The following is a 144,179-nucleotide window of genomic DNA, read 5'->3' as shown; positions in this document are numbered from 1 at the left end:
GAGAGAGAGAGAGAGAGAGAGAGAATGAGTGGAGGGAAGGAGCAGAGGGAGTGGGAGAAGCAGACTCCCTGCTGAGCAGGGAACCCGATGCAGATGCCAGGCTCATCCCAGGACCCTGGGATCATGACCTGAGCTGAAGGCAGATGCTTAACGGACTGAGCCACCCAGGTGCCCCTTACTATGATTTTGGGTATTATTATTACCCAACTGAAAAAGAAAGGAGTTTTTGATTTTTTTTAAAGAAATGAGTTTTGATGAAATGTTTTTAACCCTCCCTTGGATTCTCCCAGAGTAGAGCATTTCCATGGTTTTGTCTTTGATTTTTCTTTCCTCTTTTTAATTCAGCTGATAATGTTGTTCATTATCCACTTGAGGTGGCATTAGAATAAATTAATATTAAAATATTTAAATTTAGAACAATGCGTTTGAAATGCCATTAGGAAGATTTATCACCTGCAATGAGAAATCAGTGCTCCATTAGCTGCAATCCCCTCTCCAGTAAGTTTGGAGACCTCAGACTCAGATCATTAACCAGTACCTCACTCTCTCTCTCTCTCTTTGTCCCCTGATGCTGTGTGGACCACTGTTCTTGGCTTTACTGAGAGTTTGTTATACTGATTTGCTTTGTACCTCAGACACCTGCATCCCCAAGATGCCAAACTGAGGCCAAGTAACAATACAAAAGGCAAAGCACACTTGTTCAACCAGTTATTAAAGATAATGTAAAATGGACCCCAGGAAAGGAAAATGATTGAGAACTACATTTGCAACTTAGAGGATAGGCTGTGCATGGGAATCCCATCTGATCCATGAGGCTGTACAGAGGTCTTGTTAAAAATGCATGGCATCTGTGGCCAGACTGCTTGGGTTCAGATCCCAGCCCCGTCCCTTGCTGGCTGTGAGGTCTTGAACAGGTTTTTTACCTCTCTGTGCCCTGATTGCCTCATCTGAAAAATGAGGATGGTAACAGTACCTGCCTGACTCAGCTGTTGCGGCGATTTTGTGAGTTAAGGAAGTTAAAGGGTTTCAAATGTCGGACACGCAGCTAATGCTATGGAAGTCTCCGCTGCTATTACCTAGTCTTTGAAAAAGACTTGAGCGCAAATATAATTACAGGCTCTTCCAATCAATTAAGCACCTGCCAGCATTCCAGAAGACCCCTTATTTATAAGATCCCTTTCTTTGGCTCAGACTTGTCTCCCCTTGCCAATTTGATTCAAAAGGATAATGACCTACTTTTAAGTAGAAAGCCCCTAGGAAGTCACTTTGAGAGGAAATTTCTCAGGAAATTCCCTAGTAATCTGTTGAGGGCTGGATATCAGTATCTTAAATCTGTTTAAAAGCCAACCAGCCTCAAACTAGTCTACTGTGCTACAAGTCCGGATGGTGGGTTAGGACTGTGCTGTTTCTTGGTCTGAGGCTGGGTCCTTGCGTGTGCTTACTGGGTGGAAACGTGTCCAGCCATGCATTCGTACTTTGTTCACATTTTTGCATGTATATTTAACTTCAAGATAAATTTTACTTAAAACAAATATCCTGCCAGGAGATACATATAGTTTGAGTCTCTTCTACATCTTCCTCGTGGATGCCTGAAAATTTCTTTGGGGAAGAGCTCCGAACCATTTGCACCTACAGTGAGGACTGAGCATTAGGTAGCTTCTAAACAGGACCCCTAAAACATCAGTTTTTTTAGTATGAATATGTCCCATGTAATATTTGGGACATATTTATACTAAAAAAAAATCTTATTTACCTGAAATTCAAATTAAACTGGGCATTCTCTATTTGCTTGCTAAAGCCAAATTTTGGATAAACTGTTTCTTAGGTATCGCAAATATGGAATATTTTATACTAAAAAAAATTCATCTAAAATTCAACTTCAACTGGAAGTCCTGTATTTTATCTGATAACCCCATTCTGAATGATTTATACACACCGATTCATTGAACACTCATACAACTGAATGGGGGAGGTCCTATTATTACCTCCATTTTACAGATGAGGAAACTGAGACATATAGGCTTAGTAGTTTGCCTAAAAAATTACAATATCAAGTGCTGGTCAAGATACAGAAAGCTTGGCGCTGTCATTCTGCAGGTCAAAATGCAAAATGGCACAGTTACTCTGGAAAATCATTTCGTAGCTTCTTAAAACACACACTATCCTAGGACCCTACCTACAACATCACCCACCAAAGCCCTTTGGAAGAGCTTCCACTGGATCCTGGGAAGCGAAAGTAAAAACTAACTGTTCACATACTGCACTGCACTCTAGTTGGTAGATCTGTGTCTCACAGGAGCAAGGATTATAAGTTCTGAAACTGCGGTGCCTGAGTGGCTCAGGCTTGGGTCATGATCTCAGGGTCCTGGGATCAAGCCCTGCATCGGGCTCTCTGCTCAGCTGGGAGCCTGCTTCCTCCTTTCTCTCTCTCTGTCTGCCTCTCTGCCTACTTGTGATCTCTGTCTGTCAAATAAATAAATAAAATCTTTAAAAAAAATTCTGAAACTATTTGTATACTAGAGAGGAAAAAATAAGCAAATATGTCATACAAATAATTACAGCTAGTCTCTCACTATTGGAAAAAGAAGTTACAGGTAAGAAAGGAAGAAGGCTAGAATAAACCCTCAAGTACTGGACTGGAGTCAGAGGTATCAGTACTGATTTGTGTCCATGAAAAATAGATAAACACACAGACAAACAGACACAGAAATAACAAGACAGATGTGTACACATATGAGGGAGTATACATACATGTAATTACCTACTATTTACATACAAGCTAGAAGCAGTAACGCCCCAGGAGCGAATGAGTACACCCACTGCCCAGATCTTGGTTTTTAATACCATTCTCCAATAAAAGGAACAAAAATCCTTGGAAACTGATTAATTCTAGGATTGGGGCAGAAAATGATAGAAGATGAACCTGGAGTCTCTTGTGGTGCCAGAGAGTAAGGAGGAGCTAAAAAAAAACAGGAGCATATCAAGGGGGCAAGGGAGCCACCAGAAAGAGCTTCCAAAGGCCAAAGTTGGAACCATCTGAGCCATGAAATAGAGGAAGGGATTAGATTAGAAACCAAAGAATGAAGTATCTATGAGTCCATACTGCTATAAATAAACACATGAGGGATAACTGACAAGTTTTTGTCACAGAATCCCAATTAACATATGTAGAAGGAATGAGGGAAAGAGGAAATTGCCATCAGACCATCACAGTAATCACTGCTGAAACCAAGAGGAAAGGAAGGGTACTCATGTCAGGGGGCAAGTGTTTCCACAGAAGCAGGACACTTGCATAGATTCGAAGTATCTCTCTTCAAACATTCAGTAGTTACAGGAGGAAAATAGTGAAGTTTATGGTGGGGAATCCTGACAAACATGGCCTCAGCCAAGCGACCAAGGTTCGCACCACCAGTAACACATATCAAAATTATGCACTCCTGAGTCAACGCACGGAAGAAGGGCAACCTTCTGTTCTATCCTTCTGCAAACTACATCATCTTAATCTCATGAGGAAACATCAGATTAACCCAAATCGAGGCTCATTCTTTGAAGGTAACTGACCAGTGCTCTTCCAAAGTACCAAGGTCATTAAAGATGAGACTAGAGAACTGTCAGAGATAGGGGAAGGTTAACGAGACCTAACAACCAAAAGCAGTGTGGGATCCTGGAATGGGGGGGGGGGGGGAAGACTAGTAATGGATAAAGTGGTGAGATCCAATTAGAGTCTGGAGCTTCATCTATTGTCCCAAGACGTAAGATGCCAACATGGGGGCGAGGGGGAATGAGTCAAGTATGCATAGTAACTCTCTTTACTATTTTTACAACTATTTTTTAGATGAGTCTAAAATCATCTAAAAAAATAAAAAGATTACCCCCTGAAAGGTAAAACTCTCATTCTTTCACACAGTCCCTTACTCGGCAAAAAAATAAAATAAAATAAAAATAAAAATAAATTTAAAAATAAATTAAAAAAAAAATTAGAACTAAAGAGCTAGTTTTGGCTGTAAGAATAGGGCCAGGCTACCAGACGTTTGACTACTCAATTATTTTCTCAGTCCTCTTTTCATCTTTAAATCAGGTCAGGAATCCTAAAGAGTCTATTTTTTCCCCCTTTCCTTTTTCAAACTTCTAAATCAGGATTTCCTACGGAATGCAGCTGGCACTCTCCTGCTCCCACATAGCTCGAAGCCTGCTGGAGTGACAAGGCCCCACTGGTGGGCTGTGACCCTTCCCAGCCTCTGCTGTACTTAAGCTTTCGAAGTGCGGTTCTAGGAAAATGGGTTCTGGGGGTGGGGGCGTGCCATATTTTGTTAAGATGTCTGCAGCCTCTTCTAGAATTTTTGGGAGAAAAACCGTGCGGAAGAATCTCACCAAAAGCAAGAGTTGCAAGGTCTGGTCTTCAGTATCCCATTGCCTCATTTTTTTTGTGGAAAAGAACTCCTGTCTCTGAATGTATAAATAAACTATTAGTGGGTAACCAAGTAAAAACCATCTGCTGCCATCTGAAGATGCTGCCAAACTGTGACATTTCAGAGGGCTGTCTACATTTCCATCTTCCCATCTTTAAAAAAAAAATTACATTTTTTAACCTAAAAGCAGCTATTTTATCTCATTAAAGTGTTGGATATATATATTTTTTAAGATTTTTATTTGTTTTAGAGAGAGAGCATGAGAGGGGATGGGGCAGAGGGATAAGGAGACTCTGCGCTAAGTGCAGAGCCTGACGTGGGGCTCGATCTCACAGCCCTGAGATCACGACCTGAGCCATAACTAACCATTGGTTACTCAACTGACTGTACCACCCAGGCACCCTTAAAGTATTGGATATTGTATGAGAGACTGGTCTCTGACTTTTCAGTTAGCTCACAAGGTAAAGACCAATTTTGATCAATGTAAAATATTTGCATATTAGTTATGAATCATTGGCAATAATTACTTTAAAAGGAGATGTTTCTGCCTAATAGAAAAATGGGCTACCTACCAAAAATCCACCACCAAAAGCTACCCATACCTATGGTTGTGTGTCAGAGAGCATATCTGGATATCTTTAATAGGTTCAAGACACACTGGAACTATTTATCTTTGGAGGCTCAGAGATTCTTGGAACTTCCAGGGTGGGAGAACTAGCACCATTGTTCCTTTCTCCAGGCATCAGGCCAACTTCGTAAGGCCTCAGGAGGACACACCTACGTTCATGGTAGTTGGGATTGCCACAACTTGATCACAGCAAATTAGTAAGCTGGCATGTTCACAGGGCACATTGGGATTTTTCCAGAAAGTCTGCAAGGAGAAATTGCAGCTCAGAACAATCCTTGGAGGGGTGAGGGAAGGAGCTTTATGTCCTGTTTCCAGTTGATCAACTTGTACCTTCCAGAAAACCACAATCCATGCTCCAAATTGCTGCATTTCATCTCAATCTAGATTTAGAAGGCCATTTAGGATAAGTGAGCTGCCAAACCAAAAACAGTCAAGATAATGTGAAAAAGTACACAGGACTTTGTTAAATGTCACAATTTCCTAGGTCATTTCCACCATTCAACCTTGTTATAAAAACCAGCAAAGCAAAATGAGACAGGATGCAATCTGTGTCTTGAACCCCAGGATAGTGCTACAACAACGTAATTCTAAAACATATGAATAGGAGAGAGGTTTCCAAGTTTTTCCAAAGTCAGATGTTCATTCTACTTCCTGGCTTCCAAACCCCAAGGATAACGACTCAGTAGGTTTGGGGTCGGGGAGAGGGAGCAACCAGACCCTTCTGGTTCAAGATGGCAGTTTGACTCTACAGAGGGTTGTGGGGTCAAGAAAGGACTGGGGCCCTTGGTGTTCATCTCCACATCCCTGGGATAGAGGCCCTTTGGACTCTGGGGCAGCCCAGGCTCTGGGTGCCAGATGGGTGTTCCGGAGGCCCAGGCCAGGCTGCGAGTGTGAGGCTGAGGCCATGGTGGTGATTGATGGCACACCAAGAGCAACGAGGAAGTAGAGTTCTGCTCTGTTGCTGAACAGCTGCCTAGGTTTTCCTAGCAAGTACTCATACTTACGGCTGTAGGTCAAGATTAAGTGTAGGGGATGCCTGGGCAGCTCAGTTGGTTAAGTGTCTGCCTTTGGCTCAGGTTATGATCCCAGCATCCTGGAATCAAGTCCCACATCAGGCTCCTTGCTCCGCAGGAGCCTACTTCTCCCCTCTGCCTGCCTGTGCGCTCTCTGTCTCTCTGACAAATAAGTAAATAAAATCTTAAAAAAAAAAAAGATTAAATGTATGAACCTTGGTCACCAGTGAATGTTTTATTGTCAACGCTCAAAAGGGATATATGAATATTTATGGGATGCTAAATTCATAGTCTATTACTTTGGCGGGGGGAGAGCTACATATACATGTCTATCCCCCTTCAAAGAATGTGTGTGTGTGTATACAGCCACAGATATATTTATATATTTAAGTATATATTATGTCCAGGGATCGGCCAATTTCAGGCCTACGTGCTAGACATGATAAGATTTATTTCAGTGGCTCTCCCCCTTGGCCGCACCAAATACTGGCACCTGGTTCCCATCCCTAAGGGTTCTGACGGATGGCCTGGACATTGCAACGTGCAGCTAAGGTGGAGGACCTCAGCTGCATTTCCAGTCTAAACGCCCCGGTTCTAACAGCACTGATTTCTATGGGGAAGCAGTCAGAGCCAGCTTCCTGTGTGGCCAGTGAGGGCCGTCATGGAGGGGAAGCATACTCTGCTGACAGTTCTTGAAGAAAGATGGTTGTACCGTTGCTGGTACACTGCTCTGGTCCTCATCAAAGGTCAACTGTCACTCTATTACCCACGGACCACAGCTGTCGATGGGCTTCTGTCGGCTAAGAGGGTGGAGCAGCCTTCACAGTTACGCCACAAGCTCAAACAAGATGATAGAGTCAGACAGGAGAGCTTTGGTCCCTCGCAGTCTCTGCAGAGAGCCTAAGTCCTTGCCAGGTGGTTGCGTGGACTTCTGTCCTAGAAGATAACAGAGAGCTTCTAATTATGAACCTGAATCCAAGTTCAAAATCTCTCTGGATTGCTAAACAACTAACTAGTCCTTTGACTGTCTTATTTGCAAGTAAGATCAACTTCCTGGTATCTTTGTCTCTCTGATTATCCCATGCGCATCTTTGTATCCTCCTCTCTCATGGGAGGAGAAAAGGAAGGTATCCTGAGCTGCTCCAGGCTTGAAAGCAGGGGGGTAGACACACCAATTCATTTCATCCTCCCTCCCACTGCCCTAAGAAGTGGCTCGCTCTCCTGGCCTTCCCCAGTTGCTCCTAAGAGGCCACAAGTCTTGTCTGTCAGGCAGTGGGTAGGTGTTGGTCAGGACTGGGTGTTCAGCATGGAGTCCCATCTGCCTGGAGTGGGGGACGGAGGCTCCAGCCACTCTCTTGCAAAGGCAGCCCGTGCCCCCAGTGTGTGTTTCTGCACACGGTCAGGCCAGGCTCCTTGGCCCTTTCCTCTCAGGGTCTTGTGTTGCTGAATCTTTCTGTTTCCCCCTTCAGGCAGCTGGTGGGAGTCTCTTCCAAACCTTGGTGTATTAGCTCCCTGCTGCTACCTAACAAATTACCACAGACTAGGCGGCGTAAGCAACACCCATCTATCATCACAGCCTGATGGCCAGGAGTCTGGGCACAGCCTGGCTGGGTCTTCTGCTCGGGGTCTCTGAGGTTGTAACCAAGCTGTCATTCTCATCAGGAGACTTGACTAGAGAAGAAACTGTTTCTGAGCTTACATAAGTAGTTAGCAGCTTTCTTCTCATGGCTATAGGACTCTGGGCTCTGGCATTTTGCTGGGGGGCACTCTCACCCCTAGAGTCTCCCACTGTGTGGCCATCTTTCAACATGGTGGCACCCTTCTTCACAGCTCCCTCCAGAGAGTCTCCTTCTGTTTGCTGAGTTACCCAATCACTACAGCAGTCACCTGCTAGATTGAGCACAGTTCCTCCTGCACTCAAGAGGAGGGGGAATGCAAGGGTATAGCGCGCTGGGGGTCACCTCAGGGTGTGTCTGCCACACTCAGCCACTTGCTTTTGTCTTGGACACAGACTGTAGGATTAGACTTGCTCTTTGATCCTTCTTGCCAGGCCTGAACTTGACCTCAATTTTTGTCATCGGTCCCTGGCTGCTTCCACTAGTTCCCTCAACTCTTTCTCCCTCTAGATGCTCTTGGATTATAGTTGAATGTGCTGGTGGCAATCATCCTAGACAGAGAGATGCCATCTAAGGAAGCGTGGACAGGTTAAGTGGTCTTGTCCAAGGTCACATAGATTATAGAACAGATGGACTCCAACCTGGGTCTGTTTGATTCCAAAACCCATGACCTTGGAGTCTGCTTAGCCTATATGTTAGGAATAATAATTCCACCCACCTACCAGGACCAATAGTGAAATAATGCATAGAACAGGACTTTGTAAATTGAAGAGTGTCATGCAAATATCTATTAATTAAGAGTTTAATTCATTAAAATCATGCATTTTTGGGCTTTTTAACAAAAATAGATCCTCTCTTGCTTTTGCCCTTTGAAAACCCCACATCTAAGACAAATTTGTTTACATAGCTTTGTGGCATATTAACAAGAGTTAAATCTTTTTAAATGCTTCCCGTATCATCCAATGTGTGGCTTATGAAGCCTAAGTGAGGGAAAATTAACCAAAGAAAAATCTTTAATCTCCCCCATCTTCATCTTCCTTTGTCCTTTCCATGCTCTCTTAACAGCCTTCCTATGTAGACCCATGATTTCCATGAAGGAGCCACTGAACTTGGGAGACTGGGCTGTCTGTCCAGATGCCTAGATATCTAAAAACACAGGGAACATGTAACAGAGGCGTTCTTCACCTTCCACTTGGTCCTGCGCTGCCCCGAACTGTAACTTCGATCGGCAAACCCATGGAGCTGGGCCTGCTCTGATGGGGGCCTGGGGAATGACACTGAGGCTCAGGCCCACACAGGCCCCCATGAGCACACCAGACTGGTGAGACCCGAATCTGGGCACAAGTCGGCCTCTGTCGGCTGGATAACGGAAGCCAGTCTCAAAAGCAGAATGCTGAACAATCACACCATTGTCTGAGAAGCCCAGGCTCTGTCTTGGGTTATTTAAGGCGATGAGGATGGACCACGGAGATCCCCACACATCTCTGGTGCTGAGACTTGTGGCTCACAACATGAAACGGCCTGCTCTTACATATGGTCCACTACTCCACTTGCCCGACTATGAAGTGTTCTCTCTGTTCTGATTGCCAGGTTCTCCCAGGGTATCCTGAACCTTGGTCTGTAACACGGTCTTAAGGGAGCAGCACACAGTTGCAGAGGGGAGTCACCTCTTAAGCTCTGAGGTCACATGCGATCTAAAGTCAGAGACACCTGGATTGCGAACCTGAACTGGGCCCTTGGGTATCTGGTTCACCGTAAGCCTCTCCAGGCCTTCACTCCTTCTCTCTGAAATGAGAACCCCTCTACTGCCTAACTCACTCGTAGGCTGACGTTTTGTCATGTGTTAACGCATGTAAGAGCTGACCACAGAGCTTGGTCTCAACAGAAGCCACTGCAAGGACAGAGGTGTTCCCTAGCTATGCCGGCCCATATGGGAACACCTGCTGGGCACAGCGGTTGACCACTGAAAACCTGGCTGATTTGGGCTTGGCTCTCTCATTTTTTTCCCTCCTCCATTCTAAGAGAGATGTCAGCTCATTTTGTTCCCTTGCCAAGACCATGCCCAAGGGGACTAAGAGTCATCCATGCTCCAGTATTATTATCAGTTCTACCAGGGAATAAGCCATTCCCAGAGTTTCCTGGGGTGTCACTAAATCACAGACTGGGGTGGGGAACAGAGAGAAGGTAGGTAGAAGAAAGGAAAAAGAGAGGGCAAAGCAGGACACCCATGCTGGAAGGAGGTGGTCCGGCTGCCCACATGGAGAATTCTCCTGCCTTCCCTTAATAGAGTCACATAACAGTGCATGGCATTTTACAGTTTGCAGCCTTGTTCCTTAAGAGTCTCTGAATTGTAACAACTAATTCTGTAGGGCAGGTCAGAGACATTTTGTTCATATTATCCTGGAGGAATAACCTCCCATGGAGGGAGGGGTGAGCTGGGGAGACCACGTGGTAGCTGGCCAACGCTTCCGATTTCGCATGCTGTCTTCAGACTCTCCTGATATTCCACAGGCTAGTGGTAAGCCTCAAGGCTTTGAGGCATCAAGTCCTTTTTCTCTCTAGAGCTGTGCTATGCAGGACAGTAGCTGCTAGCCATGTGTGGCTATTAGGATTTCTAAAAACTTGGAATTGGGGTGCTTAGGTGGCTCTGTCGGTTAAGCATCTACCTTTGGCTCAGGTCATGATCCCAGGGTCTTAGGATCGAGCCCCCGGTTGGCCTCCCTGCTCAGCGGGGTATCTGCTTGTCCCTCTGCCCCTCTGTCCCTCTCCTCACTTGCTCTTTGTCTCTCTCAAATAAATAAAATCTTCAAAATAAATTCTATCCTTGGTCACACAAGCCATATTTCAAGGGCTCAAGAGCCATAGTGGACTACTGTCCACACTGCTGCCCAGAGCAGATGGAGAACATTCCATGACTGCAGCAAGTTCCAGCAGAGAACGCTGGTCTACAAAGGACTATTGATGGCGTATCCACAAAAGTATATTAAATAACTTTCTTCATTGTTGTAATGACTTATATTGTACTTAAAAAATGAAAACAAGCCTTACCCTGTTCCAAATCCCAAGGAATCATTATCTAGAGTCATAATTTCACGTGTCGTTCACAGCTAAAAATAAGAAGCGAAGGCTTCACCAACACGCAGCACTTCTCTTTCTTTTGGAAGGTGTGTGTGCTTGCTGGGGCCCGGTGACATTCTAATAGTCTCATCAGTGTCTGTGGGTGGCAGTGCCTTCTATGCACCAAGATCCAGTTATTCCACGAAGGTGACAAGAACATGGGGACCTGAGCTCAGGGTGAAGACAGGTAATCCGTGCAGCCAGGCTGGGTTATATTTATGGCGATTTATAGCTCGCCCCAGGGAGACTCCACTAGAAAAGCCCAGTGGCAGTCGTTGGGAGGGAGTTGCCACAAGGACACAGGTGGCTAAGGCATTAAGCTGACAACTCCACAGAGCCAAAGGCGGCTCAGGGCGGAACTGTCTGGGTACAGCGTCTACACTGACTGACTATTCCCACGGTGGCTTGACGTTCCCCTTCATTGTCCCGGTGACGACAGGTCTCTAGGTGGACGAGTGTTGCTGCTACATTTGAGCATCAGAGAAGAATGCTGCCTCCCATGAGAAGCCTTTATCCATTTTTGATAGGTGCTGGCTGTAGCATGCCTACGGACTTCTAGAAGCATCAGGACCTCAACGTTCCGTGCTAATGAAACAGAAGCTGCGGCAGGACAAGTAAGAGCAGACAGCCCAAGAGAAGGACAGCGTTCCAGCCCACGTCTGGCCTGAGGCCAGCTCTGCCAGGGTCCACAAGTCCTTCACAGTATGTGACCTTGCTTGCACAAGGATTATGGTGTGAGGTCACACTGATAACAACAGTGACCAGTTCATAGAAGTTTACTCCGTTGGGCTCAGTGCTAAGGACCTAACACGCATTATGCCAAGGAACCCTCTAGTCATGCTGTCGGGGGTCACAGCTATCACCGCATCTCACAGCACCTTCAGCAAGTGAAGGGACACCCTAGCTCATGTACCAAGCGGTAGTAGCTGAACGTAACCAAGAGGATCTGGCCACTTCTACGAGTCTCTAGGAGTCTGCTGGTCCAGGACCCTGTCAGTTCATCTGTCTACCCATCCAGCCCTCCCCCACCACCTCCCAACTTTTAATCAGCTTCCGTGTTCACCTGATTTAGTGGCAAAGCACATGGGCTCTTTGTAGAATAGCTGGGTTCTAGTCCCAGCTCTCCGGTTACACCTGTGTGCTCATCTGGACTGGTTGGTTTGTCATCTGTCAAAGGAGGAAGATACTGATGGCTTCCATCACCTGAGAGCTAGGAGAAAGGCGGAACCTCAGGCTCACCACAGAGACAGAACCCGCATTTTAACAAGATTCCCAGATGTATTTGCACATTATTTGGAATCCCCATGTTGTACTAGAAAATAGTGCCCTGCCAGGAACCATCAGTGGGATCCGTGGGACTCCCCCACGAGTGGGCTGCAGGGCCAGACCGGTCTCCCAGGTGTAGCTCAGAGAGCTACAGCATTCCCCAGGTGATCATGGCCATGGCAGGCCAGAGGTTTCCTCTGCAGAAAGAGGAGGGGATAGAAGCTCAGTCAGGGCTGCTAGGACTCAAGTCAACGAAGTAACAACAGCCACAGAGATCCGGCAACCCGTGAGGGCTGCCCAGGAAGCAGTGTTTAAGTGGAACAGAATCTTCTGGCATCTGTTCCCATCAAGACTTCATGCCTAATTAGGTCCCACCTAAGAAAGCTGAATCCTGCTGTGGGGAGACTGGGAAGCCACTCTGGTCTCTGAGCACTGATTGCTCCTCACCAGAGGCCAAGCCAAACTGCGCCCGGGTCTGGTCCTCAGATTCCTGGAATTCTGCCTGCAAGGGAAGCTTCTTACAGGCCACTAGACAAGTCATTTTGAATAAAGGATCCTCAGTGCCTCCAACTGGGTCGATTCCTTCCTCCCCACCCCCGCCCCCCCACTTTCTTAGGAGGTTCCTGAGAACAGAGCTTGAGATAGGAACTCGTTCCAATGACTTTTTGGGAGCATGCTCTCAGGAGAAGGCGTAAAAATAGGGTTGCTGATAAAATTTAGGATGCCTCCTTCAATTTTAAATTCAGGTAACCAACAGATAACTTCAATGCAAGTATGACCCAAATATCTCATGGGACATACTTCAACTAAAAAGTTTTTCATGATCTTAAATTTAAATTGAACTGGTATTGTTCATTGCTCGGTCTGGAAATACTGACTGCCATGGAAGACAGGCAGCGAGAGGAGCTAAGTAAGCAAGCAGTTAGACAGAGCTGGACCCTAGCTTTTGCTTGAGCCCATGAGGAGTCCAGAATGTACACAACAGTAGTCCTATCTTGGAGCAAAGGGGCTGGCATTCTGTGCTGGTGTTACTCAGTCAATGGCATGGTCTGCCTCTGGGCAAGGGGGGAGGTAAATCCTATTTGGTCAAGGGCAATTCTCCAGAAACTAAGGGTACCTGGGAGTTGCCAACAGCCAGTCCTCAATCAAGATGGGGTACAAGAGCTTCCACAACACCCTCCCCCCCAACATATACACTCCTTGTCAATCCTCACGCCCTTGAGAAGGCAACATCTTCGTGATGGTTTTACACCGGGGGAGCGTCCCTGGATCTTTTATTCTCATTTCACTGGGGATAGATCCATACGGAGGGCTTTCAAAAAACAGAAGAGGATTGTGCTTCATTCAGTAACTGCCAGACCTGCATCGTCAGCATATTAGCAGGTCAACTCTGGGCTTTTCCAAGAGCTGGGCTGAGCATTTTCTTTCTATGGTATTTCTAGAACAGAGTGATTGTTTCACTAGAATGGGAAATGGGGGAGGGAGAAAAGCTTCCTGCCTGGTTCCCGCCTTCCAGGCAGTGAGGACTTGGCAGTGCCTGCTGGAGGCAGGCTTGGCCCGTGTCACTTTCAGAATACAAAATGACATGATAGCTTATGGACTGGGCATGAATCATACATAAGCAGCTAAAGAGATTCCTGTGTTTTATACACATTTGTCTATTTAAAACCCAGCAGAAAACTCCAGGTGAAAAGAAGTGTTCGGGACCAAAGACTTCCAAATTCAGGCTGGTAGGAAGGAGGGGACAATTGTGCCCATTTATTCAGCAAGGACTCTACAGGAACTATATTCCTAAACTTCAGATTCAAGAGTTCTCCACTGATACTGCTGGTTATCGCTAGCTGCTTGCCAGTTACAACTAGATCAGTCTTCCCGGAATGTGGTCCACAGAACATTTCCCTGGTAAGTGAGGTTGTGTGTTTAGGAGTTAGACAACTCTAGAAGACATACAAATGCCTAACAGACACATGAAAAAGTGTTCATCATCACTAGCCATCAGGGAGATTCAAATTAAAACCACATTGAGATACCACCTTATACCAGTTAGAATGGCCAAAATTAACAAGACAATAAACAACGTGTGTTGGAGAGGATGTAGAGAAAGGGGAACCCTCTTACACTGTTGGTGGGAATGCAAGTTGGTGCAGCCATTTTGGAGAACAGTGTGGAGATTCCTGAAGAAATTAAGAATAGAGCTGCCCTGTGACCCTGCGCTTGCACTACTGGGTATTTACCCCAAAGATACAGATGTAGTGAAAAGAAGGTTCATAGCAGCAATGGCCACAGTTGCTAAACTGTGGAAAGAACCAAGATGCCCTTCAACAGATGAAGGGCATAAAGAAGATATGGTCCATATACACTATGGAGTATTATGCCTCCATCAGAAAGGATAAATACCCAACTTTTGTAGCAACATGGATGGGGCTGGAGGAGATTATGCTGAGTTAAATAAATTAAGCAGAGAGAGTCAATTATCATATGGTTTTGCTTACTTGTGGAGCATAAGGAATAACACAGAAGACATGGGGAGATGGAGAGGAGAAGTGAGTTGGGGGAAACTGGAGGGGGGAGACGAATCAAGAGAGACTGTGGACTCTGAGAAACAAACTGAGGGTTTTGAAGGGGAGGTGGGTGGGGAATTGGGTGAGCCTGGGGTTTGGTGGGTATTATGGAGGGCACGTACTACATGGAGCACTGGGTGTGGTGCATAAATAATGAATTCTGGAACACTGAAAAGAAATTAAAAAAAAATAAAAATAAAAGAGTTAGACAACTCTGTACACTGCAGCTCTTTCTTTGGAGCTTTCCAATGTCTATTTGTGTTATAAAGGCCCTGAGAAGTCCTGTAGTACAGAAAGCCAGCTGTTGACTAATGTACCTTTTTGCAGAACACCAGCAGTTCTGTAGGGTAAGTACCACCTGAGCAATCCCCACAATGCAAGGGGAAGAGAGCAGGGGAGCAAAAGGCAGTTACCTAAGGGGAGGTGGTGATGGGAGGTCCCGCTCTAGTATTTACACCAGAGAGCCTGTGTCAGTGTTGGTCATCACCCGCATTGCTTGTTTCTTCTGGATAAGAAATTAAAGGCAGTTAAAGTCCTAATAGGAATCAGGAGGGTAAGACTTCGCTATTGTCAGCCCTGTTACCCAGTAGATCCCATACTGCTTTCCTCACTACCGAGAATAAATTCAGGAGAGCAGAGTCCAGGTTTTCTCAGAAGCCACCACACGGGGGAGCTCTCAGTAACACAAGAAGCATGTCAGAGGGTCCTGCAGGCTCAGGAATTGAAAGAGCATTTGTTCTCTTGCATACAGACAAAATATGCTCACTCTTCCCCCAATTAAAAGAAAGGTAACATGGGAAAATTGCCTGCGGCTATTATTTGGGAGGCAAGGAGAAGGTCTCTCTGTCCCCAGTATATTTTTTAACATAATTTACTGATACCTGGAATTCCAACATTAGAGATTCATTCCTTTGAGTTAAATCAGTGGTTCTCAACTAGAGAACCCTTATGATTCTCCTCCCTTGTTAAAATAGATTGCTAGGCCCCACTGCCAGAGTTTGATTCAGTAAGAACCAGAGAATTACATGTCTAATAAGTTCTCAGAGGATGCGGATTCTGCTGGTTCGGGGACCCTACTTTGAGAACTACTAGTTCCAAGGCCTGAATGAGAAAACACATGCCCCTAGCTATTCACATCATGCCTGGCATATATAAGACTGCTATGCTCAGTGGTTCTTGAACTCGACTACACATTAGAATCTCCTAGGGAGGTGTGATAATGCCAGGGCTCAGTCTGCATCCCAGACGAGTTCAATCAGAATCCCTGGGGATGGAAGGGTCCCAGACATCATGACTCTCCAAAGCTCCCAGGTGATTCCAGTGTGCAGCCGGAGTTTGGAGGACTGCAGCCAATGGCAGCTTAGAGACAGACTCATTTGCCGTGTCTGGTTTTCCCTCCCGCCTTGACAGCCTGGGCTTCAGTTGACCTCTCTTATCCCAAAACACAACGTGTTCAGGTCCTGACTAGTCCCCCTCTAACGTCTACGTCTTCTCCTACACTAGCACCCCTGACTCAAGTCATCCTCACTCCCCATGCCTGTCCACCCTCCCCTCCAGCAGGGAGCGTCCTGCTGACCCACAGAGCTGAGTGCTCTCACTCTTCCCAGGCCAGCCTCCCAGCTGGTCCACCCGGGCTTTCCAGCCACACGGACTGTCCATCCTTTTGGCCCTTCCTCTCTGGGCCCCCACCCCAGCCATTTAGTGACGGAGACACTCTCCCACCCTCCGCTCCTGCTAGATGTCCCTGATGCTGTGCTCCCCTTCCTAAGGGCTGAGAGATGACAAAGGCTGTTACTATAAATGTTAAGAGTCATCATAATTATTGGTTTATCTCTCCAACTAGATGGGGGAAGGGAGGGAATCTTCACTGATAACAAGAACCACCATTTAGCAAGAGCCCAGGATTTTGTTTCTCAGCCACACGCATAAAAGAATGAGAAAACGGCTCCTGCTCTGAGGAATTTACATGGGATTGAACAGAGAGCCTCCTAAGGCTAGTCTCCCAGCCCTAATTAAACACTAGGACTAAGAGCTGCAGAAGAGATCTCTTTCAGTTATAGGACGGTTTGTCCAGAAACTCTTCTAATAGGAATAAAATTTAAAGCACATTTTGTTACACCTGGACCACACTGCCTAACCAAAGCAGGAAAGGTAACACAGGTAAAGAAATCTACAAGTGAACCAATGACAGCAATACCAGTATCTTTGTGAGTGACGGGGATCAGGACCATGAGAACCCCCATCGGTGGTCATCTACACCCAGTCATCCCAACCCATCCTTGAGACTGGAAATCCAGGAAGAGATGCCTCCACTCCCACAGGCCACAGGGACACGGCTCCTGCTGACCCCTCTGGCCGCCTTTGAAACAGGTGGCCACACACTGTCCCTGACCTCCGCTTCCTCTCTCTCCTGGCCCTCTTCCTTGACCCCCCTCCTCCCAGGAGCAGCTGCCCACCCCCGCCTCCACCTCCAGCCCCCGCAGTTCCCAGAGCAGATGCATTTCCTCTTCTTCCCCTGCCCCACCTAGCCTTCCCACAGAACAGGATACCTTCCACCGGTTTCCTGTGGGGCCATGCATTTTTTGTTTGTGTTGGAGGGGGGAGAAAATAAAGGAAGAGCTGTATTATTAGAGCCTCGACCTTTATAAATGCACCTCCCTGCCATCTGTTATCCTATAAGGGGGAGCAAAGGAGAAGGCTCCAAATGACCTACTTGCTGAATGGCTTCCATGCCTCAGACACTGGGAGTCAGAGTGTGTGAATAAGAGGATCCCACCCCACTCTCCTCCCTCACCCCTACTGTGTGGCACTAAACCCTTCTTTCAAAATATTAAATTCAATCTTGAAATGGAAACCCAGTGGAGAATTTTTTTTTAAGAGAGGGAGGGGGAGAAGAGAGAAAGGGAGAGAGAGAGAATCTAGAGCAGGTTCCACACCCAGCATGGAGCCTGACTTGGGGCTCGATATCACAACCCTGAGACCTGACCTGAGCCCAAATCAAGTCAGATGCTTAACTGACTGAGCCCCAGGGGAGAATTTTAAATAACTCCTTAGCTCTAACAAGAGGAGAAGATGGGAGTTAGGGTTCATGCTAGGACCCACTATGCTTCATAGGAGCATCACGACAGAGGGTAGTCCCAACAGCCTCTTGAGCGGAACCCATGCCAGCTGCTGCCACCAGGGTGGAAGATGGGAACTGCCATGGTCTTAGCTCTAACTTCCCCAGCACCTGGTCTTCAGCCTGTCGTCCCCTGAGCCAGCCCATGCAAAGGTGTTCGCTGAGCAGCAACCAAGAGAAAAGCCAAGAAGCTTTCACAGTTCGCCATGGACAAGCAGAGTTAAGTGAATGAGAAAAGGTCTAGCATTTGCAAATGGGAACCCATAACCTCCGATACAGGTTCTCTTTCAGTTACTATATTGCTGGGTTTTTCTACCCAAGGCTTTTGTTGAGGACAATCACAGAGCAGGCAACAGCGACACCTGCCTTTCAGAACAGATTCAAACCAGGTAAAGAGAAACCAGAACCTTACCCCTCAGTACCCATGACTATGACCTTCATAGGAAATAAGGTCTTTGGAGATGATCAGGTTAATGAGATCATTCGTACGGGCTCTAATCCAGCAGGACTGGTGTCCTTGTAAGAAGGGGACATTTGCACACAAGCAGACATGCACACGCAAAGACCATCACATGGAGATTAAAGTGGAGATGGCGATGGGGAGGGGATATATTTACAAACCAAGAAATGCCAAACTGCCAACACATAGTCACAAACCAAAAGGGAGGCAGGGACCAGATTCTTCCACAAACCAACCGACCTTGGTGCCACCTTGGTCTTAGGCGTCTCATCTGCAGAACGGAGACCTTTCTGTTGTGCTGTCATCCAGTTTGGGAGATGTTTTTACCGTAGCCCTAGCAAACTGACACAGGCATTCATTATAATTTGAGAGGCTGCTTACATGGTCGTCTCAGCTGCATAGAAGCATGTGGGATAGAAGCAAAGAATTCAAGGGGGATCTAATCCCACTTCTCAGCTGTAGGACCTTAAAGCTCAAAGACACCCAGGTATTACCCAGTTGCCTTGTCTATAAAATGGAACCCTGTTGCCACTCACCTCCTCAGAGCTGACATGCATCCTTGATGAATTCATGGATGATTAAATTGGAAAGGGTGACCCTTATAGTTATCACTAAGAGTATTGCTTTTCCTTCATCTGACCCAGATATTGATGGACCCGCCCGCCCTGGGCAGCATGAGGTTCTTTATGTGCCCCCATGACCACCTTGTTCTAGATCTTGGGAGGTTGACCTGTAGGGAAAATGTCAATGGCTCCCTTCTCTTCTGCTAGGAGTCAGGACTGGCCAAGGGGATGATCTGAGGGCATGAAAGCAGAGATGTACAGGTTCTCATCCCCCTGGCACCCTCCCTACTGGGTTATCAGGAGTTGACCCTATCATCTACAGAAGGCTTCAGCTACCATCAGAAAAACAGCTCTGTACAGCTATTCTCTCAGGGTTCTAGAAATTCTGTCCCCTCCTTGTACCTTTGAGCTTAGGAAGCAATAGAGCCCAACAGAACCCCACAAGGGCTAACTACAGGACATAATTTGCTTTAACTCTGCATACACCTTGGCAAATAATCCCTTTAGTAAAGGCTTCTCAAACTATCCTGTTTGAGTGTGCCCCTGGCACACAAGACTCTGATTCAGTGATTATATGTGTAGAAAGAAATTTTACAATATCCAATCACCACCTTGTACTTTAAACTGATATGACACATACTAATTACGGGTCAATAGAACTGAAAAAAAAAATAGATGCGATTTGCAGTTCCTCCTATGAGAAGGCAGGGTTTCTCTCTCCACCCTGATTCTGGCCTTACCCATCTTCTCCTTTGGCTACTGGGATATTCACAAATGTGACAGAAGCTGAAGTGATCGTGCATTCATGGTTTGCCCCTTCTTGCCGCTCCTTGGCAGCCTTGGGTCACCATGCAGAGAGAGCTGGGTGGGCTTCCTGGAGGGAGAGACAGCGTGGAGAGGCCCCGCCCATCTTCAGCATCCAAGGTGAGGTGTCAGACACCTCATGCTAGACCATCCAGCACTAGTTAAGCTGCTCAGACCAGAAAAAAGGTACCAGCTACCCCCACCGAACTGGGAGCAAAGAAAATTATGGTTTCCTTAAGCCATTCTCTTTTGGAGCGGTTCGTTACACTTCCAAGGTTAACTGAACGCATGATTGTAGAGATGGTAGGGTCCACTGACTCGCTAACGGAACTAGAGTGTGTGCGGGGGATCAGGAGAAAAGGAAGGCCATGAATATCCAACGGAGAACGGAACAGGCAAGTCAGCAGTCTCGCAGGCCGCTGTGAAGGAATGCCGCACGGCCTGTAATCCCAGACAGATGGGGCCGCGAGCCAAGCCCGACACCTGCGGGTCAGGTTTACAAAACCGCAACAACGAATACGTATTTAAACCTACCAGGTCTCTCAGACTAAGACGGTTTCACGGTGTCAGCTGCGCACGCATGAGAAATGCCGATTCTCACACTTCACCAAAGGCCTCGCGGATCAGGCCCTCAGGATGGGGCCTTGCACTGGCTTTTACCAAGTCCTCCCAGTGACTTGGAGGCAGGTACCAGTGCATGAAAGGAAGACTCTGGTGGACAAGGAGTGGGGCTCTGACATGGGGACATGGGCGCAGACACAAATGAAACTGAGAATTCTGAAGCCCCTCCTCCAATTCCCTTTTCATCTGCGTTATCCCCAGAGGCTGTCCCCCTCCCATTCTGGAAATTGTGTTCAGCTCTAAAACCTTTCAGTGACTCCTGGGAGGTGTCTCCAGGCCCCTAAGGAGAATGAGATCCCAGCCTAGCCCAGATCAACACTAGGCCTGCTCCAGTCTGACCAATTTGTGTGACAGGCGTCCAGGGAGCATATGTAAGGGTGTGTGCCAAGGGAGACAGACCGCAGAGGAGGAGCTGGGTGGGGGCGGTGGTGGTGGTAGGAACCAAATGGTCATTCTTCAGGGCTTGGGGTACTTGAGAAACATAGACCTTATTAAAACGGGACTCACATCAATTTACAATTAGGCGTATTAAAAATAAAGTTAATACTCAAAACTCATCACTCCCACTTCTCTCCCCCTATGTTTTACTATTACCGATGCTTTTGAGGTCATTTGCCTCTACTGCCTCGCATAGTGGGAACATAGAGAGGCCCACTCTGCCTCTCTCCCCAGATCTGTCTTCAGGACTGAGATGTTCACAGCTTGAAGAGAGCAGCGGGGAGAATATTTACAGCTCAGAGAGGAGCCAACGCTAGAAGCCTGCCGCGGATCGCTGATGACGAAGCCTTTACCAGCGCACCGCAGACTCGAAGGCTTGATAAGCCTGACCTTATTGTCATGGGTATACTCGGCTCAGATTTGGGCTCGAACCCGTTGGCCCTAGGACCCAGGAGTGACATCCATGGACGCTTGGATTCAGGGGTAGCTATTGTCCATTCCTTCTGCTCCTGAGACAAGTTACCACACACTTAGCTTAAAACATAAACAAATGTAAAGAATTACCTGGAAGTCTGAGGTCAGAAGTCCAAATTGGGCCTCCCTAGGCTAAAATCAAGGTGTCGCCGGCACCGCGTTCCTTTCTGGGGACTCCAGGGGAGAACCTGCTTTCTCATTGCTTCCAGCTGCCTGGCCATTCCTGGTTTGAGACCCTCTCCTCCGTTTTCAAAGCCAACAGCGGCCACCGAATCCCTCTCCGGCTGCCAGCCTCCTCACACCGGTTTTTCTGCTTTCCTTTTCTCCATTTCAAGACTCCTGTGATTATATGGGGACCACCTGGATGAATCAGGATCCTCCCTTTAGGGTCAGCCAATCAGCACCTTCATTCCCTTGGCAACTCTTCTGCCTTCCACAGTAGCCTGCAATCAGAGTGAATCACCAGAACCTTCCTGCAAAGGCTCAGGGAGATGGGAAGATCAGAATTCTTTCTGCGCACCCTGCCCGGCACCCGCTCACCCCAGCCTCACCCCGCTGGCAGACCCTAGAGCACTGTCCACACACATGGACAGGTGCAATGAGGATGGGACAGCAGCCCAACTCTTTGAATAGCTCTGTGGAGGCTGTTCTGTGTAGGAAGGCGCCCAGGTGGGACCCCCAATCCAATAGACAAGGTGGGCATAGTTGACACAAGGATGGAACAGTCCAGCAGGGATTTGTGACAATGACTAATCACAGTGTCCTTAGGAATGAAATCAGTAGATAGCCTACTAAAAGGCAGCTTGAGCTATACAAGGACAAACGTGGATTTACTGGCAGAAACCTAACACAAGTGATCCCAGGGGGATGCATGATCTCTTTCTCAGTTGACAGCCCCAGAACCCCAGAACGAATGTCCAAGCATCAAGTATAATGCAGCCAAACAGCGTAGTCAGAATTTTCTTCCAAAGTTTTCCCAGAGCAAACTGTGGCCATTTACCCCAGCAACTGGGACTGGAGAAGGAATGACACAAACCTCCCAAGAGTTACTAGACACTGGCTCTGAACTGACAGGAATCCCCAGAGACCTGAAATGTCACCATGGACCGCCACTCAAAATGGGAGCTTGTGGAGGTCACGTGATGGCTTGTGTCCTGGCACAAGTCCCTCTCACAGGACATCCAGCATGGACACCCACTGTAGTTATCTCCTCCATCCCAGGTGCACAGAAGGAGTAGAGAAACGTGGCAATTGGCAAAACATTCACATGGTCTCCCTGACCTATGGAATAAAGACCATTGTGGCTGGAAGAGCCAAAGGGAGTTTCCGTCAGTTTACTAAAAAGAGCAACAATCTTTCCTAATATTTAGTTTGTTTTCATAGTTATCTATCAAGACTGCTGACCTGTAACTTTAAAACCATGTATTTGTTATTGGAAACTGACCATAGTGCTTATTTTATTGGATTGTGTTTGTTTTCTTGCCAATCATGTTTGCATTTAGCTGCTTATCAGCCTGACACACTGAACCACCAACCATGACCTCCTGGGTCTTGTAATAATAAACAAGCCAGCATGAAAACTGTGAAGTTTATTTTGGAGTTAAGCATGCATCTTTATTTTGGCTTTCTCTTTTCACTGGTTTATAGAAGTAAAATAATCTTTAAGTGGTATTAATATTAGACCTATTATCTAAAACACAATTCAAAATATTTCCTTTTCCAATTAACTAAATAAATTATGGCACAGCCAAACACTGGAATAAAGAATAGAGCAAATCCTCCCCAGTACCCCCTAAGCCCAGGGGTTCTCAAGGCCGAGAAAAAAGGGCTTCCGTGAACACTCGCCATCCAGCAGGAGCTGGGCGTTTCTGGTTGCTCTGGTCTTGAATAGGGTGGGGGCAGAAGGAGAGAAGCTTCAAGCGGACTCCCCTCTGATCATGAAGCCCTAGGGGGGGCTGTGGGGCTCCATCTCAGGACCCATGAAATCATGACCTGAGCGGAAACCAACAGTCCCAGCTTAACCAGCTGAGCCACCCAGGCGCCCCAACATAACTTTTACAAACCAAAGTTAGCAAGAGACTGCTGAGGCTGGGCACTGGCAGAATGTCTCTATAGAATGCTTCTCCTTGCGGGGACTGGTGCCAGGCAGGGCACTCCAGGCTCACACCATCTTCATGGTCAAGTTTTTCCCAGATGGTGCCCCTGGTGGGACGTGGGGTGAACCCCCAGGGAAAATAGGCACGGCGGTAAGCGGGTTCACTTTTCATCCTGGGGGGCCTTGGGAAGCAGGCCAAAGGAGCCGGGACCGCGGAGCTGCCCCGCCTGTCTTGGTGGGGACGAGAATCTGCAAGCGTGCGCTGGAGAGCGGGACAGAACAGCTGTCGTGCTTTCCTGAGCTAGAGAAGGGAAACAAACCGTCGCGGCCTTCGCAGTGCGCAAGGAACGCACGATGGTGCTGCGACCACGGGGTGTCGGAGAGGCTGCCGGAGGGGCAGGGAGGGGGTTGGGGGACGACAAACCAAGCGCAAGCACAAGACTCTGGTTGCCGCTCACTTTACTTTCAGGCTCCGACCCTCCGGCGGGGACGAGGAGGGAGCGCCTCTGAGATGCACCTGCGCCGCGGGCATCTGAGCGTGGGGTGCGGCACCCAGGAAGGCACCTAAGTGGGAGGCAGGAGGCGAGAGGCCTCCTCTCCCCCAAACACGCCGCCCCGAAAATAATCCGTCAGAGGCGCCCTGTCTCCCCCGGGCTTGATTTGCGCCCCTGTTTCCCGGTGGGTGCGGCCTGGGGCTGCGGCTACGGGGAAGCCGCAGTGACGCCGGAGGCCGCTGCGCGCCAGGCCGCGAACGCAAGTAGCCGCCTTGGCCAGAGGAGGGCGCTGCTGCTCACCAGCTTGGGCAGAAGCAAGTGCGGGGCTCCTGACCATGTCATTTGAGTTTTATGCAACAGGACACTCTTGTTTAAAATCATACACCTCTGAAAAGTGGTTCCCATTTTCTTTCTTTCTTTTTAAAAGACTTTATTTATTTCTTTGCCCGAGAGAGACACAGAGAGAGGGGCAACACAAGAAGGGGGAGTGGGAGAGGGAGAAACAGGCTTCCAAGGAGCAGGGAAGGGGGGTGGTCCTTGATTCTAGGACTCTGGGATCATGACCTGAGCCGAAGGCAGACGCTTAACCACTGAGCCACCCAAGCGCCCTGATTTCCACTTTCTAAGGACAATAGAGGTAGGAAGTTTTGAGAAAAAAAAATTCTCCAAATGATGAAAAGAAAATTGCCAGACTTCCTCATTTTATTCTACCTCTAGAGAGTCTCTTTCATCCTTATTACAAACTCTTTGTAGATGAAGGAAAAAACTGAAGCACGAGGATGCGTAAAGCTTGCAGAAGCTGCAAAGATTCTCGTAAACACGACGAGAAGCAGATGCATACCGGGGTAGAACTGCATATTTAAAAATGGAAACTTACTTGAAAATACGTAACTGTCAGTGCTGCAGAACAATAACAGAAAATAAGAAAATATATCCATGAGCTTCTGCTGAATCCATGAGACATAATCGCACTTGAAGCACAAATAGTCGGGGAATCATCCACAACCCATATGACTGTGCTAACGTGCATTTTTGGCAGAAACCAAGAAAATACTGGTAATATTATGGTAGCGCATTTATGCAGAATGGAAACATCAACTCTGAATAATACCTTACTTAGGGGACAAAACAGAACTGAAGAATGAAAAAAAAAAACTGATGTGATGAATTAAATTATTTTGAATAAGAGAAGAAATGTTTTAAAAATATTCAGTTCTATTGGATACAAATCCTGATACAAACTTTGTAGAACAGTTAAGAACAGTTAATAATTATCATCAGGTTCCTCATTTCTCAAATGCAACTAGTCCCCTCTTTGCACATTTGGCCTTTCAAATGTTGTCTAATGGGGGAAAAAAAAAAAACATTGCATGGATTCAGGAGACCACTTATTAAAAAAAAAAACAAACTACACCTAAACAAAACATAATTTGAAAATCCAGCAATATATGCAAATATAAGTAGGAAACATAATGAATCACATTAGAAAACCCTCTAAAATACTTCGAGGACATTCTGTATTTCTTATTCTGTGTACACTAGTGAGTAATACAGCAAAAAATCTCTTTTGACATCTGGGTATTTAAAAATATTGCCCAAGACCTTTACAGCTACATGAAATACAGAGTCGCATTAATAAACATGTTTAACAAACCTAAATTTGAGGCTAATATCAAAGTCCAAATGGAAGGATTGAGTTAGAAGAGCAGTCTGCAATAATCACTGAAAAATTGATTATTTTATTGATAAAGACCTTAGAATGCAAACCAAAGGTACACTTCCAAAAAAAGAAAAAATCAACTTGAAACTTTATTTAGTTGGTAATAATTTTAGATGATAGATGAAGTTAGATTAATGACACAAACCAAATGATGCAGGAGTCAAACTCAATGTGCATAATGACCTTGATAGCACCAAAGAAATTAAGAAATTCCTTGAGGACAATCAGTGATTAAGTTTATCAATAATCTGTTACTGATGCTAAATAAATTACAGAATCTCTTGATTTTGACCCCAATGTCTCCCCATAAATAAATAGATAAGACAGATAGTAGGAAGCTCCTTGAAAGTCTCATGATCAGGTCTTCCATGACCTCCAACTAGATTTTAAAGTCAATTTTTTTTCTATGTTAGATACAGTAATTCATTATTTTTTGAAAATTTATTTACTTGAGAGAGAAAGCAAGAACACAGAGGGAGAGGGAGAAGTGGACTCCCCACTGAACAGGAAGCCTGATGTGGGGCTGGATTCCAGGACCCCGAGATCATGACCTGAGCTGACAGCAGATGCTTAACTGACTGAGCTACCCAGTTGCCCCCTGTAATTTCATTATTAAAAGAAACACTTGCAGGGGATCCTGGATGGTGCAGTCAGATAAACATCAAATTCTTGGATTCAGCTCGGGTCATGATCTCAGGTTTATGAGATTAAGCCCTGCTTTGGACCTCCTGTTCAGTGTGGAGTCTCCTTAAGACTCCCTCTCAGTCTCCCTCAGCCCCTCTCCCTTCTAAAATAAATATATAAAATTTAAAAAGAAAGAAAGTTTTATAAGACTGAAAGAATATCACAGACATCCCAGTTTTCTGGATGACAAGTAATTGGAAAGATTAAGATAAGAGATAAGCCATTTTAATTATGTACCACTACTTTAGAACATCAAATTTGCTATTGAAACTGACTTACAAACAGAGTAAGAGATGTGATACTGACAGGTCACCATGTATGAGAAACTGAAAACTTGAAATTGCTTTCTAAATTCTAGTATGTGTCTCTTCTGACATTAGAGTATATCTATGGCAATAATTCACAAGAAATTTCCAAATACTTTTGTGACTTTCAGGATATAGTTAACCTGGCCAGTGGAGAATATAGGCTTTTTTGTTGTTGTTGTTTAGAGAGGGTGAGCTAGGGGGAGGGGCAGAGGCAGAAGAAGAGAGAGAACCTCAAGCAGGCTTCACACCCAGTGCTGAGGCCCATGTGGGCTTAATACCATAACTCTGAGATCATGACCTGAGCCAAAATCAAGAGTCAGATGCTTAAGCAACTGAGCCACCCAGGTGCCCCTCAAAATTCAAATTTTATTTTAAAAAACAACCTAAGTTTATGTTATGTCTGAGGATTATAATATTAGAGGATGAGTGTCAAATACAGCAATTATCTCTAGAGAAAATGAGCTATTGGAGCAAGTAAGCATCGAAACTGCCAAAAGATACTATTTTTGTGAAAGCAAGACAAATAACTACTTTAAAACAAAGTATTAACATCTTAGTGATATTGAATGCTTAATTGTGCTCATGAAAATTTCAGGTGTTCTATTACTGGATCATCTACAATTTAATTTGTGTAATTTATACAGAACTGATATAAGCTTTACATCTTTATATTGTTGAAATAATTTTTATTATTGAAAAATTTAAAATATGCTAATTTAAAAACAGGATTTTACTTGAGTAAAAGGCACCTTTTCCTAATCACAAAGCTAGGTGTGTCTTCCGAGAAGGACAGATCTCTAACCCAAGCCCTGCCTCATATCCCCACCTCCATAGGATTTGGAACAATTTCATGTGGCCTATGAACTCTCTTCAAGTGGTTGCAAAAGTCTGCATGTATGCGCCCTTGTGCGTTTTTCCCTGGGCAACTGCCCCTGCCTCTAAAAGATCAAGAACTGTTATTTTAGAGGGTGACCCTGGCTCTCACACTTGAGCATGTTATTAGAATCACCTGGGGGTCTTGTTAAACCGCAGGTTATTGGCTCCACCCTGAGTTTCTGAAATTCAGCAAATCTGGAAGAGGGCCCAACGGTTTGCATTTCTAACAAGTATCCAGGGGATGGCTTCGCTGCTGATCTAGGAACCACATCACAGATCCGCCGTTTTGCAATGTCAGCTGCGGTCAGCCTTCCAGAGGCCCCCACTAGCAGAACCCTGTGTATTAACACCGTCTTACCAGCAGAGGGCAAGCCCACGTTTATCCCAACTTGTAGCAATAGCATCTTTCACCACTAGGTGGCAGCACCTGCCTACAAATCCCTACCTACAGGGCTCCCATAAATTAAAAAAAGTAATCCCAAAAGCAAGGCAAGAAAGCTACAGGAACAGCCTTTGTCTACAATGGATGATAACCTAATTCTGACAAATGATCAAAATGTCTATCTGTTAGGAATACATTCCCATGCAAACTGGGTTTCAGGTACAAGTAAAATACACCATTTGGGAGAGTAAGGAGCTGGATGCTAGGTGGCCTCTGTCCTGAGGCCCCTGGATGGGGTTTCGTATTCTCTGATGATTGGAAATGTCCCTTTGTGGAAAGTCCTGGGCTGGATGCTACAAAATTACCCAAGGAGCTCATTAAAAATACAGCTCCCTCTCCCCCACTCCTCGTCCTAATGAAGCAGATCTGGGGTTAGGCACTGGCTGTCCTATTTTTAACAGGTGTCCCAGTGGATTCTGAGCCACAGCCATGTTTCGGCTACTTGCATCCATACATTTAATACATGTAAACCACTGCTTAGGTATGCATATTTGGATATTCCCACCTTTCACAAAGTGGTTCTTCCTAGGTTCCGACATCACAACGGTTCCGAATGCAGAAGAGTCACGCTGTCCAGCACGGCAACCATGAGCCACACATAGCCTTCCTGGAGCACGTGAACTGTGGGTGGTCTGAACTGAGATGTGCCCTCGGGGTTAATACCAGATTTCAAAGACTTAGTAGGGGAAAAAGGGGGGGGGGATAAATTATTTTTAATGTGACTATCAGAAAAATTAAATCACATAGGTGGCCCATCACCTGTTTCTCCAGGACAGGCTGCTCGGAGGACATGAGTAACTTGGAAAGAAATGGGTGGGAGGGGGGAACGGAAAGCAGAGAAGCAGGGCATGGCAGGCTCAGGGGAGGAAGTTTTGACTTCCTGGCACTGGAACAGCCTTCCTGACCCTGGGGCCTCACGTCCTGGCAGCTGGGCCTGGGAGCTTCCCTCCTCCTGCAGGCAGCACCCCAGCAGCTTCTCCATGAATGAGTTTCCAACAGAAGCCCAAGCCCGCTGTGAAAACTCAGGAAACATTCATTCTCCAAAGAGGTCAACTCTGAAACAGGACTGGGTGTTATCCACCTGCCCGAACTCAGAGGGGAGGTAAACGTAGGAAAATAGTGTGGTTACTACAAGTGGTTGTGGGTGTGTGGGGCCAATCCCCCGGGACTTATTTAACCTGGATATGAGCTGAAAAACTGTCCACTGCAGCAGACAAAACCTCGACTGCTGATAATCGAACACACCGTGTTTGTCTGTGTGTTAGTTTTTTGCTTATTAGAAAAAGAGTCTGTTGAGATCGCCTCTCTGCAGTCCTAGCTCTGTGCTCCAAGAGGGAAAGGCAGGTTTTCCTAAGCTGGGGTTCTTGGGCCTCAAGTGTGGTTCCCTGGGTCCATAGCACTAGCATCATCTGAGAACCTGGTGGAAAGGCACATTCTTAAGTTTTCACCCCAGACCTAAGGAACTGCGGGTAGGGGCCAGCCATTGGGGCTTTGAGCGGCTGTCCAGGTGATGGTGACGATGACTCCTCCCTAAGAGGGAGAAACACTGATCTAGAGAAAGAGGAGGCTGTCTAAAGGGAAGCCCAAGGGTACTGAAAGCAGTTGGAAATTGCTCCCCACTATGTCCCCTAATGGTTAGAAGCTGTGTGGTGAGCCAGGGAAGGGTCTGGACTTTGGATTCAGGACAACCTCGCTTTCCCAGCTGAGCACCATTCCCTACTGGGTGACCCACCATAGCTACTAAACTTTTCTGAGCCTGCTCTGCCACCTAAAAGAGGGGGGGAAATAATGTATCTTGTGTATGATTCTAATTGGGAGTAAACGAGCCACTCTATGAAAAAAGCAGCCCGGGGTTCTTGGTACAGGGGCTTATTTTTAGTTACGTGAAAGTAAGACCTCCAGGATGCTAGGGAAAAAACAACCTGACAGCTCATCTGTGGTATCGTCCCAACGTTCGTATCTTATCTGTGCCTGAAACATGCTTGCTCTTTTCATGGAAATTACTTATTTTCCACGATTAGTCAATGAATCTACGACAATTTTATCTAATCTCATTCTTGCTTAATTGACTCATTAAAGTTTTATCTCCTCGGTTTTATTGAATCAGGTTGGACAGCCGGGAGCGGCCCACGTGATTTTTGAGGGTTCTATTTTCTTTGCCTTCTCGTGATAAGGCTTGGGAGGCTGGTTTTGATGAAAAGAAACTAGTGTGTTGGTATTTTCTGCGCTGGGACCTGGACGCTCATTCCTGGGTTTGCTGCTTCCTTAAGTCTGTCTCATGAAATGCATGTTGCTTTGATATCAGGGATGCTTGCTGACGTAACAGTGACGCTGGGCTTTGGAAAGATCCGCCCAGGGTAGGAAGCAGCAGGTTTCACTCATGGGTTTTCCTTCCTGGGTCTTTGAAGGAGAAGCATTGCAGGGAAGAGGTCACGTATCAGAAAACATCATTTTCAGAGGCCCTCAGATGGGATGAGTCATCGGCAAGTACACCCCACAGCAGCGTTCCCCAGCGGGCACTGCTAGTTCGGGCAGCGTCCTGGCTTTGTGGAACAGGCAGCAGAAACAGCCCAGGTGAGGCCAGATTAGGAATCTGAAACCAAGAACCCCCTGACTCTCACCTCTCACTGGTTTCCCCTGTTGGGTCGCGAGTGTTAATCACGAATGACTGACTTTCAGTGCTCTCTGTGTGTTGGGGTGTGTATCACCAGTGCTAAGACGTTCTTCACCCATGGGCATCTCAAGTGAGCCTTCAAACTGTTGGCTTCCCCTTCAGAAGGGGGAGAAAATGCACTTTCCATTTCCTGGCTGCTGGCTCTAACGGGCCGCAGGGCTGCGGTTGGAGGAGGAAGTCCAAGACCCTGCTCCCTTCCTGTCTCCCCAGCTTGTGGACTTCAGGTGATGGAGGGAGGGAAGGCGGCACCTGCTTCCCCTACATCGCCCTTCCCGGGAAGTTCCAGACCACAAGAGAGACTGAAAGTGCCCTCAAAACCATATGATTTCAGCAAACTGGGCTGCCCACAGCTGCGTCGACCCCTTCCCAGGGCACGCACCCCAGAGATGGCCTATTTACAATCATTGAGGAGAGAATCAAGAGACATTTCACCTTGCATCTAAATGTGTTCCCAGCTAAGGTCACGCTTCTGAGGCTATAAGCTGCCTGTAAGTTTGAGAGACTCTTCCTGATTTTCGCTGAGAGGCTCTGAGTCCGAGCCTTCTACTCATTCAAGAAGACGTCACCATGGCCTCTCTTGGATCCACACGCTTGATGACTGTGGGAGAGATGCTATATCCCAGAAGCCAGCACCCATTAATGTATTGACCCTGATCCATAGCTCCAAGGCCATCCCCTGGCTTGGGTGGAAGGAGACAGTGACTGGTTATTAATGTCTGCCCAAGGCCGAATGTGATGAACAACAGCCTCCAGGCAGAACACGGGCACCTCTCTTCTAGAGCAAGAATTCTCCAGTTTCTCAGTTTCAGTGCCGGAAGGCTCCGTTACACTACTTACTCCCCCCACACCTCGCTCAACAGATAGAATAAAGATCAACGTTACAACAGGTTGAGTCGCTGCTGGGTGAGCATCACTGCATCGTTGTGGATCGTCCACATAATAGCAATGATCTTCAGGGCGGCTCCTCAAGGAACATATCACGATGTCTCGATGGAGGAGACGGCCAAGACTGGAGGAGGGCAAGTGATGCCTCAAAGTAGCATTGGCCGGGGTCAGAATCTGAACCCACGCCAGCCCCACTCAACAGCTGGTGCTATCTCCCCCACCTTAAACCACCGGCTCCCTCCGGACCTCTCATTCTGGGGCTATGTCTGGTCTCTCCAATATGGCAAAATAATTACATTGTTAATTCGTTAAGAAACAGAGCGTGTGAGTCGTGGGAGTCACGCAGTAAAGAAATATGAAGGGGAGGAGAGCACTGAGCTGTTAGCCCCTTTCCCACTCACAGGCACAGGGAAGAGGGGGAGCCTCCAAAGCCCGGACCCCCTGAGGACACTTCCCTGGGCATGACTGCAGGCTCTGCACTGTTCCCTGACCTTGGAGACCGGAAGAATTCAGGTCTCAGGTGCTTTAATGTCTCCTGCCCATGTTCCCCAGATCTCAGACTTCGGTTTCCATTTGCCTTCAGCGCACGTTGTGATGCAGGCAAACCCAGCTCCTTCAGGAGGCAGTCTGAACCAGACAGCCTGGACAGGATGTAGGAAAGACGGTTTAAACAGCTTAAGAGATGAACCATTTTAAGTCATGAATACTGCAGGAACAGCTTGGAGGCACTAAGGACCACAGATGGCTGGAAAATGCATTTGGATGCAGGAGAACTTTGGTTTTAATTTCAGATGTGTTTATTGAGGCCATATATATATATGTATATGTATATACACACACACACATACATACATATATATACACATATACATACATATATATTTTTTCTTCCTATAAAATTAAGAAAATGAAAATAAGACACCTCTAGGAATATATTATAGCATGACATAATATTTCAAAAATGATTTTTAGATTCAAGGATTTGGCGGAAATAGAGACTATGGTTGTTTTGTTAACCAAATTCCAGCCTAGTTAGAAACCACATGTACGCAGCAGATGAAGAAGTGGCTTAATGACTAACTGATGGTGCTAATATCTCCTCCATTCATCACTGAACCCACAGTGGTCCTTCTCACAGGGCCTATTATGCAAATCGCTAAAACTGTCTTTTTTTTCTTCTCATGGCAGGATGAGAGAAGCTGATTCTCTCCCTTAGAACTGCTTTCTCTGACTAACTCCTGACTCCTAGCCCCTAAGTAAGGCACACAGACATGACTTTCACTTGGGACGTGCCCATCCCTGTGGACAAGCAGACAGGCCATTCATCTAGACACATGTTCTAAGTCTTCCCATTATAGGAGAAGCATCTCCATCCTTCCAGAAGCTCCAGCCAAAGACCATGAAGTTGACACCTTCGTTCTCTGATGTCCAACCTACCATCTATTGGAACATCTGTTAGCTTCAAAACATATCCAGAATCAAACTCTTTCTTAATTCCTTTGTTACCCACCCCCCCCCAACACAAACACCCATTTCACTCAAAGGAAAAGCCAAAGTCATCACAATTTTCTCTAAGACTCTATCAGGCTTTTTCTGTCTGACCTCACTTACTCCTCTCCAGCCCCCTTGGCCTCCTGCTCATTCCCTACGCACATGGGCTGGGGGCGGTGGGGGGAGCAACTCACACCTTAGGACCTTGTCGCTGACTACTTCTGCCTCCTTTAGGGCTTTGCTGAAGCATTACCATGAGGTCTGTGTGGCCACTCTACTTCAATCCAGGCTCTGAGGTCCCCATCCCCCTCCCAATCTCTTACTGGCAATATGTTGTCCTTGGTCTTGTCTTAGGCTATTTGCTGCCTATCACACCCGCCAGGATGTACGCTCCATGACAGCGAGGATTTGTTCACCGAATGAAGGCCTAAAACAGAGTCTAGGCACATGGTGGTATTGAACAAATATCTATGGCACGAGTGAATGAACACCACACACACACACACACACACACACACACACACAAATCTTACATTTGAATCTCATTAGAGAAATAATCACCTCAAGATTCTTACTAGGATGAGCTGACCCTCCAAACGCAGCCAAAGTCACTCTTCCCTGTAACCCCAATTTTAGCCATTGCAGAAACAACCCCAGATATCTGAAATGAAACTGAAAGATAGTGTAATAATTTCATTTCTGCCTCTTAAGGACCCAGTTCACCACACTCTGACAACTCTCCTAGCTTTGCCAGGAGCCATGGGCCCCCTTTGAGGGTCAGGCAGCTGTCCTGAACCTCGGGACAGGTGTATTTGGTCACCGATTCCCGTTGGCCTCAGCAACCATGGACTGACATTAATTCTCAGGAATTTCACTGCATTACCAACCTTTTTTGTTGCATTTTCTTCCCACAAGTCGGTCCAGTATTTAAACTGTGTCTGAATCTGGACTCCAGCAAGACTGAGTTTCTTAAATCTCTCTCTGTCTCAGTGTCCTCACCTGTCAAACGAAGATGATGTGATACCAGCACCCACCTCACGGACTCGTGGCGAGGAAGGATGGCGTGGATGGAAACAGAGGGCACAGAACAGTGCGGGGCACAGTAAACGTTAGCCATTGTTGTCAGCCTTGTTGTTATCACTAGGCATACAAAACATGTATCCTTTTGGTTTCTTATTTCCAGCAGCTAGTACAGTGCCTAGGAAGTGCTTAGGATAGTGCTCATCTGCTGGATAGATGAGTGAATGAATGAATGAATGAATGAGTCAATGAGCTATCTCAGTGCAGAGACAATATGTTTTCATCTCCATTTAGCACAAACCTAGTACCTAATAATTCTCAGGAACAGCTTGTTGAATGTTGAGTGAATGGCATACAGCAAGATTTCTGTGCACATTCTGCATAGTACAGACAATTTTGGAAAAGCATAAAATAAAACATACTACGGATAGCTTGGAGGAAAGTGGGGTGGCGCTTAAGTTCCAGGAGATGAATAGACAAGGTCTGTGACTTTGGCAAATTTTTAAAACTTTTCTGGGTCTCAGGGCTCTCCTCTACCTTCTTTTTGAGTATAATCAATGAATTAAGGGTCTGCATCGGGAGCTTCAGTGATGTATGTGCTATACACTTGTTCATATGTATGTATGTACAGATGTGTGTGTGTGTGTGTGTGTTCACAAACATGTGGTGACTAACTCTTTAAGAATCAGCTTAAAAATACTATCTGGAGCATGAGCTGTTGGAGGGGGCAGTAGGAAAATAGCGAGGACTCCTTCTGTCTTGTTTCCTACCAAATCTCAACACTGAGAAGTATACTCCGTCAATGCTTGTTGACTCTATGAAGACAGGAGATGATACGCTGCAGAAACTTACACATTTAAACATGGCAGTAGCATGTCCAATGCTGGAGGAAAGAAATTGGAGCAACCAGATGGAGGCATCTGCAGTGATTCATGACATTCCGACGTTGACATTCTGTGGTAGTTGTTGACATTTTGACATCCAAACCAATTTTGTTTTTACCCCTGAAAACAAAACATTAAACTTTCAACTTCTTTTTATTACCATGTGATCTGTGTCCTCAGTCCATCCCTCCCTCTCCCCGACAATTAGCCTTACCTGGTCTCTCATCTACAACCCATCCTTGACTCTCACCTCATCCCTTTCCCTATCCTTTACCAGGGGCCCCCAAATCAAAATATCCCTGGTGTCCAAACAGTGCACAATGTCAAACAATATTCTAGTTCCACCCATGGGGTACAAATGGCCTGACCAAGGATGCTAGAAATGCACATATCAGGAGAGGCAGAGTGAGAGGAAATGGGAAGGAGCACTGTGCAAGATTTGGCAACAGAGTTGATACCGCAGAAGGGACACAGAGAGTGGCCAAAGAGGACTCTCTAGTCAGCACGTGATGAGAAGAATAAAGACACTGGGGAAGTGGGGGCCAGAAGAGGGTGTGAGAACAGTGGAGGAGGAGAGGGTTTGGACTGGGGCATGCCAAGGTCAGTAGCAACATCAAAGACCTGACTAGTTTTACATGGTTGCTGATTACAGTTGGCATCAATGGTCCAAGGTGCATGGGACCAGCACATTTTGGGGGTCACGTTCAAGTAGGGCTGAAGAACAGAAGGAGTCCCTGAGAAGGACATCCCCAAACAAGGGCTGTGTCGAGCCTGCAGGGGCTACACTCTGGTTCCCAACCACACAGGGGGCCACACTCTACCACTCACTTGTTTCTGAGGCCCTGGAGGTGAAGGATGAGGCCGATCCCCTAAGCCATTTCTGGCTGAGGGAGTCATTAAGGAAGCAACTGTTCATTATTCTTCTACATCTCACTTTATTCAAATGAAGAACTCCTTAGAATTCTTCCCCTGAGAGAAAGTTCTCTCCCCTGAGAGAGAACAGGGCTATGATTTAGAAACGCAAAGACAAGTTTGCTATGGCTGCCATAAGCAACAGAAATTTGGGTGATGTGAGCAAGAGAAATGTATTTTCTCACAATTCTGGATGTGAGACGTCCGGGATCAAGATTGGTTCCTTCTGAGGGCTGTGAAGGAGGGATGTGTTCCAAGCCTCTCTCCTTGGCTTAGAGATGTCTGTCTTCATATTCACAGGTTGTTCTCCCTGTATCTTCACATTGTCTTTCCTCTGTATGTATCTCTGTCCAAACTTCCCCTTTTTATAAGGACACCAGTCATATGAGGTTAGAACCCACTGTAATGACTTCACTTGAACTTGATTGCCTCTGTACAGACCCTGTCTCCAAACACAGCCCCATTCTAAGGTACTGGGGATTAAGATTTCAACATATGAATTTGAGGGGACCCAGTTCAATCCATCACAGCGAGTCAGAGGGAAAGGACAAGTGCATGAGGAAGTACACGTTCTAGGAGAACTCCATCTAAGTGTGCAGGGTTGGCAGTCATCAGCTTGGCCTCAGACCTTTGGAAATCCCCTGCATCTGGTCTTCCCAATTCTCGTAATCTCATCCCACCAAAAAAGACATCTAAATACATTCCATGCATTTCTGGTGAGAAGCTCAGTCTGCTGCCCTTCATGCAGTATGCTAGTGAGGTTTTAACTAGAGTGGTTTAAATGGTTTGCGTAAACTAAGGCCTCTGAGGCATTTCACCCTTTCCTTAGGCCTAAACAAATCTTTTCCAGGTATTCAAGCCTTTGCACAATATTAGACCTCCTGAAGTTCTATCTCTTAGTGACAAATCACTATGGTGATGAAAATGGTTGGTGACCTTCATATCATTGCAGGGAAACCCGATGTCGTGTTCTTCCAGACTGGTTATATGGACACTGCTAGGGGAAACAAAAGTGTTTACACTCACGACTGGTAAGTGTGGGCTCAGGCAGAGTTCCTGGCAGATCCCTAACCATGTACCAGGTACAGCGCTAAGCCCGAGGGTTCACCTGGGAGCAGGGCAGGCTTCCGGGAGGGTGAGGGAATTCTCCCATTCCCCCAGGCAGATGGGATTTACAAGTGGAAGGGCAAAGAAGCTCAGAAACCAGGGGACTAATCCTGTTGTTGTCAGACACAATCTTTGCTTACTGGTTGTGTGAACATTTTGATTGGTGGGTTCCCCCCCCTCCCCCCTGCCGTTATATCCGTCGCTAACTAGTTTTATACTACCCTTGCCTATGAGCATACTGTTGGAGGGAAACTGAGAAGGGGTGAAGGCAGCAACAGTGCAAGCTAAAGAAACAGGCTTTAGGGGGTTATAGTTTAGAGAATTAGCTTGAGGAAAATGAGCCAGGATTTGTGTGGCAATTCTCAACCATCTTAGTATTGGGACTCTTCCACTCTTAGGACTGAGGACCAAAAATAAATAAATAAATAATTTTAAAAGATTACTGAGGACCTTAAAGAGCTTCTGTTTACATAGTTTAAATCTATTAATATTGACTGTGCTAGAAATTAAAACGGAAATTTTTGTGATATATGTTCATTCCTTTAATATAATTAACTATCCATTACATGTTAACGTAACTTATTTCTCATGAAAATTAATTATATTTTCTTCCTCAAAAACGTAGTGAGAAGACTGTCATTGGGTTATATTTCTGGACATTCATTTAATGTCTGGCCTCAGAGAAGGCAGCTAGAATCTCATGTCTTTTCTGCATTCAATCTGTTAGTTGTGCTGTTTCAGCCGAAGTACAGGATGGAAATCCAGCCTTACACAGAAATGTAATTGGGAAAGGCAAGAGTTTGTGGGTTTCCTGAAAAGAACTCAGGACTCCCTAGGGGTCCTCTCGTCACACTTTGAAAACCACACTAGATTACGTTAGTGGTTTTATTATCTTATTACATCCTGATCGGAACTCTTCTAACTATACTGTTACAAGGAGACTCAAACGTCAGGATTTTAATCCATAATATAAGAAAAATTTTTAAATTTGTCTGTGTGTACATACCTATGTTTCAACTCTTTTTACCTCTAAATTTGAGAAGTCAGCTTTGTGCTAAAACTATCTTTTAGTTTGTTTGAAGTGAGAAGATTAGCTTAAAAAAAATTAGAAACAAATAGAATTACTCAACACCTATATTCAATTATCATAGTTTTTAAAAAAATGCTTCCAACTCTGAAGACCCCAAAACTCTTAACTATGTACTTACAAATGAGATTAAAATATGTATCATAAGCCATAGGCAATAGGGAGTATTTTGTGAAATTTGTTTTGCCTTTTTTTTTTTTTTTTATCTTTCGAGGAACTGTGTCATATGAATCATGGTGATGACCATTGTCAATGCAAAAGGAGATAAGGGAAACTGGTTCATTGCTCAACTGTTTCAAGCCCAACCCTGATTAGCTAATTGTGGCTCTTCAGGCTGACCAAGGGAGTCTGAGCCTCATAAGAATGAATGGAGTCACAGGAGACTGACCCTTGCAAATCTTAGCTGAGGTACAGAGAGTATCACCTTAAAAGCAGTCCCTAGTTTTTTTTCTAAGCCGGTTTGCAGAATATCATGTGCTATATATAATATGGTTAACAAGGATGACTGAGTTTGAAGAGAGCAGGCCACAGATGCCAAAAAGGCTAAAGAAGCTCACCATGAAGTTAAGTCTTAGGACCAGTAATTCTAGCCAGAGGAGGGAAGAAGAAGAGGGAGAAAGAGGAGTGCTGCCTCATCCCCTTATTGAAAACAGGGCTGGCCCTAGATGGTACTTACCCTGAAAGGCCCCCTTCCACAAATTTTTGCACCCTTTACACATTGGAAAGCCCCTCTCCCTGAATGCACAGTGTTTCTCCCTGTTCTTGCCCTAACTCACTTGGGTCCATAATTTCCTCAATAGCTGCCCTTCTCTTTAGTCTCACTAGCTAAACTCTGGTACCTCACCTGGGTGTCCCAACAAAGTCTGTTTTAGGCACATTCAGCCTTCAAGCTTCAAGTTCAAATTCACATACACGTTTCCTGAGTCCTGCTTTGTCCCTGTTTTGTGAGCTTAGACCTGGGGTAAAACCAGTGTTCCTGAGGACCTACCTCTTTGCCAAGGCAGTTTGCATCTTTAGAAGTAGGCTTAGTTGGTGATCCCTCAGTAGAGTGTCACAAAGAGAACTCAAAACCCTCAGATGCTGTGAGGGCAAATGCTGGGCACCAGGGAGAGGTTATAAGGACATCTCACACTCCCACCCTCAAAGCTACTTTAAGTTACTCTTGTCAGGAGAGAAGCGTCATGCCCTAGGGAACTCAGCTTTGGGTCTCTGATTTTGTATGAAGAAAAGTGCATAAGATGTTTTTTCTAGATTTATTTGCAGAAAAAAACAATCGTGGTCTTCCAGCTTCAAATCAGGATTTTAAATGATGGCCTATAATATCAGACATTATTATCGCAGGTCTGTTGATGGGGTCCAGAGAAAAGGCCAGAGGTCTCAGAGGGGTGTTGCCAATTGAGGGTCAATCTGTGTGTTTTTTCAACAACCATAAAATGACAGTATGCTTTTGCACTTGCTAGGAAAAGGATACCTTTCTTTTTACCTCATTGCAAATCACTGAATTCATGGTAGCTTTGGACAGGCTGAAACTTTCCAACATCACCCTTTCCTTTCCTTTGTGGTTTGCTTTTTCTTGGTAATGATTCCATTCTATAGTTTTCTATAGAAAACTGGGTTAACATTTCTCCCGGATGTTCTATAGCAATCCAAAATCAAGTATGAGTCTCCACTAAATCATAATAGGGGTGGTATTGATCCTTGTCTTGACTGTATCCGTCAGAAGACTGATGTCCAGACAGATTCCATTTGGAGCAGAACTGCTGTCTGGGTTTTCTGGAATGAGAGATTGATTTGGACTCATGCAAGGTTTTCCAACCCCAGCTAGACGCTGGTGAGGGTCTCATGTGCCAGTCAGAGGCTGCAGGGGATATTCATTCTCAATTTTAGTGTCCCATGAAGGAGGTTTGGCAGACACAAAGGAGAGAGTACTATATTTACTTAAAAAAAAAAAAAAAAAGATTTTACTTACTTGTTGGAGTGGGGGAGGAGAGAGAGAACACAAGCAGGGGGAGCGGCAGAGGGAGAAGCAGGCTCCCTGCTGAGCAGGGACCCAACAGTGGGCTCTGTCCCAGGACCCTGGGATCATGACCTGAGCTGAAGCCAGATGTTTAGCCAATTGAGTCACCCAGGTGCCCCTACTAGGTTTACTTGTAAAGAAATGTTAAAGCAGTTATAATTATTGGATTGCATATATGGATTAAGTTGTGGAATAGGAATAATAGGACCTTGAGATAATGTGGTTTATTTTAAAGTATAAACGCACAGGCATGTGCTCATATTTCGTGGAGTAATAGAGGAAAATTTGTCCTGAACGAGCAAATAAGCTTAGGAAAACCAGACTCACGAATTCATTCACATTCCTGGCTTTATGACCCTATGGTTTTATCTGGTTAATGTTAACTTTCCACACTTGGCTACCAAAATAGCTTTCCATTCTGAGGCTCTTACTGCCAATGGGTAGCTTCAGTTTTCCTTTCACACCTCACCGGATATTAATCTTTCAGAATCCTTGTCCTCCCTTTTGCAATGTTCCTCATGTTCACACTTCCTATTGAGAAACTGCTGCACAGATTGAGGATATCCTGCTTGGTCAGCAGGGTCGGCTGTTCTGAGTGGCAATTCTTAGGAGATATGCCCCCATTATTCCCCTTGACGGCAGCCCTGGGGGACACGCCTTATGCCCTAGTAGCTCTGAGGCTCGTCAGACCCAGATCATTCTCTCTGACTAATCAGGGTTTTGAATAACAATTGTCATCCAGAATTGGTTCTCTTATGGAATTACCATGGCTAAGCAATCATTTTTTTTTGTTTCAAAGCATTAGACATTTTTTAGAGGCAATTCCCTGGGGATTATGCTGTTTTGCATCAGGCTATGCAGGAAGACATCTTTTAGGAACACTAGGTTCTCAGGGAGGCACATCGAATTGAGTAGAAACAATTGTGAATGAAAAGGTGATTGAGGACGTGATGATTCCAGCACAATTTGTTTCTGAACTGTGGCTTCTCATAGTACATCATGGATTGGTTTATGAATGCTGGGAAGTCTGATCCGGGAAAAACACAGGCAACTTTTCTAAGGCTCATATCATTGAAGGTATTTCTTCATTCAAGGAGGAGAGTTTGTTCCAAATTGGGGAAAATTGAGAACGTATTTTCTAGAACTTAAATCCTAACTCTGCTGCTATCCCAGTTATCTATTGCCATGTAACGAAGTGCCCTAAAATTTAGAGGACTCAAACAAAAGCCATTTTCTTGTTCATGATTGTATGGATTAGGAATTCAGACCAGGCTCAGCGGGGATGGTTCACGGTGTTGTCTAAGGCAGACTATGCGGTGCTAGAAGATCCAAGATGGCCTTACTCACATGGTTAGGACACGGTGCTGGCTGATGACTGGGAGGTATGGGTAGTTCTTTGTGCACTGAGGGAGCTGGCTCTTCAAAGAACTGGATGTCCTCTTATAACTGTAAGTCACACGGTGTCACTTCCCTCATATTCTGTTGATCAAAGTAAATCACAGGGTAGACCTAGATTCAAAGAGAGGGGAAACAGACCCCGCTCCTTGGCCAGAAAGCATCACAGTGGCACAGGAATTGTTGGTAGTCATTTTCTGCTGAAATGTTTCTACAGTGGCTTGTTCCTTGCAAAATGCTTGTAAGTTCCTTCACTTAGCCAATTAGTATTAGTCAACTGCCTCAAAAAAATAGAGAGGGTTACTTATTTTATTAACTCCAAAGTGCCATTAATTATAAAAGGTACATTATTCTAGACATTATTTAAAAAAAGAAAAAGGCCACCAAGTAAACCATGACATGACATAAATTGTTAAGATGCATTTTGATTTCAGAGATATTATAAGGCGGAGGAAATGTGCATATTCAAGATGATGAAAAAATGGTAATTACCTAACTCAGCAGAGTTATAAACAAATGGATAAAATCCAAGGTTTGGAAGCTATTCATTATTTTGATCACTGACTCCATCAATTGGGCATCAACTTGCATAGTCCTTATCCTGACTAAGGCACTCATTCTGGCATGATCTGATAGCACAGGGACTTAAAAGATCATTATTTCCCTCTTACCTCTTCATCAAACCATGAGGGGCAGGCAAATTGTGAGAATCAAGAGACAACTGGGTATTTGTGACTCAATTAGCAAAGCTGCACTCTTTTGAGTAGCTGATCCCCATTTTCGGTTGCTTTGCTCCCACTCAGCTCAACCAATACACCTAGACCTTCTACTAAACTCTTTATTTCACTCACTGAATATTTTTCATCATAGGTAAGTCCTCAGTAGTTTCACACTGGCTTCCTAGATGATGGGATTTCCAGGAATAACCTGGGTCATAAAAGCAGTGAGTATCATACTTCCAAATTTGGTCAATGCTTATTGGATTCCTACGTATGCCACAGAGTGTGCTAGATGCTAAGTAGTCAGAAAGACAGACTTGCAGCATTCCCTCTCACAGTCCGATGGGGGAGGCAGGCAATGGGCAAGTAAAACAAACATCTTATATCATGAGAGATCTTATAAGTATGATGGGGGGAATGAAGAAGGTAATGAGGGAAAATAAGAGGAGACTTCTTTAAACAGTGATGATCATGGAAAGGCATTCTGAGGAAAGAGTATTTAAGCAAACAACAAAAGATTTAAAAGGACAAGCCATGAAATAAGCCCAGGGAAAGTTCTTCTAGCTGGAACAGAGGGAGGACACAGCAAGTACAAAAGTGCTGAGGTCGCAAAGAACTTGGTATGTTTTTGAAACTGAAAGTAGATAGATATAATCAGAGAACAAGGAGCAAATTTCTCTAGAAAACCATAGAGCAGGCCTAGAGATTGATGTCAAAATGTCTCCTATGTTCCACACAGGCAAAACAAACAGAAAATATTTAAAAAACAAATAGCAAAAACAAAAACAAAAACAAAACTGGAACCAGAATATTACAAGCCTAAAAACATCTCTGAGAGGAAAAGAAAATGAGTCCTATAGTGGTTTTTCTCCTTCCTTTCTTCCTAGAATATAATGAGAGAGTTCTTAGATTTATAGAAGCTTATTCATGAAGTCAGTATTTCTCAAACATGAGTAATGAAGCAAGCCTTTAAAGGAAAAAAAATATATGAATCATCAGCATTGACTTAAATCATTTTAATTATGTTCCTTTAAGATGAATGAAGTGTGAATGCCTTGTGCTCATAGATCTTATGCAAATCTAAAATGAAATCAAGTTTATAAATTAAAGGCAAACTGAGTTACAAAACCAACAAAGAGTTATCAACATTAATTTAGAGCAATGAGTGATGCTATTTGCTGCTGTTAAATTGCCCACATTTGGTTTACTAGCAGACCATACAACCGATGTGTTTTATTCCACTTGTTGCAAAGTTGCATCATTACTGTTATCATCTTCTTTGATCATATTTTTAAAAATTAGGTTTTCCTTATTTAGATGGATCCATTATTCATCCAATGGATTCATTATCATAAAGGCCAATGAGCACACTTCAAAATACAATGTTGAAATTAAAATATACAACAACAACAAAAATAAACTATTTAACAAAAAATTTTTTTGTTTTTCACTATTGCATTTACAATCTAACCATGCTAATTTATGTATACATAACTAAGATTTCAAAAATAGCCAATGATTTTTGTAAATATGTACTAATGGTCAGCTCTGGGGTCTATATAGTTTCTTATGCTAATGATTAGGATCATTCCATTCTCCCCCTATCTTTCTCTATGAAATGACTGTAAAAACCTTGGTGTGTATATTGCATTGTAATTTGGCTTTCCTTGGTACTCATATGCCCATATGTTCAACACAGATGTCCCTATGAAATCACATGGAGTATATCAATAAAAGGTAGTAGTCTGGGAGTTCTAGAATGTGCTCAGATTACTATAAGATATCATAAATATGAAACCCCACAAGGTTTAATCCCACAGACTTTGCAGACTCTAGAAATACATCAGAAGGGCCCAGGCTGAGAAATGGCAAATACATCAATAATGGGGTCAGAAGAAAGAAAGGGTCTGAAATGTTTAATAATATCAGGAACAATCAGCCTAATGTGAATACAGCTGGACTAATGCATGCTGCAGAGACACAGCATGGGACATCTATTCAGTTTAGAAAGAATGTGAATAAGGAAGTTTGAAAAATGTACTAGCTAATAATAATGATGATTAACACTTGTAAGTGTCTAGAGTATCGGGCACTGTGTCAAGTAATTATTAACGATGATAAAAAAAAGAATACAGTTCATTTATTAGCTACTACAGGCATATGTAATAGAAAAACATAGTTCCAACTAGGTCACTTTTTAAAAGAGAAAGCAGGAGAGCAATTACTTTCTAATTTAACAATGTCAGGTCTAACAATTTAAACAAAATCTCTCACGAAAGATTTCCTGCCCAATTTCTGGAGACCCAGAATCTCTTCCTGAGACTTGAATACCAATACACATCTCAAACAGTGTCAGTGATAGATGGCGTCCACAGATGGCTGCCAGGAGCCCCTTCCCTCCTTGTCCATGTGAAGTCTGATGCCCCTTCCTTTGAAAAAAGGCTGGCTTTAGTGGTTTGCTTAACCAGTAAAATACAGTAGAAGTAGTATTTGGGTGCCTGTAAATCTAGGTCTTAAGAATGGAACTTGGAACTTCTACCTAGCTCTTCTGAACTGCAACTGTGAGGGAAGTTCCTTCTTGGACCCCAAGTGTGAGAAGGCTGCTGGAGGAAGGCTAAGCAATGCGTGTCGGCACCAGCACGGCCCATGCCAGCTGAGCCTCCAGCCAATGGCCAGCATCTATGGCCAGCCAAATGTGCACTCCACATCTGTGGCTCCTGGCCACTTCCAGAGAAAACCAACCGAGAGAGTCTCAGCTCAGCCCATGGAAACATGGAAAATACTAATAAGTGTAGTTTGAAGTCCCTAAGTCTTAGGATGCTTTGTTATGCAGCAATAGGTCAATATACTAGGAGCCCAAGCCAAATCTTTCATTTCCCCCAAAGCCCACTCTGCCTTTGAGTGTCCCGTCATAAACTTCCATTTAATTAGGTAAAAAATCTTGAAGTCATCCCTGAGCTTCTCTTTTTCTCAAATGCTGCCTGCAATCCACTGGCAAATCCTGTTGGCTCAGTATCCAGATCGTATCCCAAATTTCCTCACTTATTACTTCTTCTGCCCCTCCCATCTTCATCCTAAGCTCCCAGGACCTCTCACCTCCTGCACTAGCTGCGGAGTTGGGCTCCCGGCTCCCATCTTTGCCTCCAGGGTTTCTTCTCCATGTGATAGGCAGCCAGAGTTCTCCTGCAAAAACAGAAATTCCTCTGCTCACAGTCCTCTTGTCACATGTAAAGTAAGACCAAAGTCCTGGCCATGGCCTAGAATGTGCTCCAGCCTCTGGCTCCCATTACCTTGCTGACCTCATTTCTTACTGCTCTCCTCTTTGCACACTCTTCAGCCAGACAGGCCCTCTTGCTTGTTTCTTGAACATGCTTTCAAGAACTACACCTGTAGTTCATTTTTTTTTAAAGATTTTATTCATCTATTTGACAGAGATCACAAGTAGGCAGAGAGGCAGGCAGAGAGAGAGGGGGAAGCAGGCTCCCTGCTGAGCAGAGAGCCCAATGCGGGGCTCGATCCCAGGACCCTGAGATCATGACCTGAGCCGAAAGTAGAGGCTTAACCCACTGAGCCACCCAGACGCCCCTGTAGTTCGGGTTCTTTACACACTCTCTTCCCTTACCCTAAAATATTCTTCCTAGAGATATTACTATGAAACTTTGATCCACATCTCTGTGCATATTGCTGCTGCTCCAGGAGGCCCTTCTCTGACCCCCCTCACTAAAATAGCAATGCTGGACTTTCTGCAACCCCATACACTGCTTTAGTCTTCTCTGTCGTATTTCCATCACCACCCTTTGCTATGGATCTCTTTGCTTCCTGCCTATTTTGCTCCATCTCAATGGAACCCTATAAGAACAAGGATATTTTCTGTTTTGTTTATTGATGCATCCCCAGTGCCTAGAAGAATGCCTGGCACATAGTAGGCCCTCAACAAATACTTGTTGGAATGAATGAATGATCCCCAGACCTGTTTCCCAGAGTGTCAGTAAGTACTTACACACATCTGCCTGCCTGACATTTAAGCTAATGTTTTCCATATGTCATTCAGCTCTGAACCTCAAGACACATGACTTTCCCAGGCTAAAAGGGGATGGAGAGGACACGTCATCCCCATGCTGTCCACCTTACTAATATTTGGCCTCAGTACTGTCTGGGGGTTAGGTATTCTCTGTGTGTGACCACAAATCCTCCTCCCAATCCTAACTTCTTGGAGCTCAGGTTCAGATAGACTTTGTTTAGTAGCCTATGTAAGTTCAGATGGCCGACCCTGGTCATTCATCTATTTAATTAATGTTGGTAGAGCCCCTATTCTGTCCCAGGCCCTGTAAAAAGTACTGGTGATACAGTAGGGAATAAGATAGATTGGGCTTCTTGTGCAAAAACAATGAATACTGTTACGCTGAATAAATAAATAAATTAAAATGGAAAAAAAAAAGATAGATTGGGCTTCGTCTACTCAAAGCTGGCATTTTGAAGTATGGCTGAGCCATAAGGCAGCTGGGGAGTAATGGCAAAATGTGTCAAGGAAACTGCCCATAACTACAGCCTTGGGGTGTGAAATAGGGCTCCTAGCTCCCCCGGTTCAGTACCCCAGAGTTCTCCTGGATCCTCTGAGGTTCCTTCACCCTTCAGTTAGCTTGGGACTGGACCAGATTTCATGGTGTAATTGCCCTTTGTAGATAATAAAACCTTCCATTTGTATAGTAGTCCAGGGCAATGATAACAGCCAACATTTGTTGGTGCCAACCAGGTGCCCAGTGCCATGGAGGGGACATAGTTGTCTCATTCCCACAATACACTCGGGAGGTAAGGTTATTGTCCTATTTTATGGTTAAAAAATCAGAAGCTAACCTATTTTATGGTTAAAAAATCAAATTCAATAATTTGGCATACAACTAGTATAGAGCAGACAGAACTCATAACTGCTTGACACTAAACTAAACTTGACACTAAACTTGCTTTTTCCTTAACACCGCATTGCTGCCTATTAAAAATTAAGATAAAATGTTCTGGTGTCAATACCTGTAAAAGTTCATGTCTGTTATCTGTATTTGTCATTATATATCCTTCTGAGTCAGCAAAGTCAAGTGCTGCTTTCCCATTTTACAGAAGAAAAAATTCAGTCCCATTAGAGAAGCATAATGGAAGTCATTTAAGACTACCAGGCAGGTTTGTATATTCCAAGCTATTTCCCACATGGGCTGCCACTGAAACCAACATTGTCCCATAAAAGATTTTTTTCTTTGACCAATGATATGTTTAGGTTTCTAATTGCTTCTTATTAAAATATGAGTACTCTTTTTAAAAATTTATTTATTTATTTGACAGACAGAGATCACAAGTAGGCAGAGAGGCAGGCAGAGGGAGAGGGGGAAGCAGGCTCCCCGCCGAGCACAGAGAGCCCGATGCGGGGCTCGATCCAGGACCCTGAGATCATGACCTGAGGTGAAGGCAGAGGCTTAACCCACTGAGCCACCCAGGCGCCCCAAAATATGAGTACTCTTAAGAGGGCTTATAACCCAAGCAAATTGTCAGGTACCATCTTCTTGGGGTCTGCCTGAGAGTTGGCAGAGAGGATTATTGCTTTCAAAGTAAAGCGTACAGAAATTGGGGCACCTGGGTGGCTCAGTGGGTTAAGCCTCTGCCTTCAGCTTGGGTCATGATCTCAGGGTCCTGGGATCAAGCCCTGCATCGGGCTCTCTGCTTGGTGGGAGCCTGCTTCCCCCTCTCTCTCTGCCTGCCTCTCTGCCTACTTGTGATCTCTCTCTCTCTCTGTCAAATAAATAAATAAATAAATAATCAATCAAACAAACAAACAAAAACAAAGTAAGGCATCCATGGGGAGAGTTCCAGGCACAGACTCCTTCAGAAAACCACTTAGACTGGGCTCAAACTAGAGCTACTACTTGACTGGAAGGGGCCACATGAGTACATTAGCAAGACAGCCAACCAGACCCAGCACTCCTGGCTTCCTGACTCTGCCTTGGGCTCACTCTCATCTGAACCCATCAACCTACACTCGTGGGGGGCCCATGCCCTTCCTGACAGGACGGCGAATAGCACAGACCCAGAGAAGTAGCAGTAGAGCTTTCAAACTCCATCTAGTACAAAGATCCAAGTTTTTTTGAAGTTTGTTTCCCTACTTTGCAAACAGCTGGACCTTAAGGGTGTGTTGCTGGGATAGAAGCCTTGGCAGCAAACAGGAGATCCACCAACAGAACCAACTTAGGTGTCCTGGCTCAAACTCAGAAGCACCACTCAGGGATGTGTTCCAGATCCTTGGGACAGACGCCTGTGTGGCTCAGGAGGTCCTGTCTCAGTAGTGTCTTCTAGATGACATCGGCTGCAGCCAGCCCACTCGCTGAGTGCCACATAACCAAGATCGCTTTGCCCACACATCACGAGGGCCTGGGGAAACCCTGTGGCAAAGCCAAAGAGCTATAACTCTCCAGACCTTTCAAAGCAGTCCTAAAGCCCAGAGGGCAGTGTATTATCTGTATTTACCCAACAGAACAGCAAAGGCTAAAACCACAGTTGTGGATATTTTCAGCAGTTGCAACTGTCAGAAGAGCAAGAAGCATGACTAAACATATCCAGGCAGTTTCCCTGCATTGTGAGGCAGGGCTCATTTTTTTTTTTTTTCTGCTTTGTTTTGTTTTTGTTTTGAAATTCCAGCACCTTCAAAGAATAGTCATATTGAAAGAAAATAACCACTAGAATAATAAACATCCCTTATACATCATGTATTGTTATGGAAAACTTTCCTGTATTTATTTTCTTGAGAATTCCTAAATTCCTGCAGATCACACTGCTAATAGGATCTTCAGCTGTGGGATCTTTTGCGACGATTCGGAAATGTGGGTGGCCAGCTCACATAAGAAAGTGGATGCCGGGGCGCCTGGGTGGCTCAGTGGATTAAGCCGCTGCCTTCGGCTCAGGTCATGATCTCAGGGTCCTGGGATTGAGCCCCGCATCGGGCTCTCTGCTCTGCAGGGAGACTGCTTCTTCCTCTCTCTCTGCCTGCCTCTCTGCCTACTTGTGATCTCTCTCTCTGTCAAATAAATAAATAAAATCTTTAAAAAAAAAAAAAAGAAAAAAAAGAAAGTGGATGCCATTTCCCACATCCATCCAAGTCCTCTTGATACTTCTTACGTGTTTTAGCTCATCAACCTTGCCAACGAAACTCTAGTGGGTCATTTTCTTTTTCAAAAAGAATACGAATCATGTAACATATCTCAGGGATGAACAGCAGATGACAGCATCTAACACAAACGCTCAGCTCAGTGTGCCAAATGGGTCACAGGCATTCTCTCACTGAATTTGCACAACCATCCTGTGGGGGAAACACTTTTAGTATCTTCACCATTTTCCAGATGAGGACACCAAGGCACAGCATGTTTGAGTGACAAGCCCAAGGTTACATAGCAGGTAGCTAACTGGTAGAATGGGGGTGCAAGCCAGGATCCGTCTTCTGTAGAGCCAGCAAGCAAAGACTCCCCATGCTTCCTTGACTCCCCCTGCCTTTTGCCCCAGCTCTGTAACCTCAGCCTCGAGCTTGCCCTCTAGGGGCCAGTGAGGGAACTTTTAAAATGCAGGTCACTTCTGGGATGGGTCCTCGCTGGCGGGGACCTGCACCATTACCGCCCCTCAATTTCCTGAGGAAACCCTCTGACTGTCTCTCGCCACACCTAACCCAGAAAACTGTAGATATGTCAGGATGACATGAAGTCCAAGTTTCCTGTTTCATTTTTTATTGCATGTTTGTAAATCAATCAATAGTGTACTGTTTCCTATGCCAGAAGTTACCAGTCATCTCAATGTTTAATGGCACATTTTGTGAAACCCTCTCCAGTGCAAAACCACACAGCATCCGTGTTATCTACTCTGTGTTCACTTCCAGCCTTCACCATTTTGAAATTACCTGATGCTTATTTTCCCACTTCTGTTTTCTATGGGCTGCATTTTCATTCTTCACTCGTACCTTTTCCTTGTGTTCTTTTAGGCTCATCTTGGAGTGTCCGTCTTGGTCCACTAACATGAAAGTTTTTTTTAAAGGAAATTTGCTCTCATTTCTTTCAAGTTGTAAAAGTTATCGATGTTATTTATTAAAAAAAAATACTTTTTACCAATAAAAATTAGCTTTGGTCTTCAATCTAATAATCAGAAAGGAAAACCTCATCAGTCCTTCTGAAAATGCCTTTTATTGTGTTTTGTTTTGTTTTGTTTTGTTTAGCGGGAGTGGGAGACAGGGGAGAGGGAGAGAGAGACTCTCCAGCAGAGTCCACACCTGGCAGGGCTTAATCTCACGACTCTCAGATCATAACCTGGGCCAAAACCAAGAGTCGGTTGCTTAATCAACTAAGCCACCTAGGTACCCCCTAAAATGCCTTTCTTAAATAAAATATACCTCTGTTAGACTACTAATGCAGCAGTTCTCTAAGGGGTACACATCAAAATAACCTGGAAGAAGGGTGGCTTGGTCAGTTCAGCATCTGCCTTTGGCTCAGGTCATGATCCCTGGGTCCTGGGATTAGGTCCCACACCAGGCTCCTGGCTCAGTGGGGAGCCTGCTTCCCCCTCTGTCTGCCATTCCCCCTGCTTGTGCGTGTGCTTGCTCTCTCTCTCTCTCTCTCTGATAAATAAATAAATAAGTAATCTTTGAAAAAGATCACCTGGAAGGCTTGTAAAAATGCTAATTGCCAGCCCCACCCATAGAGGTTGTGGGGCCTGAGGTGGGGCATTTCTGACAAGTGGCCAGGTGAAGTTGATACTGCTGGTTGGGGGATCCCACTTTGAGAACCAGTGGTGTAATATTAGAGGTCACCCCAAAGTCATTTATGACTTCTTTAAAGCTCTAGTGGTTGTAATTTACAAATGCCTACTCAGACAGGCCTGAGTGCAGGGGAGAGTTTATTGGAGCAGCTGGGACAGACTCCAAGATGAAACAGAACCACGAGGCTAGAGCAGGCGGACGGAGGAGCACGGCAGGACGCAGGCAACCTCCTGGATCTCTGTCCAATCTAAGCTCAAAGTTGCTCTGTTCAAATCATCCAGGGAGAGATCAGACAGGCCACTGGCCAGTTGATGAATGGACTCCCCCAGGGTCAGCGTTCAGCCGTGATTAAGTCAGCTCAGGCCACAGGCGCAGAGTCTCTTAATACAAATAAGGTGCCATGAGAAATGTATGGCTCTCAGAGAAGACCGGCTTGGTCCAAAGCCTAAACGGCATCTGCTGCATCATCTGAACTCTCATTGTCAAGAGACAACTGTGGTTTGGGGAAAGTAAAGTACTTGCCCAGGAGCCTGCATCTAATAAATGGCAAAGCTGAAGCCAGTCTTACTTGGGTGGCGGGGATGTGGGGAGGGGGGGGGGCGATGAAATGTGATGCCTGGATTCAAAGCTAGTCTGGAAGCGGAAAAGAGAGATTTGTTTCTTAGCCAATGCTGGGCTGGAGCTTCTCCTAGCGGCTCCAGAGGTCTGAGAGTTAAATATTCAGGAATTCTGCAAGCAGGTCAACCGTGGGTAGCCGGAAATCTGCTGTAGTTGGAGTATCTACACCATGAAAATCAACTAACTTTACAAATCAGCCCTCCCTTAATTTTTAGTTCCAAAGAGCCCGTTTGCTAGCACCTCATTGGCTAGCTCCATGTGGGGAGAATTTACAATCAGTATAGACACCATATTTCATGCAAGATAAGGCAACCTGAAATTGCCGTCTTCCCAATAGCTGCCCTGCTAAACCCCACCTTTAGTTGATTGCCCTGAGGCTGGCGGCTAGCAATAACTTTGTGTATCCAGTCCCTCAAATTTCTCTTGCCTAAGGGCAAGCACTCTTTCTTGCTGACCTGGTGCAGGAAACAAGCCTACGTCTCAGGGACGGGACTGTGTGCTGCTCTCATTCCCAGATTCAAAGCTGGCTTTGTCCCAACCTCTGAACTGCAGAACTTCAGTAGTACAAGAGGTAGAGGAGCCTGAGCAAGTGCAGATAAAACCGAGAGAGGTATCTTTAAGAGATTTGTGTTAAAACAAAACAAAACAAAACAAAACCACAAAAAACACACAACTAATGAGGCAGCCGATAAATAGTTGCCCTCGGGGATATTCGCTTACTGTGTGATGATTTAACGAAGGAAACTCCTATGCAAATTGCCCAAGACGTCTTTCTCCAGGCTCCCTCCAGGCTCCCGTTATGTGTCTTGGCTGCCCACAACCTCATTCCCATCAGTGGACAAAGGCTGGGAGAGAGAGAAACCTCTGTGACTGTAAGTGATTCCCCAGTCCCCTGGCCTCTGCCACCTGCCACAGAGCCCGCTGACGCACCTCCACCGCCACGTTGGCAGCACTCCACACAGTCTCCTGTCCCACATTTCTAAAGAGGCACTAACTGCCGGTGCTTCACTGACCACAAGTTAGCACAGGGGCCGGGTGGGCTGGGGGCGGGGAAGAGTGTTTCCAGCCAGGGCTTCCTGGGTCAGAGAGCCTAAGACAACACAGAGCAACACTCTAGCCTGCCCAGAGAGGAATTCCGGCGGGGAGATTGCTGCCCGTGCTGCTGCTGGGACAGACTGTGGCATGATTTCCTGGAACATAACCTCGTCATGAGATCTCCTGGGCGTCTTCTCCTACAGCAGGCTGGGATTTACGAGTGCGCTCGTGTAAAATACGAAAAACATGCGAGGATGCCAAGATAAATGAAGTCCTGGCACTGACATCTATGGAGACAGAAACATTTTCCAAACTGTAATGCTCTATCTCCTCCCTCCCTTTTCCTTCTTCCTCCTTCTGCCTCCTCGTCCTTCTCTCCCTCACTCAAAGTCTGTCCTCCACCCCATTTATAGTCATTGAACTTTCACTGTGAACTTCCACCAATGTACTAAACTAGCTACTTTGGGAAACACAAAAATGTGTGTTTAGGTGAAAAGTGTTTAGCGCGTGGATCCAGCCGCTTCCCTCTCCAAGACCAACCTGCTTCATCTTATTCATTGTTTCCTCCGAAAACTTGAGCACACTATTCTTAGTGATGGTGGGCAAAACCTGATCCCCGCCCCTGCAGTCTCCTGGGGAAGGTGGATACTAGCAAAACTAAGGAGAGCCCAGAAAAATACCTGCTCCACAGCGGTACGTGTGAAGGGCTAAGATCAGTGCCTCTAGTTTTTGGAATCACAAGCGCTCTCACTGGGTTAGTGCATGATGTAATGTCATCTTCACAGCAGCCCTAGGAACTTGGGGTGGGGGGGAACAGTCTTGCTCATGCTGTGAGTCTACTTGTCCCTCCTGGGCTGGGGGCTCTCTGAAGGAGGGACCATGTTATAGAGTCAGAGAATCTCATAACTGAAGAAACTATGGAAGAAAGACACACAGCCTAGCACTTTCCCTACACCAACAAGAGACGGAGTAGGAAGGCAAGGAATTGGACTTGGCCACTTGGTTCCTGCCCAGCACTCAGCCATTTGCTACATACATTATTTCAAATATGAACTCTTTTTGCCTTGACATTCTCTTCTATAACATGAGATCAACACTATGTTATTGTGCTGTTAAAATATTAAATGAGGTAAGGATGTGAAAACACTTGGTGAAACACTGAACATTATTACAAATATGAGAGCTCTTTGTTCCTATCTCTCTTAAAGCCTAATTCTTTTACACTTAATTGAAAATGTGGTTGTGTGGGAACCAGATATAGGCTCTTTGGAAGAAGAAGACAAGTTGTATTGATGTGAGTATGGTGGCTGCTAAAATGTTGTTTTAAACATAATTTTTAGATAATAATTACTGGTTGGGTGGATAAAACATAAATACAGCTTGCCCAGTTCTGAATGTCTCCGGGCTATTTCAGATATATCGTAAACTTGGCTTCTGAAGAATTTCTCTTCCACCTTCATTCAGTCCCTATAATATATGACCACAAGGCAAGTTGGTCACAGTGTCCCCATTACAGCAGAAAGATCACCCATGTTTCTCACTGTACCATTAGGCGGGGTGAGAGTCAAGGCTTGCCACTCAGATCTCACCCTCAAGAGGACACTTGTCATTTCCCTTTTGTAGGCTGATGTCCTGTGGGCCGTGCTGCTGGGATGGATTGACAGTCATGGGAATGGAGTCCTGGGGTCTTCAAGATTCAACAGAGCCACTGGGATGTCTTGGCCACAGACTGTAAATCCACTGTTGGGCACATATCCCTTCACACACCCAGATACAGATTCTGTGGGCAATTCCAGCTGCTCCTATGAAGCTCTCTGGAGATAATGTTCTCATCCTCATCAGCTATTTGATTAATTCTAGGCTGTTTGTCTGTGAAGCACCTACTCTATCTTGTTCTTGAAATGCTGATGTAGGAGTTGTTCTCAGAGGCAGGAGTTGAAGCCATGAGAGTGAATGCCTTCAGGGAGAGTGTGTGAGTAGACTGGAGTGTTGGAGGATACTCATAGTTGGTAAGCAGTACAAAGAAGAGGAATTAGAAAAGGGAAGAGAGAGAATGTGAGAGAAGGAGAATGAGGGAGTGACATGGGAAAATGACATATCGTAGAAGCTGAGAGACAGAGGTGACATAATAGTGTCATATCCAGTGGACTCATCGAAAGGAACTCTGATGAAAGACCACGAGATGTGGCAATAAAGAGGTCATTAGTAAAATGTAGGAGGGAAGTTTTAGCTGTGTGGTGAGTCAAAAGGAGTAACAGAGGGAAGATGTAGCTGCCCAGGAAAGTGATACTGTGGTAGCAGTTCACATATTCAAGGATTTGGACAGGAGAGAATTGTTAACCTGTAGTGAGAAGAGGTATCAGGATCAAGTAAATATCTTGTCAATTTGGGCAAATCTCAGTATGCCTGGTATTAGGAGGGAAAGAGTCAGAAGGAAGGGTAGGAAATAATAAATATACATATCTATCCTCGATTCCTAGCACAGAGCTCCTAAAATCCTTGTGGTTTTCTAAGTGATAAGAATATGAGGAGCATCTTTTGTTCTAACATTTGGTCTTTGCCTGATTTCTGAACCAGAGCTCCTAAATCCCTTGGAATTTCCCAAGTCCCTTGGAATGTCTTTTGTTCTTATGAGGTAGCTCTGGGTGGGCTCCTGAATAGCTTGATGATGAGAGCTGGTCACCAAAAGACAAGATCATGTTGGGAGTTTGGAACTTTCCACCCCATTTCCCATCCTTCAAGATGGGGAGAGGGCCTGGAGACTGAGTTAATGATCAGTCAGACTTTGTTATGAATCCTCTACAAATATCGCAAAAGTATCAGATTTGGAAGCTTCTGGTTTAGTGAACACATGCAGGTGCTCGGAGAATGGGGTGCCTGGAGAGGGCATGGACGCTCTGTGCCCTTTCCCACACATCTTGCCTTATGTATCTCTTCATCTGGACTTTCACCTATATCCTTTATAATAAACCAGTAAATATAAGTATCTCCCTGAATTCTGTCATCCATCTAGCAAATTAATGAACCTAAGTGGGAGTTATGGGAATCCCAATTTACAGAAGTACAGATGATAACCTAGGACTTGTGATCAGAATCAAAATTGGGGACAGTCTTGTGGGATTGATTTGTGTGATCTGAGGCTAATTCTGGGTAGATCATGTCAAAATTGGATTGTAGGGTACCCAGCTGGTGTTGCAGAGAATTGCTTGATGTGGAAAACCCACACATCTGATGTTGGAACTACTGTGAGTGTGTGGGTAAAGGAAAACATAGAAGTGGCTTCCCTAGACAGAGGGGAAGGTTCCAAAGGAGAAAATGACTGTAGGAATCCATATTTACAGAAAAGGATGGGCTTCATATGATGGAAGTCAGAAACCTCTTCCTTCTAGCCTAAAGTTGTAAAATGAGGGTGCAGAAAGAGAGCCAGTGAAGTGATATTATTAAGAGCCAACTCCTCCAAAAAGACCACAGGAAAATCTGTTTAATCAAACAAGGAAGGATATTTACAGGGTTTGTGAGCCTGGGTTCAAGTGGTTCAACATAGGTCTTTGAAGGGGAGATCTGATTGGTACGAAGCAAAATTCATTAACAAAATTCATGTTAAAACTGGTCAACTCAGGAGGTGAAGGTCAAGTCTTGGATAAGCAAATGGTTATTTGACAACCGAACTGTTTGCCAAAGTAAATAATCTATTGTCCTGAGAAGAGAGCTGTTTGACCGGATGAGCAAACTATCTGCCCAGACAAAGCAAACAAGGTTACTTATTGGTTTACAGCTTTTACTTCCTAGACAAGAAATTCCTCCAGAGACTAGTTGTCATGTTGACAGAGATGGTCTTAGGCTCAGTCCTCACATTTAAGCTTTGTTGATGTAGGTGGTCTTGATGCCTAACATTAAGGGTCTCCTTAAGTGTGAGCATAAACCAAAAACACTATGATAGTTGTTTCAAACTTTATTGAACATTGAAATCATGTGAAGATCTCCAAAAAACTACTCATGTCTGATGCTCACCCCCAAAATTCTAATTTAGTTGGTATGGGGTGCAACCTGAGCATCAGGACTTTTAAATGTCCCTCACCTACAGGTGATTCCAAATTCAAGGTCTGGCAACCACTTTACAGAATTACAGGAGAGAGTAGGGATAGTCACCATTTGGGTGGTGCTTTGGGACTTGAAGAAGAAGAGGAGGAGGAGGAAGAAGAAGGAAGGAGGAGAGAGTAGGGATAGTCACCATTTGGGTGGTGCTTTGGGACTTGAAGAAGAAGAGGAGGAGAAGGAAGAAGAAGGAGGAGGAGGAGGTGAAGGAGGAGAAGGAGATGATTGTTAAGCTATATAGCATATGGCAGGTTGAAATCAGCCAGCAGTATTCCAGAATAGGTCTGGTCTGTAGCTTCCACCATGGAAGGCAACAGCAGCTTAGGTGCGGCAGCCTCAGTGGGAAGTTGGACGGAAGGGACCGAGGCGTTGAGCAAGTTCTCTATGGTGATCAGTGTGGGGAATGTGGACTTGAGTGAGGAGAAGAACAGGCAGCTAAGAGCTATGAGCAGAGAGAGAAGTCTGAGGTATGGACTTTTTAGAAGTGGGGGGATCCCTCAAGGCCCATGACGTGAGGGTGCTGCTTCTATGTTATGTGAAATGAAGGTGGAGGCCTGAGGCCTCATGGAGGAGAAGGACAAACACATGTAGTGCGGATGGCGATGGGGTGGCCTGCATGGAGAGAAGAAAGAACACTGAAGACGTGTGGCCGTGCCTGTGAGCAGACATGAGGCCACAGTATCGCTGATTCAAAGAGGACAGTGTGGACAGATGACATGGAGTTCAAAGGATGAAACAGGAAGAGAGGCTGTTTCGACAGCCTAGAGGGCCCTGGGAAATGAGGAAATCCTGCTCAAGTGCCTTTACCACAGAGAATGGGTCTGGGAGGTGGTGAGCACTGACCAGGGAAAGGCAGCAGGGGAGACCCAGAAGACTGAGGGCCAGGTTAAACCATTGGAGCAAGAGAGGGCAGGATGGAAGGGATGAGCTGTCAGTTAGAATAAAGGTGTTTTTTTTTCTGCAAAGCAGGAGTTTCCCAGAACACAAAGCACACAGGAGGTGGTGGGAAGGATGGGGTGGTAGAAAATACGTGTGAAGTTGGGGGAGAACTAGGAGACAGTGAGGTGAGAGCAGAGAATCAGAATGTCCCTTGGGGAGAAGAAGGAGCAGGCCCAGCAGAGCACTGGCCTAAGAACAGTCTTTGTTTCAGGCCAGGAGGTCTAAGAACTCAGGAAAGACTAAGGCTTCAACCAGGATATCTTTTCTATTTATTTTTTCATCTCTTAAAAAATTATTTAATTTTTTAATAGGCTGCACATACAATGGCTTAAAATACCCAGAATGTGTATTAGAAGGGATATGGTCAAAAGCCTCCCTTCCATTTCTGTCCCTTAGTCCTGCCCCAACCTCTCCAGCAGCTAACCATTCTTATTAGTTTCTCATGCAGCATTCACATAATAAAGGTTGTGTACATATGTAAGCATATATGCGCACACGCTCCCCCTTCTATTAACACACTAATGGTGTATTATCATGATACCTACTGTTGCACAACTCTGGGAGGGGGATGCTCACATAGAAATCAGTGTGAATAGTGCTCCAGGGTTGTTCAACATGGAAGAATTCAACAATATGTAGAGTCATTTTACTTAACACTATGTCTTGGATGTATTTCCAATCAGTACCTAAAATTCGTATCTTTTGAAAAAAAATTTTTTTTAATAGCCATTGCTATGCCTTGGTGTACCACAATTTCTTAAATACCCTGCAATGGTCATTTTGGTCATTCCCAATTATATGCTTTATAAACAGTGCCAAGTATTTCATTTTGCACATGTCCAAGTACATAAAATGAATTACACGAAGTGTCATTACTGGTCAAAGGATTTCTGCTAGGAGTATATAGGCAAATGTTTTCTGTAAAGAGCCAGATAGTAAATATTTTAGGTCTTTCAGGCCAGATGGCCTCTATCTCAACCTCACTTTGGCAGTTGTTTTGTGGAAGCAGCCATGGATAATATATAAATGAGCATGGCTGTGTTCCAATAAAACTTTATTTAGGGACACTGAAATTTGAATTTCATATCACGTTCATGTGTTATGAAATTGATTATGTTGATTTTTGTTTCACCATTTAAAAATGTAAAAATCGTTTCTCTCTTGTGGGCTATCCAAAACCAGACAGCAGCCCATGAGCATCCAAAACCAGCCAACACCTACAGCTTTCCAGCCTCTGGTTGACACAGTATAAATTCTGGTAAGTTTTACCAAATTGACCTTCCTATAGGTCATCACTTCCTATTTCTACTAGCAATGCATAAATTGCTATTTTCCTGTAGCCTAGCCAACAGAGTATATTAGTGAGCTTTCAGAATTTTTGCCAAACAAATGGGTGAAAGCACTATCCCAGAATAGTTTTATGTTTCTCTGACAATGGATGTATCTTCATATGTTTAAAAGACAGTTGCTATTCTGTTAATCATCAGTTTGTATCTTTTATTACAAATAAAGCTTCAAATATCAATTTCTCTTATGAGTAAATCCTTTTTCTTCTTTTAAAAGTGGAAATGGTTTTGATGGGTTTTCTGATTATAAAAGTTATTATGACTACGATTATATTCTATGGGTATAAAAAGTTAGAGAAACTATAAAGAAAAGAAAAACTATTACTCATTGTCTCATTCCCAGAAATACCTACTTTTTTTTTTTTACATTTGTATATTTTCCTCAGGCCATCTTTCAGACATCTTTATATAGGCATGTTTTTAGAAAAAATGTGACTCATTCAACAAATATTTATGTGTTATGACTATTACAAGAGTCATACTACATATACCATTTTGTAACTTGCTTTTTTCACTTAATGATGGACCATGGAAATTTTATTCTCAGCCTGTAAATGCAGACAGTTGCGTCAACAAAGTACAAAATGCAATTATAATTTAATTTATCTCATCCTCTCTGGACCTCTCTGCTGCCTGTTCTGATAGAGATGCCAAGTAAGCCAGTGACATGGACTGACAAGAGTAGTGTTACAAAGAGAGAGAGAACCATTCATTCATCAAGAATTTATTGAGGACCTACTGTGTACCAGACTGAACGCGGGGAATGTAACAGGAAAAATGCTGGGAAAGTTCCCTGATCTCATACAGTTCAGCGAAGGAGATAGATAATGTAGGCAAGAGGTTCCCATAGTGAGATATGTGTAATGAAGAAAATAAAATGACATGATATAACAGAGATCAGTGAGTGAGCTCCTTTAGATTGGAGAATACCCACTGAAGAAGAGACAAATGAGTTGAGGTCTGAAGAACAGGAAGGAACTAGCCAGGTAAAGATCTGAGAAAGAAAAATCCAGGCCAAGGGAATGACATAGCCAATGAACTTGACTGGGCCTATGAATAGGAAATGGCTACCAAGACAAGCAGTCAGAATGGTAGGACTAAGGCTGAAGAGATAAACCATGTCAGACAGTGAAAGCCTCCGTAGGCCACGGCAGGGAGTTTGGCCTTAATTTAGAAAGCTTTGGGAAGTCATTGGTAGATTGATGTGGTTTGATCTACATTTCTAGAGATGATTCTAGTTTAAGATTGCCAGAAAAAATATACGATACCCAGCTAAATTTTAATTTCAGATCAATAAGTAATGTTTTAGTTATATAAAATACCAAAAATTGTTTTCATATGAAAAAACTATTCATTGTTTACCTGAAGTTCAAATATAACTGGGTATCCTATATTTTTTTATTTGCTAGTTCTAGCAACCCTATTCTGGTTGTCATGGAGACTTCTGTGGGAGGTTGAGGAGTAGGAGCAGAGCAATTCCTAAAAGGCTTTACGAGAAGTCATAGAGGTTAAGGCCTGAGAAATGGAGGAAAGTAAATGGATACAGAATCTATTTTGGAAGAATAGAGCCCAAAGGACTTACTGACAGAGTGCTGTGGGGTAGAAAGGAAGGAGAGACTTCAGGGATGACTCCCAGCTTTGCAGCACCTGGGGGGATCACCAGAGTGATCACAATCAGGATTCTCTTCATTTCTTTGAAAGACAACTTTAAAATTTTTACTTGGATCAAGACAAAAGAGGGACCATAAAGTGTTATTCAATAATTAGAGTGAGCATTAGTTATATTTTGGCTCTGTCCAGTGGACAGTTTCCCGCTATACACCAGGAGTAAATGGTATTGAGGAGAAAGGTGGGGAGGGTGGGAGTAGAAAGAAGAAGAAGGCAGGGTAGGAGAGATGCTAAAAGGAACAAGAAGACAGAGAAAAGGTGAGATATTCAATGGTTTGACTTCTACACTGCCTACATAACATTTTCTTATTCAATTGGTTAATTTCAAGGTATTTAAGGCACTGGTTTATATTGCTAACAATCATAGCTTACTAGTCTGCGGAGTGGTGAGAGAAAAAATATTTATTGAGCCCTCAGCTAGGCCACAAGTCCTTTACATAAGTTTTCCTGATTTTCCTAACAACCTGTGTTGTGGGTATGTTTATTCTTGTTTTACAATAGTTAGTGATTTGCCCAAAGACACAGAGGAAATGGTTATCAGACTTGGGTTTGAATGCATGTTTGTCATCTGCCTGAATTCCAGGCAGGTGGTTTATCCTGAATACTGTTTATAATAAATGTCTTTGCTGGCTCTTTTCTCCTTCACAGATTCTCCAAGTTCCAGAGATAGCCATCCTTTTCCTTCCCCTGTTCCAATGACTATAAATAAGGATGTTGGAAGCAGCAGAGAAATAAATGTTTTAGAATGGGTTTTGTTTCAGGAACAAAAATCTGCCTATGGACTGTGGCTGTTGCTAAGTGGGAGTGCTTGGTTCATCTTTGGAGGGAAATATCTCCCCTTTTTTTTAAAGGAAGGCTTTAAAGAAATTTTTGGTTGTCTAAGATAAGGCCTAAGCTAATTTGAAATGGGGAAAGTAGTTAGAAAAGGAGATGAAATTCATCTTAAAAAAGAAAAAAAGAGTCTTCCTTAAAAGAATTGTGGGTGGGTTTCTGGGGGTAGAGAAGTGTTTGTTTTTATACATTTGCCTTAATTAGATTTTCCTTTTCCCCTGGAGAGTCTGGGAGCTGGGGGTTTGGACGTGAGAGAAACAATGGATTCCAGCAACCAGCCAGAACCCAGGGAGGAAAGGAGGAGTAAGGGCTCCTTGTGTCATAGATCGCTGAAGGGGACCAAGATGTCTGAGAGCTTTCTGTTTTCCTTTGCATGTTGTGATCTACTCTGTCATCTTCTCTAGGAAACTGATTGACCACTGCAGTTTAGATTGTTTTAGCAAAAGGGGAACTGAACACTTGGAACAAAGCCAGGAGAGAGAAGCAGAAGACATCAGAAGCTGGTACTAGGTAGTAAGAAATCACTGTCTGGAGTCCCGGAGAGTGGATATTCTGGAAGAGAATGGATTTCCTGTTATTATGCAGGATGAAGATTTGAGTGATTTTGTTTGATTATTATAGGAAGGCTGGAAGATAGGGGTCAGATTATTGCAGGTCTGGGAAAATTCTCCTAGCACTGTGTGTCCAAGGCAGGAAATCAGATGTAAGATGAAATCCAAGAAGGTCCTGTGGTTGGGTTTCTCCCACAGGAGGAGAAAAATCCCTGTATCCCTAGTTATGCAAACAGTATGCAAATTGGGTGATTACATATTTGCGTAGAAAATTTCCGTTACCTCATTTTGGCTTTGGCGGGAGTGGGGACACCAAAAGGGAATGTTTGTCAATAGTCCAGAGTTGTTAGATTTATTCCAGGGGAAACAAAAGGGTAAATTTCGTATCAAACAAATGTCAGGGCTTTAAGTGAGTTTTCCAAATGCCTCAATGTCTCTCTTTGACGAAACACACCAAAGAATAATTATGAAATGGTCAAAATGTGATCCATAGACAAAATGAAGCACAAAAATTCTTTTCTGCCTCATTAATTTTACTGTAAGGGACTTTTCCTCTTTTTTTCTTGGCTCAACAATATGAAGGAAGACTTGAATTTTTTCTAGCAGATGATTTTTGCTATCATTTCTAGTCATTTCTCTAAAGCTAGACTTTGAATCTGTTGTTTGAGACATATGAGGCTGATGTGGTAACATACGAGGCTGCGAGCACCAAACAGCTGGGCCAGGTGCTTCCTGTGGGCCACGTCCAGTTGCCCAGGCAGCACAGCTGAGACCCACCTAGAATGGCTGTCAGCAACAAAAGGGAGATGTGGCTGCCCTCGGGAGCTGGGGAGGAAGCCAGAGAACCACTGTCTCTCCAAAGACAATCTAAAATTGGACAAAATCTGTCTTGGGCTCAACTTTAAAATCTTTTCTGAACATTATCTGACTAGATTAAGAGTTAGGCTTCTTTCGTCTTAGCAGAAGGTGGTGGAATAGGTCTCCTGGCAACAGGGATATTTTACCTTTTAGAGTAGGACTGTTTCATGGTGGACACTTGTCCTTCTGCCCACAGTTATCCCAATAACTACCAGAGAATGGTCATAGAACAAACTTAGCCATTTGGCCTTCAGTTTCAATGCATGATTGTAATGAGGTGATGATCCCAAGACCTGGATTAACTAAACTGAGTTGGCCAGATTTTTCTGAGTGTTTCCCTATTTCTGTTCAAGGTGTCACCGTCGCACTAGCTGATGGCTTCAAGAACCTGTCTTCCTTCTCTCTCTTCCATCTGATGTCTCTCTCTCTTTCTTGGCTCTGGCTTTCTCTGTCCCTCCTCTTTCTTCCTCTTGTTGCTCTTTTCTGTCTAATCTCTCACTCTTTTCCTTCCTTACTTCTCTGACTACTATTTCCTTTTCAATATCTGTCTTTCAGCGCTTCTCTTTCCCTTCTTCACTCCTAGCCCTGCAACTTCGCAGGCAGTTGTACTCCTGCAGACTATCAAATCTTCCCTCTACTTCTACCCCCTAACCCCTGTTCCAGGTCTAAGGGGTTCCTTACTCTTCCTGTGGACAACAACATGGCTCTTGGCTTCTAGTCTCTTCTCAAAATATTTTACTGTATATGCAGGTACCAAATTATTTTCCCTATAACAAAATCATAACCTCACCCTGCTCAAAGCAAAGCCCAAAGTTCTAAGCCTGATATATTGCAGCTCCAATATGGTCTGGTCCTGCCCATCTTTTGCCGTCCTACCTCTTGTATTCTTTCAGGCGTATCTGGCTTCTGCCAAAATATGTGGCTTGGGGCCTTTCCTCAACCTATTTCTTCTGCCTGAAGTTTCCCACTGGAGCCCCACCCAACTCTTCCATCTTTATATATCCCAAACCACCAGACACAGCTCAACTCTGACCCAGTCTTTATAGCCTTCCTGGGTATCCTTAGCTTATCTTCTGAACCCCTATCCAATTTATTCACATAATGAGGTCACCCTATCAATAATGAACCAGGGGTTGCTGGTTCTGTCCCACCTGCTTATATGGACCTCAGTCTCCCTTTTAAGTTCTAATCAACCAGTGTTTCCAGAAGCTTCCAGAGTGTTTCCTATGGACTCAATGGCTTTCCCATTGCTCTGCTGTCTTCCCCCAGTCATCTCCTGGGCACTGCTGCTCCTGCCATAGCTAGGGTGCTGGTGCCTCTACCATGTCAAACTGTACAGTGTTCTGTGGCAAGTTGTAGAAAAAAACATATAAGTTCTCCTTATTGAGGACTTGGAATCCACTCTATTAAAGAGGTCCCAACCTCTCTAGGTCCCAACTTGTTGATGCCCTGTCTTCAAGGCACTGTGAAACAGTTCTTTCTGCTTTTTAAAAAAATTCTTGATTTCACTTTTCTGTCATCACTATATCTGATGTAACACTGAGTTCTAATTATCCTACCACTAGGATATCTCTTAAATCTAGTCACATCCCTCCATCTCTACTACCGCTCCCTTGTGCAAGCCACCGTTCACCTAAACTATTGCATCCATCTGTTCTCCTTGTAGCAAAGACAGTCTTATACTATCAGTCAAATCAGTCTATACCTTAGCTCAAAACCCTTCAACAGATGCTCCTTGTCCGTGGGTAAATATCTAAGACCAGTATTGAGCCTGGCCTCCTGTTTCTCCAGCCTCATCTTATACCCCGGTATGCACTCATATCCACCTCTTTTCATTTTCTCATGGATACCAGGCCCTTTTTCTCTTTGACTGTGATGTCCAGGCTATTCCTGAAGACTGAAATGCTCTTCTCCCAGCCTCTCTTGGGGAAATACCATTCTTTATGTCTCAGCTCAAAGGTCACTTTGTCCAAGAGAGCTATCCTGATCTACCTCTTTGAAATTTAGGAACTTGTATTTTTTTCTCTAAAGAATTCACCACAATTTGTACCTATGTATTTATTTATGTGATTATTCAAGTCTGTATCCCCACCCCACTGGGGAAGGAATGCCTATACTGTTCTTTACAGTATTCTCGGTACCTAGCACAGTGGAGCCTCAAGAACGTTGACTAAATGAGTAAATGGAAGAAAAGAGGGAGAAAGGAAGGGATAAATTATTAAAATCTTGCAAGGAAATTAAATTTTACTGTGGGTCTGAAATACTCTAGCTTCGACCCTATTTTCCCCATTGAAATAGTTATGCACTGAAACAGCTCTTGCTGTGGACATCCAGTCTCTTCCTTCTGATCTCTGTGTCCACCACATTTTGCCTTCCCTTTCTCCAGCAGTGGATACAATGCTGCCAACTCTTCCATTACCATAAACAATAGGCAATGTTTAAAATGCTACTTTAAATATGTCTCAATATGTTTTTAATAAAGTTGAGTTAGAGGGCATCATAAACTACTAAAGGGTTTTGAAGGATATCTTTCATAATGACTTAAGTATCTAAACAACTCAGTATTTCCTTTAATCCCCCAAATACATTTTAAGTCCTTTAGAAAAAATAGAAGCACTAAGATTAAGATATATATATATATATATATATATATATATATATATATATATCTTCAAGGGTAGGTGGCAAAAAAAAAAATTCAGTAAATATGTATTCTCAGTTAGGATCTTGACCAACTAAAAAAAAAGCATAACCAAGATGGCCTCTTCTCATTTCTCTCAAAGAGAAATAAAAGAGACAGTGTAGGCAGTCACACCAAACATTTACCTAATTTCTCAAGCCAGAAACCTAGGACTTATCCTTGATTCACACGTAATATTATTATTTCATCATCTGGGGCAAAATCTAGTCATTTAACATTTCTGTCTTGACGTTATTACTCTTTATTCATACAACCTCTGAACTATGATGACTGGCAGGCCCAAAATGAAAATAGTCAGAAAATTATCAGAAAATTTTGGCTTTCTGCCAGTTCTACAGATATGTGAATATTTCACAAGAGTTGTTTCCAGATTTCACTCAATGTGCCCCCTCCTTTGCCCATATCCTCTCTCAATCCCTTCTAACTCATTCTCCAGACAGCAGCTAGAATAATCATTTTATAAAATTTGAATTTGATTCTGTTGCATTACCGCTTGAAAAACTCTTGATGGCCTTTCAGTCAAATTCTGTAACCTGCTCCCAAGGGCTGGCCCTGCCTGCTGTCCCAACTGCCTCCTACTCTGCTCCTCTATTCATCTCTGCTCTCCCCGGCACACCAGATTCCCAGTTCCTCAAAGACACTAGAGCTCACATACTCCCTGCTCTCTCTGCCCGGAATGCTGTTCTCAATTTCTCATCCCTGACACCTCCACTCCCAGCCTTCTGATCTCAGTGCAAGCATCAGTTCCTCAGGAAAAGACACCCCAGGCCTCCCATTTACTGTGCTCATAGACCCTCATTCCTCTCCTTTGGCACACTTAACATAGTTGTAAGTTACAGACAGCTCTGTGAAGCTCTTGAGTTTCTGATCATCCTTGCTAGACCAGAGGACCTGAGATTATGGGCTTGGCTAATGTTGTTCACCACTGTGCTCATGGACCTCAGTAAAACCAGCATAGAATCAGTATTCAGAAACTATTTAAATGGAAAAATAAATGAATAATTAGACAAGTCCTTTTTTTTTTTTTCAAGTAAACTCTCTACTTACTGTGACCAAAGCCCAATTCCAGTTGAAAAATATCTGTGAATTATTTGTAATTCTTTCCAGTGACATTTTTATTGGTTGGGTTCTCTTTTTCTTTACACACAGATATGGATTTGTATTAGTGTTACTGAATGTGTAGTGTGGAGGGAAGCTAGTCAGGGTTTGGTGATTAATAGCCAAGCTGGAGGACCAGGCAAGAGGCTTTTTTGTCTTTATGAAAGTGAATTCCATTAAAGAACAGGGGATATTAAAGGGGAAAATGAGAATTCTAGTCAGTACTATGGTTCATCCCAGTGGACCTATCATCCAAAAGGCAGAAAAGTAGGACTGGATTGAGATTTCAGTCTACAACCATGTGGGTTGCTCTCTAGTTTATGAACACTGGGAACAAACCAATAGACGTAGGCAGATTCCAAGTAGTCTCACCCACATAACACAACCCTGCACATCTGTCCAGATTTGACTGACCCACCATTAGGGCCCTGAGTTGTCAAATTCTCTCTTCCAGGAATTTGAAACCAGGAATAGAAAAGCAAGGAGATTGGTTTTTGAGATTGGTTTTGAGTTCACATATTAGCAGTGGACTCTAGAGCCATTTCTTTTCATGCCTGTTCCATTCTTGAGACAATGAGAGGTCTCTAACCTTCCAATATATTTCCCCTTCTTTTTGCATCCAGTAAAAGCTGGGTTTTGTTATTAGCAACTCGAAGAGCCCCATAACTACAAATATAGAGAAGATATCTTCGCACAGGTGGTGACAAACTACAAATGTGGAGAGGTCATTTTACCAACTGCAGGAGACAGAATAAGAGGGAGAAAGAGAGAGAGAGAGAGTATGAAAGAGAATAGAAAGAAAATGTGAGTAAGAAAGAGAGCGGGCACAGGAGGCAACATGAGAGTGAAAGCCAGAATGCGGAAAGTGTGAAGAGCAAGCGAGAGATAGAGAGAGAGACAGACAGACAGACAGACAGCAGAGAAAAGACAGCCCCGCCTCTTTTGGAGGAAAGGTGGAGGGTGGAAGGTGGAGGAAAAGTGTGTAAGAGTGGTGCTGGACCAAGTTTTTAAAAGTACATCGTGCTCAGGTCTTCTGCCCATTGTTTTTTTTAAAGATTTTATTTATTTATTTGAGAGAGAGAGGCAGTGAGAGAGAGCATGAGTGTGGAGAAGCTCAGAGGGAGAAGCAGACTCCCCGTGGAGCTGGGAGCCCAATGCGGGACTGGATCCCGGGACTCTGGGATCATGACCTGAGCCGGAGGCAGTCGTCCAACCAACTGAGCCACCTAGGCGTCCCCTTCTGCCCATTTTTTAACTGAATTAATTGTTTTGGGGGTATTGAATAGTATAAACTCTTTATATATTTTGAACACTAACCCTTTATCAGATTATGTCATTTGCAAATAACTTTTCCCACTCTATAGGTTGTAATTTAGTTTTGTTGATTGTCTCCTTCACTGTATAGAAGTTTTTTATTTGATGGAGTCCCAGTAATTTAGTTTTGCTTTTATTTTTCTTATCTCAGGAGACTTATCTAGAAAAATGTTGCCACAGCTGATGTCAGAGATATTACCCCTCATGCTCTCTCCTAGTATTTTTATGGTTTCAGGTCTCACATTTAGGTTTTTTAATCTATTTTGAGTTTATTTCTGTCTAAGGTCAATTGGAGAAAGACAAATACCATATGATCTCACTCATATGTGGAATTTAAGAAACAAAACAAATGAGCAAATGAAGAGAGAGAGAGAGAAACCAAGAGACAAACTCTCAACTGCAGAGAATAAACTGGGGTTAAGGATGCACTTGCTGTGATGAGCTCCCGGTGATATATGAAGTGTTGAATCACTATACTGCACACCCGAAACAAATATGACTGTATGTTATACTGTATGTTAACCATATGTTAACTGTATGTTAACATTTTTAAAAATGTTAAACATTTTTAAAAAGTACATTGTGCCCATTCAGAGTATCAGAGGACCAGGCAAATAGAGGCAAAAGCTGTTTCCTCGTATAGCAAAACAATGTAAAGAGAAAGCCTCTTAGACCTCTGGAATTAGACTTGGAGATGAGAATGCTTATAACAACTACAGAAGGGGACTTATGAAAAATAATTACCTATCACCCACATTGCCTAAGAGTGGGGCCAATAAGATTAGTTTTGCCTTATCTGAAATGAGGGGGAAAAAAAAATCAAGCATGCACAACCAAAAACACAATAACAATAAAAATAGAGGTCTAACCAAAAAAAGAAAAAAAAAAAAGGAAAAGGGAGTAATATTCTCAAATGTAAAAAGAAAAACAAGTTTTCAAAAATGATCTCATATAAAGTATAAAAGAAAATTTCAGAAAATTATTTTGTAAGATGTAAAATGAGTCACTTTCATGTAAAAGAGGGGAAAGTTGTATGAATAGGTCAACCGGTATAAAGAAACTACAGAAATCAGACTGAAATGGAGATGACACATAAGAAAGGATTGTAAAAACTCTAAGAATATATAAGCAAAATTCTAATTCACATTGATGACAATAAAGGCCAAAATCAACACTTGGAAATAGCGCGGTTGGCAAACTTGGGAATTTTTCACACAAAACCAAAAAAGTGTGCCAGTACTCAAGTTCCACTCCCAGAAATTCGGGTTTAATTGACCTAGAGTGGGGCCCACGCATTTTTTTTATTGTTGTTGTTTTGTTTTGTTTTTAATCCTGATATCCAGGCCACATCTCAGACCAATTATGTCAGAATTCCTGGCAATGGGACCCAGTCATCAGCATTTTTCGAAGCTCTTAGGAGATGACAACACGCAGTCAAGGTTGAAAAACCACTGCTCTAGAGGTTTGAGACCAAAAACTTGTTGCTTGAAGATTTCAAGGTTATTTTTCACTCATGAAGACAACAAGAGACATAATCAGGCATGCAAATTACAAATTACAAATTACCGGTATATCTTCTAGAAGAAATAACTTTTTAAAAAAAATTAAATTTATTTATTTGAGAGCAAGATAGAGAGACAGAGACAGCATGAGTTGGGGGGAGGGGCAGAGGGAAAAGGAGAAGCAGGCTCCCCACTGAGCAGGAAGCTGAGATCCCAGGACCCTGAGATCATGACCTGAGCCAAAGGCAGATGCTTAACTGACTGAGCCACCCAGGCTCACTTAAAGACATCCTTCAACTGACCAAAACATAAAGCCAAAAAAGGAACTAAAAACTAGTTAAATTATAAAAAATGTGGATGGACCTAGTTTAAAATGTCAATGTTATTCTTTTTTTTTTTTTAAGATTTTATTTATTTATTTGGCAGACAGAGATCACAGGTAGGCAGAGAGGCAGGCAGAGAGAGAGGAAGGGAAGCAGGCTCCCTGCTGAGCAGAGAGCCCAATGCAGTGCTCGATCCCAGGACCCTGGGATGAAGACCTGAGCTGAAGGCAGAGGCTTTAACCCACTGAGCCACCCAGGCACCCCTGTCAATATTATTCTTGAAAAGAAATAATATCATTTAAAAGCATAATTTAATAAAAAAATAATAAATCCTCATATAGTAATAATGACTGAAAAGTGAGGTTAGAATAAAATATATATATATTATATACATTTATATATATACATACATATCTATGTGTGTATTTGTGTATATGTATTTTAAAAAGACAATATAAGCAAAAAATTATAAAGGTATTCATATCATTTCATATTCAGAATCCCATAGCATCAGTCAGTTTTGATTATTGCTAGCTATGGTTATTGCTGTAAGCGCATATAGTCCACTCGAAAGCCACCATTCATTCTGACAACTTTCCTCCCTACTTCAAATTTAGCAATATCTCTCAGGGCCTTGCTACTTAATTGCTCAGGGCCTCTGTAATTGAGAGCCCAAGTCTGGACCACCAATGTAACCTTTTATATCCTGGAATCCAAATACTAGGGACACTCTATGGTCCTTTTCAATTCTTAAAGTTATAACCACATTGGTGAGCATTTACCCACAAAACATAAGGATCAGGGGACCTCTGTTCCTCAGTAAAATATGATAGATTACGGCAGATTAGAAATCCCATTGCAACAACTTGAAAAAGCCGGACAGACTACAAAATTTACATTTTTAGGGGTCTCAGAAAATGAGGAAGCAATGAGGGCTAAATAAATTACCAGCTGTTTTCTTCTTTGGGGATATTTGACAATTCTGGGCATGGACTGAGAATTAGATTTGGCTTGTGAAGAAGAATTTCTTGAAGAAAGAGAAACCAGAGAGGTTTTTGGTAGTCACATGGGGCTGGTGAGAGAAACTAAACTTGAGAACTACTAAACACACAGCTGGTTTTCCCCATGGGACATCTTCTGAGTTCAAGGGCTATGCAAAGAAAGCCGAGAAGTTTGGCTGAAGGCTTCCAAAAGGCATGATACGGTCTCTTCTAGTTTTATAGTGCTAAGGAGGAAATGTGTGACCAGAGAAGGAGGTCTTGTCATTTAAACACATAGCCAGGCACCCCGTACGACATAAGTCATGATGGAGCAGGGAGTGGGAGGATAAAGAGCTAAGTTCAAAACCTCCAAAGTACAGCACTAAATTCCCCAGTCTTTCAGGACTGAGAATCAGATAGAGATCATGCAGGCTTTAATCAAAAGCCCAGAAGAGCTAGGTTTGAGGAACAGGGTAAAAACAGAAGTGGACTAAGTCTCACTAAAGCTGCAACTTAAACCCAACCCATCTCAAAGATAAACCCCTCATCCTATCTGACTTACGGAGAAAGTGGAAACACTCTCTAGTGTAAAACATCATCTGGAATCTCTGCAGTGTTCTTATATACAATGCCTCACAGGCAATAACAAATTACTATATATTCAGAGAAGCAAGAAAATGGGACTTGTAATCATCAACAAGAGAAAAGATAAATAATAGAAGCAGATCTACAAATAATCCATATATTGAAGCTAGCAGACAAGGACTTTACCTGACTAATGTATTAAACGAAACAGAAGAAAAAAATGGGAAAATGAATGAAAAGAAATAGAACAGGAATTGAAATCTGTGTAAAAGGATCAAATGGGCATACTTTAGCTGAAAAATACAATATCTGAAGTTAAGAACACATTGGATGCATCTAACAGCAGACTCAACAGCAGAGAAGACAGGATTACCAGACTCTAAGATACAATATTTAAAAAAGATACAAATTCAAGCACAGAGAGAGAAAGAATTTGTAAAAACAAAACTGAGCATTAAAGACATATGGAACAAAGTTAAAAGTTACAATATTTCATTGGGATCACAGAATAGGATAAATAATTTGGAGGAGAAAAAATATTTGAAGAAATAATGGCCAAAACTTTTCCAAAGTTGATGAAATATCATCCCACACATTCAAGAAGCTCAGCAAATTCTAAGCAGGATAAATAAAAAGAAAGAAACAGACATATTTTTGTGAAACTTCTAATAATCAAAGATTGAGAGAAAAATCTTAAAGCAGCCAGAGAAAAAACATTAAATTCAAAGAAGCAATAGTAAAACAAAAGATTGATTTTTCAACATATATTACAGGAGCCAGGAGATAATGGAATAACAACCTCAAAGTGCTAAAATAAAGGATTATCAGTTTAGAACTCTATATTCACTTAACATGCCATTCAAAAGTGAAGGCAAAATAAAGGAATTTTCAGAAAAATAAAAGTGAGAAAAGTTTTCCACCAGCACACCCATGCTACCAAAAAAATGACAGGAAATAATCATACGAAAGCATGGAACTGAAAGAAGGAATGAAGAGCAACAGAAAGTATAAATATGTGGGCAAACAGAAAATACTATTTCATATAATAGTAATAATGTCTAGTGGGATTTATAACATATCTAAAAAATATATGATAATAGCACAATTATTAGGATGACTGTATTAAATCTCTAGGGACATCCTAAAATAAAAATACAATAATTTATAACTAACTATCTAATAATTAAGTAGATAAATTCTACTTAAAAATATGCCTGATTAATCCAAAAGGAGAAACAGATGAACAAAGACCGTATGAACAAATAAAAAATAAATAAGATGGTGGATTTAAACCCAACTCTATCAGTTATTCTATTTAATATCAATGAGTGAATTTTAAAAAAGATTCCTAGATTGAATAAATAAAAACATAAATCCCAATTTTATGCTGTTGACAATAGAATTGCTTTAAATATAGAGATATGGGGCACCTGGGTGGCTCAGTGGGTTAAAGCCTCTGCCTTCAGCTCAGGTCTTCATCCCAGGGTCCTGGGATTGAGCCCCGCATCGGGTTCTCTGCTCAGCAGGGAGCCTGCTTCCTCCTCTCTCTCTTTGCCTGTCTCTCTGCCTACTTGTAATCTCTATCTATCAAATAAATAAATAAAATCTTTTAAAAAAATAAATATAGAGATACAGAAGGGGTGAGAGTAAAAGGATGGTAAAAAATACATCATGTAGACACTAACCATCAGACAGCCAATGTCAGTATGTTAACAACAGACATTATTAAAATACACTCTATGCTGACCTTACATTTTTTTCAAAGAACTCAATTCATATGGAATATGCTCTCTGACTATAATGGAATTAAAATATGTATTAAAAACAGTAGGTAATTCAAAAATTCCCCAAATATCTGGAAAGTATGTAACACAATTCTAAATAACCCAAGGATCAAAAAATCAAATAAAATTAGGCAATATTATGAACTGAATTATAATAAAAGTGACATATTAAACAGTGATGGTGAAAAGGAAATCTATAGTACCAAATGTATAGTGCATATCACAGGTGGGGGGTGGTGGTCAAGAAGTATTGAAAAACAACAAACCTAGTAATTCCCATTTCAGACAAATGAAATCCAAAGAAAATAGAAGACAGGAAATGTTAGTGCACAGAAATCAATGAAATAGATAAGAAACATAGAACAGACAAAATAAACAAGGCCAAAAGTTGGTTCTTTGAAAATATTCATACAATTGATAAACCCTTGGCAAAACTGATCAAGAAATAAGGATTGGGAAAACATAAATGACCATGATCAGGAATAAAAAGGAGATCATCACTACAGATATTTAATAGATAAGAGAATATAATGAACAACCTTATATTACTTTATTTTAAAAACTTAGATAGATAAAATCTTTTTTTATTTTTTAAAATTTTTAAATATTTATTTATTTATTTGAGAGCTGGGGAGGGGCAAAGGAAGAGGGAAAGAGAATCTCAAGAATCTCAAGCAGACTCTGTGCATAGCCTGTCTCAGGGCTTGATCTCAAGACACTGAGATCAGACCTGAGCCAAAACCAAGAGTAAGATGGTCAACTGTGCCACATAGGCACCGCAAAATCTTTTTTTCATTAACAAAATGGACACAAGAAGAAATTAAAAGTTTTGATATCTATTAATAGATCTATGTATCTATTAAATAAATGAAAACTTTCTATATAGTTATTTTTCTGTATCTAAAAAAATCAAATACAGGCATAATCTGGAGATACATGGGTTCAGTTACAGATCAGTGCAATAAAGTGAGTCAAGTGAATTTTTTGGTTTCCCAATGCTAATAAAAGTTTTCTTTATACTATATTGTAGTCTATTAAATGTGTAACAGCATTATACCTAGAAAAACAATCTATATGCTTTAATTAAAAAGCACTTTGTTACAAAAAATGCTAGGCATCATCTGAACTTTGACCTAGTCATAATCACTGATCACAGACTACCATAACAAATATAATGATGAAAAAGTTTGAAACATTATGAGAATTACCACAGTGTAACACAGGCATGAAGTGAGCAAATGCTGTTGGGAAAATGGCAGCTGATAGCTTGTTTGATGCAAGGTTATCACAAACTCATAATGTCTGCCAAAGTGGAGCTCCATAAGACAAGGTGCACGTGTAGTTCTGTACCTACTGAAAGAGATGGGGGGTGGGGATAGTGGGCAGGGGGTGGGGAGAGGCAGACTGACTCAATTTCGGGATTGGGGGTAGGGAAGGGTTGGGAGTGGGCTATGAAGGAAACAAATGTATCTGACTGGGTTTGACAACAATGTGTGCTTAATGTTCCTGGCATGGGAATGAGTGGTCAACAGGCAGAGCCAGAAGTGGAGCCAACTCAAGAGGATAGAGAGCAGAGAGAGGGATCCAAGAGACTCTGGCTAAGCTATCTATTAGGCCACACTTGAAGCTCCCTGACCTTTCAACCTTTCAGATAGATCAGCCAGTACTTCCTTATTTATTTATTTATTTATTTATTTATTTATTAATTTATGTTATTTTATTTTTTTCCTTTTCTCTTATGATTATTTGGGTTGGGTTTTCTGTCACCTAGAACCAAAAGAATGTTTTCCTAAATGAACACACACACATGTGGACACACGCACACACGCACACACTCACAACACATGCTGGCATGCTCTCATCTCTCTCTCTCTAATTTTTTTGTTGTTGTTGTTGAGTCTGATTAAAGTCAGCTTTACTTAATAATGAGAACATTTTTTTTCTTATTTTAGACCAGCACTGACCTGTAAAGCTTTCTGCAAGGATGGAAATGTATTATTTCTGCACTGTCCAGTAAAGGCCCCAGGACTGGACACAGTGGTTTAGGAAGAGGATTTGGACAGGGAGGAGAAGAGGCCAAGGGCAGGGGCTGGTGGAGGAAGAAGAGCTGCCTGATGAAGAATGACCAGTAAAAAGCCCAGATAAATGTGTAACACAGAAGCCTGGAGAAGAACATGTCTCAAGAAGGAGGAACTGGGGGCGCCTGGATGGCTCAGTGGGTTAAAGCCTCTGCCTTTAGCTCAGGTCATGATCTCAGGGTCCTGGGATCGAGCCCCACATCAGGCTCTCTGCTCTACAGGGAGCCTGCTTCCTCCTCTCTCTCTGCCTGCCTCTCTGCCTACTTGTGGTCTCTGTCTGTCAAATAAATAAATAAAATATTAAAAAAAAAAAAAAGAAGAAGGAACTGGTCAACCACATCAAGTCTCCTTGAGAAACCAAATAAGATGCAGATGGAGAACTGTTGATCCTGATAAGAGCCCACTGGGAAGTGTGATCGAAGTGAAAGCTGTTGGAGTGGGGTAGGGAGAGAGTAAGAGATGAAGAAGCACAGACCATGAAGTCAGCTAACGTTTTCAAAGAAATTTTCAGTGAAGGAAATAGGGAACAGAGCAGTCACTAATGGGTTTATGGCACCATTTTTTTTTTTTTTAAGATTTTATTTATTTATTTGTCAGAGAGAGAGAGAGGGAGAACACAAGCGGACAGAGTGGCAGGCAGAGGCAGAGAGAGAAGCAGGCTCCCTGCTGAGCAAGGAGCCCGATGGGGGACTCGATCCCAGGACCCTGGGATCATGACCTGAGCCGAAGGCAGCGGCTTAACCAACTGAGCCATCCAGGTGTCCCATGGCACCATTTTTTTTAATGGGCTATTTTTTAAAGTTATTTTTATGTGCTGGTGGGAAAGACTCAGTAGAGAGGGAGAAGTTAATGATGCACAAAAGGAAGGAGACAAGGGGTTGACATCCTTGAGAAGGTTCTCATCCTTGAGAAGGTGAGAATATATAAATACTCTTTTGCAAGTAAGACCCTTTGTATTAATACAGAACTGGCTCAGTACATAAACTGAAACTTGAAAAGGGGGAAACACAAAGCAACATTGTTCTTTCCCAATGCCATCCCATGTCACTATAGTAGATCTCTCAAGTTGTACTTGATTGCTCCTGGATAAAACCTCCAGAACATCTCATGGCTTGCCCAGTTACTTTTCAGATAATAACAAAAATCCATCCATTGTGTTTAGCACATAGTATATTTTCAATACTCCCAAACTGACTTAATGTTAAGTTTCTCCCATCCCTCAGCTCTGGCCTACCCCATTCGAGAAAATTATAAGTGACAGAGGAAGGAGATGTTTCTCCCTTCTTGCTTGCTCAATCTCATCTGCAAGTCTGACCTGCTAGGCTTTGGCTCTTCCAGGATTGGAGCCTGGTAGAGACAAAAGTTAAGAGGGGAATCTGGTGAATTCTAATTTGGCATCAATGCCCTTTTCAGGGTACAGAATTTAAGAGCCAACACTCTCTCTTCTGAAGCATTCTTATGGATTCTTCAAAGACTTCCCATAGGTAAGAATTTCCCCCAACATAACAGCTAGACTCCTGCCCTGGGGTTTCTGGTGAGTCACCCCCATCTGTTGGGGGTCACCTCTAAACAGTCCTCTTGGGTAGAGTCCATTATGGAATGACCCAGTTTGGTCCCATCAAGGGGTCCTCATCTGACCAAGCGGGAAACACCCTGCTTCACCAAACTCTAGAAGTACAGCTCATGACCAACAAAACTCTCTACTCCATGGCTCTAGAGCAACAAGCAAGAGACAGTCTGTCCTCTGCCTATTTTTTAGGTATTCCCTCACACTCCAGGGGACACATGACAACTTCTCTGTGAGCATCTCTTCCAGAATCCCTTAGTTGCTTTGAAATGACAGAAACACTCCCTTCCTCACACCCACCTCCCCACTGACAACTCTCTCCAAAGATACCCTAAATTGTGTAATCTCCTATCACTTTTGTTCTTACTCGGAGGTTGGCCATGGACTAATGCCAGCAGAGCAGAAGTCACAGTCTCTAGACATATCCTGCATAGGTGGCCTAATACCTTGCTTTAGGATACTGGAATATTTGGTTCCCAGACTTGGGGCCTCTACAAAAACCCTGAGAGCAAGAGTCCCATTTTAATAGTCTATAGGAAATACATAAGAAGAAAGGTGAGGGGCACCTGGGTGGCTCAGTGTGTTAAGCCTCTGCCTTTGGCCTGGGCCAGATCCCAGGGTGCTGGGATAGAGCCCCCATCGAGCTCTCTGCTCAGCGGGGAGCCTGTATCCCTTCCTCTCTCTCTGCCTGCCTCTCTGCCTGCTTGTGATCTCTGTCAAATAAATAAAAACAATCTTTGGGGGGAAAAAAAAAGAAGAAGAAAGGTGAGCGCAGGAAGAGTCATAGCAGCTGTTTTGGCATTTCTTTACGATTTCAAAATTATTTCTTCCAGCACCACACAGGCTTCTTCCTAATGATTCATCTTTCTCATACGTTCGAGCAGAAGAAGTAGGAGGAACACGGGCAAGCACATACCATTGCAAAGGCTGCCCACTGCACAGGGGCCCCTGGCTGAGTGGGATTGGCGGGGTGGGGGGGTTGTGAACAGAACCCACCATGGCTACCAGCTTGGGGCTGCACTATCCTTCAGGGGCACTTGTTTTATTTAATTCACAGAAGGTGCCTCAGCGGTTCACAGAGGCTACAATAGCATAGGAGAAATCACTAGGACAAACAAAGTTATAATGACTCTGAGGTAGAAGCTAGAGCTCTACAATAGCAGTATGATTTTTATTTATTCAACATTGATAATGTGACCTAATGGAAAAAATCCAGAAACAACACTGACCAGGGAGGGTGAGGAGAAGGGGCAAGCTAAGGTAAGGTCAAATAAGGAATGAGTAGTATGTGACCTGAGTTAAAAAGTGAATTAGTTATAGTTAATTTAATTCAAATGGAGGAGGTAAGCCATCTAAAACCATTTTTTCTCATTTTGAAATACTGCTTTGCCTTGTTCTATTTTTAAGACATTTAAATACGCTACAGAAATGCTTCCAAGCTTCTTTGTACTCACAGGATTCCAGACCCTACCCAGGGGTTTAGCAATGCAGTCCGAATGTACCTCCCTCTCCTTTCCAGTGAAGTCTGACCTGCTGGGGTCAGCCAAAAGACCTGACTCAGGAGGTGGTTCAGTGATGACTTAGATCTTGTGTACGTGAGTGGTAGATAATAGTTGTTTGCATCTCCCTTGGGTTAATACTTAGGAGTATAAAGGAATAAAAATCTCAGGAATGTATGTATGTATGTATGTATAAATGTATGAATGATGTAGTAATCATGAACTCCCTTGCTTAGGTGTATTCTAAGTGTTCTTGGACTGGTAAAAGAGAAAGAAGGTGGGAGAGAGGAAGGGAGGAAGAGAGAAAGGAAGAGAAGGAAAAGAAGAGAAAAGAGAAAGGAGAGATATGGCAATTTGTGTCCTGAAAATTCTTAGCTACAGTGCTGTCTTCTCTTGGACATAACGCAAAACAAATTATTATCCCAAGTAAACATAGAATTTTTAAAAATTTTTCATTGCAGATTTTAAAAACAGGCATATAATGACATATAACATAGTGTTTGTTAAAGGTTTTCAGTGTATTGATGTGATATATTTATATATTGCAATATGATTACCACTGTAGGATTAGCTAATGACAAACTATGTAGGATTAGCTATGACAAACACAGAATTTTAAAAATTCTAATGCATAGGAGAGCAAGATAAAACACTAAGGTTAATTGCCTTATTTATTAAAAAGTAAAAGTAGCCCAGAAGACAGGTACAGTCCTCCACAAGTTACATGACATTCAGTGTTCCATATGTCCTATTATTTACAAAGTTACCCAGTGGCATCTCTGCATTAACCAAACCACTCAGACTGGAAAGCATTGCTTTCTTGCTGCCTCAACTCTAGCATACCGGGGACAGGTTTCGCTACGCCAGCTTTCATCCTACCCCATATCTATAGCCTGTGAACAGATTCACTCCTGATGGTTTCATCCCTAAAAATACATTTCAGTTGTGGAGACACAAATCAACCATGAAAAGAAAAGGGATCAGCCAGCATCTAGAAAAGTGGATGTTACTTTCTGTCCTAAACATAGATTCTTGGCACTGCAAGGAAAAGACATGAAGGGGTTGAGCTTCCAGCCAGATGCGAGAATTTTGCTGCAACATCCCTGTCAAGTTCTTATCTATTGATAGAAGGAGAATTTTTCAATAGAAGGGAAAGCACATTATTATTCTTTTTTAGATTAAAAAAAAATTTTTTTTAAGTTATCTCCATACCCAACATGGGGCTTGAACTCACAACCCCAAGATCAAGAGTCACAGGCTCCACTGACCAAGTCAGCCATGTGCCCTGCAAGGAAAGCACTTTATTATCTTTGAGAGATAGAATCAAATTTCCTCCAAAAATGTTATGAGAATTATTACTCTCATTTCTCCTATTCTCACCAATCAGACATTCAACATTATTGGATTGTTTAATTTTGTGAAGTCTGATTTGCAAAATCAAGTAGGTCTATTTGTGTATCTAACAGATATACAACTTTAACAACTTTATCTAACAGATAAAGTTGGTGTTTTAATTTACATTATGTTAGCAAGTTTATTGCTTTTTAGTATTTCTTTTTTTTTTTTTTAAGATTTTATTTATTCCTTTGACAGACAGAGATCACAAGTAGGCAGAGAGGCAGGCAGAGAGAGAGAGAGGAAGGGAAGCAGGCTCCCTGCCGGGCAGAGAGCCCGATGTGGGGCTCGATCCCAGGACCCTGGGATCGTGACCTGAGCCGAAGGCAGAGGCTTTAACCCACTGAGCCACCCAGGCGCCCCTAGTATTTCTTTTCTATTTGGTTTTTTTTTTCCCTTATTTTTTTGTACATTAGAAATAGAAACCCTTTCACCTGCTATATATATGTTGTACAATTTTAATTTTGTCTTTGAACTTTTTCAGGACCTGTTTTGCCTTGTAAACATTTTCAGTTTGGATGTAGTCAGATCTGTAGCTCTTTTCTTGTAGGACTTGTTGGTTTATGTTATGTTTAGAATGACCTTTTCCAAGCTCACCAATCCTCATCCTTTTTGTTGTTGTTGTTGACTTTAGGTAAATCGTTCATTTACCTAAAATTTATTTACCACAGTAAACGGTGAATATAGGGATCAATCTTTTTTCTTTCCAAATATTTGAAAAAGAGTCCTTAAATATGCCTTCTTTAATCTAAATGACTGGATGAGTAAGTGAAAAATAGTATTGGCAATTTGTCAAATGGTCTCTTATTTTTTACCTCTGCTCTGGATCAGGGCACAGAAGGGATTGCGAGGTTACACCCCCCTCCTATTCTTGCCATATCTTCTCTGAATCCAAATAATAATTAGTTAGCAAAACAGCCTAATGGGAAAAATAGCCTCTCTTCAGAGACCTGCGATACTTTCTCAAGCTTGTGCTAAGGTCTTATCCTAATTTTTTTAAGGAGTAGCTCTTCCCATTCTGAATTCCTAACCAAGGATGTGATCTTTGGCAATCTGCTCTGGAAGAAATAAAATAGCATGCCATTCCTGGCTGAGTTTGATTGAGGTTCTCTGGAGTGTGGGTGGATGGAAGCAATACAAAAGAAGGCGCATATTAAGAATTACGTCTGTTGTTAAAAATGGATACATTTCCCTTCCTGCAGATTTCAGGTGCTCTTCTAAAATAGCTGAAAAATCACAGAAATATTTTGTCCACATGTCCCAAAATACTCTATCTTACTGTAACTCTCTTGGATTTATATATACCAAAATGCTTGTGAACAGCTTGGATTAATTCAAATTCCAAGGAAAACATTGAAGCTATTTGTGACAAGAAAAAAAGAGATATTTGAACTAAAAACATAGTCAATGGTAATTTACAAACTGAAGATAATTTTATGTCAATACTCAATTTGGGAAAAGCAACTCTCATAGGAATTTCCCTTCTCTCCCCCAATACACAAATAGCCAGCCTGTTCGTATGGACGCCGCTGCTTACTGTAAATGGAAGACCTTGCATTTCACATCTTAAAATAGAGAAGACATTCTGTAAAAGGAAATCTATTTCATACCAAATAGTCCCTTTTGCTTATGAAAACAGGTATTCATATCTTCTATTTAACCATATGGACCCTAAGTATTTATGAAGTTAAAAAAAAAATTGTGCGTGTCACTAAACTTTGTTGAATTGATCTCCAGTTGGTCTTTCACTTCAGACTGCAAGTTCCAAAATTCTAAACTATTTGAAAAATGTCAAAACACCAAGGCAGCTTTTACCTTTGTAAAGAGATTATTTTTGTTTTTTGTTGCATTGAAAAATTAAAGCCCTTGCATTCCCTTAAATACAGAAGAAGAAAAAAATGGCCACTTCAAAAAATAATGGTAAATATGTGCAGACAGATTTTATTAGGCATGGGTCTTTTAGCCATGATTATATACTTTCAAAATGGTCACTCCTATTTCATCTAAGTAGTCAAATTCTTAATGAGTTTTGTCCTCAAAATTTGCAAAAAAAAAAAAAAAATAGAAAGAAAAATACCTGAAGACAGCTTAAAATGGGAGTTTGGGAGGAGTAGGTTAAGGCTCAAAAATCGGAAAGGGCAATTCTGGTAAAACAAGCAAAAAAAAAAATATTTAAAGTTAACAAGCAACTAGTTAACTACAACTGGGGATCATGTGGTGCTGAATGAAAAGTCGGCTGGATTTGCCAACATCTGAAAATAGATTCCAAACAAGAAAATAAGTAACTTTTTTTTAACTTATTGTCTATTCCAAACATTAACTGTGTTAGAATAATCGTTCCCCAAATATGTCCAGATCCTACTCACTAGGACTTGTGAGTGTTACTTTCTATGGCAAAAGGAACTTCGCAAATGGGATTAAGTTGAGATGTTAAGATTCTCCTGGATTAACTGGGTGGGCCCAACATAATCTCAAGGGTTCTCATAAGAGGGAGGCAGGCCTGTCTGTACTGAGAGCAGAAATGCTGATGATGAGGGAAGCAGAGTTAGAGCCAGAGATTTGAAGATGCTACTCCAATGGGTTTGAAGATGGAGGAAGGGGCTGCAGAGCGGAATGCAGGCAGAAACTAGAAAAGGCGAGTAACTAGATTCTTCCCAACCCTTGAGCCTCCAGAGGAAATACAGTCCTGCCAACACTTTGGTTTTAGCCCAGTGAAACTGATTTTTGGACTTCTGACCTCCAGAACCATAGATAATAAATTAATGCTATTTTAAGTCACTAAATTTGGGGTCATTTATAATAGCAGCAGTAGGATACTAATATATTAGTCTAGTCCAAACCAAGTATAAAATGCATAAATTTTCATTCATTTATAAAGGAGATCTCCATATGTGCCTCTTTGTGTAAGGAACTTTGCTAACAGTCTTCTGGGCAGGTGAATTCATGGGGTTCGAGGGGAGGATACAAGGGACCATATCTGCAGCATCAGAGACCCAAGGTAAAGGGGTCAGGGTCACAATGGCATATCAGTTCCTCCATAATGAAGGTTTCAAGGTGAAAAGCATCATATCCAGCAGACAGCCTGGTGGAAACTCTAATCCTGCATTTACTTTTTACATTTTTTTCTCTTTCCTGACCAGTCAACAGCAAAAAATTTAAACAGATTTGCTTTACTTACAAATGTCTCTAGGACTACGTATAGCATGATTTTAAAATGCCTGAGGGTAATTTGGGGGATGGTGAAACCATCACAATTAGTCTTGTTCCATTTCCTAGATGAGATGACCTGCTAGGGAACCCCCCAGGGCAGCCTGGCAGACAGCAGAGATGTTCTGTTTGGAAGTTAACACTCTGTACGGCCAGTACCTCCCCCACTCCCACACCATCTACCCAACCCTCCCATCCCCAGGCCCAGGTAGGCCACAGGGCCATTAGAGGAAAGCAGGATGGCAGGTGCCTAGGGGCTCTGGTATATGTGCTGCCGAAGCGAGCACAGCCTAGGGGCTCTGGGAAGGGAGGCCGCTCACTGACCTGTGTCCTAGTCAGGCTACCCCAGCATGCAGACATCAAGGACCACGTGAGCTCTGGCTGTTCCTCCCTGCACATGCTCATCCTTCCTGCTCACTGAAGTCACACAGGCTTCTGGGTGGTCAGCTTCTGACATCTGGGTCTCAGTTGTGCGGGATCTGCAGAATGGGCTTCTCTGCTCAGGAGCCCTGGGTGCCACGGGGCAGCCTCCTTTCTCCCATGGCAAGTCCTTCCTGAAGTTCCCTTGTTTGCCATACAGAATGTTTCAAGACTTATTGTAGTGAACTTTTGTATGTCAGACAGCTATGGAGACTTCAGAAGCATGAAGGGGAGTTAGTTTCAAAGGTGCCCCCAGGGCCAAGCTACTTGACCTCACCTTCTTGCTGTGTGGCCTAGAGCAAATTTCCAATCATCTGAAGGTCTCACCTTCTTCACTAGTAAATGAGGAACAGCTGCTACCACTATTAGCATCTAATTCATGTGCTTGTTGTGAGGTTCTTAGCGTAGAACATTCTAAAGACTCAATTAATGTTAGTTGCTATCATTTTTGTCTTGCTATATGATTAGTGTTACAGATTTCCCGGACTTTATCCATTCAGTAGAAATTCTCACTTATACAGGGACACCAGGAACACATAGATCAATAAGTTCCCTTTGCAGACCAAGAAGAGAGAATCTAGAGGGAGAGGCATACATAAATAACAATGATGGGCTGGCCATACCACCATCAGCACATTAAGAAGACTAGTTAACCTGCAAATGACTTGCAGTTCTTTGATCTACCTGTATAGGTCACAATTGCAAACTGGGATCCCAGGGGCATCCACATATTATGTGTGGTCTACTCAGCCACTTTAAACACATATATATGCAGGATCTAGATTAAATCATTGTGTGTAGTGGAGGGGGGTGGATGGGGGAGAAAGAGAGAGAAAAAGAAATTTTAAGTAAATTGTAGACATTCCTGACTAAAAATCTCAGCATGTATCTCTAAGACAATTTAAGAACTTCCCTATATATTCACAACACCATTAGCCCACCCAAATAAGTTAACTAGAAATTCCTAATATCATGTAATATACAGTCCATACTCAAACTTCCACAACTGTCCCTGAGATGTCTGTTATGGGTGATTTTCTTCAAAACGGGCTCCAAAGACACTCATTGCATTTGGTCATCAGGTTTGCCAAGGTTTGTCTTCTAATCTTTCTCATCTACAACAGTCCCCTGGCCTTGTCTTTTTTTTTTTTTTTTTCTTTAATGACTTAGACTTATAGAAGAAACCAGGATGGGGTGTCTTATAGTATAGCCCATATTCTGGATGTTTGATGATTTCCTTGCAGTAGGCTCAATGTTTTTTAAAAATATGTTTTTGAATTAGTGACCTACATTTAGAATTCAGGCAATTTTCAGAGTCAAATTCTAGATTTCTGGCTTTTGAAAAACATCAAAAGATCAGATAGCATTAGGTCAGTGCTATTGGCCAGTTACAATTTGTGGCACCGCATATGGGCTCCTGCCTTTCAACGGGCACCCATGCTATCTTCAAATTAGCACCCAGCTCATCTCACCCATCTGTGTAGCATCTAAAGGCGCCTTAGTTTATGACTGCATCAGTTAAGGTTCTCCAAAGAAACACAGCCAATAGGATACATACAAAGCTTTATTTTTAGGAATTGGCTCATGGCATTGTAGGGACTGGCAAGTCTGAAATCCATAACTTAGGCAGGATTTCAATGCTGCATACTTGCAGAATTCTTTCTTCTCTGGGAAAAACCTCAGTTTTTATTCTTAAGGCCTTCAACTGATGGGATGAGTCCACCCATATTACGAGGATAATCTCCTCTACCTAAAGTCAGCTGGTTATAAACGTTAACTGCATCCACAACATAGCTTCACAGCAACATCTATCGAGGGCTCCATTAAACAACCAGCTGGACACCATAGTCTAGTCAATTTGAAATATATAATTAACCATCACAGTAACCATTCTAAAACGAAACGTATGAATGTTGGTTTTACTTTGTTTCTTATCACAAAGCCTTTTTCGTCCTTCATGTTAGTTTTCCACTGTTGTGTGGAATGGAAAGTTTAAGTCCCAAAACTTGTGGCTGAAAACAATACAAATTTATTATCTCTCAATTTCTGCAGGTCAGCAGTCTGGACACAGTGTGGCTATGTTCTCCGCTCAGGCTATCATTTGGCTAAAACCAAGGTGTGGGGTAAAACTACACTCTCATCTAGAGCTTTGTGGCCTTTTCCAAGCTCTCTGCTTTTTGGAAAAATTCATTTCCTTATGGCTGTAGGCTGAGGTCTGTCAGCTGGGAGCCACATTTAGCTCCCAGTGGTCACCCATGTTCTTTATGATGTGGCCCCCCCATTTTCAGGTCAGTCAAAACACATCAAATCTGTCTCCTGCTTCAAATCTCTGCCTTCTTCTGCAACTGGCTGGGGAAACACAAGGAATCAACAACAAAAAAATCTCTCTGTTTTTAAAAGGTTTATGTTGGGGCACCTGGGTGGCTCTGTCTGTTAAGGGTCTGCCTTCAGCTCAGGTCATGAGATTCCCTGCTCCTTGGGGAGTCTGCTTTTCCTTCTCCCTCTGCCCCTCCCCCTGATCATGCTCTCTCTCTCTTAAATAAAAAAATAAAATCCTAAAAAGAAAACAAAAACAAAACAACTTCATGTAATTAGGTCAGGCCTACCAAATAATGAGTTTACTCATCTCTTCAGCTGTGCCATATAACATCCCCTAACACAGGAGTAAAATCCATTAATCATGGTCTTATTTATTTATTTATTTTAAAAGATTTATTATTTATTTTAGAGAGAGGGAGTGGGGGATGGGCAGAGGGAGAGAAAGAATCCCAGACTCCCTGCTAAGCGTGCAGCCTGACACAGGGCTCAATCTCAACAACCCTGAGATCACAACCTGAGCCGAAATCAAAAGTTGGACACTTAACCAACTGAGCCACCCAGGTGCCCCATAATCCCACATATTTATTACACAGAGCACCTACATGGAAAGGAGAGGTGCAGAGGCTGGGCCCATGTGAGAAAATGCCGACCACATACTTGTTCAGGTTATTTTCAAAATGGTTATACTTCATATTCACAGAAAGAACAGAATCACAGTGAGCTGCTAAAAAATCAACTGATGAGCAAAACCAGTTTCCTAATTAGTATAAGAAGGTAGTGAGTAGCTGGGCCATGCCTTCCTAGACAGGACCAGGAGCACATTTAAATAGAGCCTTGCTAAACTATGCATTCTCATAAAGTGTAAAGGGGATCTCCCTTTGTTTCTTTCCACAAACCTTGCCTTCAGAGTAAGAGTTTACTCATCTCTTCCCATTCTGAGCTTTATTGGTAGCTTCTTGTAAAACCAGTCGCAGCTATACCCAGCCAAGTAAGCATGAAAGACCTATGAAAGCAAAACCAGAAACCAAACACACTCCTTGGCATCACGTTTTAAAAATAATCACAAAAGGGGGAAGAGGGAAAAGATCCCAGACAGGGGCCCACCAATGTGTGTGTTAATCTTAGAGGGGCTTATGGTGGTAATTCAAGTTTCTTACACTCAGTTGCTATCTGGTGTACAGGAAAAGTGAAAGAGGCAACATTGAAGAATGGATGCAAAACCCAAAATTCCAGATGAATAGAAATGATGATTGGGCCACAGAAATGTGTGGTCACACTTCTAGGCTTTATCTTTTCATAACTCCTTCCTATGTGTTTTACGGATCATTTTATAATAAGTCATGCATTCGTCTGCCAAAAAAAAAAAAAAAAGCCCAAAACAAAAAACCAAACTATCAACAGAGCAGCAGCAGCAACACACATTTATCAAGTCTCCATTTTATATAGAGCTCAGCACTGGTTACACTGACAGTCTTTGCCCCAGAATATTTCTCCAAAGACCTTTACAGGAAAGTTTTAAAAAGAGAAAGAGATGCCTCCATTCTCTTATTTGAATTTTCTTTCATTAGAAAACCTGGGGGGAGGGGCGCTTGGGTGCCTCAGTGGGTTAAGCCTCTGCCTTTGGCTCAGGTCATGATCTCAGGGTCCTGGGATCCGAGCCCCGCATGGGGCTCTCTGCTCAGTGGGGAGCCTGCTTCCTCCTCTCTCTCTCTGCCTGCCACTCTGCCTACTTGTGATCTCTGTCTGTCAAATAAATGAATAAAATCTTAAAAAAGAAAGAAAGAAAGAAAGAGAAAGAAAACCTGGGGGGGGGGGCAAGCAAAACTCAGACATGACTAAGTGAGAAGCACCCATTTTTTTCCTTGGATCCAATTTATAATCCTACCCAACAGAGAGGAACTTAAACCTTAAAAAAAAAGAAAATTCATGAATGTTGCTAACATACATCTTTCAACCTTGTTTTATAATGCATGGCACTTCAGCATAGACTTGGCAATCTCCCGAAATGAACTGCTGGAAGTCCCCTCAGGAGAGCTTTTCCTCAGTGAGGAGCCACAAATGACACCTCACTTGAAGTGACTCTGATCAGAAGAATTTATAAGGAACTGAAATATTCTCATGAATTTTAATGTTTAACTTAAGCATTTCTTCTCCAAGCAAAATCTAAACAGAAACCTTGCCAGATACCTCTGGAAGCCAGCAGAACTAATAACGCAATCTCCTGTCAAGTGTTTGAGATACAAGATTGAGAATAATGATGTCCCTCTCAAGAGTTTTTAGGCCAAGGATTCCCTGCCCCCCACATCCCAACTTTCTGGGGAGCTTTCTGTTTTATATATCCAGGATGTTTCTTATTATATTTATTTAATAATGGAGAGTGGGGGGCACAGATGACAAAGGAATAACTATTTGGCTTCCTTGTATGTTGCAACCTAAAAAGAAAGACAAATAGGGCATGAGGAGGGAGAATTTGGGGAACAGAGCCAAGGCAAAGGCTGGGAGGAGTCACCAAAAGCAATAGTCATTCATCATTCCTAACCCCAGAAAACCCTGAGTAAGGGTCTAGAAAGAGAGGCTGTGATTTGTTTGGTTGTCACAGTTGAGAGTCCCTGGAACCAACTTCCTTGTCTCATCTATAAATTAAAGCTCCTTTCATCACCCAGAATTTATTTCAGGGGAAGGTAAGAATGAGGATATAATAAACACATGTCTTCTTGACAACATAAATTATAGTTCCCAGAAGCTTCCTTCATGTGTTCCAATTTTATCATTACCACTCATTACCACAATTGCATGTAGTCCCCCAGAGATGTCTAGAAGAAAATCTATTTAAATCAACACCTTCTACAAAGTAAATAACTTCTCAGCTCAGTTTTCATCCATCCAGCATTTCCTTCTTTTCTTCCTCTCCCTCTTGACTAAGGAAAATTAGATTCTCTCCTCTCACTTAGCATTAGTTTTGCATAGGTTCTCACTTCTTTTCTTCTCCCCTACACCCATGGCAATTGTGTATCTGACAGGATCCCTTTTATGAAGACATTTGTCTTTGACTAAGAGATAAAGTGTGTCTATGGTGTTGGGTTTGAGACTAATAAGTTAAAGTTTTTAACCTTGCCTGAACTATTGAGTTAGGTCATCCATTTGGGGGTGGGAGGCTATACTGGACAGCTCATGATTAATAAGTTAGCAGCATCATCCCAGACCTCTATACATTAGATGCCAGTAGGACCTCCCTCCCCCAGTGTGACAACCAAAAATAGCCCCAAATGTGAAATGTCTCCTGGAGAGTAAAACTGTCCCCAGTTGAGAAGCACTAGATTAAGGCAATGAGAAAAGAAACATAAGGCAGAGTCCCTTTGCTTCAATAGTTTGAAATCTTAGGGAGACATAGAATGTTAGATAAAGATGTATCCTCAGAAATGATCTTGATCAACTCTCCTTTGCGTGTGTGTGAATAAAATACGTGAGACACAGAGACATTGAAAGACTTGCTCAGTCAGTTGTACAACAGGAACACTGAAGAACAAAGCAGCATATCATTGTATTTGTGTAGACTGCACTCATTATGAAAATCTAAAGAAGGGAGAGAGAACAATGTTGGCCGGCAGTAGCATGGAGGAAGTAGGACTGAGCCTCATATGAGGAGCACTTGAAAGGTAAGATGAGGGAAGGGAATGCTAGGCATGCTGTTGCATGACCACAGCATGAGCAAAGGCTCAGAGCTCAGGAGAGCGTGGAACATTGGAAGAATGAGACAGAGACTACCCTTGAATGGCGAGAGGTGAGGTTGGAGAGGTAGAGTGGGTCCAAATTCTGGAGGCATCTGATTTCCTGGATTAAGTTCCAGCCCTGACCCAGAGCCTTCCAAAATTAATTAATTAACTAATTAATTAATTTTTAAAAAATACTTGTGACATTCTCTTAGGGAAGGCAGAAAAACGGAAATATACAAAATGGGAGTCATAGTCTAGTGCTCTAGTCTCAGCAATTCACTGACAGTCCAATGACTTGGACAAGCCCCTTTATTTCCCCAGGTCTCAGTTCCTACATCTATAAAATGAGAGGGTAGAACTGGATGATCCCAGAGGTCCTTTCCAGCTCTCACATTGTATGATTCAGTGAACATTCACTCCTCAAAATACCCCCATGAGATTAGACCCACCTGCTCTCACACTACTGGCTAAAGAGCTTTTTGTCACTTGCCCTCATATGTCTCAGCAGCTCCCTGAAGAGAGCCACGAGGTGAGAGGGATGTAACTTCTGGCCTGACCCCACATCACATCCACATATGAACAGCCTGACTAAGGAAATGTGCTGAAGTCCCAAATGTTCCTGATTAGTTGCAGTTTTTCTGTTACGACATAAGGCCTGCCATTTCCGGCCCTGATTTTTGCTGAACACATGATTGCAGTGTCGACTAGGTTCAGGAAAAAAACAATGTGCAACAGCTAACGAACAAGTGAACAGAGAACAAGTCATCTAGCAGACATTATCAAATCACTTAGTCAACTACAACAAAGCCAGAAAAAGGGATTAGTGATGTTTGGCATGGTAAAGGCAACCAAAGAGAAAATGCAACAAATTCAAAACTTCTGTTTAAGGACAGCTAAAAAAGTGGATAAAGTTATTTGCAGTGTCTAAAATCAATGAGGGACTGTTGATTAGAATATATATGAAATTTCTGAAGGTCAGTAAGCAATCTCAGTAGAAAAATCAATAAAACCTATGAATAAGCAAATTCCAAAAAATAAAAACCCCCAACACTAATAAGCATACCATGAAGATACTCAAAATAAGGGTAATCAGAGAAATGGAAAATTGAAGGAGTGATAAGATACTGCTTTATGCCTATATGGCTAGTTAAAATTTAAAAGCTGGATGATGCTAAATGTTGGCAGAAATGTAGGAATTTCTACATACTGTTGGTGGGAGTATGAACTGGTACAAGTAGTATGGAGAGCATTCTGGCAGATGATCAAACGAAGTACATTCAAACTTCTGGGTCAACATCTGTATTAGTTTCTTAGGGCTGCCTTAACAAAGTACCCTAAACTTGCTGGCTTAAAACCACAAAACGGGGCACCTGGGTGGCTCAGTGGGTTAAAGCCTCTGCCTTTCGCTCAGGTCATGATCCCAGGGTCCTGGGATCGAGCCCCGAATTGGGAATCTCTGCTCAGCAGGGGGCCTGCTTCCTCCTCTCTCTCTCTCTCTGCCTGCCTCTCTCCGTACTTGTGATCTCTGTCAAATAAATAAATAAAAATCTTTAAAAAACAAAACAAAACAAAACAAAAAAAGGACAAAACTTCATTCTCTCACAGTTCTGGAGTTCAGGAGTCTGAAATCAAGAGATCAGTAGGGCCTCATTCCCTTCAGAGGCTGCAGAGGAGAAACCTTCCTTGTCGGTTTCAGAGTCTGGTAGCTCCAAGTGTTCCTTGACTGCATAACTGTCTTCATGTGGGCTTCTTCTCTTTTTCTGTGTCTTTTCTTCTGTCTCTTCAAAAGGTACCAGTCAATGGATTTAAAGCTCACCCTAATCCAGTATGACCTTGTCTCAATTTGATTACATATGCAAAGACTCTATTTCCAAATACATCACATTAACAGGTTCCAGGTAGATATGATTTGGCGGGGACATTACTCAACCCAGCACAGTTCACTCTCTGGTCCCCCCAGGTGTTTGTCTGTCCCACATGCAAAATATATTCAACATCCCAATCCCAACATCTTCCCAAATTTTAACTCAGTCCACCATCAACTCCAAGTTCAAAATCTCATCTAAGTATCATCAACTGGAAAAGTTCTAAATCTTGTCATCTAAATCAGGTATGGGTAAGAGTGGAAGTATGATTCATCCTGGGGCAAAATTCCTCTCCACCTATGGATCTGTGGAAACTAGAAAACAGGTTATCTCTTCTAAAATACAATGTTGGACAGTTATGGGAGAGACATTCCCACTCCAAAAGGGAAAAAATGAAAGGAATAAAGGGGCCACTGGTCCCAAGAAAGTCAAAACCTATTAGGGCAAATTTCATTTTCAATTTCAAGCCTGAGAATAATCCTCCATGGGAATGCTGTCCTCTGGGCCTGCAGTGATCCCACCTTCTGGCCCTCTGGTGACCCTGTCCTCTGGGCCTACAATGGCACCTCAGAGTCATTCTTCCTTTTTCTTGAAGGATCGCAAGTGTTTGTAGTCAGGTAGTTCGATCAGCCAATTCTGTCTGTCCTGTAGAATTCTGGAAGTCTGAGAGCCTTCTCTAATTTCATCCCATCTCTTTTCTTTTCAGTCCAAGCTGGTAGTGTTTCTCTGATCTAACATCCCCAAAAGTCTTGTGGGTCTTGGTACATGTCACATGGGTCCATGACATTAGACAAGAGGGCTCTTGTCTGTCAAGAAAGACAGCTCTTTCCTGCCTAACACTATCTCTTATCCCAGCTTCTGTTGTGATAGCCGAGTGAATCCATGAGTCACATGGCTAACTTCTTCAGCAAAAGGTTGTCAGCCAACACCCTTAGCCTTCCCTCTAGAGCACACTTTCCAATAGTGAAATTTCCTAATTTTAGTGTCCTTTATAGTCCAGGTAGACTGAGAGTCTCCCCCGTCGGAGTGCTGGTTCCTTTTTATTTAATACTTCCTTCCTCAGCTTATCTTTCCTCTCACAATTTACCATAAACAGCAAGGGGAAACCAGGCTGCACCTTCAACACTTTGCTTAGAAATCTCTTCAGTTAAATATCCAAGCTCATAGTTTACAAATTCTGCTTTCCACATAACAAAGAAAACACAATTTGGCCAAGTTTTCTACCATTATATAACAAGGATAACCTTTGCTCCCATTTCCAATACGTGTCCCTCATTTCCTTCAGAGCTCTTGCCTGAAGTACCTTTAATGTCCATTTTCCTAACGGTATTCTACACAAGGCAATATATGTATCCGCTAAGACCACAGATGCTTTCTCTACTATGCTGCTCGTGTCCTTGTGAGTTTCTCACCAGAATCTAGACTTTATTTATAATGAACCTTAAAATTCTTCTAGCCTCTGCTCATTACCCAATTTCACAGCCATCTCCACTGTCTTAGGTATTTGTTATAGCATCTCCTACTTCTAGGTCACAAAATCTGTATTAGTTTCCTAGGGCTACCTTAAAAAGTAACACAAAATTAGTGACTTAGTGCAATGAAATTTATTCTCTTACAGCTCTGAAGGCCAAAATCATGGTTGTGCTCTTCCTCTAAAGGATCTAGGGGGAGAATCCTTCCTTGTCTCTTCCAGGTTCTGGGGGCTCCAGGTGTTTGGCTGTGTCTTTATCACTCCAAGATCCATCTCTGTCTTTACATGTCTTCTCCTCTTTGTCTGTGTCTTCTTCCCTTCTATCTCTTACAGGGATATTTTTCATTGATCTGGGGCATGCCCACCTCTATAATCCAGGATGAGCTCATCTTGAGCTCTTTAATAATTATATTTCCAAAGTCCCTGTTTTCCAGATAAGTTCCTATTCACAGGTTCTGAGGGCTAGGATGTGGATATATCTTTTGGGACACCAGCCTTCAACTGACCACAACATCCCAGAGAAATTCTCACCTCGGTTTATGCGGCTATAAACCAAGGATATTCACTGCAGCATTGTTTGTTGTAGTTAAGAGGTGGATGCCCACCCCTAGGGCAGTTGATAAAATATGGTAGATGCTGGCTGCATCAGAGACACTTACAGCTCACTGACTACCCATGCACACCCTATATTTCCGAGCTGCAACATAGTTGGCGAGGGTCATATAACAGTTTTGATCAATGTGCTGTGAATGGCAGTGACTTGTGTTCCAAACTGAAGAACATAATAGTGGATATGAATTTTCCATGCCCTCTCCTTCCCTGCCTCAGCAATCCTAGGAGGGATGTTCCTAGTGCCATAGCTATAAAATACAAGTAGTAAGGATCCCTGAATCACAGCTTGAAAGAGCTGCCTGGACAAACTGCCAGACCCCCATGGGATTTTGCATGAATGAGAAACATATTTTTATGTGTTAAGCCACTGTGATTTTGGTGTTGTCACTTCAACATAGCCCAGCCCACTTTGAATAATGTGTACACCATGAAATATTATCACTTCTTAGGAGCAACAGATAACAAATATATAACCCCACAGATAGGTCTTAAAAACACAACGCTTAATGAAAAGTTAAGAAAGAGAATGAGATAAAGAATATAGTATCATTTACAAATTTTAAAAGAAATGCACACAAATAAAAAATGCCCACTTCACAAGAACATGTCCACTTTTTAAAAAAATATAATTAAAATTGGGAGTAGGGGAGAGGAATGAAAGTGAGGTAAGGAGGAAATCAATCCTTCTATCAAATGAGGGACTTGCCAGTTCTTATTACAATAATATGCCAAGATCTGAGGAAGATGATTAACCAGACACACCCCTCCTCAGGGCCAAAACAGAATCTGAGGTATGCTGGCCTAGGATGCTGCCCCAGGAAAAGAAAGAAGAGAAGCTTGGGGTCTGCTGAGAGTAAAGAGGTGAGGACAAGAAAGCAAAGAGCCACCTAAGGAGCCTGAGGAGGAGGAAGAGTTAGAAAAGCTAAGAAGGTAAATAGTCCAGATGAAGTATAACAAGATCCTGACAAAGAGTACAGCTAGGAGAGTGAGAAGGAAGGTGTAGATAAAGGAGATGGACTAAATAAAACACAATTAAATCCAACCTGTCTACCATGTCCTATGATACAGCTCTCTTCATCTTTCCTTGACCCACAACTCTCCAGACAGTGGTCTCTCAGACTTTTTCAAACAGTCTCAGGGGCCAGACACTTGCAGTTTCCTTTATCTCAAATAATTACCTACCTCCCACCCCGACTTTGCATGGTTCTTATCATTCAAGTAGCCCCTCTGAGAGACTCTTTCTCTGACCACACTTCCTAAAGTAGCCTTCCCATCACATTCTCCCATTCCTTTTCTTTCTTTATAGCCTGCTTGTTGCCTGAAAGTAGAATTACCTCTTCACTATCATCTTTCTCCCCACAAAACTGCAAACTCCATAAAAGCAGGCCTTATCTGGTTTATTCATCACTGTATGTACAGTGGCTGGAACAATGGATGGCACATAGTAGGTGACTGATAAGTTTAGCCCAACTGATAGGGTGCACAGAGCTGCTATTGACAACTGAGATAAGAATGGTGAGAAAAGGGACATGCTTGGAGAAATAGACAATGAGTTTGGTTTTGTAAATGCTGAGTTTTGAGGAAGCCCATGAACTATCCAGGTGTAGCTTTCTAACAGGTCATGAGTCAAAAACTGGGAGAGATCTATATGTTTGAGGGCTGTTGGCAATCACAGTTGAAATTTAGAGGAATGAGGAAGAAGAAAGTCTTTTTCCTCTACCCTCTTAGGTCCACTGACTGGAGTCCTGAGAATTAGACTGACAAAAGACAGATTAACAGGAGAAGAGACATGCAAATTTCATTTGATGTTGAGTTTTATGTAACATTAGGGCCTTCTTAGAAAAGACGTGAAGAACCAAAGAAGTGGATAGGCCTGAAATCTTATATATCAATTACAACAAAGAATGATGAGTTGTAGAGATGTAACAAGACAAAGGAAAAGGTTTTGGGGGCTTCTGGTGATTGCAAACTGTGGGAAAGTAAATATAAAAAGGTAGTTAATGGAAGATAAAGGTTAGCCCAGCTAAGTTTTTCAAGCCACGGCCACAAATCTTCCCTAGCAGAGGGGACTGACGGCGGTTCTTATTTCTCAGGAGTTTCTGCTTTTAGTTGGATGAAAGAAGCTCCAGAAAGGTTTCTTTCTACATCTGTTGAACCTCAAATGTCTTTAGCTCAAAATAACTTTTGTGCCAAATTGGCATATTTTAGGGTGGTATATTCTGATTCCCTTTCAAACCATGAGGAGAGCTAACGTAGTAGAAAAAGAGAGAACAGCACAGTTGAATGAGGTCATTGTATACAATGCTTGAGCCCCACTGGGGAACCTAGTGTCAGGGTCCATGAGCTATGGCTCTGAATTCCACTCCTAAGTGAAAAATTATAGCAGCAAGACTATAGCACATTTGTCCATTGTCTGGCACATTGGGACAGATGCAATCCCTGCCATCCAGGGAGCTTATGTTTAGCGAAACATACCATGTATGCTGAAGTTCAGGAGGCACAGCTGGGTCCCTGGAACACCAATTTGAAGCCTCTGCTACCTAAAAACCACTGTTCTGTCTTGGAGTCCCCCCAGTAAAACCGTCTTCTCACCTGAGGCTCCAGGGGCTGAAACACTGCTGGAGCCTTGGAACACATCACTTTTGAACAGAAAGTTAACTATAATATTCAGATCAAGATGGCCTTTAAATAATCCACATCAATCACAGGCTTCTAGAACTTCAGGAAGTTCTAGATTTAGGGTAAGTTACCCACGGACTCACTGAAAGAAGAGGGGAAATGCTAAGCCTTGGGGGTAAACCAGTTCTCATCCCTGGTTGCATACAGAGTCATCAGGGGAACTTTAAAAAAAGCCATGCCGCCCAATTCCCTCCTCAAACCAATGAAATCAGATGTAGGTAGGTATGTTGTGAAAGCACTACAGGTGGTCCTAGTCAATCTTGGATGAGAAAAAAAAATGAGTTTGAACTATAAATACCTGTCACTGGAAAATTTTCCATTCTTCCTCCCCTTCTCTCTTTCCTGGAAATAGAAGACATAAAAGCAATCTCAGCATGTATGCCTCACCCAGGTCAGACCTGGGTGATCAGCACCCCTTGGAGCTCTGCCCAAGAGTGGTGGTTGAATGAATTAGTCATCTCCCTGTTCCCAAGGAGGCATTGGGAAAAAAGATCCACTGGGAACCCAGAGGGAAGGAGGGAGAGTGGATCAGTTCCCAGAGACAGCACAATAGCTATGGTGGCTGCTGACTTGTTCTGTTGGTATTTCCCCCTCCTTCCCCACCCTCTTTGCCATGAAGCATGATCTTAAGACCTCTAGATCCTACCAGTAAGAAGACCAGGATTAATGTTCGGACTTCTTTAAAATAATGAGTGCTTTAAAATCCCAGAAGTGGAACCATACTGGCTTCAATTCTGTGTTGAATGATAATTAAACAAAAGAATTTGACATGATCCACCACTGCATCTTTCTCAAAGTCACCTGCTTAGTGACAGGACACATTCCTAGTTGTTTTCCTATTTTTCCAAATAAGGGTTCTCTCTCCATTGTGTTACTGCTCCTCTTCCTCCTCATACTAGCCCCGCACTTTTCGTGGGGGATCCCTGAGGTATCTCTGTAGGGCCATAAAGTTCCCCAGGACAGCTTGAAGCATAATTCAGCCCTATTGCCTCGTTTTATAAGACTGAAAATTGAATTCTAATGGGGTGAGTGATCTGCCCAAAGTCATCATTAGTGACAGGATCAAGAGTAGTACTCCTATCCAGAGTGCCATCTGCATTCACTGCTTAACTCACCTTACCACTGACTTGGACACAAAAGGAAAAACAGCAAAAGGTATCCACCTGGAAGAAGCTCTTTCTTCCCGGTCTTCTAAATCCTTGCTATTCAAGATACAGTAGTGTAGGCCCCACCGGCCTAGTAAATGAATCAAAATCCACATTTTAACCAGACTGCTAGGTGATTCTAAGGCACATTTAAATTGGAGAAGTATTTGTCTAAATTAGCATTTAGATATGCATTCACACAGAGTACTTATTTAACACACACTGTATAAACCAGAGTGATAGACAGTGAGATGGTAATTCTACCAGAAAAAACAAAACAACAACAACAAAAACCACAAATAGAATTTAAAAATCTTAAAAATTTTAGAAATAATGGTAAATTAAGGTATTTAGTTGGATGCCAATGATAAGATGGATCCAATAGCCTGATTTCCATCTCAAATAATTCTAGACTTAAATACTGTACTGACTTAAAAAAAAATTTAAACACTCATTATCCTGGTATTAAGTGCATGTGTCAAATTTCAGTGTTCCCAAAGCACTCTTCATTGCAATTCAAAGCCTCTGCTTGAATCAAAACCACTATGACATAGGACTGAGTCTGTTTTGAGGTCAAGGGCTGCACACCAGTCTCATTCTGGCAACTGTAGAACTCCTGGCACAGAATAACCTCACTTCCCTAGACCAATTTCCTTGATCTTGTTGCTGTTAAAACATCGATTCTGGTATAGATTCAAGCAGGCCCAAAGCACCCCTGATGTCTGCCAACTTTCCTTTCCCCTTTTCTTATTAACACTGAGTTTCACCTCAAGAGTTTTGGCCTCTCCTTGTTTCTTAGCAACAGAGCTTCCAGAGAAAGTGCAAGAGCAAGGGCATACACAAAGACTGGAACAGAACAAAGGTACAGAGGATAAACACATACACAGTGAAACACAAAACCTGTGAATGGCAGAATAATGGGCCCTTTGGTAAAATGAGAATATTTATCAAACCCCAGGCATCACAGCTCCTCTGCTCACTGCTCTAGCACTACTTTTGGGTGCTTAGATGATGGCATTTGTACCAATCTAGGGGACTCTAATTGACTGTTGATTGTGAATAAGATCAAGTGCTAACTCATGGAAGAGAAAGCCTTTAGAGTAAATATACTTGGGAAGAAAAGCAATACGCGTTCAGAAGAGTAATGTCAGTGCCAGCCCAGATGTGACAGCAGCCAAGTGAGGGACAGAGATAAAACGTGTAACAGATGTTCAAGGGAAAAAACCAGACTGGAAGCAAGGAGAAAACTGTCTTTTCCTCTTTGCAGAATGGCCTTTTTACTTATCTGTGTGCATGGGAGGTAGAAGATGGCTACTCCACAGCTTCCAAGTTTATGCATTACAGATCTCTCATGGTCATGACTACAAATTCCCAACAGAGGAAATGACTGTTCTGATTTGGATCAGGGAATTGCCCCTGCACCAGTCAGCTGCCACCAGGATCTGTCAGCAATCCCTGACTGCCTGTGGACCATATGGGGGAGAGGGATCCATTCCTAGAACAGGGAGTTTACTGCACTGGCTTGTGAGTTGAACATACACCCCAGCAGATGTTCACCGATGAGACAGAGAGATGCAGTGACAAACGCAAGTGTCAGCCAACAGCAGCACCAAGTTCAGGAGTGGCTGGCTGGGCTGGATGGAACCTCACTGTCAAGTCACCCACAGGTAGAGCAGCAACATTTAACAAATCGTCTGGGGGACAGTAACGCAAGTCTAAACCACTGGAGTTCTTGTAAACTCTTTCCTTCATCTCTCAAGTCTGCTCACTTATCAGTATGTGGTCATTTCCTACCACTTCAGTGCCTTCTTTGGAAACTCACTCTGACCCACCCTCCCCACAAGCTATTGTCCTTGTAGTACAGGTACCTGTCTTCTGGTGCATGTACGCCCAGACTTGTGTCAGGAACAAGATGCTGTCCAGCGTCTGGTCAGCTTTCCATTTCCTCATTCCAGTCCCTTTCTGCGGTCTACCTTCTAAAGGATGAACAAAATGGAATTATTCAAAGACTGAATGTGAAAATAAATGCAAGTTTCCTTGTGGTTCTAGGCAGGTAAAGCCTGAAGTGAATCTGGGCCATACTCTGAACCAGTTTTTTGTTGTTTATTTTTTTAAAGATTTTATTTATTTATTTGACAGATAGAGATCATAAGTAGGCAGAGAGGCAGGCAGAGAGAGAGGAAGGGAAGCCAGTTCCCTGCCAAGCAGAGAGCCCAATGTGGGGCTCGATCCCAGGACCCTGAGATCATGACCTGAGCTGAAGGCAGAGGCTTAACCCACTGAGCCACCCAGGCACCCCTGAACCAGTTTTGATATTCTGATAAAGACACTATACAAGAAACCTGCTACTTGGTGTGTAAATTATATGCTAATTATAGGTATACTCAGGGATTTGAATTTCCAACTCCAGCACCACATAAGTGACCAAAGAGCTTTTATGTGTGCCACGGAGGGAACCCTATTTCCTATAGCTGCAGAGCTGAAATTGCTTAAAATAAAATGTAGAACTTCCTCTGGTGACTGGCTGAATTATAACACAAGTTCAACACTCAGACTCTCAGGGAGTCTACTACTGAAGAGAGAGCATTGACTGGGAAAGAATGGGATCCTGTAAATGGAGGGGTGGGGACATGTAGGAAGACCCTGATGAAGTCAGGGACATTGGGCTCCTAAATTCTGATGGTCCCTCTCTGTCAGTGGAATAGGCCTCCCCACCATTACTGGTATAGGCCCACTTCTGGGGGGATTAATTCTGCATTGCCCAAGGAACCTGTAATGGCGTCTTCTAAGGCTGTTGCCATGAAGGCAAAGCTGATTCTCCTCAATAACCCCCTCCACCACTTTTCTTTACTTCTTCCTTATGGGGAAGTGAGGAAGTGTACTATACTACAAAAGAGTTGAGTTTTCTAATTTATGCAGATAGAAATGAAGGAAACATTTAGTAGGAATGGATACTAAGGATGTGGAATAATGGTGGAAGGATCATAAAGTTAGATTGGGTCAAATTTATGGATATGGGTTCACTAAGCAGAGATTCTACATCTAGTGTTACAACTTGGGGAGTTAGAAAGGGCCCTAAAAGTTTGTTTGGTTGGCTAAAACATAGATGAAAAAGTGGCTCATGATGAGTGAATTAGACATGCCTGACCTGCTTGATTTAACATAGAAGAGATTTAAAGGCAGAGAGATTGCAACATTATAGTGTATTTGTCATTTAGGACCTACTCACCCACACTGGGAGGGTGCAGAGACATATCTTTCACCAAGACTGTGAGAGGAATAAGAAGTAAGTTTGTGAGGGGAGCCCCAGAATCCTGAAGGGTTCCATGATTACTCTCTCTATAGGCCAGACCTTACAGTGGGAACTGCAGCCATTTAATCGGGAAACCAAAATTCAGTGGGAGTAATTAGACCTTGAAGTGGCAGGATCTAAGTGGGCGCACTTGAGAGCCAAAGGCAAGGTGGGCAGGATCACCACAATGGACAACAGAATCAAAGCAGAAATCAGAAGTCTGATTCATGCAGATCTACGGCATTGACTACTTGATCTTGCTGTTCCTAGAAGTAAACTAGATAAAAAGTTTACTAGATTCTTACTAGTTCTGTATAAGCAGAAAAATCCTAAGTCAAGTGAATAAAAGTCAATCTGAATCATAAAAACAGAGGGCCATGGTCCCTCAGTCAAGTCCCAGATTTGCTTATAGACCCAGAATCCCTTGAATGAAGGAAAGTCTTCATTGCCTTGAGGAAGGACCTTGGCATACTACCAAAAACTGATACTGTTAATCTTTCTTCCAAAGGGAAACCCCTCTCCCCCAGAGGGATCTCCAGGGTATATGTGCATTAGAGAAAAGAAAATCATCAGACCTTTTAGGAACACCGTCCAAATTGACATTAATTTCAGGAGACCCAAACGTCACTGTGATCTACCAGTCAGAGTAAATAGTAATAGTAAATAGTAAATCGTAATAGTAAATAGTACATAGTAAGTCAAATGCAATACTGCATTCCTAAAAGGATTGTAAAAACTAGTGCTACTGTCAAGGACTTGAAAGATGTGGAGTGCTGATTCCCACCACATCCCAATTCAACTTTCCTATTTGGTCTGTGCAGAAGACAGGTCTTGGAGAATGAGAGTGGATTACTATAAACTTAACCAGGTGGTGACTTCAATTACAGTTGTTGTACAGATGTGGTTTCATTGCTTGAGCAAATTTAACACATGCCTAGTACTTGGCCTGTAACTATTAATCTGGCAAATGCCTTTTTTCTATCCCTGTCTATAATGCCCATCAGAAGCAGTTTGCTTTCAGTTGAAAAGGCAAAGATTATAACTTCACTGTACTTCCTCAGGGGTATATCCAGCACTACATCATAATTTAGTTCACAGGAATCCCGATCACCTTTCCCTTCTACAAGATATTACACTGCTCTATTATATTGATGGCCTTAGGCTGATTGGACCCAGTGAGCAAGAAGTAGCAATTACTCTAGACCTACTGGTAATATATTTGCATACCAGAAGATAGAAAATAAATCTAATATTCAGAGGCCTTCTCCCTCCATGAAATTTGTAAGGATCCAGTGGTGTGGGGCATGTGGAAATATCCCTTCTAATGTGAGGGGTAAATTGTTACATCTGGCCCCTCCTACAACCAAGAAAGAGGGATAATGCCTACTGGGCTTCTTTGGATTTTGCAGGCAACACATTCTTCATGTGGGTGTGTTACTATGACCCCTTACTGAGTGACCTGAAAGTTTCAGTTTTGAGCGGGTCCCAAACAAAAGAAGGCTCTGCAGCAGGTCCAGGCTGCTGTGTAGGTTGCTCTGCCACTTGGACCATATGATCTGGCAGTTCCAATGGTGCCTGACATGTCCGTGGTAGGTCAAGATGCTGTTGTGAGCTGTTGGCAGGCCCCCATGAATTGCAGTGACAATTCTGAGGACTTTGGAAGAAAATCCTACAGCTTTCCACAGAAAACTTCTCTCCTTTTTAGAAACAGTTCTTGGCCAGCTACGAGGCCTTAGTAGAGATTGGCTGCTTAACCATGGACCACCAAGTTACCATACAAGCTGAGCTTCCCGTCATGAACTGGGTTTACCTGACAGAGCAAATCATAAAGTTGGGTGTACCATTATCAACAGAAGTGGTGTATATGTAATCAGGCCTCAGCATACCCTGAAGACACAAATAAGTTCCATGAAGAAATAGCCCAAGGGGCGCCTGGGTGGCTCAGTGGATTAAGCCGCTGCCTTCGGCTCAGGTCATGATCTCAGGGTCCTGGGGTCGAGCCCCACATCCGGCTCTCTGCTCCACGGGGAGCCTGCTTCCTCCTCTCTCTCTGCCTGCCTCTCTGCCTACTTGTGATCTCTCTCTCTGTCAAATAAATAAATAAAATCTTTAAAAAAAAAAAAAAAAAAAAGAAATAGCCCAAGTATCTATCATCCCCATTCCTGTCACTTTACCTTCTCTCTCCCAGTCTGCATGGTCTCATGGGAAGTTCCCTATGAGCAGCTGACAGAGGATATAAAATTCAAGCCTGGTTTATAGATAGTTCTACAAGACATATTGGCATCACTTGAAAGTGGACAACTGCAGCACTACAACCTGAAGGTCAGTGGTGAAGGGAAATCCTCCTGGGGCAGAACTTTGGGGGCAGTGCATAGTTCACTTTGCTTAGAAGGAAAAATGACCAGATATGCGATTATATACTGATTCATGGGTCATGGTCCATGGTTTGGCTGGATGGCCAGAGACTTAGAAGGAATAAGATAAGATCATTGGTGACAAAAGAATTCGTGGAAGAAGTATGTGGATAGACCTCTCTGAATGGGCAGAAGAAGATATTTGTGTCCCATGTAGACACTTACCAAAGGGTGACCTCAGCAGAGGAAGATTTTAATAATCAAATGGACAGATTGAGAGATTGAGCTACTCTGTGAACACCAGCCTCTTTCCTCAGTCACCACTGTCATTGTGCAGGGCATAGTGGCAGGGATGGAGGTTTTGCATGGACTCAACAACACTGACTTCCACTCACCAAAGCTGATCTGGCTAATCTGTTAGCAGCAGAGACCAACACTGAGTCCCCTATTTGGCACCATTCCCTGAGGTGATCGTCCAGCTACCCTGTGGCAGGATAATTATATCATGGAAGCAACACTATTTTGTTCTTACAGCAGTAAACACTCTGGATACAGATTTGCCTTCCCTGCATGCAATGCTTCTCCCCAAACTACCATCTATGGACTTCCAGAATGCTTTACCAACCATCGTGTCATTCTAGATAGCACTGTTTCTGATTAAGGAAATCACTTCACAATAAGAGGAATTTGACAGTGGGTCCATGTTAATGGAATTCACTGGTCTTACCATGTTCCCCACCACCCTAAAGCAGCTGGCTTCATAGAACATTAGAATTGCCTTTTGAAGAATCATTTACAGTGCCAGCTTGGTGGCGATAGCTTACAGGGCTGAAGCAAAGTTCCCCAGAAGGCTACATATGCTCTCCGTCAATATATACTGCTATTTCTCAAGTAGCCAGGGTTCATGGATCCAGGAATGAAGGTGTGGAAATAAGAACAGCACTGCTTACTATTACCCCTGGTGACCCACTAGCAAAATTTTGCTTTCTGCTCCTACAACACTATGTTCTACCAGCCTAGGGATCTTAGTTTCACAAAGAGGACACTTTCAACAAGAGAGACAGCAATGATTTCATTGATCTAGAAGTGCCATCCAGCTGATTTGGACTTCCCATGCCTTGAAATCAACAGACAGATAAGGAGTTACTGTTTTGGCTGGAGAAACTGGACTGCCATTCCATCACGGAAATCAGGGAGAGTATATCCGGAATACAGGAGATCCCTTAGGGCATCTCTTAGTATTACCTAGTCAATGAAAAACTACAACAACCCAATCCATCCAGAACTACTAATGGCCCAGACTTTTAGGAATAAAGGTTTGGATCACCTCACTAGGTAAAGAACCGTGGTCAGGAGCTCGTGGGTGGCTCAGTTGGTTAGGCAACTGCCTTCAGCTCAGGTCATGATCCCAGAGTCCTGGCATGGAGTCCCACATCAGGCTCCCTCCTCAGCGGGGAACCTACTTCTCCCTCTCCCTCTGCTGCTCTGCCTGCTTGTGCTACCTCATGCTCTCTCTGTCAAATAAATAAAATCTTAAAACAAAAACAAAAACAAAAACAAAACCGTGGTCAGCTGAGGTGCTTGCTGAAGGTAAAGGGAATGCAGAATGGATAGAGAAAGAAGGTAGTTATAAATACCAACTATGACCACATGACCAGTTACAGAAACAAAGACTGTAATTGTCATGAGTGCTTCCTCTATTATTGCCATGAATACATTTTTCTGCGTGTATGTATCTTTGTTTTCTGTCCTCTCTTATTCTCTTACATAAAATAAGATATTTTGGCTTTATAGCAGTATTTAAATATTGCTAATTTTATATCATAGTAGTTTGGTTATAGGATTTCAAAAAGAGTAAACACCATTCAAGGACTTTACCTCCTCTTCTGGAGAAGAGGTTAGTGCATTTTCAGTTGTATGCAGGATAGTTATATCATGTTACACAGAATTATGACCTTGTTGTCTTCATGTGGATATTAAGTAGGGTTTAAGGAGATGCATGTGGGTGCCAACTTGATAGACTGGGGGGACTTGTGCTGGTTGATTTTATGTGTCAACTTGATTGAATCACAGGGTGGCTGGATATTTGGCTAAACAGCATTTCTGGGTTTGTCTGTAAGGGTATTTCTTGATAAAATAAGCATTTGAATCAATGAACTCAGGAAAGTAGTTTGCCCTTCCCAATGTGGGTGTGTGTCAACCAATATATTGGGGGCCTGAATAAAACAAAGAGGCAGAGGGAGAATTTGACCATTTCTTCCTGACTGTGTGTGCTTAAACATTTTCCTGCTCTCAGCATTCCTTGTTTTCAGACCTTAAAACTTGAACTGGAATCTGTATCATTGGTTCCCCTGGTTCTGAGGTCTTTGGATTTACACGGAATGATACCACTGGTTTCCCTAGGTCTCCAGTTTACAGAGAGCAGATTATGGGACTTCTCAGCCTCCATAACTGCATGAGCCAACTCCTTAGAACAAATCTCTTCCTATATGTATATCCTATTCATCTATTTCTCTGGAAAACCCTTGCTAATAAAACCTGTTAGCTGGCTACCCTCACAATCCCAAGATGGTTGCTCCCTCATGAGTCTAAGATATTTGCATCTTAGGAGTCAAGTATTAGCAACATCCCCAGGATAGTTCCTCAAGAGAGTTTCTTTTCATCAAGGAGGAAAATATTTCCCAGAAGCCTGCAGCAGACTTTCCCTTATCTCATTGGCCAGAATCATATCAGGCACACTGGGTTAAGTTAATCACAGGCAAGAGGAATGGGAAAACCATGATTGGCTTAGGCCAACTAGAATTCACTCCCAGGACTGAAGAGGGGCTTCAGCTTCCCCTGATGCATCTGAGTATCTGATACCCCAAATTTTGGAGTTCTATTAGCAAGAGCAATGGGTATACAACCAATGATGTCTACCATAGCTCCAACTTCTAAAAAGGCATTTCCAGTTTAAAAAGAAGACACCTGGGTAGCTCAGTCAGTTAAGTATCTGCCCTTCGCTTGTGTCATGATCCCAGGGTCCTGGGATCAAGCCACACATTGGGCTCTTTGCTCAGAGGGAAGTCTGCTTTTCCCTCTGCCTATCTCTCTCTCTCTCACATAAATAAAAATAAAAATCTTAAAAAAAAAAAAAAAAAGGGGCGCCTGGGTGGCTCAGTGGTTTAAGCTGCTGCCTTCGGCTCAGGTCATGATCTCAGGGTCCTGGGATCGAGTCCCGCATTGGGCTCTCTGCTCGGCAGGGAGCCTGCCTCCCTCTCACTCTCTCTGCCTGCCTCTCTGCCTACTTGTGATCTCTCTCTGTCAAATAAATAAATAAAATCTTAAAAAAAAAAAAAGATGACACCTTTCTTATCAAACAAACATAGAACCAGGATTAGAAAGTCGCTTCACTCAGTCACTTGTCCTGTTCAAGCTATGTGGACACCCTAGTAAGTGCTGAACTATGAGATAATAATAAGAGCAATAATGACAACTTAATAACAATTTCTGAGCGCTCACCATATGCCAGGCTCTGGGCTAAGTGCATTACACACAATTGGAAATGCTGCGCAGGGACAACACTAGGGTGAGGCAAGCAAGGCACAGAATTTAAGGAGGCACTCACTCTCATGGATGGTGCACATGCAGGTTGGCACTTGAGAGTGAGTGCCTCCTTAAATTTTGTGTCTAGGGTCCTTACATGCCTTACTCTAATTTCAGACCTGATGCTGTGTTGTGCCACCCAGACCCACCACTCCGTTTAGAATTAAGGCACCCATTCCCCCAGATGCTGGGGCTATGGGTGGCTCAAAGTTCTAGGCTGACGTCTCCCTGGGGGAATTACCCTTGGCTGAAGACAGTTGCTTTGTCTGAATTCTCATCCTTTCCAGGAAACAGTCCCTACCCAATGACTGTTAAATGCAGAGGTATCAGCTCAGGTAAACTCTGCAAGGGTCATCCCATATCCAGAGCAGCCCATGGGATTGACTAAGGCCTTTTTTGTAACTGTACTGCAGTTCAGCTTCTCCTTCTGTCCCATCTTATTTCCTTCACTCACAAAAGCACTTCCCAATCACCTTTAAGCATACAAATCTGAGAGCTTATTTCTTATTGAACCTCTATGGCAATATTGGTATAGATGTCTGGAAACACAGTCATTAAAATAGGCTACAACAAGGACTTTGCCCACAGTGATAAGATGAAGCACTGTTAGACCCTGATATACATCAGTAGTGAAATTTAAAAACTTATAGGGTGAAGTAGGGTAGGATACAGTGATAGGGAATGCACTATAACGTGTCAAGCATTTGGGAGATGGGATAGATAATAATTTAAGGAGTATGGAATTGGATGGCTATTGCAGGGAGAAGAGATGCACTGGAGAAAAGCAATGAAAGACTGAGTGTGATTAATTACTAATTAAAGTTAAATGTTAATACCAGAAGGCTTCCTTGGAAGCATATATATATATTTAAAAAAACACACACACACAACACTCTTATATCCTGTAGCCAGAAAGCAGAGAAAACTGAGTATCAGACTCAGGACTTAATTATAAGAATAGCAGAGCCCCAAAGGAGGTAGAATTGTCAACCTAGAAGGTATTCCACATCAGAATCTGGTCCCTGATTAGGAAAGGGTGAACCCTAGCGACTTGGGATGGGAACATCTCATTTGATGCACTCAAAAATCTCAAATCTCAAGATTCCCCTAAACACTTCGGGTCTGCCAAATTGGTTCACTCCTTCTGCCAAAGGCTAGCATTCAAACCTTGCCTGAAGATGATATAGAGCTTCTTCTTGCAAAATAACACATATTGCTCTGTGGTAGACAGCCCCAAAGATGGCCCAGTGGTCCCATGTTTACTTTTGCTCTGAATGGAACTTTTTTAACCAACAAAATATTGCAGAAGTTCCCAAGTGTAACTACTGAGGCTAGCTCATAAAAGACATGTGGCTTCCCTCCTGGTTTTTTTTTTGGGGGGGGGGGTGTTGGTGGGGAGTAGTGACCCACTCCAGAGGAAGCCAGCTGCTGTGTTGTAAGGATACTCAAACAGCATTATGGAAAGATCCACAAGGCAAGGAACTGAAACCAATTGCCAGCAAGCCACTAAGATGTCTTGCCAAAGACCATGTTATGAGCCATCTTGCAAGCAGATGTTCCAGACAAGACTTTAAATGACTATAGCCCCAGGCAACATCTTGACTGTCATCTCATGTGCGACCTTGAACCAGAAACACAGAGTTAAGTCATTCCCAAATTCTTCAACCATAGAAATTGTGAAATAATAAATTTTGTTGTTTTAAGCTGTTAGATTTTGAGGTAATTTGTTACACAGCATGGATAACTAATACAGGACCTCAGGATCTACTCTCATATCCCACATTGGTCAGTCATCAGACCAAGAACGAGAGTAAAATCACAACGTGACCCAATTGAGGAAGTACTGAGTCCTTTAAGAAAAAAAATCAATCAATCTATCTATCTATCTATCTATCGTATCTGTACACACACACACACACACACCCCTCCCAAAGAAACTATAGGATCTAGCTAGCACATGCTAACAGGAACTGTGATACTCTGTTTGTAAAGAGGATTTAATACCTCAGGAGACAGTGCTCAAGCATTATCTAGAATGGATCTTGGATATTTAGCAAAATCAGTGAAGTAGAAATGCCAGAAGTGCCGTGGCAAACAGTGGACGAAGGGGCTGAAAGGCTCCTTCAGGCACACTAAAGTGTGCAGGCACACTAAAGTGGATACACTAAAAAAGTTGAGAAAACGCAACAGAAAACTTTGTTCCATAGGAGCCCCAGAAGATGCTCTTTTAACCAAAGTGACAAGGAATGCCCTAGTAGAGGGGCACTAACACCAATGAGAAGTTTCAATAGTGAACATCCTCAGTAGGGCCAGCCTGTTGGTAGCAGCTGTCATTACAGAATCAGACTCATTGATAGCAGTGGTAATGGCAGCATCCTGAAGAGATGCCAGGTAGCCACACTTAACCATGAGAAGAAAGTTAGTCACAATTGCCATAATTCATGGAGATGGTTAATAGAAGACAGAATTTCTAGGGCAAGCCAATAGGGCAATGTTCAATCTATACAAACAAAAGAAATAAAAAATGGGTGATCAACAGACTAGTTGTAATCCAATGAAAAGTCACGTCCCTAGCCCAATTTCTGTATATGTGCTGCCGAAGCAAGCACTCTAGCCCAATTTCTGGATCTGAGCCAATGTTTGACTTAGAACCTATTGACTGAAAGAGAAGCAAAGTCCCCAGAAAGGAGTGCCCTATCACACCATGTTAAGTATATATACTAATAATCAGCTCAATCCCTCTCTAAAAGGATCTATGGTCATTTATTCAGGAAGTTGTACACTTGGAAAAGGGCAAATCCTTAACAATTTAAGAATGCTTGGATATAGAACACAGGTTGATATTGAAAATCTGGGCTCAGATTTATCACCTCGTTCAGAGCTTAGCATTTCAATCCCTTCACCTGCAGGAGTGTTGGCAGCTACCAGCCAAGAGTTAAATCCCTCTTGAGGCACTGCCCTCTGCTAAAGAGTTTCTTTGTCTGAGATCATACCGCCTTCCTGGGGCCAGCTCACATCCAGTGCCTGAGCACTGCCGGAGTATCTGGCTGACCCCTTTTGTCTCCATTTCGGATAACTCTGAAGGGCTACTGCGGCTGCACAGCCACCCATGGGAGTGCAGCCAGTCAGGCACTGACTCCCAAAAGTTTGGAGCTCTCTCTTGTTGCTCGGGTTGCTGTCTTCCCGACCTGACCCAATACCACCCCCAGCCCCATGGGTCCCAGATCTCAAGGTAACTGCGAGTGACCCAAATGCACAGTAGTCTTTTTGTCTTATGAATTCAGTGGTTTAATAAGTGATTTGTGGCTAGAAAAGTTACGTAACTATAGAGATCATTCAAATCTACATCAGGTCTCTCTTCCCTCCCCACCCCCAAGCTGTCAGTTCCTCCTTTGAGTAAGGCTCTGCCCCCCAGTCTCCCCTACGTTCTAAGATGTCAGTGCAAGATGTAGGAAATGCTTGATGGGAATGTGGCTCAAACTGCCTCCACTGGAGCAGAGAAGCAGATTGTCAAGAGCTGCAGGTAACTTAGAGGCTCTTTGTCTTTTAGACAACTTTATTCTCATTTTACTCTCTGAGAAATCTCATAGACAATGCCCAGACCACCATCAACTTCTGCATATACACAACATTTATAAGTAACCAGGCAGGGCAATGAAGCATGTTTAGTCATTTTGCATAAGAACTTCCCTTGCACAACTTCTATATATAACTCACTTGGCAACCCCCTTTTCTACTTATTGAGGCACCAGAGCAGAACGTCCTCTTACGAGTGCTCACAGCAACTTCTCTTGAGGGCTCCCTGAAGCAACTGAAAGAATATTCCAGGAGTTCTATTTCCCTTACCCTTATATTTACATCTCCAGTCTCTCCTAGACTTGTCTCATTATTCCCAACCACAGTTCTTCTGCCTGGGAAGGTCTGTCTCCTTCCCCAGGATGGGCAGCTCATTCCTGCCCTCGTTCTCCTCCCATGACATTTTTCACTTTTCTCTCCACAGCTGGATCTCCTTTGATTCCTTCAATCATCCATGTGCACTGCACCCTTTCCCAAGATAGCACCCTGGGGGAACCCCATTCCACCCCATTCATGAAGTCTTATCAGCATGCACTTATACAGATATTGGACAAAAATTGCCAGTTTTCAACGGAATCTGTTACAGTTTTAGAGTCAGAATACTATTTCTAAGACTCTTTCTTTTACTGGAATGTGATCCCGGGGAAGTCCCTCTTACTTTGAGCCTCGCTGTCCTCATTTGTAAAATGGAGACTGTAAAACCCACACAAGATGTTTGTGGAGAGAATTAATGAGGTAAAGTAATGGGAAGTGATTATACATTTTCAAGTGTTGTACAAATGTTAATTATCATTACTGTGTTGTTTCTCCCCCATGGGCCCTCAGAGACCACATCTTTTACTTCCTTTCTAACTCGTCCCTGGGTCATATATGGCGCCAGTAATGCTGTAAGCTAAAATTAGACACACAGTTGAGAAGAATAAAAGGAAATGATTTACCTAACAGGATTAAGGCAAAATCATAACTATATTAAATCTATTGTAGACATTTTTCCACAGAGTGAATCTAGGACGCTCTCTACAGGGGAAAACCATGAAAAGGGATGAAAATTTATTTGCAGCCCACTCTTGCAAATCTAAGCTAAATGGAAGAGGAATCGCATCAAGACAGTTCCATTCCTCATTCTAACATGGGGCCAACATTGCTAGCAAGGGTAAGGTGGCCTCTGGAACCCTTGTTAGTTTTCCTCGAAAAGGCTGCTACCTTTAAATAACCAGATTTTTAAAATCCTCCTTAGAAAGATCATTTTTATCTCCATGGTATGATCAGTTCCTCTTCAACATCTGATGCAACCCTTAGTGTTTTCCATTGCTTTCTAGCTGTGTCAGATTTCCCTAGAAGACAGAAATGAAAGTGATGACTAAGAAGATTATGCTTAAAATTCAAATCTTTGACCTACACATTGATTTCCCCACCCACCCCTCCCCTTCCTGGCTCCTTGACTTCCAAAGGGGAAAATTACCATTTTTACACAGTGTAAAACCTTCAGTTTGCACCATTACCTGAGACTTGCCATCTCCAAGCACATAGTTCATTTGGTTGAAACCATACAAAGCAGAAGCTAGTCAGAGAATTCAGACTTTTTTTTTTCTATTTCCCTGACTATCTTCTGAAGAGACAGAAAGGGTTACATCCCAAAAGTGTACCAGATATGGTCTATTTCCCCTCTGTCACTCAGACACAATTAGGCATTGCCTTATCTCCTCCCCAACATTGGCTTCTATTCTATATTCCAATCTGACCCAAGTCCAGTTATTTAAAGCACCATGTCTGGAATGGAGAAAGATACTAGGGGAAAAGAAAAAGACAGTGAGGGGGAAAACATAACAATTATATGGAGTCTTTCTTCAGGCTACCTCAACATGCTCTTATAGAACATTTCCCTCATGGAAACAGGATGAGATTTCTCAATTGTTTGTATTTTCCTTCAACGACCTAAACTTGAGTAATATAGCCAGTACTTTGATGGACATCTAAGATAATTAAATGGTTATGCTGACGTGTTAATGAAGCTCATTTTCCAGGGCAGTCTGTTCCAGATATGCTCACTGAAAGCAAAATCACCTAGAGTTTTAGCCCCCTTCTCTACCAAAAGGCAGATTTTCTAGTCTGCCAAGCTAGCAAAAAGTAGATCATTAGACTGCCCAAACTATTACTGTCAGATCTTTGGCAAACATGCCTTAGGTACCTTGGGTGTAGAATATCCTGCAGGATAATAATAATAATAATCCTGCAGAATATCCTGCAGGAAATCCACACTTCTCCACATACTGATTGAAAGCCATGCACTGGAACCACAAAAGTGATCAAAACCACCCCTAAACAGAAGTGCAAGGTCTTAGATTGACCCATTAGCAGATGATGATGATACAAGTCAGGTGGTGACAAATATACAGGGCCAGGGGCTGGGGGCAGGGTAGGGGTGTAAGAAAGGAGCTGCCTATGTCTTAAAGGATAAGCAGGAACTGGACCAGAAAAGAGAAGAACAAAGGCCAATGTAGGCAAAGAGAGCAGCCAGAACAAAGAATCAAGACAACAAGAGAATGTCCCGTGCAAAGAATCAGCAAACATTTTTATCCCAAATGTGTTTTTTATATGCTGCTACCAGTTTGTGAGGCAAGCCTGCCCATTTTGTTTCTCTTTTGTTCTGGAGCTCTCTGGAGAGGTTGGCCTGCAAAGCACTCTCTCAGTCTCCCACTGTATGGCCACCTCCCTCAAAGCTCTACTGCCTCACGGCTCTCCATCACCACTCCCAGGAAACTCAGAGGTGCCAACACTGTCCAGGGACCTGGGGTGAGCTGAGGAAGGCGGCTCTCCCCTTATCATGTCTGCTGTGATAGAGGGGTCTTCAAGCAGGGCTCAATGTCTTCCAGAACATTAAAAGAGAGAGCCCTTGAGAGCTCTATCTCAGCCCACTGGGCTCTCTCCAAATCAAAGGACTCGGAAATGACTCCAGGGGGGTCTGCCATGGGATTAGAGGAAATCACCACTTCTTCAGAATCCACCCCCCACCCCAGCAAAGCCTAAAAGCTTTGATGTGTGGCCAACCTCCTTCTCCCTTAGGCACTCCTCTCTCCCGCACAGTTCCTCACTCTGCAGCCCTCTGACTTCTGGCTGGCTGCCCTATCAAGTTTGCCAGACAGCCCACATGTGCCTGATGCCAACAGGAGGATCCAGCTGAGGTCAGAGCTGGGGACCTTTCTATGGCGTTTCTTTCTCTTTTAAGCACAAGTGAGAAAGTAAATCTCCAAACATCATTTTCAGTACCAGAGATGGTTAAGGGCAGATGTCTCCGGAGAGGGGAACAGAGCAGCTGGGGGGCAGGGTGCAGGGAGACTGACTTTTCACACACCCTTTGGTGGTTGAGTGTTGTACTCTGCATATGAATCACCTATTCAAGAAGCATAATTTTCTAGAAACTTTAGAAAGAAAAGTAATTTTTTTAAGATTTTATTTATTTATTTGACAGACAGAAATCACAAGTAGGCAGAGAGGCAGGCAGAGAGAGAGGGCAGGGGGAACCAGGCTTCCCACTGAGTCCCACTGAGCAGAGAGCCCGATACGGGCCTCAATCCCAGGACCCTGAGATCATAACCTGAGCTAAAGGCAGAGGCTTAACCCACTGAGCCACCCAGGTGCCCAGAAAAGTAATTTTTTGAAACCCAGAGTTTTAAGAATATTTTTGAGAATGCAATATTGAGGCCTTTCCTGTGTACTCAACTGACTCACTAATCTTATAGGTAAAAAGTCAGTCAGTTAAACAAAAAAAGGTTGTGATTAAGAAGACAGACCTCAGACAATAAACTCACTGTGAGACTTTAATTAAGTTCATCGCTCTGTGCCTCAGTTTCCACATCTGTAAACTGAGGACAATTATAGTGTCTACCTCAGATTTTTTGTGAGGTTAAGTGAACTCATATATATGAAGCACTTGGTGTTTGCCACATAGTGAATGCTGTAGAATTGGTTGCTAACAATCATTATCCTTTTTTTTTTTTTTAAGATTTTATTTATTCATTAGAGAGAGAGACAGAACACAAGCAGGGGAAGAGGCAGAGGGAGAGGGCAAAGCAGACTCCCCGCTGAGCTGGGAGGCAGACATGGGGCTCGATCCCAGAACCCGAAGATCATGACCTGAGCTGAAGGCAGATGCTTAAGTATCTGAGCTACCCAGGCGTCCCCAACGATCATTATCCTTAAAAGTTGCTACTCACCTGTGTCACCTTCTGCTATAGCAATTTGGTAAGAAGAAAAGCTTCCAGTGAGTAAAGCACACCTCTAAGTATTAAAAATGAAATCTTAGGGGCACCTGGGTGGCTCAGTCGGTTAAGTGTTGCTCTCGATTTCAGCACAGGTTGTGAGATCAAGCCCTGCATTGGTCTCCCCTCTCAATGGGGAGTCTGCTTTTCTCCCCCTCTCACTCTTCCCTCTCTCTCTGGCCCTCCCTCCACTCATGTGTCCTCTCTCTCTCTCTCAAATAAATAAATCTTTTTTAAAAAATGAAATCAGAATGCTTTCAAAGCCCTTGTCACACTTTGCTCTCTTTCTCCAGCTTGCGGGAGAAACACTTCCACGTGAATTACCCCAGCCATGCTCTGCCTCCAATAACCTGCCATACTACAGAGCATAGGCCCTGACTCAGGGACCTGCCTCAAGCCCTTGTTCCTTCACTAACCTGCCATGAGACTCTTGGCCAAACCAAAGGTCTCCAGTCTTAATGTCTTCACAGGAGTATCAGAGGATCAAGCAAGTCACTGTACGTGAAGGGGCCTTGTATCCACCCAAACTCTGCCAGTGAGGCGCAGTTCTTTCAGAAATGCACAATTGATGATCTGTTATATGGAAGGGCTGAACTCAAAGAACAAGTGTCCGGCAAGTCACTGCCATGAGAAAAGTTTACTTGTTGATAAAAACTCTGTGGTGATTGAATCAACTGCAGAAGCAATAGCCCCCTCCCAGAATGCTCTCCTGGTGGGGCTGCTGGTGTCCCACTTGCCACCAGCACCTCAGGGTAGAAAAGCCCTGAAACACTGAACTGTTCCTTTTTTCCCCTAGGCGTTTCCTCTAGGATCAACACTCTGCGTCCTTTCACTTCTCTGGAAATAACTTGTCTCCCTTCTAATCCAAGGCACCAAAACATACTGCAGATTCCTACAGTTCAATCCACAACGACTTTTAATCAGTTCAAAAAATCTCAGAGAAGCGGGTTGACCAGTTCCGTGACTTCAAAGCAGTTAATCTCTCGAGGCCACAGCTTCCTTACTAGGAAAATTATATTTCAGATTCTAAGAGTCAACATGAGCTTGGCACAACCGTAAACTTGGCTACCACTGTTTCCTATCTCTCTGACCCTTCTGGTTAATTCCATAAACCTCCACCCCTAGACCAGGCTGAAATCCATCTCACTCTCAGATCTTTCTGGTTTTCAAGAAAGTGGGTTGTGACTTGTTTTTGTTCTCAGGTGTGAAAGGTTGCTCTCCCCCGACCTGGCCAGGGTTCTCACACAGCTGTGGCTTAGAAAAGTCATGCTTAGTGGAGAGACAAAGGAAGGAATGCATGGATGAATGGATTAACTTGTTCATTCATTCAACAAATACTTACTGAGTGTCTGTTACATACCAGAGAGAGTAGTTCAGTAAGAACATGATCCCCCTGTTACGTGGAGGTGAGAGGCCAGGGGACGCTCCCCTGAGTAAGTGAGATCTGGCTGAGACCTGAAGGAGGAGTAGGAGGTAACTCTACCAGGAGTATTCACAAGACCAAAGGTCCATCAGCTGGAAAGAAGAAAAGAAATGAATGGATGAATGAAGGAATGAGTGAATGAATGAGTCAATTAAAGGACCAATGAATGGGCAGCCAGCCTTAACCTTGGTTACTGGCACTTGGTCTCTCATTGGGCTTCTTTTTCAAAAGAAATTAGCACCTCTTTGTTGCAGGACACATATGGTTATATTTCATTAGTCTGTGGAGCAGGTGTAAGTCCTGGACACCTGCCGCAGTGTAGAAAAGAATTTGGCAGTACCTATCAAATATTTTCTTGGTTCCTATTGTGCAGAAAGCAGTCATTATCCAAATGGAGAGCTGAGAAATTTCAGACTTCTGCTACTGCAGGGGATTCGCTCCTCTCATCTCTTCACTAATTCACCCCAAGTTTTTCCAAAGGATAGCTTCTATATCAGCTCTTTCTATTATCAACATAATTGAAACACCTCCCCATATTGGCTATAGCAGTTTCGATTTTTAAAAAATTTTGCAATAAAATCCAGTAAATCCAGCACAGAATTTAACCATGTATTTCTTTCTTAAGGTGAAAATCCTCCAGGGAGATAAGTTTACTAAGCAGAAAGAAAGAAAAAAAAAAATCTTTTGTCATTCCTGAGAAGGGGGGAGGGAGGGGAGGGAAAAAAAAAACCCTGTAAATGTCACTACTGACTAATCCCATCTATTTTTGGAACACCCTGGGGGGTTTTAGGGCTTTCCAAGTGGTAAATTAAACAGAGGCATTCCTCTGAAACAGGAATGTGCAGCCTTTGCTCCCTGGGGCACTCACCTGCAGCAACCATAATTAGGAGCCTGAAAGGTGAGTGGGAATTTTGGGGGTGGGGTGCAGTTTCCTGTTGCACCCCTACCTGCCCTGGGGTACTGCAGGTCACTGGCATTTTTAAAGCCCATGAATCAAGCGTGACCCCCATCTGATAGCTTTCCCAGGGCCCCTGTGGACTGGAGATGGTGCTCTTCTAGCCCTCACCTCCCAGGCTATGTCTCCTACCATTGACTCCATTTACACCTGACTTAGACAGTGGATGGTGCGGTCAGATGCCCAGATCTGTCTCTTCCCATGCCCTGAACTCTATCAAATCAGTGTGAGTCCTACCCAAAATGTCACTTGTTAGAAGTTCAGAAAGTGTTTTGTTGTTAACAAATGGCATTTGCACCATACTGGTATTCACTGGAGGAGTAAAGCTGGACACACTGGGAAGTACGTTCTTACCATGTTTTTAAGTTCTACCGAACTTGTAAGTACTTCTCACACCCGCCACTTTGTGTCATCCCCTATCAGGTTGACGGCGTTACTCGGAAAAGAAATGTTTGCAGCCGGTGGTTCATTACACGAGCCTCTCTACTTTTGTGTGTATTTGAGATTCTCCATGATAAGGTGAAAGAAAAATAAACAAGCACAGCATTTCACATGCTGTAGGATCTTTGATGCTTTTACTTTCTGCTCTTCAGCCCAACTGAAGACATCTCCAAGTGAGAAACCTTGGAAAGCTGAGCTGCCCCAAATTCCGGCGCATTTTGCTCCGTTGCTTCGAAGTGGGGCTCATTTTTTTTTTTTTTTTTTTTTTGCATTTTACATCCCACCAAAGGAACTCTGTCTCATCAGGATTAAAATTAAAGGTTCATTTCTTCTAAGAGGGAAGTTACATATTAACAGGCATTCTGATGTTATTCTTACCTTTTACCTAAAAGGTAAAGGCTTTAAGGACGTATATAATTGCAATGTTATTACTGGAAGTAAATTTTATTCCTCTGTCTAAAAAACATATTAGCAAATGATGATGTCACGGTAGTTGAATTTTGCAATACAACAATTGAGGATTTTTACGACTACCTTAAGTCTAAACCACAACACAGATAAGTAAAACACTGAAAATGAATTCTGTAATTGTCATTGCTACGCACAAAAATATCCACTGAACATTTACAAAGTTAATAACAAGGCATAGCATGCTAGCAGATAATCATGGGGGTGAAACTACACTGGTTTCTTAGGAACTGTTATAAAAACTCCACATCCCACCTACACAACTTTGGGTCACAAGTGTTCTACTCCCAGTTGAAAACCGTTCTCTCAGCACATTTTTAATACACCCCAGGCCAGGACAAATTGGCATTCCCTTCCCCCCCACCCCCCACCCCCCACCCCACCCTGTGCATATAGACAAACGGACACATGAAAGAGGCGGGGCAGAGAACTGAGGACTCCAAGCCAACTCTCCCCAGAGCACAATCCCCACCCCACTCCACAACACCCCAGCTTGGCCCTGACGTCAAACCAGCTTCCTGAGCTCTGGGTGAGAGCAGAAATCAATTTCCTCATGCTCCATTAAAACATCCACTGGTTATTCAAAAGAAAACCCTAGAATCTGCTTGATAATATGGATCATTTTGAACTAACTGGATGATGATGGCCAGTCTGAACTAGCAAAAGCCTCCTTTTTGCTGTAATGTGATTTAGAGGACAATTTTTAAAGACTTTTATTTATCTATTTGTCAGAGAGACAGAAAGAGCGAGAAAGCACAAGCAAGGGGAGCAGCAGGCAGAGGGTAAAGGTTCCGCCCCTGAGCAGGGAGCCAGGACCCTGGGATCATGACCTGAGCTGAAGGCAGCTGCTTAAGTGACTAAGCCACCCAAGCATCCCTAGAGGACAATTTTTAAAAGTAGTTTTATTATATTGAAAATCATGGTGTAGGCTAACATGTAAGGTAAGCTAACAAAGGACTGTTTTATAGGCATCTCTTGCTTGGCGACTCAGTAAGAAAAACTTTCAATGTAGTCATTTCTTAAATTCTAAGATGTCCAGATAGAGCTCCGTAACCGTTTGGGGTTTTTTTTTTTAAAGCTTTTGTTTGTCTGTTTTTAAGCTTTCTTAAAAAATTCTACTCCCATTCCAATGTAATACCAATGGCTTTTGCCCAGTTTACCTTCTCATATATACTATTTGTCTACTCTATCTTAGCTGGGTTATGACCTCTTCTTAAATCATTAGTTGCATGCAAGATTTTAAGAAGGAAAAGCTTCAAAACCAGGTCTTCTTAAGAATCCTTGCTCCCGGACAAAGGGGCAATCTGCAAGACCAAATGCAGAGAAGGGCATCCACACAGATTCCCAAAGGTACATGAGCAGTGCCGGGGCCCCATGCTGAAGGTGAGCGTGTGCTGTGCAAGTCTGGCATGCACATCCACGGTGCCTGCACACACACAGCGTGCATACTTATTCCAGACGTCAGTCTCCTTCCTCTTACCCACAGCTATCCTGTAGAAGTTGGTACAATAACCCCTATTCCAGAATCCTCTGGGAACCTTGTCCCACATCTAAGTACTCTCACTTATATTAAAGGGCAGATTCAAAAATCCCAATACGCTCTTTCAGATTAAACAAGATTTAGGAGAGTAAGCTTCTATGTAAACAATAATACAAGGCCAGTGAAAAGATGTGACTTAGTCAGAGGAGGTAAGAATTAATACACAGACAGAGTTTCTAGGTCCACTTAAAGAATTAAAAGTTTGCATTTATTTACCCCAAACCCATCAAAATGGCATTGCAAAAAAAAAAAAAAAAAATGCTGTTAAGGAGAAAAAAAACTAAGCAGCCAAGCAAGGCTGTTATGGGACTTCAGCCACAGGTGTGGGTAGAGTGAAATACCAACAGAAATAAAGTGAAATACCAACCAACACCAGTGGTTGAAAGAGTGAAATACCAATAGAGTGAAATACCAACAGAAAACAGAGAGATTAACTAAAAGATTCACAATGGATAAAGAGACACACAGGTGCACATGCACACAGCCATCAACATCACCCCTTTTACTAACCTTTGTGAGACAGAACTATCAGAATACTTGCAAGGCAACTGGGGGCAACTGAATATTCCAGGAGAAACCAGCCCCCCACCTTCTGCATATACTAATATTTAAATCTTCCAATGGAAAAATCAAGAGCCCTTCCAGATCTGTCTTCAGAAAAGCCCACCAACTAATAAGCTCCACCTACATGAAACTTCTAATCCCCATTTTAGTATCTCTCCCTTACAAATAAGTAACCAAGACATTTGGAAAAAACCACACCCTTCTTTTGAAAGAAATAGACCAAACACAAAGAAGAACTCAGGAGACATACAAAAAATAAGAATTAGAATAAAAATGTTTTAAGCCAATGTTAACTTCCTCAGAAAGCTGAAAGCAGATATACTGATGGCACAAAAATAGACATTTAGATCAATGGAACAGAATAGAGAACCCAGAAATGGACACTCAACTCTATGGTCAACTACTCTTCAACAAAACAGGAAAGAGTATCTACTGGAAAAAAGACAAGTCTCTTCAACAAATGGTGTTGGAAAATTGGACAGCAAACATGCAGAACAATGAAACTGGATCATTTCCTTACACCACACACAAAAATAGACTCAAAATGGATGAAAGACCTAAATGTTACACAAGAATCCCTTAAAATCCTAGAGGAGAACACAATCAGCAACCTCTATGACCTGGCTCCAAAGGCAAGGGAAACAAAGGCAAAAATTCAACTATTAGGCCTTCATCAAGATGAAAAGCTTTTTCATAGCAAAGGAAACAGTCAACAAAACCAAAAGACAACTGACAGAATGGGAGAAGATATTTGCAAATGTCTTATCAGATAAAGGACTAGTATCTAAAATCTATAAAGAACCTATCAAACTCAATACCCAAAGAACAAATAATCCAATCAAGAAATGAGCAGAAGACATCCAAATGGCCAAGAGACACGTGAAAAAACGCTCAACATCACTTGGCATCAGGGAAATACAAATCAAAACCACAATGACACCCCATCTCACACCAGTCAGAATGGCTCAAATGAACAAGTCAGGAAACAACAGATGTTGGAAAGGATGTGGAGATAGGGGAACCCTCTTACACTGTTGGTGGGACTGCAACTGGTGCAGCCACTCTGGAAAACAGTATGGAGGGTCCTCAGAAAGTTGAAAATAGAGCTACCCTATGACCTAGCAATTGCACTACTAGGGATTTACCCCAAAGATACAAATGGAGTGATCCAAAGGGGCAACTGCACCCCAATGTTTATAGTAGCAATGTCCACAATAGCCGAACTATGGAAAGAGACCAGATGTCCATCGATAGGTGAATGTATAAAGAAGATGTGGTGTACATATATTCAATGGAATACTACCCAACCATCAAAAAAGGGTGAAATCTTGTCTTTTACAATGACAGGGATGAAACTAGAGAATATTATGCTCAGCGAAATAAGTCAGTCAGAAAGATAATTATCATATGACCTCACTCATATGTGGAATTTAAGAAACAAAACAGAGGATCATAGGAGAAGAGAGTTAAAAATAAAATAAGATCAAATCAGAAAGGGAGACAAATCATGAGAGACTCTTAATCATAGCAAACAAACTGAGGATTGCTGGAGGGGAGTTCGTAGGGGATGGGGTAACTGGGTGATGGACATTAAGGAGGGCACATGATGTAATGAGCACTGGGTATTATATAAGACTGATGAGGGATGCTTTGTTGGCTCAGTCAGTTGAGCATCTTCTTTTGGCTCAGGTCATGATCCCAGGGTCCTGGGACTGAGTCCCTCATGAGGCTTCCCACTCAGTGGGGAGCCTGCTTCTCCCTCTCCCTCTGCCTGCCACTCTGCCTACTTGTGCTCTTTATCTCTCTGTCAAATAAATAAATAAAATCTTTAAAAAAAAAAGACTGATGAATCACTGACCTCTACCTCTGAAACTAATAATATATCATATGTTGGTTAATTGAATTTAAATTAAAAAAATTTTTTTTAAATGAACTCTCATTTTCCCAAGTTAAAAAAAAAAAAAAAGATATATCCATGAAACAAGACACTATTTTTAAAAAGAGAGCTCTTGGGAATTCTAAATATGACAGCAAAGATGAAAAGGTCAATGTACTAAATAATAAAATGAGGATAATAATAATAAATAATAAGCTAATAATAATAAATAATAAGTGATACGCTAAATAAATAATGAGCAAATTCCCAGAAAGAATAGGAAAAAGAGAAAGAAATGGAAAAGAGAAAAAGGATTTTGTTTGGTTATTTTTTTTAGATAGAAGATTAATCCAGAAAGGCCAATATCTAGAAAAAGAGAGTAATGAAAACAGAAAAAGAGAGGGAGGGAGAGAGGGAAAACAGAAACAGGAAGGAAGAAAGAAATGTAATCCTCATGAATGAGGCAGCACATATGTAGTTGGGGTTGAAGCAATTTAGCACACTGTAGAACATTAAGCCAACAACGGCAAAAATGGAAAACCATCAAAATTTACAGTAATTCTCAAGACTCAGAAACTTGCAGTCCCAGATACTTGAGAGTTAAGGCAAAGAAAACCAAAGAAAGGCTAAGTGAAGGCTGTTTGAGAAGCAATTAGAGCTTCTATTGCCTCCCGGCTCTTTATCACTGAGTCTACACCCTGCTCTTCCCCACACCCGTTAGAAAATGGTAGGTTTATTCTTTGAAGAAATTCTTTGTGGATTGGTGGTCAACCGGCTCAGCCATTGGTTTTGGGAACAGAACCACAAACTAGGGCATATAGTGACCATAAAATGCTGAGACTCCCAGCCCTATTTCCCCAGTGGCTACCAGAACACTGGCAGCATAACCCTATGAACTTGACAGGAGAAAAGAAAAGTTTCTTTCTGGAGAATGCGACCAGCCCAAGAAAAAAGACCAGAAAAGGGGCACCTGGGTCTCAGCTGGTTAAGTGTCTGCCTTCAGCTCAGATCATGACTCGGGGTCCTGGGATCCAGCCCTGGGTCAGGTTCTCTACTCAACAGGGAGTCTGCTTCTCCCTCTCCCTCTGGGATCTCTCTCACCCTTGCGTTCTCTCAAATATGTAAATAAAATCTTTTTTTTTTTTTAAGATGAACTAAATTCTTTAGTTTTAGAAAAAACTAAATCAGGTTTATTATTGTATTATTGTATTGTATTATATTATTGTAATAATCAGTCCTTCATGCTACAGTGAAGCTCAGTCAACAAGCCCCAGCTATAAGCCCAGAGATTCCAATTAGTTTTTTAATCTTCTAGTCTAATACAGAGCATACATCCAAGGATTACCAGATTCCTAAGGAAGGCTGAAAACAAGAAAACTAGATCAGTGGGTTGGGCCGCTGCCTTCGGCTCGGGTCACGGTCTCGGGGTCCTGGGATCGAGCCCCGCATCGGGCTCTCTGCTCAGCAGGGAGCCTGCTTCCCTCTCTCTCTCTCTGCCTGCCTTTCTGCCTACTTGTGATCTCTCTCTGCCGAATAAATGAATAAAATCTTAAAAAAAAAAAAAAAAACAACTTGAAGGTAGCAAAATAAATAAGGATTAAAGAAATTAAACAGTGCAATTAAGGGGAGCCTGGGTGACTCAGTCAGTTGAGTGTACAACTCTTGGTTTCAGCTCAGGCCATGATCTCCTGGTTCTGGGATTGTGCTCACATCTGGCTCTACGCTCAGTGGGAAGTCTGCTTGAGACTTTTTCTCTCTCTCTCTCTCTCCCCCCCTCCGCCCCTCCTCCATGAGCATGTTTTTTCTCTCTCTCTAAAATTAAAAAGAAGTGTCATTAGTACTCTCAGTAAAATAAGATAGTGTTATACCCTTCAAACAATGATAGGAAAGTATGAAAAAGAACATCCAGGTTACAAAAAAGAGAAATATATAAATTTATTTATAATTAATTAATAAACATTAATTTATAATTAATAAATTAATAGCATTTAATTAATAAACATTAATTTATAGAAATTAATTAATTTAATTAATTAATAAACATTAATAAACATTATGGTAATAACGAGAAACTGAAAAGAAGGATCAGAAAAAAAAGTGGAGGTATTCTCCTAAAAAGGAGAGTAAGACACAGAGGGAACAACAGGAAAGAAAAAATAAAGACATTAGAGGACCAACTGCAGGATTTCCAATATCTAATTAACAAGAGTTTCAGAAACAGGGAACAGAAAACCAAGGGGAGGAAATCATCAATAAAGTAATTCAAACAAATTTCTCAGAAGTGAAAGATGGGAGTTTCCGGATTTCCTGAAAGGGCCACTGAGGGCCCAGCATAATAAGTGAAAATAGGCCCATGCCCAGGAACATTTACTGTGTTTCAGAACACTGGAGACAAAGGGAAGATCCTTTCTGTCTTGACTACTACAGGATATTCTCCACCAAAACAAGAGAGTAAACCAAGAAAGAGGAAGGGATAAGGAATCCAACTCAGAAGAAAAACAGGAAATTCCAAGGCTGATAAGGAAAGGAATGTCCTAAAATGACAGCTCTGCAACAGCACGGAGAGCACTCAACCCAGACAGAACTGGATTGGGGTGGGGATGGGGAGGCTCTACTTAAGAGAAAGAGACTGGTAGATTACCTAATTTTGGTTAATCTGTGTCAATTTGAAGGTAGATACAAACAACATTATGTAAATAGCTGGAGAGGGAGTAGGAGTGGAGGGGCAACAATTAATTTCAGGAAAAACAAGAAGAGAAGAAACAACCACAGTCTACAATGTTCAACTGTGAATTGTAATTGCCTAGACATGTGAGTACAGAAGTTGATTTAATCAACACGCGTATTATCTTGGGAGCATGTGACACAGTAACAGAGGAGAAGATGATGTAAGAGAATTGGATGCTTATCTACCATAACAGGTGATAGAAAATGTCTAGAAGTCACAAATCAAAACAGTTTAATCTAGGCATATTATTTGGAAGTGCCAAGATAAATACTCCAGAAGAAATGGCCGAGAGAATCAAAAGTGGTTGTCTCTAGGAAGGGGTACTGGAAGTAGTGTAAAGAACAATGCAGGAGACCACTGTATTTTGTTATAAACTTTTTAATACTACTTAACTTTCTAAATGATGTACATGTATACTTTTAATAAAGCAACTGATATTTAAAAATATGTTCTATTTTTTCAAAATGAGAAAATAAAACAAGTGTAAAGGATTTTAGTTCATAATTAGATCAATGAGTCAACAGGGGGATGGACTACTGACTCCTCCAGATAAGAGCTGGTCTTACTCCCCTCATTTCCAGCACCTAGCATGAAGTAGGAACTCAGTAAATTACTTCTTTGATTGATCATTCAATGGATAAGTATTTTGGGCTACATCAAGAGAATGATAGGGGGAAAAGTTAATAGATAACACTCACTGAACACTCACTATATATCAGTCTTTGGTCTAAGTCCTGGGCATATATTGCATCATTTAATTTTCATAATCCCATGAGAAAAACGCTGACATTGTCCCATTTTAGTGACAAGGGAACTGAAGGACAGAGGAGGTCATATAGTTCATTCTAAGTTACATAGCTACAAAGTGTCAAAGCTGAATCTACACCTAATCTGGCTGGCTCTGGAGTCTCCATTCTTTACTAAACTTCACAGCCAAGGAGGAGTTGTCCTAGGGGCATACCACAGTTGGAATAATCTGTTCTGTTTTGAGCACACTCTCTCTTTCCCTTTCTTTAGTAGTGGACTGTAATAGGATGTGAGACCAAAAACTATGCAAGTGGGTGTGGGAATAGAAATAGTTTGTCAATGATGAAAATCATGTCTAATGTCTAATCATCTTTCAAGGAGGCTGATAAAGAAGAGGCATTGAACTTATTCTTTGTGTCCCAAGTAGTAATGCTAGAACCAATGACAGAGATTATCTGAAGCCATATTTCAGTTTCAGGAAGAACTTATCCACTGCTCAATGGGAAGTCAATTGCTTTAGAAACTAGATGGTTCCATTACTGAAAATCATTAGCTCATCACACCCCAGGCTTAGAAGAAAATCTAGACATTTCATCAATCAACCTCAGAATGCTTAAATCACCTTTACATTACCCTCCTCAAAGGTATTCTCAAACATTTCAGAGATAAAGAACACAGAAGGGGAAATACACTCTTAAAAATAATTAAATCAAAGTTAAACATGCACACAATTTAAGGAGTTTAATAACTCTACAAGATCTGTTACAAAAATTCCTCACTGGAGGTGACCACTTTCAAAAAATTTTTTAAGGTGATTCTTCTGGAAATTTTTATCTCTATATTTCTAAATATCTCCTTATATTGCCACTTCTTGATTTTTCAGGATTAGGCATTCTCCATTAACTTTCCACAATGTTATGATTTTATTCTCTTTCACTCCCCACCCACAATATGCCCTCTCCATCTCTTTACTATTTAAACATAGTTTATGTAATTTTGGTTATTTAGTTTGGTTATTTAGTGTTTATATTATTATAAATAAACACTACTCAGAATTGAAATATGATGCAAACCATGATTATTTTCCTTTCCTAAACATCTTTGTGATTCCTCTGAAATTAATAAAAATCTCCCTTTTTTACCTTTGCTTATTTTTTTAATGTACTTAGTAATACAAATCCTCCATTTTCTATTCAATATATGAATTTCTTCTTGAGACAGCCATACACATCAGGTTTCTAGCCATTTTACCCCCAAAGAAGCCTGTCTCAGAGCCTCCAAGCTTTTCCTAATGTGGACTGGCTACTCTCCATGCTTAGTGCATAGTTGCTATCTGGGAACTGCCCTTACCATCACCTGGAGATTCCCATCACCTTTCTCCTGTTTTCTGTATCTCTTGTCTCACTCTTAATTTGGTTTTCTCCATTGTTTTAGTGGTGTTCATCCCACAGCAGCTTCTTAAGAAAGGTTGTGTGGGAGGTAAAAGAATTTTAATGTTTCAAGACTAAATATATCTTTATTCTACCTCACACTTGATTCTAAATTGCATTCTAGCTTCTAATATTACTATTGAAAAGTCATTCTGATAGCCGTTCTTTGCATGACAAGTTTTGTCTCCCTTGAAGTTTTTAAGATTGTCCCCTTGTCTTGAGTGTCCTGAAATTTCACAACACTGTGCCCTGGGTGTGGGTCTATTTTCTTGCATTGTGCTGGGCACTCAATAGGCAATTTCAGACAGGAAACTCATGTCTTCCAGTTCTGGGAAATGTACTTGAATTACTTTGTTGATGACTTCCTCCCCTTGGTTTGTTCTGTTCCCTCTTTTGGACACTTTTATTCAGAAACTGCACTTCCCAGGCTGATCCTCTTATTATTCTATCTTTAATTTATCACCGATGTTTCTACCTTGTTTCTTTCTAATTTCTGGCATAGTTCCTCAACAACATCTTCCAAACCTTCTGTTAAAATATTCACTTTTTGTGCCGTTTAGTTAATTCCTGAGAGCATTTCTTGTTCTGTTGATTGCCTTTTCTAGCATCTTATTTTCGTTTTAAGATTAAAATATTTTGGGGGGTGCCTGGGTGGCTCAGTGGGTTAAAGCCTCTGCTTTCGGCTCAGGTCCTGGGATCAGCCCCACATCAGGCTCTCTGCTCAGCGGGGAGTCTGCTTCCCCCTCTCTCTCTGCCTGCCTCTCTGCCTACTTGTGATCTCTCTGTCAAATAAATAAATAAAATCTTTAAAAAAATAATAAAAATTAAAAAATTTTAAAAATTAAATATTTTTTATATTTCTAAAGACATTAATAATAGTTTTTTTTCCTTGAAGTGTTTTTCTCTTTCCATAAATCTCCTTTTTTCTCCCTCTTTGCATTGGCTTTTCTAGTTGTTTATTTCATTATTTTGGTCTCTTTCATTGGAGGCTGTTCTTGGGGGTCCGGTATTCCTTGGTTATCTGCTCATATTAAATAGGGACTTAAAAACTGGCTGGAAGCTCTGGCCTTTCAATGGGGTTTGGCCAATTTTGGTTTCACTATAATGGAACCTAGCTGGGTTGTTTGGTGGGGAACCTCCAACATCAGAAACATCAGATATTTCTTCTTGGATTGGTCAGATACACCAGAGCATAATCTTCTGTTCTGTTTGGAAGTTGGAGTCCCAGCTCACAGAATTCTAAGAGCCCATGGGTGTGTTTGGATAATATTTCTGCCACTGCCCTCAACTATGCTGTAGAAGCAAACAAGTAGAGTGAGTAAGAACATGAGCTCTGAAGCCAGGATTGATATACAGCTTTGCCACTGCATGACCTTAGGCAAATTATTTAGCTCTTCTGTGCCTCTGTTACCTTATCTGTAAAATAGGCTTGGACTAGTTTTCTAGGCTCTACAACAAATTACTACAATATAGAAACTTAAAACAATATGCATTTATTATCTCACAACTTCCATGGAGTCAAGACATGACTTAGGTGGGCATTCTGCTCAGGAGCTCATACAACTGCAATCCCTGTATTGGCTGGGCTGTGTTCTTATCTGGAAGCTTACTGCTTTCAAGTTCATTCAAGTTGTTTGTAGAATTCATTTTCTTGTGTCTGTAAGACTGAGAACCCCTGATTCTTACTAGTTGTCAGGTGAAGGCCACCCTCAGATCCTAGAGGTTTTCCTCAGCTACTAGAAGTGGCTTCAGTTCCATGCAACATAGCTGCTTCCTCCATCAAGGCAGCAAAGAGAGTGACCAAAGCTAGTCTGCTACCAAAATGGAACCTTATATAATGTTATATAATCATGAGAGTGACATCTATCATCTTTGCCATATTCTAGTTGGAAGCAAGTCACAGATCCCATTCACACTCAAGGGAAAGCAATTATACAAGGGATGTGAACACCAATTTTATATATATATATTTTATATAAGTATATGCATATAATTATACACAAATATATAAATTTTATATATAATTTTTATATATATAATAAATTTTATTTATATTATATACAATTATATAAACTTATTTATATAATTATATATAAAATAAATTATATATAAACATATATTTATATATTTGTATATAATATACAATAACATTATTTTATAATTATATATTTATCATAAATATTTATATATATTTATGATAAATATATAATTATATAATGTATATTTGTATATATATTTTATGTGTTTATTATAATTATATAGTATATATTTATATCTTGCATATTTATTATGATTATATATTGATATTAATATACCAAATACATAATTATAAAGGAATGTTATTTTTATATGCTATATATTTATATATAATATATAATTTAAGTATATAATATTTATAAGATACTTTTATACTTAAGTCTAAGTATTTAATTATGTAATTATAATTACATATAAGTATATACTTCTTTGAAGTAAAATGGCTAGAAACCTGATGTGTATGAATGCCTCAAGAAGAAATTCAGATATTGAACAGAAAATGGAGGATTTCTGTATATATACATATATAATTTAAATAATTATTATATAATTATAATAACTATATAATAAATATAAATAATTTCAATTAGTCAATGCCTGGTTTATCGTTAGCATTGAAAAAGTATTTGCAATTTTTTTCATTATTATTATATTGGAAGATATTTGATGATATAGAAATATATCAAAGAAATACTATAAAGTAAAAAACCAAGTTGCTGAGTAAGGGACAGTATATTATCTTTTGTCTAAAAAATTTAAAACATACAAATATATATACTCATACATATATAGGGAATTTTTAAATTAACCATTAATATTTGGGGCTGTGAATTAATGGCTACCCAGAACTGCAGCACAGGTGGGAACGTTGGGAGTCCCACGATCTTTAAGGTCCCTTCAAACCCTGAGAGTCTAAGAAATTATTGATCTAGTCCAACTGTACTTTAGCTGACCTCTGACTAGCAGTGCCAGTAAAAACTAGAAACTTTCTTCTAAATCCATACTTCTGGCTAGATTTTTTTTTTTAAGATTTTATTTACTGATTTGAGAAAGAGAGACAGTGTGAGAGAGAGAAGAGTGAGCGGCAGCTGGAGGCGGGGAGGGCAGAGGGAGAGGGAAAAGCAGGCTCCCCACTGAGCAGGGACCCCCAATGCAGGGCTGGATCCCAGGACCCTCAGAACATGACCTGAGCCCAAGGCAAACGCTTAACCAACTGAGCAACCCACGAAGCCCTAGGCTAGATCTTAGTCCCCAAACTATACAACTGAACTCAGCAACAATTTACTGAGAATACTTTATACATAAAGCATTGACTTTGATGCTGTAAGAAATAAAAGAGTATTGAAAGAGGTGGTCTTGGAGTGAATCAGATGAAACCACAAGAAACAGTAGGAAAAAATATAAGGCAGGTATGATTAAGAGCCAAACCTCTACCATCAATGATACCACTTCTTTTTTTTTTTAAAGATATTATTTATTTATTTGACAGACAGAGATCTCAAGTAGATGGAGAGGCAGGCAGAGAGAGAGAGAGGAGGAAGCAGACTCCCCCACTGAGCAGACAGCCCAATGTGGGGCTCGATCCCAGGACCCTGAGATCATGACCTGAGCAGAAGGCAGAGGTTTAACCCACTGACCCATCCAGGTGCCCCAATGACACCACTTTTTAATGTTTCTATATATCTGTTCTTCCTGCTCCTTCACAGTTTTTCATCTTGGAAGGCAATCCCTTAAGGGTACATCCATCTCACTGTGGCAAAGGGGAAGGCTTATCCTGATTGACTCGAAACCATCAGAATTCTGTCTACGGTCAGGAGTGGGTCTATCGCACTAAATGTCAGTAGTGTCCCCTTCTAGTCATGATGATCAAGAATATCCCCTCACAAATTTTCAACTACATTCGGGAATAACTACTCAAAGCTGACAACCACACCTCTCTCTTCTCCTTTTTTTTTTTTTTTTTTTAAAGTAGTCTCTATGTTCAAGCTCTCCAACATAGAGCTTAAACTCACAACACTGAGATCAAGACCTGAGCAGCAATCAAGAGTTGGATATTTGGACACTTAAAGACTGAGCCATCCAGGGGCCCCTATGCTCTCTTTTTAAAAATGTAACTGCTTACCACACAATGGACGAACAGCAGAACGGAATTTGGGGCAATAACTACAATAGCTAATACAGTATCATCATTCCTATTATAGAATTAAGAAAATTCAGGCTAAGAAAGTTGTAACATGTCCAAAGTTACTCTGTGATCAAAGGCAAGCCACTTAACTTCTCTGATGCCTAATCACTTCTTTTATTATAGGAAGCTAATAATACCATCAGAAAGTTTGCAAACTTGGTGCTTACACAAGTTGAACACACATACGCGCAAACATGTGGTACAATGACACATTAACCTGCCTCCACTCCAGAAGAGAACAATGAAAATCTTAGAGATGACATCAAATGGCCTCTCCCAAAATTGTCTCAAATATTATGATTTCACATTCTTTCTCAGTTGAAATACTGTGAGTTTGTGAAAGAGTACTCACTCTTGTGTGTATGTGTACATATGTGGGTGGGAAATAGGCAGAGAAAGCTTTTTCTGACTTCATTTCTGTCCTCAGCAGCCCTGCGGAAAGAACACTGCTCAGTTGGCAACTATGATAGATCAGCCCTTAAGACTGACAATTCTTAGAGGAATTTGATGTGATCCCCAGGGGTGGGCTATCTGAGCACACTTGAAAGGAACAAGACCCAAGCAATTAGGATCCAGGGTCTTAGTCAGTGTGCCCTGAATTAGCTCACCATCCCATTGTTTATCTCACTCCTGTGCAGCAGACCCTGTTACTACTCAGGCAAAACTGCTCTAAGTGCCTTCCAGCAACATCCTACTCATGTCCAGGAGCCTCTTCCAAAAACACACCCAGTGCCTGGAAGATCCTTCCCTGCCCTCTGAACAGGCTTCTTCATTCCCACCCCAGTCCCAGGTCCTGAAGTCCCAGCCTCCCCAGTTGTCAAGCCTCCACTGATTAATCAGAAAAAGAAGGTAATTTCCTAGAGTGTCTCCCATTACACACTCACCTAAAAAGGCCTTTCACCTGTTGTTCAAAAACCCAAGAGAAGTATTTCCCAAAGAATAGCTGTTTATTGGTTGGTCTTTTACCTTGCCAGTCTTCCTCATTCTTTCCACGAATAAGTCTGAAGAGGGTAGAAATGGTGTCCAACTTACTGCAAAGTATCTAACACAATGCTATACTACTCATTCATTCTTTCTTTCATTCAACAGGTGATAGTATCATCTCTGTAAAAGGCTGAATAAGACTCTGCCCTCTTATAGATGAGCAGGAGATAAAGAATACAGACATTTACAATACAGAACGATGTTTGCCCCCCATGGGGCTGCTTTCAAAGCCCCCTCAAGTTGCTTGCGGAGTTCATCCTCTTGTGTCTGTAGAACTGAAGACCATATGCTTAAGAAATAGGGAATTAAGGAAGACTTCACAAACAGGGTAGCATGGAGGTTGCCCTACTCTTCCCAGATAGACAGTAGAAAGATGGCATTTCAGGAAAAGTGAACAGCAGATTTGGGGGAACATCATCAAGAAGACATGACTACCAGATGACCTATAAGCTGGACCCTGGGCATTCAGAGACTCCTCATCCTTTCCCCTTTCCTTAGCATGTAGCTTCTGCTTGCCTATGCTGCTCCCAGAGGCTGCTCCAAGGGCCTACTCTTGAGATAGTAATGTGATGTTAAGAATGCCTGCACAGGGGCATCTGGGTGGCTCAGTGGGTTAAGCCTCTGCCTTCAGCTCAGGTCATGATCTCAGGGTCCTGGGATTGAGCCCCGTATTGGGCTCCGTGCTCAGTGGGGAGCCTGCCTTCCCCCTCTCTCTGCCTACCTCTCTGCCTACTTATGATATCTCTGCGTCAAATAAATAAGTAAAATATTAAAAAAAAAAAAAAAGAATGCTTGCACAGCATATGTGACTAAACCCCGTTAAGGCCTCTTTGTAAACTTTTAAGGCTTGGCAGGTAAGTATGGGGAGCATTCACCTTGCTGCCACCCAAGAAAAACCTCCTATATAAGTTCCCTTTGCTTATAAAACTACCACCTACCGACCTGGAGTGGCCTACCTCTTCAGGCTCTCTCTGAGCTGTGAATACATGGGCCAGTTTCAAGTTACACTAAGAAAGCTCTTGAGAGTGTTATGAACCAACAGCAGGACAAAGGCATAGCACAGAGTCTATTCAAACAACAAAGTTTGAAGGGAGAGTACCAAGGTGATAAGTCTGGGCAAGTAGGAAGGGGCCAGATATGACAAGGTGATAAGTCTGGGCAAGTAGGCAGGGGCCTGATTAAGAAAGGCTTGCATGCAAAATGAAGAGGTTGAAATGTGAAGTCACTGAAGCATTTTGAATCAGAGGATGATAAAATCAGGTACTGTGTCAGAAAGACCCTCACCCCCGCCCCCTCCCCTCCCCGGCAGAAGGAGCAGAACAGGTGAAGGGAACAGAACAGAGAGGCTTTAGGAAAGATCTGGCAGGAGATGATGGCCCTGAACTAGGGTAATGATGATACAAGTGGAGAGAAAGGGACAGATCAAGGAGAAGTTGATGAGGTATAACTCACAAGAGAGAGTATGGGGAGACTCACCTCATCAATACCAAGACTGCAGGAGGGTGAGCAGATATGGAGAAGAGCCTAGTTCAGGACCTATTGGCTTACAGATGCCTGTGGGACTTGCATGTGGAGATATCCAGGAAGGGTGAAAGGGTCAAGGGCTCAGTCCAAAGTTGGGTTGAGATGAACAATGTGAGGGTCACACCCATAGAGATGATGGCTGAGGCCATGGCAGGTGATGATGAAATTCCCCAAGGAGAGGATATGGAGGGAGGAGAAAAGAGGACCCAAAGTGGACTTCTGAGAACACATGCAAAGTCATCTAGAGACCACACAGAAACTGAGACAAACTAATTGTGGTTGATTCCTTTGGATCCTGACACTGTATCTTCTCTTTCATATAACACAGGTCCTGAACAAATTAGACCAATAATACCTTGCACAATATTATATTGTAAGGCTTAAAGGGATATATACAGTCAAATTTAAAACAAATTGTGTCTCCTTCCCTGCTCAAATCAAGGCATAACATGCTTGCCCTACAGCTATGTGGCCCTATTTGCATAGGAGCATCCAAAGACATCCAAAGATGTCTTTGCTTGAGCCCAAATGTATTCCTCTGTAAGTAAAGGTAGAATTAGAGGAAGAAAGACACAGAAAGTCTCTTTCCCTTTCCTGGAGTTGTATTTGGGATGAGCCCCGAGCATTAAGACACTAAGTTAAATGACACACAATGTCCAGATTGATAGAGGAGGGTCTCCAACGACCGACAACTCTGAGGAATGGACAAAAATTTCAATAACATATGAGATAAAAGATTTTTTCCCTCTTTGTTGTAATAGCTGTGTGTGTGTGCGTGCGTGCACACGCATGCACGTGCGTGTGAAGCTAATGGAACACATTTTAAACTCCAATTTCCATCATGTGATGACCAGTAACAATTTATTTAAATCTTGATTTCCATGAAGCAGAGACTTTTCCACTTATAGAAAACTCAAGAATAGGCAAAACTGATCTTTGCTGATTAGCAGTCATGATAGTGGGTATATCTAGAGGGTGGTAATTAACTGGAAGGGAGTTGTACAGAATTCTATGGGGTAACGGAAATATTCTATATCTTGATCTGGGTGGTAGTTACATACGTGATACATACATAAAAATTCCTCATGTCCTGCAACTAAGACCTTTGTATCTTACTACATGTAAATTCTATATCAGTAAAAATAGATAATCTAAAACAAAATAGGTATAGCATACATTCCTACACACACACAACAGACACCCAACAAGGTCTATGTTGTCCAGGAAAGAAAACAAATTAAAAGAAGACTGACATGATCCGATGAGCACTGGGTGTTACACACAACTGATGAAGCATTGAACACTACATCAAAAACTAATGATGTACTTTATGTTGAATTAATTGAACTTAATAAAAAAAAAAGAAAACGAAAAAAAAGAAAAGAAGACTGATCCACTTGAAGTGGAAGGAACTGAAGGCCCTGGTGAGATCCAAGAGCTGACATAATGAGAAAGGGAGTGACAGAGCAGGGGGGTCAGGAACCATGATCGGGGTGGGCTGCTGGCCTCTAGGACCACATGGATGAAGCAACCCCACTAGACAGCAAAATCCAAGATGAGGCTGTGTTGTGAAAAGCTACAATGGAAAAGAGGTGATGATCTTTGGAAATGAGGAGATCTCCAAAAGAAGGAACATCAGAGGGATCAGCTATGTGGTCACTAATGCTCACCAAAAAGCATGGCTGGAGTAGGAATTCTAGGTGTCAAAGATCTCAAAACATTTGAGGAAGTAGCCAAGGAGACAGGAGATGACAGCTTGAGATAACAGCAAGTCACTCAAGTGACTCATGAATGGTTTTTGATTGTGAGAGTAAAGAGGGAAAAAATAAGTAACTGGTTTAGGGTAAGGAACTCTTTGAAAAATGAGGTTTTTAAGTGAAAATGAAGTTAAAGGTCAGTGTTAAATCCCTGAAGGGAGGGAAGAACTGATGTTAGGTCACCTTCTCTTTGCTTCAGCAGTCATCTATGCCATGCAACTGTAACAAAGCATCCCAAGCCAGAGTTCCTTAAGGACAATGCCTGTCACAATGCCTGGGGGGTCAATGAGTGTTGCAATAGAAAAAGAGAAAGGAAAGAAAGGAAGGGTGAAAGGAAGGATCTTAATTCTAAAGAAAACCTCAGGTTGTAATTTTTTTAAATTTCTAATTTTTTTCATTTCTTTTCAGTGTACCAGAATTCATTGTTTATGCACCACACCCAGTGCTTCATGCAATACGTGCCCTCCATAATACCCACCACCAGGCTCACCCAACTTCCCACCCTCCCGCCCTTTCAAAATCCTCAGTTTGTTTCTCAGAGTCCATAGTCTCTCATGGTTTGTTTTCCCCTCCAATTTCCCCCAACTCCATTCTCTTCTCCATCTCCCCATGTCCTCCGTGTTATTTCTTATGATGCACAAATAAATGAAACCATATGATAATTGACTCTCTCTGTTTGACTTATTTCATTCAGCATAATCTCTTCCAGTCCCGTCCATGTTGATACAAAAGTCAGGTTGTAATTTTTTTAAAGTGCATTAACTACAGCATGGCGGGATAAGCAGGGTTTAAATTTTTACAGGCTGTGAATTACAGGGTTCTGATACTAAAAGTTTACAGAAAAATAATACTTTAAAATTTAAAAATATTTTAAACATTTAGAAACATTTGCATTTACTTGATGTGTAGGTGACTGGCTAATTAATGAATAGACCAAGTGTCAAATGATCAGGAGGCAGTCATTTGCTAGCCCCTTCCCAAAAGGTAAGTACTATAATGAGCCCATTCCCCAAGAAGCAGGGTGGAAAGAAGGGAGGGAGCTGATTGGCAATCCCTTTATATACCAGTCATGTTACAAGGGGTGGACTATCCTCTAGTTACTGTAAAAGAGTGTGATCCAAAAAGCAGCAGCAACAGTATCATCATTGTGCTCACTCCCCTGCAAAGAATATTCCTCAACCGCAAAGGTTTCCCAGTAAGCCTAGATGAAATCAGAGTCCTCACATGCCCAAGAAGGAAACAGAAGTTTAAGGATTACTTCTAGGACTTCAGAGGACCTCTCAGAAGTGACCATCTGGTTCAGGGGACACACAATGGCAGAGTCAAGTCAAGCAAGCAGAGGAGGCAGCAGTTCCCAAGAGGGTGGCTGGCAGGAATGAGCTGGGCTGCCTCATGGTCTTGTCATACTTTCCCCAGGCTCTGTCCCCTCTTCAGCTCTTCATCTTTCCCTGCCTTTCTTTCTGGTAGTCTCATCAGAACAAAAATCATTCTGAGGGGGGCACCTGGGTGGCTCAGTGGATTAAAGCCTCTGCTTTCGGATCAGGTCATGGTCCCAGGGTCCTGGGATCAAGCCCCGCATCAGGCTCTCTGCTCAGTGGGGAGCCTGCTTCCTCCTCTCTCTCTGCCTGCCTCTCTGCCTGCTTGTGATCTCTCTCTGTAAAATAAATAAAATCTTTTTAAAAAAAGACTTAAAAAATCATTCTGAGAAATCAAAGAATTAGAGCCTAATTAAACCATCTCACCATGCCATTGTGAAAAGAGGACTATCTAAGCAGGAAAATTAATCTCCAGTGGTGAATTTCTGACTTGAAGGTACCTACACCCAAGAGTTCTTTGGGAACCCGGAATTGCACCATCCAGGCACCTACACGTTCAAGTATCTGGGTCAATTCATTAGTATCCGAGAGGCTTGCAGAAAAGCTCAGTCACTGGGCGCCTGGGTGGCTCAGTGGGTTAAGCCGCTGCCTTTGGCTCAGGTCATGATCTCAGGGTCCTGGGATTGAGTCCTGCGTCGGGCTCTCTGCTCAGCAGGGAGCCTGCTTCCCTCTCTCTCTCTCTGCCTGCCTCTCTATCTACTTGTGATCTCTCTCTGTCAAATAAATAAATAAAATCTTAAAAAAAAAAAAAGAAAAAAGCTCAGTCACCGTTGTTCTGTCCCTTGGACGGCTGGCAACTGTGCTGGGGCTTGATTTCACAGCCTCCTTTTCTGGCAGGTGCATTCTGCTTTCCAACTCCTGTACATTAAGATACATTGTATCTGAAGTTTTTTTTTTAATATATAAGATATCCTCTGAAGTAAATGAAAACACCCTTTCATGAAGCCCTACCAGGTGAAAAACTTTTGCTGTCAGCATCTCTTTGGGCTGTTTTCCAAAAACTATAATAAAATCAGTTCTCACCCCTAACCTTAGAAATTGTTAGAGCTTTTATTTAATGTTTGAAAATATGGGATATGTATGGGGAAGATAAACCTGACCTAACACTTAATGAAAAATCTATTCTCTAACAGGAAAGTTAAAGTCCAAAATAGCACAAGTAAGATTAAGTAATTAATTAAGATCAAGTAGTTAGTAACTTTCACATGTCTGTCTGTGTCTTTTTAATGCCACCAAAGTAAATGTGTCCTAGATATAAAGGCAAAGAATTTCCTCCTGGTTAAACTGAAGATGTAGTGGCTAATCTTGATAATATAGTCCAATGATAAAAAAATTACTCAATTTCTTTTAAAGGCTCCCAAATTTATAGGCTTAAGCCATGTGTGAAAGAATTTCAGACATGAACTCAGTTGAAGTGGCAATAGACAAAGAACAAATAAATTGAAGAAACTCCCTAATTACTTTTGGGGAAAATGAGGGCCCTCACAACAGATTTTTCTTTCTTTTTTTTTAAGATTTTATTCATCTATTTGACAGACAGAGATCACAAGCAGGCAGAGAGTCAGGCAGAGAGAGAGAGAGAGAGAGGAGGAGGAAGCAGGCTCCCCACCGAGCAGAGAGCCCGATGCAGCACTTGATCCCAGGACACCGAGACCGTGACCTGAGCTGAAGGCAGAGGCTTAACCCACTGAGCCACTCAGGCGCCCTCACAACAGATTTTTAAAAAATCATTCTCAACAAGGGGCATCTGGGTGGTTCAGTCAGTTAAGCCAGGGACTCTTGATTTTGACTCAGGTCATGATCTCTGGGTCCTGAGATCAAGCCTACCTCTGCCTCTGGCTCCACTGGGCATGGAGTCTGCTTGGGGTTCTCTTTCTCCCTCTCCCTCTGGGTGCCCTCCCCCGCCTCCCCCAATCATGCTCTAAGATAGATGGAAGGAAGGCAGGAAGGCAGGAAGGATGGGAGATGATAGATAAATATTCTCAATATGGTAGATGCTATCAGAAAAATCTTAATCAATAAAATATTGACTTAACAATAGGCTTGGTGATTGATCTAGGAGAACTGCACTGTGTAAGAATACCACCTTAGAAGAGCTGGCAGGGAGTGCCATGTTGTATTAACTCTGGGCAGAATTTCTATATCCAACTAGTTACACGATGTCATTGATTGACTAATGTAATACCCCAAGGTAGACAGTTAAAATGTTGTTTCTTAAAGTGGGGGAGGAGGTTGTGGACTTCCTCTTTCAAAACTTCTGATCCCTGGTCCCCAGCCCAGCCCAGCCCACTTGCTGAGATTGGGATTCCTGAAAGTAGGACCCAGAATCTATACTGTAAACATTCCCCAGGTGATTCTGATACACATTAAAAATTGAGAGCTACTTAGTTAAGACTGTATATATTTCTTTATATTCTTTTTGGATTTCCCAGAGTAGTGGAATTTGTAACTTCCACTATTCCTATCACTTTATAACCCGCCAGGGAAAAAACCAAGCAGGATTAGCTCAATTGTTTCTGTTGTCATATGGTGGCTGTGTGACTAGGGATTAGGCAACTCACATATTCTTCTGAATTTTGGCTTCCTCATCTGAAGATAGGGATAGCAGTATCTACTTTATAGGGCTGTGAGGAAAATTAAATCGTATAAAACATGCAGATTAAGTCATGCTGAACAAAAGACAGTAAATGGTTCCACCCTTGTGCAATTGCAATCACAAGGGATATGAAATGATTTTACCACGGACGTGACAAGGCCTTTGTAACTTTGCTCAGTGAAAAATCTGTTCTTAGTTATGACACCAACATGAAATAGCTACTTCCAACAAGCTACCTCCAACAAGTAAAAACTGAAACCAGACAAGGAATATTCAGAAGCTCTGCAAGCTTTTAACATTTTAGAAATTTGAGTAGTAATGAGACAAGAAAAAAATAGGTATAAATCTCACAAAAGATGACACAAAGCTATTATTTGAATTATATGATTACTAGTAAAAACCCTATCAGGTAACAACATCTGCTAGTATAAATAGGCCAGTCTGGATAGAGAACCAGTTACAAAAAACACAAAAAGAAAAAACTTTCTCCTGTATGTGATGTAAACTTTAATAACAGCCAAGTTTATATATGATGGAAAAATTTCTATTCCCAGAGGACAACAGAAACCAAAATACATAGGAATTCATCAAATGAAATATATAGGACCTATATATTTAAAAAAAAATTTTTATGTGTTTTTACCATGATTTTTTTGAGAAAATCAGCCTTGGTGGGAAAAAAAAACAAAATTTTATTGAAATATGTTAACTATTTGAAGAATAGACATAAACTGGCTTATTAAATGAGAAAAGCCAGCAATGTAATGATATTAATTCATTTCACAGTAATTTATACACTTAATTCAATTTCAATAAAAAAGATTATTTGGAATTAAAAAATTAAATTTAATTAATTTAATTTACTATAATTAATTTAATTTAAATTTTTAAATTTAAATTTTGGAATTAAAAAAATTAAATTCTGAAGTTAATGAGATGTGATAACTAAGAAAATAATAAGAGTAATAACAAAGGAGGCACCTTCACTGCCAGGAAGTAAGATATATTTTAAAGTTATAATAATTTGAGTAATGTGGCATCAGTGATAGGAGGATAGTGAACCCCATGAAATGGAATAGGAAGTCTGGAAATTTTAAGAAGTATATATAATTATTCACCATACAATAAACATGAGAGATTACTCAATAAATAGTACTGAGATTTCAAAAAGCAATAATATTAGTATCTTATCTCATTCTGTTTACCAAAGTTAATTCCATATAGTCTAAGTAATTAAAATTTTTTAAGTGAAGTGAACAAATGAGAAAGCAAACAAAACCTTGGATGAAAATAAGGTGACTGCTTACATAAGCCTAAAATAAGAAAGGAATTTATATGCATTACACCATGGTGGAAGCTACAAAAAAAAAAATAAATTTGATTTTGTAGTAAAAGGCAATATACAAAATTGAGAAAATAGGGGAAAGTATTTGCAACTTATATAATAAAGGGTCCCTGTCCTTACTATATAGAGAGTATCTTAAGTATTTATAATAATCACATTTATTTAGCAATTGCTATATACCCAACAATGTTTCAAATGTTTTACATATACTGACTTATTTACTTCTCACAACAATACTCTGAGATAGGCATGATTGTTCGTTCTACAGATGATAAAACTGAGGCACAGAAAGGCTAAGTAATTCACCCAGGATTACACAGCCAGTAAGAGATAGAGCGGGATTTGGGCCCAGGCAGTTGGGCTCCACATTAATCACCACTCTACTATGCTACCAGTGAGTTATCAACACAAAGAAATAAGAAAAAGATGACCCAGACAAAGGACCAATGACCTAAAGAAGCAAATCACACAAAAAAGTTTATCTGAATATGAAACACATGTAAATATATTTAGACTCATAATCAAAGAAATGCCATATTAAGTACTGAGATACCATTTTATACTTATCAAAATGAAAAAGATTAAAAAGTCAGTGCCCACTATTAACCAGTCTTGAAATGGCTATTTCCATACACTGCTGGTGTGAGCAAACTGGTATCACCTTTCATTATAAAGGGTAACATGGCAACATTTACCAGAACACTTAAAATGTATATGCCTTTGACCCTACAGTTTCACTTCTAGGATCTTATTCTGAAAAAAATGTCAAATGAGTGCAAAGACATCTGTGCAACCATGTGCCCTGCATTATTATATATGATAGAAAAATGGAAATGATTCATCTACCTCCATAAAATTGAACTAATAAAATCTATTAACAAAAATGTTGCAAAATACATTTTTATATGAATGCTATGGGAAACTGAATATAACATATTGACAAATTTTAAAATATTACAACATAGGAAGCACAATATGATAGTTCTTTTGTAATACAAATTAAAATGTATGTGTATACATATATATATGCACACTAAAATATTAATAGTGATGACTTCTGGGTAGTAGAATCGTAAATAGTTTTTCCCTTGTGCTTTTCGGTGTTTTCCACATTTCTCTATCGATCACGTTCTGTAAATAGGGTTAATAACACTCATTCTTAAGGAGGGGAAAAGCAAAAGTAATTTTTCCAGCCAAGGGGAATAGACAATACACAGAGTGAGATCACTAGAGGAAAAGAGAACAGAGTAGAACAAGAGAACAGAGTAGAGGAAGGGTAGAAAGACAAGCTATTTCTTAGTAATACGTGACAAGCAACAGGCTTACCACATAACCTTTTGATGGGAGGATAAGCCTCCTTAGCTATGCAGTTGGGAAAAACTCTAGAAATAACTTTGAAAAACCACAAAAACTGAGGATGAGAATAAGATTCATTCAAGAATTTAACCGCCCCCACTCTTGACTAGCTTATACAGGAATACAAATGAGAGATCTAAACCAGAATAGAAGGAAGGCAATCCTGAAATAAGGACTTGATTTACCAATGCCTTAGGTAGGAGGCACTGGAAGTTAGTAATCAGTACCCTACTGCAAATCAGTGATAATGTATTGAACATAATTATGCTGGAGTTAATTGCATAGTAAATTATATCAAGCTTAAATTCCATGGTCTATGCTTCTTCATTCCCAAGTGATTTCTCTCATTTGTTTTCAGAAGTTAGAGATGGAGTTTCCTCCCTGTGTCTGGATGAGCTCTCCCAGACTTCACATCACAACTTTGGTGCCTGTTATTGGTAGACCTTCACAGAATGCTGTTGTAACAATGGATTATTCTATATTGGAGTGTTCTGTAAGGAAAAAAACTTCTGGTACTGCCAGCAGTTTATGTTCTGTTGAATTTATACAGTGAGCCCTGGAAACAGGTTTTTGTTACTGGTAACTGGAGCTGCAGTTGGAGGTTGGAGGTTGGAGACTGGAAGCATGAAAGAAAATGGTGAAATCTTTCAGAAATGACAAAACCAGACAATCATTTTTAATTTCTACCACCAGTTACATCAAAATAATTAAATGCTCAGGTGCAAGTTTCAACTCTGAGGGAGAATCGTTTCAATGTCACATGGAAAGACAAGTCAGAAAGGATGTTTGAACTTATTCAAGGATGTAGAGGGGGAAAAAATGTATCATTGAGGAGAATTCTTTTAATTTGAAGAAGCCAGAACAGAAATGTTATAAGAAGATCATGGAAGATTATTAAGTTTTGAATAGCGGCCTGGTCTCTTTCCATGAAGGACAGAAGAGGAAATGATCTCAACTAAGTAAAGCAAGACCCTTTGACTTACAGAAGGGTTTGATGCAAAATTTTTTGTGGATAGTCTTGGAGCCCTCCCTCCTCCAGAGATGTTTAAAGAGCAGAAGGATGCAAACCCACTGTCTGGGGGGCTGAGGGGAAACCTCCCTAGGGATAAAAACACATGCTCTCTGACATTGTATGGTGCTTTCCAGTCCTGGGTTTCTATAAGCATTGAAGAGATGCTTATTTTTAGATTCGAAGCTATTACTTCTCCATGCTGACCTTCATCTTACACACCTCCATCACATACTTCTCTCCCACCCTGATGTATTTTTCTTCATTTTCATGCAGACATTTACTATTAAAAAAAATTAGAGAGAAGAGAAGTTATTTAGGTAAGTTATCCCTGGCAGCTGCTATATCAAAAACAACTCTTTCTTCTGACAGAATAATGAGATTACTAACAACCTGCAGGTGTCCTTTAAGTCAATAGACCATATATGTTGTCAAGAGTTCCAGCCCTATTTTCACAGTAGCTCCTGCTAGGGAGTAAAGGGAAAGATGTGTGTTGAGGATGTGAACTATTTCATAGCTTTTTATAAAAGCAACAGTATGTGGGTGTGTAAATATTCATACTGGATGAGACAGTATTTTTATAAGGTTAGGGATGAAGACAAATTATGAAAACTTATAATGAAAAAAAAAAAAAACCAAACGTCAGGAAGGAGGTGACACAGATCTAAGAACTAAAAATCAATCTTTTTTCTTGCCTCACAATTACTTTCCCCGCAAGACAATCTTTTATTACCCTAATAATTAGTCACTGTTTTAACAGGATTGATTGACTGTTTTATTTCTGGAACAGACGTTGTTCTGTTTATTTAAATGATTTTTTTTTGGCCAATTACAAACCGTCACCCACACAAACATTATCACCTGTTCCCTCATCAGACGCTTCTGGATTGGTCCTCTTTTAGGAGGATAAACATCTGTCCCATCTACCACAGCTCCCAGAATCCATCACAAAAGTATCCATTCTTATAAATCATGTAAAAAAACAACAACACAGCAACCCAAAATAAAAGTAAGCAAAAGATATGAACAGAGTGAGGATACAAGCCAATAAAACACACGATGCTCAACATCATGAATAATAACAAAAGAGTAAGGGCTAAAAAAATTTGATAATTTCTATTTTGATCAAAATGTAGAGAAGCTGGTATTGTTGGTCAAAGTATAAACTAGTGTAATTTCTCAAAAGAGAAATTTTACAGGCCAATGAAAACTTCAAATGCACATACCCTTTGTCCTGGAAGATTACTTCTGAATATTTGATTTACAGATAAAATATGGCAAAGATCTATGTTCAAAGGTATTAGTTCAAAAAATTTTTTGGGGAAACAATTTCAGTATCCATGAAAAAGAGGACTAATTATAGCAATTATGGTAATTTCATATAGTAGAGTATTATACAGTTCCTAAAAGATCAGGTAAATCTAAATGGACTAATAGGGAAACTGTCCAAATAAATATATTCTAAATTGTATTTAACAGTCATATATGCACTCATTTTAAAAATCAAATGATTAAATGGCTTAAACAAAATACAGTAATTCCCTATTCTACCCCTTCCCAATCCTACAATTCTTTCCTCAAAGACAACCACTTCTTACTATTTTTGCTCTTTCTTTTGGCATTTACACATCACCTTATTTCTAAACCATTACTGTCCAGTAGAAATATAATGCAAGCCACATATATACTTTTAAACCCTGGTGGCCACATTTTTACAAAAGGTAAGAGAAACAAGTGAAATGAATTTAATATCTCTTACTTAACCCAATATATTCAAATATGATCTTTGTCATATGTAATCTATATCAAATTCTTAATGAGATGCTTTACATTCTCTTTTTGTTCTAAGTCTTCAAAATTCAGTGTGTAGCTCACACTAACAGCATAACTCAATATGGAC

Source organism: Meles meles, chromosome 10, assembly GCF_922984935.1.
Source record: "Meles meles chromosome 10, mMelMel3.1 paternal haplotype, whole genome shotgun sequence".
Classification (NCBI taxonomy): domain Eukaryota; kingdom Metazoa; phylum Chordata; class Mammalia; order Carnivora; family Mustelidae; genus Meles; species Meles meles.
Note: the sequence above shows the minus strand (reverse complement) of the source record.